Raw genomic sequence first — 130123 nt, forward strand, 5'->3', positions numbered from 1 at the left:
TACCTCCTGATACATTTTTATATGTGAGACTATTGTTCTCAGGTAAGCTCCGCCCCCTCCTGTGCCCGGATGCAACCCAACGCACGTGATCCAGGGCTCTGCATAAGCCACGCCCAGGCTATCCAAGCTGCTTCAGCAGCATTCTCCAGTTGCTACCATCCTGACATCGAAATGTCGTTTTTCACTTACATCCGTGAGAGAAAGGGAGCGGTTAAGGAGAGCTTCTTGCACAAGGTTAAGGTGCAGTCTGGTGGTTGATTGTGAACTTTGAAGTCACACGCTCTTTTGGACGCCTTGCTTGTGCATCTACCAACAAGGAAACCTTGGGTCCTCAAAATTTGATTTTCTCTGGTTAACCCTCTTCCCTTTCTCTGTTGGTACAGTGAGGACGATAGGACGTATGCCGTCGGGTTGTAAGGATTACATGTGATGATATATATGCGGTGTTCCTTGAATAGTACCTGACATAAAACGAAAGCGCTCATGTTTGGGCCAGAAACGCAACTCAAAGCTGGCGTGCTTGTCTCATGTGCACAAGGCCTCCGACTCCACCCCCAGCACTGTTAAGGGGTGGGGGAGGGGAGGAGATGCTCTCCAAACAGTCAGAATTTAAATGGAAGCAGGGCGTGGTCTCAGAAGCCTGGACTGTCTTCCTTCCAGAGACTGAGGCGGGAGAGCTCATGGCTAGCCTGGACTATATATATTGTCGAGAGATTATGTCTCAACAAACAAAACACCACAGAATAAAATGGAGGGATGATATGCTTACAAATAACTAAAAACACAGCTTAAAAAAAAAAAACAACTCTTTCTAAGTGAATAAACGCCAAAGAAACTGGCCATTGTGTTACCATTCATCGACAGAGTCTCACCCAGTGGCTCTCAGGCTGGCCTCAGGCTCAAGCTGACCTGACCCTCCTTGCCTAGACTACTCAGGTATCAGAAATACAAGCAGGAATCACAGCACCCGGCTCACCTGACGTCATTTTATGCTTCTCTCCCTAGCACTCCCGTGCTGAGTGATGGGGAAGCCAACGAAATTTTAATTTAAGTCAAAGACTTACTGGCTGCTATGTTAATTTAATGAGTATTTAATCAAGAGGAGGAAAGAAAAAAACAGGCCCCTTCGAAATCTTCCTGTTTTGATAAAGCCGATGGCGACTGAACAGACCTAAGCCAAGGTGGTGTTTAAGCGTCAGGAGAGACAAGTGGCCTGGGATGTGTAACCTTGAGCTTGTGACGCTCAAAGGACAGGCACATTTCCAGTAACAGCTTCATTTGTCCGCGTTCCCCAGAGAAGGAGGGCGGTGGATTCTGGTGATGGCATCAGCTGACATCACTGGCTGGGATCATGGGGGACGCTGGGCCCACCTCAGCGGTGGCCTGACTGCATCAGCCTTTGGGTTTCCCAGCTCCTGCCACGTGAGCCGCCCTAATATGGCCAGGCTCAGGAGCAACCCAGGAGTGCTTCCTTTTCTCCTGCTAAAGGAGAGAAGACTGGAACAAATGCCTAAAGTCAAACACAATCCGAAGAAAAAGCAAATGGGGGTTTGGGTTCGCGCCTGGTCAGATGCAAATCCCAGGGCTGCAGAAGATCAAGCCTTGGGTTATCAATCATTGAATTAAAAAACAATGCTTTTGCCCCCGCCCCCTTCTTGCTGTCCCTGAACCTTCTGCAGCTCCGGGACAGACCCCCAAAGCTCTTTTCTTCCTTTACGGCTTGAGAACCCTAGGGGTGGTGTGGGCTGCTGGGGACCTAGTAGCGGAGCCTCTGGTCCTAGCAGCTTAAAGGGAGATGCTGCAAGGCGTGTCTGGGCTGTGCTCATGTGATGAAGGGAGGGAAAAACAAGGAGGGGGGAGGAGGCTACGAGGTGGCTTTTTTTTTTTCTTTTAAGGAGTTTGCCACGAGCGCGTCCCCTTCATTCGCAGTCCGGGCGCGTTCTCAGCAGGATCGCAGAGAGCCGGCGCTCCTCTCCCTTGGTCCCTGTAGTCCCGGGCGTACATTTCCTCTCCCTCTCCGCGTCCTCGCGGTCCCAAGAAGGCGGCTAGCCGGCGGGAGCAGGAGAGCCACTGAGCCATGGGAGCAGGCAGTTCCACCGAGCAGGGGAGCCCCGAGCTGCCGGCGGGGAGCGACACGCCGAGCGAGCTGGAGCTCAGTGACCACGGGCCCGCAGCGGAAGCGCCGGGAGGTGCTGAAGACCCAGCCGACGCGGACCCCGCCACCAAGGTAAGCTACGGCCACCTGCCCGGGTGGGGCGGGATGGAGATGGGGCGTCCTGGCGGTTTCCGCCTGCCACAACTTCCCGCCGGTGTACAGCCCGTCTGCAAACTCGAGCGCAGCCTTTCGCAGGCTCCCGGGTCTTTCGCACCGGGGCGGGGCTGGCATCTTTGTCGTGGGTCCCTAAGGGCGGCGACCTAGCCCTTCCGCAGCCTTCAAATCTGCCCCTGCCCGCCGCTCTCCAAGCCTTTCTCCTCTCTTCCGGTGGGCTGGCAGCCTGGGGGTTGGCCGGTGGGGCATCCATAAGAAATTGACCATGGTCTGGCGTCTGAAGCCACTTCCCACACACACCCTTGATTCTACGTCCCAGAGAGGGAAAGCCGGGACCTGCTTTAAAGCTGGGCAAACCTAGGTCCTAGGTCCCCCGCCCGGTATTGGCCTCGACACCAGCTTCCACCCGGGCCACCGGGTTTGGTACCCAGAGTCCTGCGGCAGCGCCTGGGACACCGCCTAGCTGATGCAGAGAGCCTGCCGTGTAGCTAGCTCTCTTCCAGACAGAGAGAAGCGGAGCAGAAGCACTAATGGAGGGATAGGCAAAGCTCCCGGCGTCCTGCCTCCCTTTCTCACAGTTTGCTGCCTGTGGACTCAATTGGATAAACAAACATTGGAGTTAGAAGTTCTGCACGGATGTAGGCAAAGGCTTAAGTGAGCGTTCCTTGCACTCTGTCTGGCGAGTCTACTGAACAGCCCTAGAAATACTGCATTTTATAGGCCTGCTTGGCTCGAGACTGGAATATTTGATCCGGCCTATCACAGTCTCCACTGTTGTGTCCTGTTCTCATTATTGTATTTTTTTTTCTCTAATTTCAGTTCTTTTTCTTTTGTCGTTGTTTGGGGTTGTTAACTAATTAATTTGTTTATTTGTTTAGAGACAGGGTCTCGCTCTGTAGCCTAGCCTGGCTTGGAACTCGCTGGCTAGCCCCACTAGTCGCAATCCTCCTGCCTCAACGTCTCAGATGACTTTGGCAGCCACGCCCGGCTTGGCAACATGTGTTAAGCTGTTTTCCCAGCACGTGTTTGTGATCAAGGCTTCACTCAGATGGACTGGTGATATTCTTACAGAAACCTGTGCGCAACCAAACAACTTAACAAGAATCAAGCAATTGCGTCTATGCGGGGAGAGAGAGGAGTGAGGACTTTTGGGGAATGGGCCAGGGAGCATAAACATCTTTGAGAACAAAACATTGACATCCAGGCAATCTCACAGAAGTGGGACCTGATCGCCTTGACCTCTTTAGTGGCCCCAGTACAGTGGAGGCTGAGCGCTTGCTCTTAACAGTTTCTACCTCCAGTTTTATATCCCATCACTACTTGTAAAATTCAAGGTCTTCCACTCCCTCTCTGATACATGGGTTTTTTCCTCAGAGGCATACCAGTTCCTGCTCAGCAGTTTTCCTCCTTTGGATGCCTCAGTGTAGCGGTTTAAAAAAAAAAAAAGAAGAAGAAGAATTATGAGCAGGTGGTGGCTCACGCCTTTAATCCCAGTACTCAGGAGGCAGAGGCTGGTGGATCTCTGTGAGTTCGAGGCCAGCCTTGTTTACAGAGTGAGTTCCAGGGCATCCAAGAATACATAGAGAAACTCTGTCTTGAAAAACAAACAAACAAACCAAAAAGAAAGAAAAGAAAAGAAAAAGAATTATGAGAGAAAGGGTATGCCTGTGCGTCCTGTGAGTGGTGGTGGGGGGGGGGGAGGGGTAAATGTGCCCTGGAGATCCCGCAATAGCTTTGTTGGATTGGTTCTTTCCTTCCACCTTTATGTAGGCTATGGGGACTTGAACTCATATTGCCAGCTTTGCCCCTGTACCTGCCCAACCATCTCACTGCCCCACACCATGTTTTGATGATAACTACTGTCAACATAGCTCCAGTTTGGAATTTAGTAATTTTAAGGTAATTGCTAAAATTTTGCAGTTAGGAGACATTTATTTTTTTTTTAACTTTGGTTTTTATATGGCTTCAAGTCTTATTATCTGTTTACAGTGATATATAGACTATACCTCCTTCCCAATAAATTGCATATATTTCCTTAGAAACACTCCTTTCTTTTCCACCTTTCCTATCTCCCATGGCCTGTCTCCCCTTCTCCATCCCCACCTACCACCATCTTGAAATATCCAAGCAGTGTTCTTTTAAAAGATGACCTAAGTGGCATCCACAGATTCATTCATTCGTTGGCCCGTTTCCCAGTTATCAATTTGGAGGTGGATCAATAATACACTTGCATGTGCTTGTTGGAATATACATGTTTCTTCGTCTCAACCCACAGATCCTCAGGTTTTGAAGACTGAAGGCTTTTTCAGTAGGATCCTCGGATGATTCAGCGCCTCCGACTTCTACCCTTGCTCTGCCCCATCTTCCCCTGACCTCCTTGGGGGAGCCGTTCCATCTGCCACTCTTGGCTTCCTAGCCCCTTGGCCCCTTCCCAAGAGTGTCTACATTTGTGGGTTTAGGGACTTTTTAAATAGGCCTGGCTGGTCTGCGTGCTCCATAAGGCAAGGGGCTTACCTGGTTCTGCTGACACACTGTCCCCTGGGTGAGGCATGGTGCCTGCCATGAAGTCGAGGGGCTTGGCAAGAGCCCCGTGAAGAAAAGGAAGCGCGATGGCGCTGGCCCCAGCGGGAGTTGGTTGGTGCGTGCCAGCCGTCTGCTTCTCCCGCTTCACTTTTAACCTCATTACGCTTAGTTTTATGGATCAGATAATGCCCGAGACCTGTCTCTCTGGCAGTTAGCAGATTGAGCAAATGATTGGGGGGGGGGGGGGGGAGTCAGACTTGAGGACTATTTTGCTCTTTGTTGAGTGGCTTGGCTGGATGGAAGCTCACGTTTGCAGTCACAATCCCAGCATTCAGAAGTCTGAGGCAGAAGGACTGATGATGTGACTTTGAAGCCAGGCTGGGCTACATGAAACCTTTTTTTTTTTTTTTTGGCTAAGATGAAACATACACAGATATTTATGGGTTACATTATGAATATATAATTTTGAGGAATCTGTAGACATTTGGGGGAGGTTTGCTATATAGTACACAGGTTTTTCTTTAGATGGAATGATTTTTTTTCCTTTTCATAGAATGTGATCATTTAAAATCCTTACCATTGTTTTTTCTGTACGTAATGTCAAATACTTATATATGCTATATATTAAGTAAATCAGTTGGTTTGGGGGGTTTGTTTTGTTTTTTATTTTATTTATTTATTTGGTTTTTGGTTGTTTTTGTTGTTGCTATTGTTTTTGTTTTTTCAAGACAGGGTTTCTCTGTGCAATAGCTCTAGCTGTCCTGGAACTCTCTCTGTAGACCAAGCTGGCCTGGAACTCACAGAGATCCTCCTGCCTCTGCCTCCCAAGTGCTGGGATTAAAGGCACGGGACACCACTGTCCAGTTTGTTTTGTGTTTTTAGATAAGGAATCACTCTGTAGCCCTGGCTAGCCTTGAACTATTGGTGATACTTTCCTGAGACTGAAATTACAGGTAGGAGCCTGTATAATTGTTTTTGTTAACACACACACACACACACATACACACACACATTAATTTTAGTCAACATATAAAGAAATGAGTTTCATTATAGCAAATCTGCATAGTCCAAAACCAATTTATTTTGGGGGGGAGTTGTTTTCAGGACAGGGTTTCTCTGTGTAGCCTTGGCTGTCCTGGACTTACTTTGTAGACCAGGCTGGCCTTGAACTTACCTGGTCTTGAATCCACCTGCCTCTGCCTCCCAGGTGCTGGGATTACAGGCATGCACCACCACAGCGGTGCATAGTCCAAATTTTATTTATTTATTTATTTATTGGTTGCTAGAAAGCAAACCTAGAGGGGCTGGAGAGATGGTTCAGCAGTTAAGAGCACTGGCAGCTCTTCCAAAGAATCTGGGTTCAGTTCTCAGTACTCACATGGCAGCTCACACTGTCTGTAATTCCAGTTCCAGGGGATCTGACAGCCTCATGCCCACAGACACACAAGCAGGTAAAACACCAATGCACATTTAATAATAATAATAATAATAATAATAATAATAATAATAATAATAATAATAATTCTTTTTTAAAAAAGAATGAAAGAAAGAAGAAAGAACCCCAGGCTTTGGGCAGGAGGCTGGGCATGTACACTAACTGAGCTACAGTCCCCAGCCTCTTTTCTGGTGACTTTAGTTAGCAGTTACTCCCTAAGAGTCCCCAAAGGCAACTCCTTAGTTGAACTTTACTATGAAGTCAATTGAGAGTTAAACTTTTTTGTTTTTGTTTTTGTTTTGGCCAGGTGTGATGGTGCACCCCATTAATCCCAGCACTTGGGAGACAGAGGCAGAACTCCGTGAGTTCGAGGCCAGCCTGGTCTACAGAGTGAGTCCAGGACAGCCAAGGCTACACAGAGAAACCCTGTCTTGAAAAACAAAAAAACAAAAATTGAATTCAGGGTCTTGTCCATGCTAGGCAAGCACAGTACAGCCTCAGCCCAAAAGAGTTAAGCTTTGATTACTCAAGTTTAACATTTAAATGACCCGTATCTTGGTTTTATCTGCTGCACTTCAGCAAAATGCAAGAAGCCCTATAGCCAGTCTTCATATGCAAATTCTAAGGGGAAAATGGCTTGGTCAGTCACTTGCCTTGGTTCCTGGCTTAAGACTTTTTGTCTACGCCTGGGGACGGTAGGATTGCCTTCTTGCTTTCTCAGTTGTGTGTCTGTAAGCTCTGGGCTCTGCTAGTTTACTTTCCTCCATCTTCTGACAGACGTCTGCAGACCAATGACTAAAGACTTCTATTGCTTTGGTGAGTCTTGATTTCTAGAGCTGAAAGGCAGGCCAGCTTTGGCAGTCAGAATGCCTCTGAATTAACCTTTGTTTCTAAGTAAATGATTACATAATTGTTTTTGTGTATATGAGAGAGTGTGTGTGTGTGTGTGTGTGTGTGTGTGTGTGTGTGTACACATATACAGAGGGAATTCAGAGGACAGCCAGACGGAGTTGAGCTCATGGTCCCCTCTTATCATGTGAGTCCCAGGAATTGAACACAGGTCATCAGGCGTGGCCACAGGAACCTTGTATGTGTGTCTCCTTGGCAGTCCTGAATCAATTCTTCTATATATTCTACTGGTCAGTGATTCCAAAGCTGAAAATGGAACAGGGCTAGTACAAGCTGGGTAAGGCTAGTGTCCCCAGAAGATGGGGAGGTAGACCCTGTCATGTCTCTCTCTTTTTTTTTTTTTTTTTTTTTTGGTTTTTCAAGACGATACCACCACCACCACCACCACCACCCTACCTCACCCCTGTCACCCAGCTGGTTACCTATGCTCCAACAGATTGTCCCCATTACACGAGTTGCTGTTCTCTTACTATGTGAGAGACCAAACCCTGCAAGGTGGTGCACTTTTGTCATGGCAGCACTTGAGAGGCAGAGGCAGGGGGATAGCAAGTTTAAGACCGGCCTGGGCTACAGAAGATGAAATTATATGGCTACAGACTTTGAGGTCAGCCTGCTTTTTAAGAATGAAGTCGTGTGTGTGTGTGTGTGTGTGTGTGTGTGTGTGTGTGTGTGTGTGACTAACACTCACAGTAAAAGCTGGGAGTTGCAGCCTGTGTCTGTTATCCCAGTTAGTCTAGCTGACAACTGAGCTCCAAGGGGAGAAACAGGCAGACAGACAGACAGAGAGACACAAAGGACAGAAAGCAGGTCACTTGTTGTCCTCTTTTGGCATAGGTATGTGCGCATGTGCACAAATTTTTAAAAATATACAAATGTGTAATATATTTAGTTTAAGAGCTTAGTCAGCCTCTGTGTGTATGTGTGAGACACAGTTCTCACTGTTGCTTTGGCTGGTCTCCTTTCCCAGGGCTGAAGTGGCTCTCTCACCTCAGTTCCCAGTAGCTGGATTTACAGACATGCCCTACTGTGCTGTGCCCTAACAGGCCTCTCTATTTGTGCTTCTAAAATTGGAAAGTTTTTTATTTTTTTGGTTTTCGAGACAGGGTTTCTCTATGTAGCCTTGGCTATCCTGAACTCACTTTGTAGACCAGGCTGGCCTCAAACTAAAAGAGATGCATCTGCCTCTGCCTCTCGAGTCCTGGGATCAAAGGTGTACGCCAATCACGCCTGGCCTGGTGGTGGGAACTTCCTATAAAATGGAATAAATTGTCCAGTGAGACGACTTGAGGTTGACTTTATAGAAGAAAAAGGGCTGAGGAAACCAGAGAGAGAACCAAAAGTTACTTATCCTGTAAAGTTTAATGCAGAGGTGGATTCACTTATACAACCAAAACTTTCTATTAGTTTGTTTGTTTAGGCAGGGTCTATCAATGTAACTCAGGCTCAAAACAGGCAGGCAGTTCTTGCCTCCAGGGTATGGGCTGACTACAGGCATGCACCATCTTACGTTGCTGGGCTTGGCCATTACCCAACTCTTTATTTTTTGATGTGTGAGAGGTCAGGTAAACAATCTGGTTCCAGCTCCATGGGCTGGAGCTTTAGCAAGAGTCACTCCACTTTGCCCTGGTCCTTTGGGCCCAGTGGATGAGCTCCATTGAAACCCTAATCCTCATGGAAGTTTTAGGACAATCAACACAGAGGGGATAGTGTGCTTTCCCTTGGGCCTGGGACTCCCACCTTAGACTGTTCTTAACCACAGGCGGGGAGCCCTGGGTTTCATTACACCACACACGCACAAAGGTGTTTTAGTCTTCAACACTATGGAACTGCCTGTTTTCATTGTCTTCTACAAGTTTTAAAATATATTCAGGGTTTAGGCAGGACACCTGTGCAGGAAAGGGATCATGGGAGAGCGTGCTCATCCTTGGCCTCTGTAGCTCTCTATGTGCGCCCTCCTTTGTGAAGTGAGAGATCGGAGTTTATGGCATTACAGCACTTCGAGAAAATAGCCAATACCTCCACCTGTTCAAATCCCTGAAGCCAATTCTTAGTTCTCTTGACCTAAACACTTAAAAGCCCCACAGTAGAAAGCCAGGAGAAGGATAAATAATATATATTGAGTGTCTGTGTTTGCACATGTGCGTGCAGTGCCATGGCAAGGCTGTGGAGGCCCGAGTCAAGTAGCAGCACATGCCTATAACCAAAATCTCGCCGAAATACTATAACATTAGTTAAAAAAAAAAAAGATTTATTTTTAGTTCATATGTGTGTTTGCCTAAAAGTGTGGTATGTGTACCACAAGCGTGTCTACCACAAGCGTGTCTGGTGCCCGTGGAGGCCAGAAGAGGGCACTGTAAAGCTGGCCTTTCAGATGGTTGAAGAACAGCTCTTAACTGCGCAGCTTTCCACACCCCTTCTCTTTACCCTTTTTTTCTTTTTTTTTCTTTTTTTCTTTTTTTTTTTTTTTTTTTTTTTTTGTTTTCTTTTTCTTTTTCTTTTTTGAGACAGAGTTTCTGTGTGTAGCCCTGGCTGTCCTGGATTCACTTTGTAGGCCAGGCTGGCCTCGAACTCACAGAGTTCTGCCTGCCTCTGCCTCCCAAGTACTGGGACTAAAGGTGTGCGCCACCACTGCCCAACTTCTTTTTTCTTTCTTTCCTTTCCTCTTTCTTTCCTTCTTTCTGGACAGGGTTCCTCTGAGCAGCCCAGGCTGTCCTGGAGTTAGTTCGATAGACCAGGCTGGCCTTGAACTCACAGAAATTCACCTGCCTCTGCCTCCCAAGTGCTGGGATTAATGGCATAAGCCACTACTGTCCTGCCCTCCTTACTTGAAAAATACATGATTGCAATCATTTGACTCGCTGTTTCGATCTTGGACCATGTTCCTGCAGATCAGAAGGCGCTGGAGGACGTGAGGAGGGCGCTTTCGGTTGTGGCTACACTTCTCTTTCAGTCATTGATGCTTTTATCTTTCTTTGTTTAGAAGTCCGGTTTTATCTCAAAGACCAGATTGTCCTTGAAATCTCTATGTATCCCAGTCTGCCCTTGGTCTCCAGACCTTCCTTCCCTACCTCTATAGTGCTGAGATGGTAGGTGTGTGTAACCATAATGTGGTGTGTGTGTGTGTGTGTGTGTGTGTGTGTGTGATGTTTATCTGTGTCTGTGTGTTTGGAGACTGAGTCTCACCATAGCCTAGAATGCCAGCACCAGGGTCTGGATTCTTGAAAGGCCATCTCGTATTCTGATTGCTCAGCACGGGCACTGTGGCCTCATGGAAGAAAAGGAGCTGACACACAAAGCATCTCCTCCTAGTGACAACTCCTCCTGGAGCTTGCACGGGTGGAAGTGGAGGCTGCTCTGCATGAGCCATGTTGTGTGGAGCCATGTCTGTTGTTAGCGAATACAAACTGTCGGGAAGTCAGGGGTAGAAGAAGCCTGCCTGCCACACATGGTCCCAGGGGTTGGTATTTATTAGTTTATTTATTTAGGTTTTCCAAGACAGGGTTTCTCTGTGTAGCCTTGACTCTCCTAGACTCATTTTGTAGACCAGGCTGGCCTTGAACTCAAAGAGATCCACCTGCCTCTGCCTCCCGAGTGCTGGGATTAAAGGCATGCGCCACCACGCCTAGCTGGTTTACTTTATTTTGAGGCAAGGCTTTGCAATGTAGCCCTGATAGCCTTGAGTTTGCCTCAGCCTCCAAGTCCTAGGATTAGAGACGTGTGCTGCAGGTTAAATCCAGAGTGCATCCTGCCTCACCCACCCTGGGAAGCAAGGTTCCGCCTTTAAATTATGCACCAATTCCTTTTTTTTTTTTCTTTTAATTCCTTTTTCTCAAGAAAGGGTTTCTCTATGAAGCCTTCGCTGTCCTAGAACTTGCTCTGTAGACCAGGCTGGTCTCGAACTCATAGAGTTCTGCCTGCCTCTGCCTCCTGAGTGCCTGGATTAAAGGCATGCATTATCCCTCCCTCCCTTCCTGGCCTCTCACCCCTCATTTCATTTAGATCTAATGAACAAGAAAGGGTTATTTTTATGCCTAAGAGGAGAAATCTGATTTTATTGTCCTTATATGTTTTCTATTAGTGTCGTGGGTCACATAGTCTCTTTTGTTCTATCTTTTTCTACATATGCATATGCCTGTTTCAATTTAAAAAAAAATTTAGATGACTTCCCTCTATATTTTCACAATAAATTAAAAGCATCTGTTCAATCACAGCACCAAACATATTCTTTAAAATTATTTTTCTATTTCATATCTCACATATTTTCCTTTCTTCTCAAGGCTGAGGTGACTGGTGAGTATATGCCTATATGAGTATAAAAAAGTAGAAAGTGGGGATTGTTTTTAAACTTCATTTGTTTTCTTGGCACATGATAACATTATACATCAAATAGGCTCAGCACACTCAGATCACTCCTCAGGAGGGTGGGGAGACTGAGGCTTGGGCTACAGAGAGAAACCCTGTTTCTAAGGGAAAAGGACATCATGCCCTGTTTTCAAACAGGTAAATCTTTTTTTTTTTCTTTTTTCTTTTTTCTTTTTTGGGTTTTCGAGACCGAGTTTCTCTGTGTAGCAGCTCTGGCTGTCCTGGAACTCGCCCTGTAGTCCAGGCTGGCCTTGAACTCATGGAGATCCACCTGGCTCTGCCTCCCGAGTGGGGGTGGTGGTGTAGGGGCTTTTCAGATGCAGTATACTCAATGACAGATTTAGGTATGTATGAGCCATCAATCAGTCTGTCCATATCCACACAGAGAATTTCCTAGATAACTACTTTGAAAAGCAAAGAATACTTTTGGGAAAGTATTCTAGACACATCAAAGGCCATTAGTGGGGGAAACCGGGAGAGGCAAGGCATGCTAAGGAGATGGATGTTTTTTAAGGGGGCAATGGAAAAGGGTGATAAAGTCACGTTTCACCCAATTGGCATAAAAGCTGCCCCCACAGTGGAGAGCTTTTAAAATGAAATGGAAGCTTCTGTTACTCAACAAAGCAGAGATGCAGAAGATGGTGGGGTGGGGGAGGAGGACAAGAGGATGATGAAACTGCGAATGTCGTGAGCTGGAGACAGGTGGGAAGTGATGCTGCAAAGGGAGACTCTGGTGAACATTTTCTAAGGATGCTGTTAGCTCAGATAGCTGCCAGGTCAGTGAAATTTGAGCAGGGTACAGGCTTGACACGGGGCAGACAGGAACAGCTGAGGGGATCAGCCACATATAGCTCAGCAGGTAAAGGCAGTTGCCGCATAGGCCAGATGACCTAAATTTGTTCCACAGAACTCACAACGGAAGGAGCGACTTCTAAAAGTTCTTCTGACTTCCACACGCACGCCATGGTATGTGTGTGCCCAGACTTAACACAAACACAATGCGTATTCCTTTCCCCATTAACAATAAAGACCGAAAAGCTAAGACAACAAAAAACAACCAGCCCTACCAAAAAACTATAGGGTGCACACCTGCAATCCCAGCACTGCACAAGGCTGACAAGAAAGAATGATTTGTGAGTCAGGATAGGTTACAAACCAAATTAGGTGAAACCTTCTCTCAGAACAAAAGAGAATGTTCCTTGTGTTGTCCAGGTTGCTCCTTGAACTCCGGGGTTCAAGTGATGTTTCTGGCTTAGCCTCACAGGCATCTGGCACCGTAGCTAGCCTGGCTGGCTTCATGTGAAGTATCCTTAGAAGGGAGACATAACGTTTGTTTGTTTTTTCGAGTCAGGGTTTCTCTGTGTAGCTTTGGCTATCCTGGACTCACTTTGTAGACCAGGCTGTCCTCGAACTCAGAGATCCACCTGCCTCCTCTCCTACCGGGTGCTGGGAGTGATGTTATCAATGGCATGTGTGACTACCACCCGCCTTAAGGGAGACATTTTAAAATGTTAACTTGGAGCCAGGCATGCGTGGCACACGCCCGTAATCGCAGGAGCTCTGTGAGTTCGAGGCCAGCCTGGTCGACAAAAAAAAAAGTTGGTACAACCTAAAAAAAATCACTTGGAAAGGGTGTCAGTGAGGGATTAGCTAGAGCCGGTGGATTATGGGCATCTCTGGGAAAGATGCAGCGTGAAGGGGGGGTGGTACCACTCTCTGCCTTGAAGCCCCGAGTTCTTCTATGAGAACAGAGCTAGCTGAGCTGTAAGCATGCATGCCCTCTTTTCTCTTTACTCTTGACAGTGGATGTCCTTACTTCAAGCTCTCCCTGCCTTGACTTCCGTAAGTGATGGGCCGTGACCTGGAACTGAGCTCAAATAATCCAGTCCCCACCCAGTCCCTTTTTGTCCAGTATTTTATCACAGCATCAGAAATGAAGCGAGTGCATCGATTGATAGCGATAATTTGGGACTCAAGGGTTTACCAGGAGGGTGCACTCTCGAGAGGCTGAGGCGGGAGGATCTGAGTTTGAGGCCAGCTGCGGCTATGTGGCCAGTGCCTGCCTCAAATGCACAAATGTGTAAGTGGAGGAGGCTTCAGCGAACAAGGCAACGGCTGAGATGTCTTATACTTAAGCCACACATCGCTAATAGTGGTTTTCTCTGAAAGCACTGTCTGGGCGTGGTGGGCCTCAAAGGTCATCAATAGGAGGAGATAATGCTTTGGAACCTGGCGGTGGTGGCCAACCAGAGCTACAGAGGGGGTGGAAAAGAGTGCGGAAGTAGAAGATAAGGTTGAAAGCATCGAGTTGGGCAGCTGCCAGGACACCACTTAATCTCAGCTAATCTTCTCCCTCCAGAAATGAAGGTCCCTGAGGGTTGACCACGCCCCTTCTGTTTGCAGGTAGAAGAGACTGTGTCTCGGGGATGATGCTCAAAGGGGATGTTTCTTTCGGGTAACGTCCGTCATGCGTAGTGACGGCTTTTTGACTTGTGCTAAGGACAAGGCAGTTGATGGTTTTTTCCCCTTAGGTTCCCTGTCTGGAGTGTGTGTGGTTGCTTATTGAGTAGATCCTGTGCAGGCTCTGGATTCTGGCTGCCACAGCGGTCAATTCATCATTCTTTTTAAAATGTCATTATGATGATGTCATTATGATGGTGGTGGTGGTGGTGTGTGTGTGTGTGTGTGTGAGAGAGAGAGAGAGAGAGAGAGAGAGAGAGAGGGAGGGAGAGACACAGAGAGAAGGGTGGTATTTGTGCATGCTCAGAAAACACCTTTTTGTTTTGTTTTTCCCGACAGGGTTTCTCCGTGTCACCCTGGCTATCCTGGATTGACTTTGTAGATCAGACTGGCCTTGAACTCACATCGATCCGCCTGTCTCTGCCTCTGCCTCCTGAGTGCTGGGATTAAAGGTGTGTGCCACTGCCGCCCGACCTCAGAGAGCAACTTTAAGGAGTTGGTTTTTCTCCTCCTTCCACCTTGTTTGAGCAAGTCTTTCTTGTCTCTGTAGTGTGGCATTGCAGGCCAGCTGGCCCAGGAGGTTCCAAGCAATTCTCCCCTCCTATGCCCACTTCCCATCCGCAGGGAGTGCGGGGACACAGATATAATTATGACCTTTCATTTGTTTGTCTAGAGACTGACCTCAGGCTTGCTGGGCAAGTGCTTTTTTCTTGAAGCCATCTTGCAGCTCATCCCTTTTGGTGTTTTTTGTTTTTTTGTTTTTATTTTTTTTTATTTTTTGGTTTTTCGAGACAGGGTCTCTCTGTATTAGCCTTGGCTGTATCCTGGACTCACTTTGAAGACCAGGCTGGCCTCGAACTCACAGCGATCCACCTGCCTCTGCCTCCTGAGTGCTGGGATTAAAGGCGTGCGCCACCACGCCCGGCTGTTTTTTGGTTTTTTTAAGACAGGGTTTCCCTGTGTAGCCTTGGTTGTCCTGTACTCACATTGTAGACCAGGCTGGCCTTAAACTCACAATGATACATCTGCCTCTGCCTCCCCAAATGCTGAGATTACAGGTGTGCATTGCCATGCCTAGGTCACTTTTTTATTTTAAACACAGTTGTATTCTGTAGTACAAGCTGTCCTGAAACTTAATATTGTAGCCTAGGTTGGCCTTAATGTATGACAATCTTCCTGACTCAGCCTCTCAAGTACTAGGATTCGTGGTGTATGCCACCATACTGGCTAAATACTCCTTAATACTGGCAATTGTTTTTTTGTTTGTTTGTTTGTTTTGTTTTTTCAAGACAGGGTTTCTCTGTGTAGCCTTGGCTGTCCTGGACTCCCTTTGTAGACCAGGCTGGCCTCGAACTCACAGCGATCCGCTTGCCTCTGCCTCCCGAGTGCTGGGATTAAAGGCATGCGCCACCACCGCCCGGCTGGCAATTCTTTTTTTAAGGTGTACTTGGAGCCACACATGACGGCGCACACCTGTAGCCCTAGCCGAGCAGAAGCTGGAGGAAAGCAAGTTCAGGACTAGCCTTGGCTACATAGTTAAGCCTAGCCCCTAAAGGGAGGGATGAGAAAAAAAGAAATTAAGAACCACAAAACAAACATACTACTGCTTGTTGCATGACAACATACACTTCATGACGAAAGCTACCTAGACACAATGAAGCACCTGTACTTGTATGCATGCATGTAAGCATGTGTTCATGTATGTGTGTGAATGGGTGCGGGGGCAAATGTGTGTATGGAGGCCAGGTCTTTTTCACTTGCTCATCTTTTTGTCCGTCCCCCCCCCCCACACACACACACACACAAGAATTTCTCTGTGTAATAGCCCTGGAACTCTCTTTGTAGACCAAGCTGGCCTCAAACTCAGAGATCCACCTGCCTCTGTCTCCAGAGTGCGGAGATTAGAGGCACCACCATTCCCGGCTTAATTAATTTTTTAGACACACTGTTGATTACCCTGTCTTAGCTTCCTGATTCCACAGTTTATAGGCATGTTTCTTCTTCCTTAGCTTTTGCTTTGAGACAGGGTTTCTCTGTGTGTAGCCCTGACTGTCCTAGAATCACACTGTAGACCAAGCTGGTCTTGAACTCACAGAGATCCACCTGCCTTTGTCTCCCAGGTGCTTGGATTAAAGGCGTGTGCCACCACCAGCTGGGTTATAATGAGTTTTTTAATTGCTTTAGAAATAACATGCACAAGCAAATCAGCAGTGTAAGTTGAGCTCTGGCTTCTGTGTATATTTAAATGGAAATCTGTAATCTCTCTGATCTGTTTTGTATAAAGTGAGTCACTCAAGCAGTAGGGAATGCTATAAATGTTGTCAATTGCTTCCTTATTATCACAATTTCTCCCACTCTTGGCACGAGATGGTGTATAAAAGTGAAGCAAAAAATACTGGACTAGAGCTGGGTATGATGGCACATGCCTTTATCCCAGCATAATACATAATAAATAAATCTTTAAAATGCACCTGTGATCCCAGCACTCTGGAAGGCAAAGGTAGGCAGATGGCTATGAGTTCAAGGCCAGCCTGGTCTATAAATTGAGTCTGGGACAGCCAAGGCTATACAGAGAAACCATAACCACAACAACAAAAACAAAAAACTGGACTATAATGGGAATAAAACCCAGGTTAATTGATTTTTACACACACACACACACACACACACACACCCTTTATTGAAAAACCTCAAGAGCTAAAATTTACTTGAAGGAAGTTCAGTAGTCTTAATTGAATCTTTTTTTCATTTACTTTATTTTTTTTAAGATTTATTTATTTATTATATATACAGTGTTCTCCTGCATGTAACAACTGCAGGCCAGAGGGGCACTAGATCTCATTATAGATGGTTGTGAGACACCATGTGGTTGCTGGTAATTGAACTCATGACCTTTGGAAGAACAGCAAGTGCTCTTAACCTCTGAGCCATCTCTCCAGCCCCTTTTGTTTCACTCATAACACACTAAAGGTGTTTGCTTTGATCAACATGAAAACCCATATTTCTTTTAGTGCTGAGGTCCTTACAATGTATTTCTTTAATTGTTGTTGTATGTGGCGTTAATACTGTGTTGTTCTATGTGGAGATTTTGTGCTGGCAGACCCAGCAGTGGTATCCAGACTGTAACAGTGACAGATTTCAAGTCAAGTCCCTCAGGACTTGGAGGAATGCAAAGAATGCCTCAGTATTCAGGGAAGTAGGTCATGGTTTAAAGTATTACACTGGCCAGAGGAAGCTCAGGCAGTCTCTCTGAGCCCTGGAACCCAGCTGAGCCCTTTCCCAGAATGCTTCAGTCTTAAGCAAATTAGGTGGCAGGATGAGTCTCAGCCTCTGGAGAGCTGGATTCAGAGCTCCAGGTTCACTGCTAAAGCTTGTGTCTCCAGAAGTCATAGATGGGACTGATACTTCTTTTTATTGTCACTGCACGATCCTGAAGTAGATTTTATTTTAAAGACTTGATAGGCAGGAGCTGGAGAGATGGCTCAGTGCTTAAAAGCACTTCCTGCTCTTCCAGAGGATCTGAGTTTGGTTCCCAGTGCCTACATCGGAGGCTCAGAACTGCCCATAACTCCAGCCCCAGGAGAGCTGATGATCCCTTCTTCTGGCGTCTCTGGGAGCCCACGCAGAGATGGCATAATAGTCTCATAGATGCACACACGTATATTAAAATAAAGTCGTAGGCAAGAGGAGGGGAGGGGGAAGAAGAAGAGGTAACTACACTGAGCAAGAAAAGGAGAGTCGGTGCTTTTTAAAAACGGGGGATTTGGGGTGCTGGAGCTATAGTTCAGTTGGTACAATACTTGCCCATCACACGTGGCCTTGTCTTTAATCTGCAGCTCACTCCCGTTATCCTACCATTTGGGAGGTGGAGGCGGAGAATCAAACTCCTCTTCTGTATAAAGAAGCTATCCTGGGCTACAGGAGACCATGTACAAGAAGCATAAAAGTAAATAAAATGAACTGGGTGTCCTTTCTGGCAGTGTTAGGCACTGCTGGGGGCAGGGTTGGGAAACAAAACTTGAGTCCCAGTAGAATTACAGATGCCAATGGTACTCACAGTGTGTGGAGGATTTGAGCTCAGGGAAACTGCAGAAGTACGCATTACTGCTGCACACTAAAGGCTCAAACATGACAGGACATACCAGTGAGAGAGGTCCTACAGGGGACCAGAAGCCATGGCCTGCATGGTACATCTTGGAAGAGTGGTGACCGTTGAGAGAAACAGCTTGGTCAAGAGCTCAAAAAGAGCCAGCGCATGGACACCTTGAGTGAGCCATCGTCCAGGAAAAGCTGGGTTAGGGAGGAAGGGTGCGTTTGAATGGGTAGAACACTTCCCTAATATACATGAGGCCCTGGATCCAATCCTTAAGACCAAGTGTGGTGGCACACACCTGCAATAACTGATGTACAGGCAGAATCCGGAAGTTCAAGGTCATCCTCAGCTATGTCTCCAGTTTCTAGGCCAGCAAGGGCCTTGTCTCCCAAACAAACAAACAAACAAACAAACAACAGCCCCAACAAACCAAAAACCAAACCGGAAAGAAAAAAAAACTCAGTAGGTAAAAGTCCTTGTCACATGCCTGGTGACCTGAGTTCAAGCTGAATTCAGGACCCATATGGTTGAAGAAGAGAACTAACTCCTACAGTTTATCCTCTGGCCTCTGAAGGAATTCTGGGAGACGAGGTCTTGGTGGGTAATTCACACTGGGCTCAGTTGGCACTGAGGCTCTGCCTCAGCCCTGGGGTTGCAGGAATTACAGGCTCTCTCACCACTCTCACTCTCAGCTTTGTGTTCTCAATCTAGGACCCAGAAGTTTTTGAAATGCTAAAGAATTCCTCTTTCAAGTGGAGGAGAGGAGGGTGGGTTTCACTCCAGGTAAAAAGTAAGTTTTCCTCAAGACGTGGGGTGGCAAATACCCATAGTTTGAACACCAAGGAGGCTGAGACAGGAGGACTGAAAGGCCAAGGCCAACATGGGTTCACTGTGATACTTTCCCCCATATATTTAAATTTTTTATTTATTGCCAGGTATTTTAGGGTCGTTAACCCCCTCCATCCGCCCCTGCCCCAGACAGGGTTTCTCTGTGTATCCTTGGCTGTCCTAGTCTCCCTTTGTAAACCAGGCTTGCCTCTGCCTCCCCAGTGCTGGTATTAAAGGCGTGCACCACCACACCTGGCTCTATTGCCAGATATTTTAAGACCAACACTTAGGTGGCAGAAGGAGGAAGATCTTTGGGTGTGAGACCAAGCTGGTCGATAAAGCAGGTTTTTGTCAGCCAGAGCTACATACAGAGTAAGACTCTGTTACAATAAAAACAAAAAATTATGTTGTGCATAGAGGTGACCTGTGTGAGTGGGAGGTGCCCTAGTGCCACATTACATATGGAGGTCAGAAGGCAACTTTATAGCATCTTAAGGAAAAATAAGGACATGACTGCTCCTAAGTATGAGTTGAGGTTTATCGTAGATCCAAGGGAGAGCACAGCCAGAGGTACCTGGAATGTTCCAGACCGAACTGGGCCATGAGAGGAGGCAGGAGGGGGAGGCGGAATATACCCAGAAAATGCTCCACCACACAACAGGGACATATGTTTAACCATGTTCATAGCGGCCTTATTCATAATAGCCAGAACATGGAAAGAGCCTAAGTGTTCCTCAGTAGAAGAATGGATAAAGAAACCGTGGTACATTTACACTATGGAATACTACTAAAATAAATAAAATAAAATAGCTATTAAAAACAAGGAATCCCCAAAATTTGTGGACAAATGGATTGAACTAGAAATGATCATAATGAGTGAGTTAACCCAGAAGCAGAAAGAGTCAAATGGTATACACTCACTTATATCTGCATACTAGCCCAAGGGGCATGTCCCATGAAAGTCTTCACTTACCAGGAAAGCGGGACAAAGGGGAGGACATCCTATTGAGACTTTAGGTGAGAGAAGCATGGAAGAATGAGGAAATAGAAGGATCCAGAGGGTCCTAGAAACCTACAAGAAGAACATTATGACGGGCAGATCTGGGCCTAGGGATCCTGCTCAAACTATGGCACCAGCCAAGGACAATACGTGTGGTAAACTTCGAACCCCTACCCAGATGTAGCTGATGGACAGGACATCCTCCCTGCTGGGTTCTTGATCTTTCTGCTTGAGCTGCCCAGATCCTGAATTTACAGCTGGGAGTCCCCAAGGGAGGGGGCGCAGCTTATCTTATCTTATTTAACTGCATCCAGATGTAGAGATAGTCCAGGGGCCCATAGGAGATAAAGCAGAAAATTGGGGCAACCCTAGGAATGATTCTGGAAACTTCGTGATCCAGTACCCTTTGGGGTTGACCTTACTGTTCAAATAATCCAGATAACTTGCTTCAGATTTCATCCTGACTTTCTGACCGCAAGAGTAACTGTTTATAGACTTAATTTCGAGAGGACTGCGTTAAGCCTTCTTAGCCTTCCGCACTCTCCCTCGGTGTGGTTTCTAGGGCCGGAGACAATTGGACTACTGTGGAGTTGAAAGGCTGTTAAGTTACTATGTGCCTCAAACCCTCCCCAGCCTGCAGCGAATACTAGAGGTTCTGTGCCTGTGCGTGAACTTGAGGGAAGAGCACGGAAGGTCAGACAGCCTGCTTGAATGCAGTTGCAAATTCCTGCGCTGGCAAACTCAAGTGCAGGGAAATGTCACCCGCTTGTTGCTTTTTATGGTCATGAAGAAGGAAAATCTCCAAAGCCTTCCCCCGATGCCTTTGCTGGGAGCTGAGCAGCTGCTTTATTTCAGCTCCACCGGAGAGCTGGAGCTTGTGAGGGGCCCTGTCTTATTTCTGCCTTCAGTCTGATCACCAGAAGCTTCATGGGTTGATTACCAGAGGAGAAAATAACAACTGTACTGTGGGATTATAACCCCAACTTTTTGGTTTTTCGAGACAGGGTTTCTCTGGGTAGCCTTGGCTGTCCTGGAACTCGGTGATCAGCCTGTCTCTGCTTCCTGAGTAGGGCCACTACCTCCCGCCAGAATGTGACAGTTCTAATTCAGTGTAATTTCATGCCTCTTAAGAGTAAAACGTTGGTTGTACACGAGCCTTGCTCTGGTGAATCCCTCCTTCCTATGCCATGGGTTCCGGGGATTGAATTTAGTCTGGCAGACTTGGCAGCAAACCCCTTTACCGGTCATCTCCCCAGCTGTTTGTTCTCACTTTTTGCCTCTTTGACAATGTTGCTTGGGCTATGTAATTTCATGGTGACCTCCAACTTGCAATCCGTCTGCCTCATCTTCCCTACTGCTGCTAAAATCTGCTAAAGATGACTTCTGAAATCAGTGTGAGTCCAGCAAATGCCAGGCTTTCCTAATTTACATTATTTATTTTTGCAGTGTCTCATGAGTCTCGCTCTCTGCTCTCTCACTCTCCTGCTCTCCTGCTCCCCTGTCCCCCGAGACAGTGTTTCTCTGTGTAGCCTTGGCTGACCTGGAGTTCTCTAGGCCAGGCTAGCCTCAAACTCACAGAGAGTGCTGGGATTAAAAGGCATTCGCCACCACGGCCGGGCTGAGCCATTCTCTTCTCCCTTGATTTAGTATTTAGGTGAAAACCATTTCTAGACTGGAATGTTGCTCTATAGGGAATTGTATGCATAGTGTGAGAGGGTCAGTGGCGTAAAGTTGAAGACGCGTGTCCCCCAGTACACAGTTACTTGTCAGTTTTGTTTCCCTGCCCTTGTTGTTGTGGTCATCACAGTTCTGTTTCGTCCTTTCTGGTGCTGGGATTACAGGCATGGCCCGCCCACCCACCATATTGGCTTCATTTTTGCTTTGTCTTCTATTTCTCTTGGTGTGTGTTTGTGTGTGTGCCTGTGTGTCTGTAGAGGGATGGAAATCCACACAGAAGCTAGGGGTCAACGTGGGGTATCTGCCTCATCACATCACTTTTTCTTTTTTTGGGGGGGGGGTACAAGGTTTCTCTGTGTAGCCTTGGCTGTCCTGGAGCACACCAGGCTGGCCTCAAGACTCAGAGATCCTCCTGCCTCTGCCTCCCTGAGTGCTAGGGTAAAAGGTACATGCCACCACCACCTGGCAGATCTCCACCTTTTTCGAAAATAGTTTTTAATGTTTGAGTTATGTGTACTTGTGTAGGTGTGTACACGGAGGCCAGGTAGTTTTAAGTTGGCCTAACGTGGGTGCTAGGAGCTGAACTTGGCTCCTCAGCAAGAGCACTACAAGGACTTAACTTCTGAGTCCTATCTCCAGCTGGTCACTTTAATGGGCTCACTAGCCTGACTGGCTGGTCCCCAAACCCTACGTATCCTCCTGTCAATTTCCCCAGCACTGGACATGTTGCCATGTCCACTGGATCTCCCTAGCTGTGTGTTTATGTGCCATGTGTGTGGGTGCACATGTGTATGCATGCCTCTGGAAGCCAAAAGGTTGATATCTGGTCATTTCCTTGGCCACTGTATTCACTGGGACAGGGTCCCTCACTAAAACCCAGCTCTCCAATTTAGCTCCTCTACCTAACTGATTAGCCCTAGGGAGCCTGTCTCTGCTTTCTGAGTGCATGATGGAAGTACCAGGGACCCCCACACCCTGCTGGCACTTTTCTACCTTTCTTGGTGTGAGGTCCAGCAGAGCGAGTTTACACATCAGGGCACCTCCTGCCTGGACAGTTTAGCATTGTAAAGTTACCTCGCTCCATCCTGCTTAACTACAGTACTGTTCTGACCCAGTAGGAGACAATTTATCATTGATTGAATATCATGTAATACAGAGACCTTCTTTCTGGTTCTTTAAACGTGTTTCATACCACCCATGTTTTGAAAAATTGGATCCAGGATGGAATCAAGGTTGCCTTTGGTTTTTTTGTTTGGTTTGGGGTTTGGGCACTTTTTGTTTTGTTTTAATTCTCTTGAAGAAGCCGGGCACGGTGGCACATGCCTTTAATCCCAGAACTCGGGAGGCAGAGGCAGGCAGATCTCTGTGAGTTGGAGGCCAGCCTGGTCTACAAAGTGAGTCCAGGACAGCCACGGGTACACAGAGAAACCCTGTCTTGAAAAACCAAAAAAAAAAAAAAAAAAAAAAAAAAAGATAGTAAGCAAAACAGCTTGATATTATCTTTGCTTACATGGAAACACCATTTTGGGAGACCATATTCCCTTTCTAAAATTCCTATCTTGTTGGAGGATGCATTGTTAAAAAATCAATGGGGCCTGCGAGAGGCTCCATGCTCCGCCCGTCAAGCCTTACAACCTCCCTTCCTTCCTCTGGAACCACACAGTGGAAGGAGAAAACCAATTCCAACTCTTCAAGTAGTCCTCAGACTGCCACATGCATCCACCCTCCCCAACACAGAAATTAAGAATTTAGGAGTATTCTAAAAATCAGAATCTTTTTACATATTATATTGAGTTGGGAATTTTGAAGAGTAAAACAGAGGAATCTTATCCAGTGGCATGCTGACAGCATGCTCAAGGATTTATAGGTGTATTTTTCCCTCCATCTGCTCTGGGCTAGGACCACCTGCACAAGCAGCATTTCTTTCTGAAGATGAATAGCTTAACCCTCCACGTTATGCATATACCTCTCTGGTGTGGGGTGCAGAAAGACTGGTTTTAATTTTTTTTTAAATGGCTTTGTGTAGATGAAATCAATAGAGTACATTGTCCTGGAAAATTATTTGTTATCTGTTCATTTTTGATTGGTTTTAATTGCTTAGCATTTGTGCTTGATGGGAGAAAGCTGCTAATAAGTAAACATTAGAGTCAACATAATTTTTAAAGAGGGACACCACTAAGTTTTTGTTTGTCTGGGCCTAATGGTGCTTGATTCATAAATTGGGAGAGTGAAATTTTATGTGGGCACATGATTTTGATAGTGTTGCGCATATAGGGTTGAAATATACTTTAAAAAAAAAAGGTTTGTCTATTATTTATACAGTATTCTGCCCGCTTGTGTGCTTGCACTCCAGAGGAGGATACCAGATCTCATTATAGTTGTGAACCACCATGTGGTTGCTGGGAATTGAACTCAAGACCTTTGGCAGAACAGACAGTGCTCTTAACCTCTGAGCCATCTCTTCAACCTTCTTGAATTTTGTTTTTGTTTTTCAATACAAGGTTTCTCTGTGTAGCCTTGGCTGTCCTGGACTCACTTTGTAGACCAGGCTGGCCTCGAATTCATAGAGATTCATCTGCCTCTGCCTCCCGAGTGCTGGGATTAAAGGCATGCGCCACCATGCCCAGCTTTTATTATTATTTTTAAATATTTTATTTATTTATTGTTAATGTATATAGTGTTCTGCCTGAATGTCCGCCCGCAGGGCAGAAGAGGGCATCAGATCTCATTATAGACAGTTGTGAGCAACCATGTGGTTGCTGGGAATTGAACTCATGACCTCTAGAAGAGCAGACAATGCTCTTAACCACTGGGCCATCTCTCCTGCCCTGAAATATAATTTTTAATGCAAAACAATAAATGTTACTTATACACATTTCTCCACGTTCTTGGATATCTTTTAAGAAAAAATTTTTTGAGTGATGTGGCTAGAGAGATGGTCCAGTGGCTAAGAGCACTTGCTGCTCTTTCAGAGGACTTGACTTACTCCATGGCACCCACACCTAGTGGCTCATACACTGCCTGTAATTCCAGCTTCCTGGGATCTGATGCCTCGTTTGCCCTTTGTAGGGACCTGCACATAGTTGTACTGCACACACAGACAGATACACAGACAGACAGACAGACAGACAGACAGACACACACACACACATACACACACACACACACACACACACACACACACACAATCATAAAAAACAAAACCAAAAAACTTTTTGACCCTGCACTGGAGGCAGAGGCAGGCAGACCAGGACATCATTTCTAATATCAACCTCTAGCCTCTACATGTGTATGCATGTGTGAACATGGAAACATACTCACATACACACCATACACATGGAAAAGGAAAACACAGGGGCTACCCTGAAAATAAAACTTTGGAAACCAAAACTGAGGCTACAGGTCTAAACAGAGAAACCCTGTCTGGGGTGGGGTAGGGGGTTGGGGGCAGGGAAACAAAATCAAAGGTTTCAAATGAAAGTCAAATGTAATACTAAAAGTACAGGAATTGATTTTTGTGTGTGACAGGGGGTGGTGTGTGTGTGTGTGTGTGCGTGTGCGTGTGCGTGTGCGTGTGTGTGTGTGTGTGTGTGGTGTGTGTGTGTGTGTGCATGCGTGTATTCTTTTCCAAGAATTTGCTCCATACTTGTAGGTGATTAAAGCTTGTAGGTGTATTCTTTTCCAAGAATTTGCTCCATACTTGTAGGTGATCGTCACTAACATGGGGTGCATGCTTACAGCTTTGCTTAGGATTTTAGTGGACCCCTGGACAGCATGGCTCATTGAACCCCTGCTAAGCCGGCCACTCCCAGTGAAGGGGGGAAGTCTCTCTAGCCCTGGAAGGATGCACTGCCCTTAGCCCTGGGTGCATCATCTCTCAATGACTGCAGCATTGGTTTAAAGGTAGGTGGGGCCTGGGCCTGGGCCTGGGAGATGGCTCAGCTAGAAAAGACCCTTGTCACTAAGCCTGACACTGACCTGAGTTCAGTTCCCAAACCCCACAGGGTGGAAGGAGAGAACCAATTTTTACAAATTATTCTCTGACTTTGCCCATGAGTGCACACATGCGCACATGCGCACACATCCACCCACCCACACCATGATTAAGATTGGCCATTAGTCCTGGCCTCCAGATATAACAGAGGGAGATGTGGAGCAGTTGATGGATGGTGCTGAAAGAATAGTTGTCACTTACAAATGTGGCTCAGGCTGGACTGCTTTAGTAAGCAGTACGTGTGTTTTTCATTCTGTAGAAAGCCCGAGCAAGGCATGGCATTGAGTAGAATCCCAGCACTTGGCAGAGGAAAGGAGGCTCAGGAGGCTGAAGGCCACCTGTACGGTATGAGCCCTTGTCTCAGGAAATTGACTTACACTCACACTAATAATAACCAAATGTCTCTTCTTTAATTACTTTCTTTTGCATGATATATTTTTAATGGGACCTTACATCCTATTTTTGTTGTTGTTGTTATTTGTCTTTGTGTGTATGAACATTTTGCTCGAGTGTATCTGTGTGTACCATGTGCATGCCTAAAGGCCTGGCTTTCATCCCCAGTACCCCACAGACTCAGTGTGGGAGTTCACATCTGTAAGGGATGTAAAGAGGCAGGGTCAGAGGAGTTCAAGGTTATCCTCAGCTACGTTGTGAATTCTGGGCCAGCCTGAGCTATATGAGACCCTGTCTCAAAAATAAACAACAACAAAAATGTATCTTAGCTCTTTCTAAGGTTTCCTGGATAACATTCTCGCTGTGGATTTACACATCCCACTCATGCTGCCTCCGTGGCTTCCCAAGTCCCACCCTGACACACACACAGACACACACAGACCCCCCCACACACACAGATACACACACACACACACACAGACACACACACGGATGCTCCATGCTCAGATGTTCTAGATTGTATTCCCAGTCATCGTCTTAGCTAAGGCATTATCTTTTTAAGGGTTAGGAAAGGAAAGCGTCTCCTGCGTTTTCTGATCTGGACAAGAGACACTGACTCAGGGCCTGGGCCCCTGAGATGATCGACGACCTTTGTGTTGCTTTTGGTGATTGACCTGGAGTGGGTTGATTTGCATACAACTCTGACCTAAGGGGGAAATGCATTCTAGGTAGTGGAGACAGTGCAGAGGTAGACAGTAAACAAGTGAAGGGAAACTGTAAACTGAACATGAGAATTTGCTTTTGTTTGCAGAGCCTTGGGTACATTAGGCAAGTGTTCCAGTCCTTTATTTAAAAAAAAAAAAAATTACGCAATGCATCGTCAGCATGCAGACTCCACTGCAAAGAGGAAACGGGTCTCCAGTCCCATTTTGATAGTTTGTTTTATTTGGCCTTCTTTCCTCCTTCCTCCTTCCTTCTTCCTTCCTGCTTCCTTCTTTCCTTCCTTCCTTCTCCTTCTCTGTCTTCCCTCCATCTCTTTTTCTGTGAGCCAATGTCTCTATGTAGCCTGAACTCTCCATGTAGACCAGGCTGTCCTCAAACTCAGAGATCTGCCTCCCAAGTGCTGGAGTTAAAGAGGTGCCTACCACCACACCCAGCCTAGTTCTCTCTGAGGCAAACAGGATCATATGCAGCCCAGGCTGGCCCTGAACTTGCTATGTAGCTAAGGCTGGCCATGAATGTCTATCTTCTGCTTTCATCTCCCACGTGCTAAAATTACAGGCATGCACCACAATGCCAGGCTGACACTTTCATTATGTATATTTGCTCTTGAATTTTCAACATGTTATATACCAGAGCAGCCTGTGTTTGTTTTTCACTCATTATTGTATCTTAGGCTTCCTCTGACTTGGTATATGGGGTGTGTGTGTGTGTGTGTGTGTGTGTGTGTGTGTGTGTGTGTGTGTGTGTACACTTACACACCAACATCTAGCTCAAAGCTTAATGGCCACCTGCTTAGTGACATAAATATCCTTTATTAATATATGTACTGATTGACATTTAGGGCAATGCCATTTTTTTTTTTTTGCTGTTAAAAATGGTAAAATGAGCACCCCCTCCATGCAATATGGATACAATTTTCATATACAAAGTACAAGTTGCACACAGTAGACCCATTCATTAGCTTGTGCACATATGTGCTTCTGTAAGCCTAATTTCTCGGTGAAAGAAATGCCCTGCCATTCCACAGTTTTTCACACAGTCAATTTCTTCCAAATTTACTCATTAAGCAAGGAATAACTTAGGTCTCAGAATATGCTCAAAGCCTTCGGCTACCAGTGTCTCTCAGCACAGACTATATCTAGAAAAGTGGAACACTTTGCAAATTCGGGTGTCCTCCCTCCAAAGGGGCCATGCTAATCTCAGCATCATTCCCTCTTTAGCAGCACGCTGCCAAAAATATGGTACCACCCATGCTTTCTTTATTAGATAATAACCGGCCCCTCCCACTCTGGCAGTCAATTGATAAGCATATGAAATATCTCTGAGTTGTAATTAGCTTGGAAGAGTCTCAACTTGCTTTTATTTATAGAAAACTCATTCCTTATAGTTCCGTGTAATTTAACAATCACACTGCAGTTAAGCAGCCCGCCCCCCCTCCCTTTTTTTAAAAAAATTTGCTGGTGGGCAGGTCATCCTGCAGGAAGTGGCTTTATTTCCGTTCCTTCCTCCTGGTGTTTCCTTAGCCTGAGCCACTGGGCCTCACTACCCAGTGAAAGGACATATACTGGGGAAGTGAAGATGTGAACTGGGTCCTCAATTTATGCCCCTCCCTAGGGTGTGTGGCCGGACTTGTGCGAGCCTCTCTACAGGCTGGGTGGAAGGTTATTAAGGTACGTGTGTAACAGACTGGTTTTCATTTTGATGCATAACTGAACATTTGTCATTTATTCCAGCATCATGTGTGTTCTGTTTGCATTGACAGGTGAAGGGGGGATGCCTTAGCTTTGGTTTGGTTTCAGCATTTCATATGTAAGTGAGTCATTTCATCCCATTATTAATCTGCTTGGAAACTGATGGTTCAAGCTGAGCATGATAGCCAGGCGGGGTGGCGCACGCCTTTAATCCCAGCACTCAGGAGGCAGAGGCAGGCAATGTGAGTTCGAGGACAGCCATGCCTGCCCACTGCCCCTTCCCCTCTGGGCTCAGGGCTCAACGGTGTAGAACATGGATCTTCTCTACTGCCCCCTGCTAGCCCAGGCTCTCCCTTCATGCCTCTTTACCCAAGAGCCCCCTGCCTGCCCTCTCGGCGCCTTCCAGCAATCCCATCTCACTGCAGCCAGGCTGGTCTAGAGGCTTTTGGAGTTTGCGTTTTGGTGGTTACCTGGCAAAACTGTAACAGTTTCCTGCTGCACCACATCCTCGGGCAAGTTGTAGGCCCACAGGTCTCCCTTCAGGCTGCTTCTATTTGTTTCTCGCAAGAGATTCCCAATGTCCTGACTTCTGCCCGGGCAGCTTAGCGCTGTAGGTCGGCTGTGCAGCGGCAGGGGCCCATCCGAGCGATAAATCATGCGTCTATTAATAGCCAGGGACTTGAAGAATTGGCGGCTTGGGAAAATGATGGTTTGGTTTGCAAAGTTCTGAGACTTTAGTATTCTTATTAGTCAGTCTGTTTGCTGTTCCTGGGGGAATTCTAGGTAGTGCCCACCCCAGTGCCCCTTGCAGTATGCTCAATAAACCTGATCTCTTTCTAAGAAAAACCCCCAGAGGTAGGGACAAAGGTGATTATTGGGTTCATAATCTTGGTGGCTGGAGAACCCAGCAAGGTGGAGCTGACTTCTTCACAGAGACTCCCGGACTACCTTGCAATATGGCAGAGAAACAAAGGCTATGTCCAGGACACGGGATGGTCTTGCTCTAAAACAGCACATGTAACCCCTGAGACCTAACTACCGCATTCTAGGCTCTACTTCTCCAAGGTTCCGTCTACTTAACATGGCTGTACTGGGTACCAAGCTTTTAGAACATACTCAAGTCGTATCTGTACTGTAGCAAGAATGGTGTGAAAAGACCACAGTCCAGAAATCAACAAAGTGGCGGGTGTTAGTAAGGCCGAGTCAGACTAATGGTCCCACATAAAACCTTGCCTTTCCCAGCAAACTGACCTGCTTTCTTTTTTCCTAAGACACAGTTTCTCTGTGTAGCCTTGGCTCTCTTGGACTTGCTTTGTAGACCAGGCTGGCCTCGAACTCATGGAGATCCGCCTGCCTCTGCCTCCCTAGCACTGGGATTAAAGGCTTGCGCCCCTTTCTAACCACAAAATTGCCTTCTCATTATTATGCAATTGGATGCTGCTGGTGGTTAGAGTTAGTTATCAGCTGACACTACCTGGGAAGAGAGTTTTAAAATGAGATGGCCTGCCTTGGCTTGTGCTGTGGGCGTGTCTACTGGGGATTGTCTTAATTGATGTGGGAAGGCCCAGCCCACTGGCAGTGATAACACTCCCTACCCCGGGTTCCTGAGCTATAAAAGAGCAAAACTGAACACAGCAGTTGAGCATGCTTAACTTCACCACCACGACCCCATTTTGACACAAGGTCTTACTGTGTAGCCGTGGCTGTCCCAGAGATCCACCTGCCTCAGCCTCCATTGTGCTGGGGCTAAAGTCCCAGCTCTGGCTCTTAATTGGATGTGGTGCGATTCACTATTTGAAGTTTCTGTCTCTCCCACAATGGTGGACTGTGACCTGGCTCTAATGCTGAAATAAACCTTTCCCTCCGGCAGGCTACTTTTTGCCAGGGTCTTTTATCACAGCAACAAAAATGAAACTGGGACAGACATCAATAATTTCTCTGTCTCAGCAGCGATCTCCATGAATGAGTTTGTCAGTTTGGCCTTGCCTGGGGGATACACATGGAGAACTGTGTTTGATCTCATGGGTCTTTCTCAATAACAAAACAAAACAAAAAACGCTACCTATCTATCAGACTTAGGATTCTCAATGAAAAGAAGATTTTTTTTTTTTTTGAGAATAACAGGCAAGTTTGAGACGAGGAAAATGCATCTTAGATTGGTTTTATTGTAAAACTAACTTCTTTAGTTGTCTCAGAGAAAATTTTCTTACCAGGTGTGACGGCGCACCCCTTTCAACCCAGCACTTAGGAGGCAGACTCAGGCAGATCTAAGTTCAAGACCAGCCTGGATTACATAGTGTGAAAATGTTTCAAAAAAAAAAAATGTAAAGGCTTTCAGACAATTCAAGAGTGGGTTATTATGTAAAGAAAGAAAACAAGAATGTTTGAAAGTATTATAGTCTGTCATTTGGATGAGCTATCTGAAAAAGGGAAGTTGCATGAACTGTGTGGTGAGGAAAACCAAATTATTTTTCTAGTTTCTAAAGATAATTTTATATGCTTTGGATTTACTTATATATCTTTTAAAGTAAAGTGAGAACACTTTTCTTAAAAAAAAAAAAGGATTTACTTATTTATTATTTTGTGTATATTGCTCTGCCTGTATGTACACCTGCAGGCCAGAAGAGGGCATCAGATCATGTTATAGATGGTTGTGAGCACTCATGTGGTTGCTGGGAATTGAACTCAAGACCTCTGGAAGAGCAGTCAGTGGTCTTAACCTCTCAGCCATCTCTCCAACTCCCAAGAGAATACTTTTTTTTGTTTGTTTGTTTTGTTTGCTTGCTTGTTTGTTTTTCGAGACAGGGTTTCTCTGTGTTCTTTTTTTTTTTTTTTTTTTAAGATTTATTTATTTATTATCATGTATACAGGGCTCTGCCTGAATGTACATTGGCAGGCAGAGGAGGACATCAGATCACATTATAGATGGTTGTGAGCCACCATGTGGTTGCTGGGAATTGAACTCATGACCTCTGGAAGAGCAGACAGTGCTCTTAACCACTGAGCCACTTCTCCAGCCCCCAGGGTTTCTCTGTGTAACAGCTCTGGCTGTCCTGGAACTAACTCTGTAGACCAGGCTGGAGAGAACATTTTTTAAAAAACTCTGTATATATGTGTTTGTGTGGTTGCGTGCTGTATGTGTGCTTGTACCTTTTGAAGCCAGAAGAGACCATGGGATGCCCTGGAGCTGGAGTTACCAGGTGACTGTGAGCCCCAACAGTGTGAATGCTGGGAACCAAACTTGGGTCCTCTGGAGGAAGAGCAGCAAACACTCTTAACTGCTGCTGACCCATCTCTTCAGTCCCTGTCTACTTCCTTAATGGTGCTTTCAACCAGGCACGGTACAGCAGGGCCTGTAATCTCAGCACCCTGGCTTGTATAGCAAAACCAAACTGGCATGCTGGCTCAGTTGCTCCCAGTAGAAGGGGAGAACCAACTCCTGATGTTTACTTCCTGTGTTCCGTGGCGTACCCCACCACCATACACACACACACACACCTTAAAAAAAATTAATAAAGCCGGCGTGGTGGTGCATGCCTTTAATCCTAGCACTTGGGAGGCAGGAGGATCACTGTGAGTTTAAGGCCAGCTTGGTCTACAAAGCAAGCCCAAGACAGCCAAGGTTAACACAAAGAAACCCTGTCTCAAAAAAAACCAAACCAAACCAAACAAGAAACAAAAAAATTAATAAAAACCCCAAATCAATTATCACTTTGGCCTCTTGTTCTGTGCAATGCTGGTCCCCAACCTCAGAGATTTGTGTGAGTCTGCTTTGTAGCCTGTCCCCTCACCCGGCAGGCACACCTCCACCCTGCCCCTCTGTCCAGCAGGTAAGCTCCCCTCCACTTCTCCTTTTCTGAGTTGCTCCCTTTAGGCCCCTTCTGTATACTTTGGGGCACCTGCATTCTGATTTGCATGATCAGGAAGAGCTGGGAACAGTGTTGACAGAGGAGATGGGAACAGTGTTCGATACTGTAAATATAGAAGGGGCCACTATCTGCATCTCGAAGAATCAGTGGCCTGGTGTAAAAGTCTTTTCTTCCACTGTCCAGTCCAGTGCATCTTGGCTGTGCCTAAGGCAGCTGCAGGTCTGGGTGCTGGGCACTTTTATTTTGATATGCAGCAGGCTCTTGGTTCCATGGAATACAAACATAAGCACACGAGACAGAGGAGCCCATTTCAAGTTAGCATTTAGCTTTGCTAATAACCACTGAAGAGTATATTCATCAAAATGGCATCCTTCTGGTCCATTATCAGAGCTAAATATTTAATGACTTTATTAAATAATCCATGCCATGGGTATAGGACACTTTGCTTCCTTTCTCACAAAAGGAACCTTTTCTTGAAGTCCCTGGGAGTTTTTAAAAAATAATTTTTAAAAAATGTACATTGATGCTTTTCCTGTATGTATGTGTGAGGGAGTCAGATTCCCCTGAATCAGGAGTTACAGACAATTGTGGGCCGCCATGTGGGTGCTGGGAGTTGAACCCTGGGTCCTCTGGAGGAGCAGCCTATGCTCTTAACCACTGAGCCATCTCTCCAGCCCTCTTGGGAATGTTTTGACATGGCTCTGTAGGTCACTGACTAACCACACCTTCCTCCTTGCATCCTTTGCTGAGTGTCTTCTAACCTGCAGGGAGAGGTCTGGCTGACAAGATACGGTACAATTTGGGGGCCTTCTTATCACCCGTTCTAGCTCCTGATTAATTACACAGAGACCTACTAGTTTTATTCAACAAGCTTTAAAGCTCTAGGACTGGGCAGATTTTCGATCTAGTCTAACTCTCTTTGCTAGTCTGGCTGCTTTCCAGCCACACACCCCAAATTACTTGCCACATTGGTCCTGCAGAGCTGCTTCTGCTCCATCAGGCCAGTCCTCGTGGCTACTTCCTTTCTCTCCCTCCTCTTCCTCCTCCTTCCTCTCACATGGTCCCTACCTGAGACCTGTCACTGGATCAGAAGTCCAGCCTTTCTATCTCCTCTCCTAGTCATTGGCTATTTTTCCTCTTCCCCCTCCTCCTCTTCCTCCTCTTCCTCCTCCTCCTCCTCCTCCTCCTCCTCCTCCTCCTCTTCTTCTTCTTCTTCTGGTTTTTCAAGACAGGGTTTCTTTGTGTAGCCTTGGCTGTCCTTGATTCACTTTGTAGACCAGGCTGGCCTAGAACTCACAGTGATCCACCTGCCTCTGCCTCCTGAGGGCTGGGATTAAAGGCATGTGCCATCACATCCAGCCTTTTTAGCTTCTTTAACAAATCAGAGATAACTGAGGGCCGACATATACACAACATTGATCAAGGAACATGACAGTACCCAGGTCTGCACTGCAACCTGATTTGGGCACAGAAACCAGCATCCGAATACACAGCACATCAGGCCAACCCTCAATATATGGCCATGGATCCTTCCAGTGCCTGCTAACTTACCTGCAGGGAGAGATTTGGCCATGGGGACTCCCACTTAGTGGGCTTGGAAGGACTAAAGGTCAGAAACTGCAGCATGGATGTAGCAGATGCTTTTAGCAATCCTTGCACAGCTCTTTGTGAATTAGCAATTTGCTGTTTTCTTACTCGTTAGTGACTGTCTGGAAATGCTCCGTGCAGCAGATGACAGGATAGTCTTTGCAGGCTCCAGGGCAAATCACATTATTTTGGGCAGGCCATGCTTTTGCATTAGATGCAGTCTGTAGAAAACAAGACAAGCAATTTCGCTTGTTATTTCTTTTTCAATTGAAGCGAGGCACACGGTTGAAAACCGAAGCGCAAAGGGGTGGCCAATACATATTGAGTGGTTAAAAAAAAAAAAAGCCAGCAATCTCTCTATGAAGAGGCCTCAAAGGCACTGAATGTTTTTAGGATGGATGACTTTACTGTTTTTGTTTTTGTTTTTGTTTTTGTTTTTGGAGACAGGGCTTCTCTGTGTAGTCTTGGCTGTTCTGGATTCACTCTGTAGACCAGGCTGACCTCAGATTCACAGAGATCTGCCTTCCAGAGTGCTGGGATTACAGGTGCGTGTGCCGCTGCACCCAGCTCTAATGTTATGTTTCTTACCTGTTGCATGTACTGGGCTAATTTGGGAGTAAACTTCTGTCCCCTTTCTGGGTATCGCAGGCAGCAGCATGATGAAGACCCTCCAAAGAGCTGCTGCGCTTGGTACCTGCTGCCCAGGCTGCTGCCGACTAACGCTCAGCCTTCTGCAGAGTGGAGCAAGTGTTCTGTATGGAAGCCCAGTGTGTTCCTCCTGCTCATCTCTGCCTTCTGTTCTAGATACAGATAACGATCGCACAAAGTTTAAACGCTGTGTTTTCCACATTCTCTGTCTCTTCATAGTGACGTTTTTAATCTTTTAAAAGGTATGAATAGTTTGAGAACTACTTTGAAAATTTTATACAGGTGTATGATTCATTTTTATCATATTCATATGGTGAAGTTTCTGGTGCCTATGTTACGGGGCCTCTGCCTCTTTTATATAGGAGCTTGTGAAGGCCAGGTTGACCATAAAATACAATAGAACAACCAATCAGTAAGCTTTAAAAAAAATACAATAGAACAGTGCTTCTTGTTTTGTTTTGTTTTGTTTGTTTTTCGAGACAGGGTTTCTCTGGGTAGCCTTGGCTGTCCGGGACTTGCTTTGTAGACCAGGCTGGCCTTGAACTCACAGCAATCTGCCTGCCTCTGTCTTCCGAGTGCTGGGATTAAAGGCGTGCGCCACCACACCCGGTTTAGAACAGTGGTTCTTAATCTATGAGTTGCGAGCCTTTTAAGGGGTTGGAAGAACCTTTCACAGGAGTGACCTAAGACAATTAGAAATATCAGATGGTTTACATTATGATTAATAACAGTAGCACAATTACAGTTCTGAGGTAGCAACTAAAATAATTCTGTAGGTGGGAGTCACCAGGGGTCACGAAATTAGGAAGTTCAAGAACCCCACTGTGATCCATCAAGAGCGTCCCCTTGAGCACATCTCTCAGTGTTTTGAGACAGGGTTTCTCTGTAAAGTCCTGCCTGTCCTAGAACTCACTCTGCAGACCAGGCTGGCCTTGAACTCACGAGATCTGCCTGCCTCTGCCTCCCAGTGCTGAGATTAAAAGCTTGTACCACTACTGTTTGGCTGGTACATGCCTTTAATCCCAGCATTTGAAAGGCAGAGAGGCAGGTAGATCTTTGTGAGTTCAAAGACAGCCTGGGTTACACAGACCCTGTCTCAAACAAAACAAAACAAAACAAAACCAACTTTGTTTTTTCAAATTTTAAAACTTAAACCTCAGCCACGTATGGTGGCACACGCCTTTAATCCCAGCACTCAGGAGGCAGTGGCAGGCAGATCACTGTGAGTTATAGGCCTGCCTGGTCTACAAAGTGAGTCCAGGACAGCCAAGGCTACACAGAGAGACCCTGTCTCCAAAACAAACAAACAAAAAACAAAAAGCCTGTGCCGCTACACTCGGCTCTAATAAATAAAATCCTAAAAAACAAACAAGCACCAAAACTGTCAGAAATTCCTGGGTACAGAGCTCAAAAGAAACCCAGAATTTGTGTCACCAGGATTGTGTGAAATGTCACTGACTCCTAAGTAGTGTTTTGGGGCTGGAGAGATGGCTCAGTGGTTAAGAGCACTGTCTGCTCTTCCAGAGGTCCTGAGTTCAATTCCCAGCAACCTCATGGTGGCTCACAACCATCTATCTATACTGTGATCTGATGCCCTCTTCTGGCACGCAAGGGTACATGCAGCTAAAGTACTCATATACATTAAATAAATAAGTACATCTTTTAAAAAAAGATTCTAGGGGCTAGAGAGATGACTCAGTGGTTAAGAGCACTGTCTGCTCTTCCAGAGGTCCTGAGTTCAATTCCCAGCAACCACATGGTGGCTCACAGCCATCTATAATGTGATCTGACGTCCTCCTCTGCCTGTAGATGTACATGCAGGCAGAGCACTGTATACATAATAATAAATAAATAAATCTTTTAAAAAAGATATTCTAATTTGTGCCTTGCAACTATTTTATGATTACATTTTATTTATTTTGTGTGTGTTTTGGGGGTGGAGACACATGCCGCAGCATGCTTGTGGAAAGCAGAGGACAACTTTTGCCAGTTGGCTCTCTCCTTTCACGGTGTTGACCATGGCGATCGAAACTTGTTATCTGGCTTGGCGTCAGCTAAACTACCTTGTCAACCCTATTTTATTTTATTGATAGAATCTCAATATATATATATATATATATATATATATATATATATATATATATATATATACCCACCCATACTGACTTCAAATGCACCATATAGTTTGCTTGGTTTGAACTCTATGATCTCCCCGGCCCCCCAGGGTCCTGGGTGCTAGTATTACAGGTGCACACCCAGACAGTAGCTCAAAGCCATCATTTCCTTTCTTTCTTTCTTTCTTTCTTTTTCTTTTTTTCTTTTTTTCAGGCCATCATTTTCATTGTTTTGTCACTTCACAGCAATACTTTGCAACCTCTGTGTTTAGGATGGAGAGCTTGTATGTCTGTTTAGCTGCTCTGAACTTGCCCATCACATTCATGGTGGCGGTCATGACAGTAGTCCACAAAGCTCTAGGGGTGTCTTATTTGCTGTTCTGTTCCTGTGAAGAGACACCCGTGGCCATGTCAACTTATAACAGAAGGCATTTAATTGGGAGACTCAATAGGGTTTCAGAGGGTGAGCCTATGACTGTCATGGCGGCAGGCTGGCATGTGGCTGAAACAGTGGCTAAGAGCTTACCTACTAGTCCATAGGTAGCAGGCAGAGAGAGGGGGGGGGGCAGGGAGGGAAGGAGGGAGGGAGGGAGGGAGGGAGCTGCACCTGGTATAAGCTTTTGAAACCTTGAAGTTGACCCCCCAGTAAGCCACCTTCTCCTCAAGGCCACACCTCCTAATCCTTCCTAAACAGTTCAACTAGGGACCAAGCATTCAAATATATGAGCTTTTGGGAGCTATTCTTATTCAAACCACCCCAAGAGTATGTCTTCTCTGATTGGATGAGACCCAGAACTCAAAGTCAGTACCAAACCAAGAGGTTTGAGGAGTGTGAGAGTCCCGGACGCTCCTCTCGGCACCTCTCAGCTCCTCGTGGAGCTTCCGCATGTTTTGAAGCTTATGAGATGAAATAATGAGCCTGGTGAGTTGTTCCCTGCCCTTCACACAAGAAGCTTGAGGCGCTCTGCTGCTTAGTTTTCCTCCATGCCAAGCGGATGCTTGTTTCACTCAGATAGCACGATTTAAGCAAGTCAGAAGTGTACCCAGAGATGAGGAGGTAGGTCCCTGACAGGCAGGCAGACAGGAAGAGGTACTGCAACTAAGTAATAAAGATGGCTACCTTTGGGCTTCTTCCTTCCTCTCCTAATGGGAGACCAAAGCCTGGTAGCCTCTCAAGCTCACGCGCATGTAAAGCCTTCGTGAGTTCTGTTCCATCTGAGACTGCCCTTGATGCCTCTTGTTGCGCTAGGATTTTTCCAGTCTTTTACTCTGTAACTGGCAGGGAAATTGAATCTAGCTGGTCATAGGATCAGAGTGGTGGCTATGCTCCACAAACACCTAACAGCTTGTTCATCACACGCCTCGGAGATGGGAGAACCCTTAGGATGGGAGCCCAGGAGAGGAAAGCTAGCTCATTGTGGCTTGAAAGAGTACAGGCTCCTGTATACACACATCCCAACCCCTACCCAGTAAGGCAAACAGGCCTTCTCTGCCATGTATTTTCACCAAGATCTATTGCACCACCGCAGCCCCAGAGCAATGAGGCCAAGCTACAAGGCACTGAAAAATGAGAAATCATAAACCAAAAAAAAAAAAAAGCTTTTTCTCCTTTTAGCTTAATTAGCCTCAGGTATTTTGTTGCAGCAACAAAGAGTTAAAGACTCATGGATCCATGGTTAAGTGCGGATTGTGTTTTCTCAGTCTGTGGTAAATTGAGAGAGAAAAATTACAACTGTTCACTCAGTCCTAGGCCTTCCCTTTGAGTTTCTGTGTCTGTCTGTCTGTCTGTCTGCCTGCCTGCCTGCCTGCCTGCCGCCCGCCCCCCCCCCTTTCTCTGTGTGTGTGTGTGTGTGTGTAAGAGTATCTAACCATGATACCGTGAGAGGTAACTGTGACACACTGCCTTAGGGTAGGACAGGACCAAGGATTGCCCTGCGCGCTCGCTCTGCAGCTCTTGCGTAGTGTGCGCACACAGAAGGATGCTAATAGTATCAGGGATGTGATGCTCTTAGATTCACACACCTTCTTACAGTAGTGCTCACTGAGCATCTGGACAGCACTGACCTGAAGTTGTGGGTGTTCCCAACTTTGCAAGGGAGATGCTCACGGAAGGAATCCAAACAACTGACCTTCTTCTCAGTGGGTTGCTCTTGCTGGTATATGGTATTTTTTATTTCCCTTGTCTCAAGCAGAGATCTTATAAATTCCCTTTGCCTGAAGTCAGTATAGCTGATCTCCCACCTAACCAGATTTAGAACGCTTGTGTTTTCTTTTACATACTTTCCCAGAGAACCCAGAAGTTTTAGTACTTTTGAAAACACTTCTATCATTTAAAATGTGTGTATGTGGGGGGGGAGGTGGTACTTGACTCAACTGTGCGCTAACACATACTTCCGTGTGTCTGTGTGTCTTAGATGGATGGCGTTACTAGCTGTGACTCACTGGGGGTTCTTCTGGCAATTTATTTCAGAAAATGCTACAGTGATTTTTCTCCACAGAGGCCCCCAATGCACATTAAGGGCCCTTTTAAATTTAAGTAAACAAGCCCAGTTCTGTGAAGCTCTGGTTTCAAGCTGAGTAGAGCATGGAACCTTTTCAGTCTCATGTGCCTGCTGTGCTGATGTTTTTAGATCCCACTTTGAAAGGGGCTGTTTTTTTAAGAGGTCTAATTTGTAGACAATGCTCCTAATTAAATGAGTTCACCATGGGGTTTGCTTGCATAAGCAATATTATGTTAATTACTTTCTAGGACACTCAACAGTTTGAATTATTAGAAATGTTTGGTTGTCGCCTTTAATCCCAGCACTAGAGAGGCAGAGGAAGGTGGATCGCTGTGAGTTCGAGGCCAGCCTGGTCTACAAAGCGAGTCCAGAACAGCCAAGGCTACACAGAGAAACCCTGTCTCAAAAAAACAAACAAACAACAACAACAACAACAAAAACAAAACAAAGAAATGTTTGGTTGAATGGAGAATGAACTGTGCGTGTGAAGGGTAAGCTGATCATTGTTTCTGTGGCTGTCTTGTAGCTCTTCTGAAATTATGTTAGGAAGTTTTCATAAATTTTACTGAGAATTATAAGGAAAAGATGGAGGATTTGTAGACAGTTGCCAAAGACTGACAGGACTGCCACTTGTGTTCTGTGCAGATGCCATCCCACCTCTGATAAGAAACATGACACTGCCAAAAGAAAAAGAGAAGTAGTCTCTCTGCTATGAAAGCCAGAACTTTTACTTTTGTGTGTGTGTGTGTGTGTGTGTGTGTGTGTTTGTGTGTGTGTGTGTGTGTGTGTCTGTCTGTCTGTCTGTCTGTCTGTCTACACACGTGTGTGGGTGCCAGAGGAGAGCACATCCCCTGCAGCTGGAGTTTGGGGGGGCTAGGACTAGACTGGGTCCTTTAAAAGTGCACATGCAGTCTTAACTGCTGAGCCATGTCTGTGGCTGCCGGAAAATCGGAATTTTCATTTTGAGCTTAACTTTACATCTGTACCATATTTTGCCTATGTCAATCGAGGATTTAAATGGCTAAGTGATGATCTGCATACACTTGTACTCTGGTGGTAGTTTGGGTGGCTCTGGACAACACTCCTGGCTCCACGTGAGAGCCTGTAAGTGGAGGCTCCACAATGGGAGGTGTGCCTGGGGGGCAGACAGTGGGGCCAGGATGTTTGCTTGCTATCATGGGCTTGTAAGTATGTCTTGTGAGCTCTTCAAATTAAAGCCAGTCAGGAAAGTGGTTTCTGTTGTTGTTTCTGGATTCGTCCAAGGTCTGTGAGTGGAACAAAACAATCTGGTTATTTAGAAAGCTCAGAACTTGGAGGCGTTGGTATTCTCATCAGTGGATGTGGTGTCTCTGCGCTCAGGAGTGTCTGCTTTATCTCAGCTGGCAGAGATAAGGGCTTCCCAGATCTCTCTAGAGTTCACGGGAACCTCCTGCTGGATTCTTCTCAGTTTCATGTGGTAGCAGAGAGCTTTTGGCTTGGCAGCCCCATAATCCCCCGTGAAACCTAATAAGTGGTCCGTTTATTGTCTTTGAAAGGTCTTGCTAGTTAAAAGTGCCCATAGCCTCCTCTTTGTGACTGCTTGAAGATTGTTCTTTAAGTTCGTGGAAGAGAAATACACGTTCTCTATTTCAGGAATTCTACCATAAGCAAGAGCTCAACCATTTCACTAAATTTAAAAAAATTTTATTGTATTTTCACTTGCTTAGTGTCAAGTGCCATTGCTCACTGAACCACAGCACTGCTCTTTTTCTCTGTGCTCGTGTGTGTGTGTGTGTGTGTGTGTGTGTGTGTGTGTGTGTACATGTGTGTATGTGTATGCGTGCGCTCGTGCTCGCGCGTACCACATGCATTTAGGGCCCATAGAAGCCGGAAGTTAGATTTCCTAGAGCTGGAGCTACAGAGAGTGCCTCATGGGTGCTGAGAAACAAACTTGGGTCCTCTGGAGGAGTTCTTAACCTAAGACATCTTTCCTTAAAATTTTACTTATTTGCCAAGTGGTGATGGTGCACACCTTTAATCCCAGCACTTGAGGGAGGAAGAGGCAGGTGGATCTCTGTGAGTTCAAGGCCAGCCTGGTCTGCAAAGCTAGTTCCAGCAGAGCCAGGGCTACACAGAGAAGCCCTGTTTTGGAAAAAAAAATTTTTTTATTTTATTTTTATGAGTGTTTTGCTTGCATGTGTGTATGTCAGTCATGTGCACTCACGGTGCTTGCAGAGTGGAGGGGAGGGTCAATTCTCCTGTAACCAGAGTTATGGATGGTTGTGAGCTGCCATGTGGGAATTGAACCCGGGCCTCTGCAGGAGCAACTTAACCACTGAGCTAACTTTTTAGCCTCAAGTTGTTATTATTTTCAAAACATTTTCTTGCTGTAAAAGCCCAGATTGACCTCAAACTTTAATCCTCCTGCCTCTGTCTTCCCAATGCTAAAATTATAGGCCTGTGCTACCACAGCCAGCTAGTTGTGCAGGTTTCATTGTTTGTAACCAAAGCTTGGGACAAGTGTCACTAAAGAAAACCTTCCTTTAATCCCAGCACTTGGGAGGCAGAGGCAGGCCAACTGCTGTGAGTTCGAGGCCAGCCTGGTCTACAAAAGCAAGTCCAACACAGCCAGGACTATTACCCAGAAAAACTCTGTCTTGAAAAAAAATTTGGGGGGGGTGGTGGATTTCCTTCTAATTCTGAAAAAGCTAAAGACATACTGGTTTTCTCATTGTCCTGGCAGAATAGCCGACAATAATATTGTCTTTATTATTTATTTATTTATTTATTTTATCTGGCTTGGTCAACACAAGAGGAGAACTCCGAAAAGATGACCTCAGTGTGATATAGGAGCCAGACCAGACTAGAGCATATATCTTCATCTGAGCAAACGGACCAGGACTCAAAAAGGGTCTCCAGTGTGCTTTTATGACTTAGAGAATGTCCCAGATACTATTAGTTTGACTCCCAGACAGTCTAAAAACAGAAAGCCATATTAGATTCTGATTTATAATTGGAAAAATGAGCTGAGGTGAGCTTTCAGAGCTTGGGGGAAGTGATCTTGACCTCAGAACTTACTTGTGGCCGCTACGCCCCATACTGTCTGATTGAAAACCCCCTGTGGCGGTTTGAATGAGAAATGTCCCCCATAGACTCTGGCATCTGAGCACTTGGTCCCCAGGTGTTAGCTCTGTTTGGGTAGGTTTAGGGGGTGTGGCCCTGCTCTGTGCCGCCCTAGGAGGGAGCCTTGGAGTAGACAGCCTCAACCTGCTTCCTTCGAATACTGGAATTCTGAGCAAAGTTTAATGCTTGAGATAAAAGATAAAGCTCCTTTAGCTTCCTGCTTCTGCCTGGTTGATGCCTTGCTGGCTTCCGTCCTCCTGGAACCATGTGGCAAAATAAACTCTTCTTCAAGTTGGTATTGGGCATGATCTTTTTGTTGGTGGTGGTGGTGGTATTTTTTGTTTGGTTGGTTTGGTTTGGTTTTTTGAGACAGAGTCTCCCTCTGTTAGCCTTGGCTGTCCTGGACTCGCTTTGTTGATCAAGCTGGCCTGGAAATCACAGCGATCCGCCTGCCTCTGCTTCCCAGAGCGATTTATTAAAATCTTAACATGTGTCGGGTGATTTTTCTGGGGTGGCGGGTGTTTGCTGGGGATCAAACATGGGAGTGGCCTGCGATAGGTGATGCTCTGTCTCATGCAGCTACATTTCCGCCTTTGGTCAGTATTTTGACGAACGGCTTGACTGAGGGCCTCGATATGCTAATGATGCCGGCAGACAATAAAGCTAGAGGCACTTCTGACAAAACTATAATTCAGACTCGGTTGATCTTTTTTTGTCTTTTAAATTCTGATCATTTGTACACACGGTTCTGCTGTCGGAAGTGTGGTGACTTACAGGAGTTGGAGCTGCCTTCTCTACATGTGACAGATGCTGGGCCATCCCCCGCTGTGTGTGCCAGGCAGGAAGAACAGAAGGTAGGAAGATGGCTCCTGTAGTGGGGGCAGCGCCTCCAGCAGCCTCACCTTTGCCCTCAGCATCCTGAGAGCCGTCAGGACCTCATGGGTTTTGTTCATTGTTTAAGAGATTCATTAAAGGGCTTGACACCCTGCACAGAGAACGCCCTGGCAAGCCCTCGCCAGTTGTGTGGTGTAGGGAGGACAGAGCGAGGTGCCTGGTAGTTAATTTCAGACATCCTACAAACTGTCTTGAATGTTCTCCAACCTTCCTAGAGGAAGGCGAGGCTGGTGCTGGGAGCATTTGAGAGTTTCGATTATTTTCGCGTTGCTTTGCTGTAATATGGTAATACTTTACTGGGATAAACTCTGGCTGACCCGCCCGGGGGATATGAGCTCAAAAACACTTAGGGTTTTGGTTTGGTCGGAGGAGGCGTCTTCCCTTTTTGAAGCGCAAATCCGGTGGAAAGATTGGGTTTCTGGTACTCACTGTGCTTATGAGGTGAGGGCTGTGTCTTTCTATTTCAATTTTTGTCTCAAAAGAAATAAAAGTATCCCCAATACTTAAGTCCCAGATGGGTGGGTAAAGCTGAGGGAGGAAGCTCCTGAGAGAAAAACAGGCCCTCTTTCGCGAATGAAAGCCGCCAAGCCTCATCCGGGTCCATCCGCTCCTTCCCGTCCTGCCATGAGCTGAGTATGAATCTGCTCTTCCATGGCTCCCAAGAGGCACAGGGGAAGGGGCTGCTGCCTGAAGATGACTGACAGGAAGGTGGGGTGGAGAAATGCTTCTCCAGTGTGTGGACCCAGTATGTACACGCCGGCTTGCAGAGGTGGCTCCCTGGGTGAGAGAATGCGCTGCTTTTAACAGAGGACCTGAGTTTGCCTCCCAGCACCCACAGAGGGGTTCCGACGTCTCTGGGATCTGAACGTACCCCACTTACTCATATACACATGACATGCCTGCATACACATGATTTTGCAAATGGTTAAGGCATATGCGAATAAATAAATGTGGTAAACCAGGCATGGTGGCCTATTCCTTTAATCCCAGCACTCCGGAGGCAGAGGCAGATGGATGGATCTCTGTGAGTTCGAGGCCAGCCTGGTCTACAAAGAGAGTTCCAGGACAGCCAAGGCTACAGATAGAAACCCCATCTCTAAAAACAAGCAAGCAAACAAAAAACAACAAAACAAAAGTGAGTTTATTAAGCACACGTGGGAGGCAGAGACAGGCGATTTCCTCCTCCAGGACCAGCTGACTAACCGAATAAGGTAAATAGGTGATCTCTGGGCTTAGTGCAAGACCTTGCCTCAGTAAGTGGACAGTGACTGGGGAAGACATTCGCTAGCAACCCCAGCCTCCACACACGAGCACACACATGCATCTACACACATGCTCTGAATACTCACACACCCAACAAATACACCATACACACACACACCACATATATATACACACATGCACACAACACACACACACACACACACACACACACACACACACACACACACAGAGTGAGGTGCCAGTGCATCCTCCCTGAGCTCTCTGTTTAATTTCCGATGTCAGCTCTTTTTGGGTTTTGCAGTGTCTCCTGAAGCCCAGGCTGGTTTTGAACCCCTAATACTCCTGCCTAATCCCCTTGCCCCTCCAAAGTATCCTAGATTTCAGGTTTGTACCACCACCCCTAGCATATCAAGATAGAGCCTAAAATTCATTGAGTTGCCCCACAACCCAGCCAAAATGTGATTCTTTCCCCCTCACCCCCACCTCTGCCATCTAACTCTGCTAATGGATTAGCCTGTGTCCAGGTCTGGTGCCGGCACTTTTGCTGCTGTGCCTTGGGGAGACACCCCCCCTCTTTCATCTTTATCTTTCATTTAAAATTCCCATCTTATATATTTTGGTAAGTGAACCCTTGAAGTGGAGCTGTAATCTGAGGACCCTGTCTAATAACTGGACTCAGCATGGGTATTTTGAAGCCGACTGCTCCATCTGCGGTGTCAGTGCGTGCCAGCATTTCAGGGGAAACGCAGGTGGGCGAAGGGCTTTCCCTGGGAGGTGAGGCTAATAGCACGGTGAGATCTGGTTAGATCCTCAAGGGCTTCTGGACCTAGAGGCCGCAGAACCTTCGAGAGTGATCAATACTTGTTTGCCCAGAGCTATCCGTTGACCTGGGAGCAGCGAGCAACAGCAAGGGAAGAATGAGTTTTGTGAGTGTGTGCATCTGCCCAGCGCGTACACGAAGATCAAGGGCCAGCCTCCTGTTCTGGTCCTAAGTCGTCACCTTTGACCTTTTGTGTGAGTCAGGGGCTTTCACTGTCTTGGAATGTCACCAAGCAGTCCAGGTTAGCTGGCCCATGAGCTCCAAGCGTCACCATTTCCCATCTCTGCCTCCCAAGTGCTGGGATTAAAGGCATGCACCACCACGGCCCAGCTGAGGACCCAGATCTGATTCTCAGCACCCACGTGGCGGTTCACAATCATCTGTACCTCCAGTTCCAGGGGGTCTGTTGTCCTCTTCTGTACTTATGGGTACTGCATGTATATGGTGTCCAGACACACATGTGGGTAAAACACCATATACACATACAGCAACTAAGTAGAATTTTAACATCAGTTCTAACTTAAGAACCCCTTACTATTTATAAAGCTCCATTATTTTTCTTAACTTGTATCTAGTCACAAAGAAACATGTTTTTATTTATTTGGTTATTTTTAAATTTTGGGGGGAGAGGCAGATGAGGGTGGTTTTTCACTACAGGGTTTCTCTGTGTAGCCTTGGCTGTCCTGGACTCACTTCGTAGACTAGGCTGGCCTCAAACTCACAGAGATCCGCCTGCCTCTGCCTCCCGAGTGCTGGGATTACAAGCCTGCACTACCACGCCTAGGCTAGTGTTAAATGTTGGATCTTATAGTTTTAAAAACAGATTTACTTATTTTATGTGTGAATGTTTGGCCTGCAATCATTTGTGTGTACCATGTGTGCCTTATACCCTCAGGGGACAGAAGAGGGCGTCATATCCCCTGGAACAGGGCTTCAGGGTGGTTGTGAGTTCCCATGTAGATGCTGGGAAGCAAACATCAGTCCTCTGTAAGAACAGCCAGTAGTTTCTCTGTGTAGCCTTGGCTATCTTGGACTTGCTTTGTAGACCAGGCCAGCCTCCAACTCACAGAGATCCACCGGCCTCTGTCTTCCCAAGTGCTGGGATTACATGTGTGTGCCACTGTGTCCAACTGCAGCCGGTGTTCTTAATGCTATAGGAATAGACGTTAGTGAAAAGAGAGATGCTCAGGGGAAGAATAGGGTACATCTGAAAATGTGGGTGGGGTGTGGGCTTTTAAAACCAGAGTCACTGAAATACTATTTTATAGTATGTATATATGTGTGTGTGTAATATTTATATAATATACATATAATTTATATATATGTATATGTATATTCTAGGGCTAGAGATGATAGATTTCTTCCCTAGGATATATCAAGGCCCTGGATTCCTCATCACTATGAGGAGGAGTAAAAAGAAAAAAAACAAGGAAAGTCTGGCTTTTGTGCTAGTCTCTAAGCTCAGAGCTGAGACTCACCCACCGTAGTTTCTGAAACAGGGTCTTGAATGACTAAAAGAATGAATGGACTGAGCCGGGCATAGTGGTGCACGCCTGTAATTCCAGCTCTGGGGAGGCAGAGGCAGGCAGATCTCTGTGAGTTCAAGGCCAGCCTGGCCTATAAAGCCCAGGACAGCCAAGGCTATGCAGAGAAACTCTGTCTCAAAAAAAAAAAAAAAAAAAAAGAAAGAAAGAAAGAAAAAAAAGAAAAACGAAAAGAAAAGAAAAAGAAAATAGAACGGACTTGTGCGCACACCTCACATACAAAGGTCAACTTTTGCTCATAGGCCATCATGTGTTCTATAGGGTCACTTACTCCTGTAGATGACTACAGAAAACCTTTCTCTTCATCGTGGGCCCTCCATTTTTCTGTATTTCTCCACTTCATAGTTTATACTCTGGATGTCAGAGCATTGCTTTTATCTTGGAAGAGGTGTGGACTGAGCTCCTGCTTACCTGGCTTTGTCTTCCCCACAGCTCCCACAGAAGAACGGTCAGCTGTCCACTGTCAACGGCGTCGCTGAACAAGGAGATGTCCATGTCCAAGAGGGAAGCCAGGAGGGACAGAAGGAAGAAGTCCTTGCTGAAGATGGTAAGCTGTCCTTGCAGGCCACGCTGGCTTCGGCAGGGCACCGAGCTGGAGGGCAGACTGCACTTGCGGTGAACCATGAACCAGGTTGTCACGTACTGTCAACAGAAAACACTATCTATTACACCACACTGCCTCGAGGCACAAGATGCCAACAGCACAGTTCATTAGCTGGTCTCAAGGGGAGATATTTAACACACTTTGGGTAGCTCCTGTACTTGGGGGTTGATATCAGAGGTCACTGTCCCTCAGGTTTGTGTGATGTCAGGTGTGAGTTCTCATTGGAAATACTAAGTATGCTTGCTTTAGAAAAGTGAGGGCCCGGGGCTGGAGAGATGGCTCAATGGTTAAGAGCACAGATTGCCCTTCCAAAGGTGCTGATTTCAATTCCCAGCAACAACATGGTGGCTCACAACCATCTATAACGTGATCTGATGCTCTCTTCTGGCCTGCAGATGTACATGCAGGCAGAGCACTGTGTACATAATAAATAAATCTTTAAAAAACTAAAAGTTGGCTGGAGAGTTGGCTCAGTGGTTAAGAGCACCGTCTGCTCTTCCAGAGGACCCGGGTTCGATTCCCAGCACCCACATGGCAGCTCATAACTGTCTGTAACTCCAAGATCTGACACCCCCACACCAATGCACATAAATTAAATAAAAATATTTTTTTAAAACCCTAAAAGTTGATGTCACACACACACCATACATGCATGCATACATACATACATGCATACATAGACATACATACTCACCCACATACATACATGTAATTTTTTTTATACACGTAATTTTTAAAAGGTATATTCAATGTAGTTGCTTGGCTCGGCTGCAATATAAATGCAAGGGTTGGGCATTGTCTCTCTGGATAAGATCCTTTCAACACATGGAACCCATTGTTTCTCTTCTCCCATGCTCGCCCCCCCCCCAGCCCCCCTCCCCCCGCGCCCGCCCAGCGCTGCGTCAAGCCAGGAGCTGCTTTGAAGTTGGTGGGAAGGGCTGTTCTTTATATATCACCACAGGCACCATATAAAGTCAGAAATGCACACATACTCTCACAGATGGAGGGTTTCACTGACCTAGTATGAGACTTTTGACTAATAGCCACCAGACGGCTGGAGTGGACGCGAATCGAATCCCCGAGGCCAGCCCTTTGTCCTCCTTGCATTCATTTTGAAGTAAACCAAGCAGTGGCTGGTGTGTCTCCGTGTGTGTGTGCACAGGTGCGTGTGTGTATGTGAGGAGGCCAGAGGACAAGCTCGGGGGTGGGAGCCGTCCACTTTGGTTTTTGAGACAGGATCCCTCAGCGGCCTGGAGTTTTGCAAATAGGCGCGGCTGGTCGACCAGCAGTCGGGGGGGGGGGGAGGGGGGGGAACGACTGCTTCTCTATCACTGAGCATGCGTGCTCAAGCCACCGCGGTCGTCTCTAGCACTGAGCATGCGTGCTCAAGCCACAGCGGTCGTCTCTAGCACTGAGCATGCGTGCTCAAGCCACAGTGGTCGTCTCTATCACTGAACATGCGTGCTCAAGCCACAGCGGTCGTCTCTAGCACTGAGCATGCGTACTCAAGCCACAGCGGTCTTCTCTAGCACTCAGCATGCGTGCTCAAGCCACAGTGGTCTGGCTGCCTTAGTGGGTTCTGGGGCTCAAACTCGAGAACTTATTTACTGCCCAAGCCATCTCCACAGCTCTCCATTTTTTCCCCCCACTCCATTGAATTCAGTCTGGCTAAGGTGCTTTGGGGACCATTTATCTGGGTTTTCTATTTCTGATTCCCAACTGGGGTCCTGGAAAGATTAAGTACAATAAAACATAAAGCCAAGAAGAATTTTGCAAGAGAGAGGAGCTGCTCGGAGTTCAGGTGGAGTGGCTCCCCGAGGCCAAGGGTGGCACTAATACCTGGGAACAGAAGACAAGTTGGATTTAGATGTCACCATCAGGGCTAGGGCTGTAGGCCAGAGCTCGGAGAGCTTGTCCATCGTGCAAGAAACGAGATGTTGCCGGGCGTGGTGGCGCATGCCTTTAATCCCAGCACTCGGGAGGCAGAAGCAGGTGGATCGCTGTGAGTTCAAGGCCAGCCTGGTCTACAAAGCGAGTCCTGGACAGCCAAGACTACACAGAGAAACCCTGTCTCGAAAAACCAAAAAGAAAGAAAGAAAAAAAAAAGAGATGTTGACCAGCCCAGCCACCTCCCTGTGGTGTTGGGGTTAGAGGTCGGGGCCCTGTGCGTTCCAGGAAAGTGCCACTGTCTACCTCCCAAACTGCGTCACCATTGTCAGAGGCTATGGTAATGTCTATTGTGGGCTAGGCAGTGTTCCTAGGACTCCAACCCAGGTAACAATTAACTGCCGCACTGTGTCCATGCAGGGACATAGAGGCTGACTGGAGAAAGTGTGCTTCCAGAAGTTTCCTGTGAGCCTAATGTGCTGGCTACTGGCCCAGACAGAAAAACTGGGCCTAGATAAGAGGGAGCCAAAATCAGTGTGGTTTGCGGAATATTTTGTAGACAGTTTGAGATCTCTGAAATACGGCAGAAAAGGATAGTCTGAGTGAGCTTTTTTTTTTCAAAAAAAAAAAATCTAATATATTTTATTTACTCTGTGTGTGCTCACACACTCACTTATTCATTGAGTGTGTTTGTGGAGGTCAGAGAGCAACTTGCAGGAATTAGTTCTCTTTCTACCGTGCTGCTCCTGGGGATAGAACTCAGGCTTGGTGAGAGGCACCAAGACTGAGCCATCTTGCCATCCTCCCAGACGCTTCTTGTGTGTGTGTGTGTGTGTGTGTGTGTGTGTGTGTGTGTGTGTGTGTGTGTGTGCACGCGCATGCGCCATGATGTACATGTGGAAGTCAGAGTGCCCATACGAGTCCGTTCTCAGCCTCTGTTGTATGAAATCCAGTGATCTTCGTATGTGGCCGAGCTGACACATAGGGTAGATATGTGGGATGGGGGGGGGGGGCGGGCACACGTTCCATGAGACCCTGGAGAGCACGATGTGTGTCCCTTGTAGTCTGTGACGCGTTTCCTGGAGGCTTGCTGTTTGCTGTCTTCCTTTCCCCCAGATGTGGTTTCTCAGATGTTTCAGCACCTGGCTAAACGCCAGCTTTTATAAAAAGCCATTCTGTCCCCAGCAGTGACTACTGTTGACCATGGCTGCCCTGGGAAGTCTGGGCATATACCAAATGCTGAGGGCTGGGAGAACGGAGAGAAGCCCTGAGAAAAACTCAGCTTCTGGGAGAGGCTAGCAGTCTCCCGAAAGGGCTGTGGAGGCCACCGTGAGCATCCTTCAGAGGCCTGCTCTTATCTTTGTCCTATCGGCCCCGCCACCATAATTCACAGCCCGGCAGTGTTGACGCAGGCGGAATCCTCCTGGTAAATTCTTCAACAGCAATCTTCTCATGCTTGTCTTTTGATAGTAAGTATTTAGCCTGTGTTTGGGTGTTTGATTTTTGTGTGTGTGTGTGTGTGTGTAAAAGTCAGATGACAACTGACAGTTTATAGGAGCTGGTTCTAAGGATTAAACATGGGTCATCAGCTTCACAGCAAAGGCCTTTACCCCTGAGCCATCTCACCAACCTGTTAGGCACTTTAAAGAAAAATTATATGTATGTGTTCATGCACATGCATGCATGCATGCGTCCATGTGAAGGCCAGAGGAGTTTCTCCCCACCCCCACCCCTACCCTGCCTCTTGCTTTGTTTTTTTTTTGCTTTTTTTTTTTTTTTTTTTTTTTTTTTTGTTTCCTCACAAGAGCAGAAGTTTGCTGGGCATGGTGGCGCACACCTTTAATCTCAGCACTCGAGAGGCAGAGGCAGGCGGATCGCTGTGAGTTCGAGGCCAGCCTGATCTACAAATCGAGTCCAGGACAGCCAAGGCTACACAGAAAAACCCTGTCTTGGGGGAGGGGGGAGTTGGGGGGAGGAAGAGCAGACTTTTATCTTTTTTTTTTTTTTTTTTTTTTTTGCCAGCCAGCTTCCAGGTTCTGCTGCCCCCAATCCCGATGCTGGGGTTTACAGGCACCTCACAGCCACACCTGGCTTTTACAAGGGTCCTGAGGGTTCAAATTCACAACCTCTTGCTTGCACAACAATTGTTCTTACCAACCCCATGGATCTACCTTTCCAGAGCCCTGGGTTTGGATTTTGTGGTTATTTCTGGAAGTCAGAGCTCTACCTGGGAGATGACTCCTAGGTAAACAAAAACATGGTTTGAGTGTGTAAACCCTTGGCTGTAGGGTTCGGAGGACTGTGCTTTCTATCATGGTCCACTTAATAATAAAAACACGTTTCGAGTTATGTTGGGCCAATGGTGGCATTTGTTGGCATTTGGCTAAATTCCTTAGCTAAACTGACGAGGGTGAATGCGCATGAGGAGCCATGCTGCTGAAGTGTTACCTTAAACTGACTGGTGATCATTATAAGGCTCAGCGATAGAACACTTGTCTCGCATACTTGAGGCTCTGGGTTTGAGTCAAAGCAGCTCCAAAAGGAAACAGAGAAATGCCATCCATGAACGGTGATTTATAGCTGCCTATACAACCAGAATTTGGGAGGCTGAGGCAGAAGAATTGCTTCAAAGTTCAAGGTCAGCCTGGGCTACATAGTGAGTCCCTGGGCCCTTGTGGTACCAGTTTCCGTATTTTATCTCACCGCTGTGATAAAGGATGCCCACAAGAAGCAGTTTAAGACAGGGTTTATGCCCCGGCTCACAGTTTGAGGTACAGCCAGTCAGTCCCCCATGGCAGCCAGGTTATGTCAGGAAGCCTTGAGGCAGCAGCTCACGTTGCATCTGCATTCAGGAAGCAGAGAACAACGAATGCAATACTCAGCTTGCGTCTTCTTTTGTGCAGCCCAGGATCCATCATGACTGGCTTGCCTTTTCTGAAATTCAGAGATACCGATAATTCAAGAATATTAGAATATGTTTTTTTTCTTGTAAACTTTCTGCCCTCCCTCCCTCCCTCCCAGCTTAGAAACTTTCTTTAAGTGATAGAACAATATACTAGATATATTCTAAACTTTAAAAAGTAGTACAGAGCATAACTTCAGAGCAATGTTTTTAAAATATTGTTTATTTACTATAGTGTGTGAGTGAGTGAGTGAGTGAGCGAGCGAGCTGTGGATACATGCAGAGAGAGGTTAGAAAGCATTCTGAGTCAGTCCTTGCCTCCCCAGAGTCTCTTGGTTTTGATACTGCACTCCATCCTCCAGGCTACCTGGTCCACAAACAATTCTGACGATTCTCCTGTCTCTGCCTCTCAGCGCACCTGTAGGAATGCTGGCATTACAGATGCCCACCACCACGTCATGGCTTCCAGAGGTGGAACTTAGGTCTTCAGGCTTGCATGGTGAACACTTGGACCCACTGAGACACACTGCCAGCCCCAGGGGCAACTTTAGATCACACATGTTCGGGGATGAATGCAAACGTTTATTTACAATGGAAAAAAAAATCACAGCAATTTCCTTTACCTTCCGGAGTGAGCATCCCCCCTTGCTTCCTCTTGAGGTGCTTCGTCAACTTATCTTTTTATTAAAACTGCTTAGCCTTCTCTCTCAGTGTCTTTTACTAATTTCGTGAACAGACAAGGAAACCTTAAGGTCCTATTTCCATTGATGCTACTATAACTAGTTGCTAAAGAAAAAGAACCCCAGAAGTCATACAAGTCATCCTGCGCTGTGGGGTCAGAGTATAAACAATGTATCTTTCACAAGGCACAAGGCGGAGTTTCTGTGCTGCTGGGGTGGCACCTGGCAGGCAGTGCCCTGCCTCCGGTTACACTCTGAGCTGTTTCTATTTCCTCGGAGATTTGCCTTTTTGCAGTCTGTGGAGCAAAAAAAACGACACTGCTCCTCTTCATGGCCACATTTCTGTGCGAGACAGAACAGTGGTGCTCCGTCCTGGTTTTCAATTACTTTCCTTCACCCTTTGCACACCCAGAATGGAGGGAATTTACACAAGCAGTGGTGGCATTTGTCCTTCACTGCTTTGTTGTTGGCATTTGCCACACTGGGGCTCATCTGCTTTGAAAGCACTAGCCAGGTGAACCAGTGCACAGCGTGTTCATCAGGGGCCTCGTGCAGGGATTCCCTGATCCACCTGCTGTGTGAGCAGCTCACCCCTTCCCCCATCCCTAGGGGCACTGACTAAAGCAGAGGTCTCTAGAGAGACTAGTCCTCATTTCACGGTAACCCCCTTTTCTACGTCTCGGCGTTATCCCTCAGGTAGAGGCAGAAGTGGAGGACTCATGACTCAAGTATTTAATGGCTGAATTTGCTGCATGGCGGAGAATACACCTGTCTACTGGTGCTTATATTCACACTTGTTTTATTGAATTTGAGCTTTTCCCGGCCTGGGGCCAAATACCTTTGGGCTATGGAAAGACCAAAGGTGATCACTGAATAATTGTCGTTTCCCCCTGTAAGTCTGGTCCTTTTCACTCCTTTTTCTGTCTTAACACGTGGCCTAATCTTGTTTATATTTTTAGGAAGACCTGCCTACCACCCCATCATTAGCCTCCATTCTGCCTAGTTTTTGTTTGGTTTGGTTTTGGTTTTGGTACCAGCTGTTAGCATCTGGCATCCGAGGTCTCTCTCTTCCCTCCTCCCTGATGGAGAGCAAGGCCAGGGATGAGGAGGCGGTGAAGGAGAGTTTATAGCAGCCACTTTCCAGTGGGTTAAGTATGGCAGCCTGTTTGGCTTTGTTTTTGTCAGAGTCTCCTTATATGGCCTGGGATGGCCTCGAACTCACGGTAGTCTTCCTTACCCATTCCTGGCAATGCTGGCTTTAGGCGTGCACGCACTTTGCTTTGTGGGTCTTGGCCATGTTCCTTTCTGTTGCATGGGCGGTAACAAAGCTAGATCCCTCTCAGAACGCCCAGAATGCTTACTGCTGGCTGGCATCTGCTGTTGCCTGGAACGTGCAACACCACCCTGACCTGTCATGAGTGGACAAGGATTCCTATAGAGATGCTCTGTAGACACAGAGAGGACCTCCTCCCTACAGCGCGCGCGCACTTTGTGTTTCATAGACAATAACTTTGCACAGCATCTTCTCCGACTCAGTCTCGTCTTGTTGATGGTTTGAAAACTGTAGAGTGCTAACATGACATAAGCCTTGAGCTCAGGTGAAAGTCCTTTGGTGTGCAGGCCTGGGAACTTACTTAGCTTCATTCCCTGCTCCCTACTAGTGTTGGAATAGCCCAAGCAATCCTCGTGCCTCGGCTTCCCAAGTGCTGGGACTACAAGTGTATGCCACTGTACTCTGCCTCTGAACTACATACTCTCATGCGCATGCGCACAGGCACACACCGTGCACTTGACCTTCATTCGAGTGCCTCCCCTTTTATCTGTGGACTCAATTTCTATCTGTAAAATGAGCACCTCCGAAGCCTGAGTCATCGGTATTACTCCTTGGGGCCTTAGAACCACAGAGGGAGGATTAGCTAATACTGACACCTGAGCATCCTTGGACAGGTGCTTAAAATGTCATTATGCCTATTTATAAAATGAATTCTATGGTTTTTCCTAATCCAATACTAAAACTCATTTTTCTGGATTTGAAGTTTTAATTTTAAATGAATAAAAGGTTTGCAAGGGGGCATCTTATTCAATAATAACATCTTGCTTCAGAGTCATCGGGGTATGAAGAACAAAGTTAATGTCTTTATAAATGAACATGGCCACAAGGTATCACATGGATTTCTAGTGTGCGGAGTTCCCAGAAGGTTGCGACTCAGAAAGAGTGGATGGAAGGATGCTGGCAAACGCTGTTGCTTCCTTGTCAGCTAATTCTAGAAGTGTTACCTATAGCTTGTTGTACTTTTGTGCACTTCTTGCCCCCCCCCCACACACACACTCTGTTTTGAGCTGTGTTCTTCGTGGGGGTAGAGGTGAGAGAATGCAGTGTGTTAGTGACTTTCTGCCCCTGAGAAGAAATATCCCAGGAAGTTGAGTGACAAAATGTTTGTTTTGGCTTCCTCCTTCATAGGCATTGGTCCAAGACTGGGGCATCCATTGATTTGGGTCTGGGGTAGGTAGATGTGCCTAACCATCAGGGTCAGAGCATATGAACAAATGAGATGGTCACCTCATGGCGGGAAGCAAGAGGAACAGGAGGGGGGTTATTCCATAGTCCATTTCAGGGGTATGCCTCCAATAACTTGAGATCTGCCCACTACAGTCTGGCTCCTAAAGGCATGTGGCACCCTCCAGTAACACCACCCTGGGAGGTAGGAGGGTGGATGGGAGGGTTCAGCATCCCAACCATAGCAGTTAGGCAAAGAAAATGTATTCTCTTGGCTTAAAATTCAGCCTCTGGGCCAGCAAGATGGATCAGCAGGTAGAAAGCAATTGCAGCATAATCCTGGGGACCTGAGTTCGACTCCCTGGAGCTCACATAAAGCTTAGAGAGAACTGAGTGTACAAAGTCCTTTGCATCCATACCCACACACAAGCATAGCACACACGCAGGGACATGCAATCAATAAATGACAACTTACTTTTTTTTTTTTTCTTTCTTTCTTTCTTTCTTTCTTTTTCTTTTTTTTTTTTTTTGAGGCCAGCCTGATCTACAAAGTGAGTTCCAAACTAACCAGGTCTCTAAAAAAACAAACAAAAATTCCCCCCCACCCCAGTTTGTGTTTGTACTTTTAATTTTGTTTAGATTGCTATTGTTGCTTGAATGTATAGAATGCATTAGTTATTTTGGCAAGAAGTTAATATGTGATCAGTCTAATAAGTATATCTTTTTGCTGTTGTTTAAGACGGGGGTGGGGGAGTGGGGGGCAGTTGTCTGTCTCTCTATCCCTGGGTGGCCTAGAACTCTGAGATGTGCTCTCCTGGCCACCTGAGTGCTGGATGAAGCATGTGCCCCGCCATACACAGCTACTTTAATGTACTTTTAAAAATTTATAACTACATATCTGTGTGCACGTGTGTTTATGTGCTCATACAGAGGTCACTAGAGTCTCAAGGATCGAACTCAGGTCACCAGGCTTGACAGCAAGTGTTTTGTTTTATTTTTATTTTTTTGGCTGAGCTGTCTTCCTTCCAGCTTTAACGGATCTTAACATAGGTGTGTCATGTTTAGAAAAGTGCCAAGCATGTGGCCATTACTTCATTATATGAGTCTGCTGGGGCTGCCATAAAAATAACAAATAAAAACCCTGGACCAGATGACGTAGAGACAAACATTTATCATTCTCGTATTCTGAGCAGTTTCAACGGCTCCTGAGGCCTCTCCTTGGCTTGCAGATGGCTGCTCTCTTGCTGTCCCCACACTGCCCTTTCCCTTCTACGTGCCTGGGCATCTTTAAGTGTCCAAATTTCTTCTTATGAGGAGGACACCGGACAGTTTGTTTGGGTTACAGCCCAGCCTACGTGGCCTCATTTTTAAACTCTTTGTTTGTTTAGTTTTTTAAATTTTATTTCTCACTAAGTTGCCCGTCCTAACCTTGAAGTTGTTCGATAGCCCAGGCTAGTCTTGGACTCTCTAGTAGAGCCACCGTCTTGGCTTTAGTCGCCTTTTTTAAAAAAATATTTATTTATTTACTATTATGTATACAGTGCTGTGCCTTCATGTACACCTGCACACCAGAAGAGGGCATTAGATCACATTATAGATGGTTGTGAACCACCATGTGGTTGATGGGGATTGAACTCAGGACCTTTGGAAGAGCAGGTGGCACTTTTAACCACTGAGCCATCTCTCCAGCCCCTAGTCGCCTTTTTTAAAGACCCTCTCTCCTCAGGACCTGGGGCTGTGGCTCAGTGTGTAGCTAGCACGCACAAAGTCCTGGCTCGATCCCTAGAACCACATTAAATTGGGGGCGTGGTGGCACATGTCTATAAAAGAAAGTGCTCAGGAGATAATGAAAAGGGAACAGAAGTTCAAGGCCATTCTCAGCCACATTAGCCTATTCAAGACCAACTTAGGCTGCGTGAGACCTTATCTCTAAAAAAAAAAGGGGGGGTGGATGGGGAGAGCTCTATCCAAATGAGGTACCAGGAGGTGGGAGGGGACAGTCAGTCCATCACATCGTCCCTGTGATTATTAGATCGGAAAGTCAAATTTGGGGACCAAGAAGCCTTAGTAGAAGAGAGCTACGAGGCTGGTGTGCTGGGTCTCAGCCTGCTGTAGTTTCCTCTTCTGGAGAGCGTTTCCCATAAAAGGAGGCCTGGACTTCCCCCTCCCTCTCACCACCCTCCCAACTCCGGGACTGACTTCTATGCTGCACAGAGCAAACTCACCTCCCTTCCTACAGGCTGCCCTCTAAGTATTTGCAAACATCAATCATGGCTTCCTCCCATCTTTCCTAATATCGCCAGAGAAATGAAGCTGCCTTGAATTAAAAAATAAAATAAAACAAAATAAAATAAAACCAACAACAACAACAAAACAAAACCAAAAACCTGCCAGCGCTTAACGTATATTTCCAACAGGAATGTGCTGCGTGGAAGCTTGCCAAAACTAGCTTGATTTCGCTATTACTATTTCTTGTGTTTAAGTTTCTTCTCAGTCTCTTTAAAGCATGCGAATAAAGCCAAGCATGGGACTGGATGCCTGGAATCCCAGCATTTGACGGGTAAATTGGGGACAATAGTTCAAGGTCCCCTTCTGATATCTATATCGAGTTCAGGACTCACATGGGATACACAAGGCCATAACCTAAAAACAACCCCAACAAAAGGCCTGGAAAGAGAGAGAGTTCCATTGGTAAACATGCTCGTGGACTTCATCAGTACAGTTCCTCAGGGCCTACATTTAAAAAGCCAAGTGTGTGTGGTATGGAACCTGCTTGTCATCTCACAGCTGGAGAGGCCATGGTAAGAAGGTCCCTGGGACCTGCTGCCCAGCTAGTCTAGTCCACTTGGTGTGTTCTAGGCCAGTGAGAGACTCTGTCTTTTTAACTTTTTTAAAAACTATTTTATTTATTTATTTATTTATTTATTTATTTATTTATTTTGACTGTGCAGCGTTGGCACACATCTTTAATCCCAACACTCAGAGGTAGAGACAGGTGGATCTCCATGAGTTAGAGGCCAACCTGGTCTGCAGAGCAAGTTCCAGGACAGCCAAGACTACACAGAAAAAAAAAATTATTTTTTGTGTGTGGGTATTTTGCTTCCATGTATGTGTGTATACCAAGTAGGTCCTAGGAACCAAACCCAGGTCCTCTGCAAGAGCAAGTGCTCTTAACTGCTAAGCCATTCATCTTCCCAGCCCCAAATATGACAATTAAAAAAAACCTGTTGTTGTTAATTACATTTACAAGTGTGTGTGCACACACACGCACATGCCGCAGTGTTCATGTGGTGGTGTGCAGGCAACTTACAGCATTTGGTTCTCTCTTTCCAGCAGATGGGTTACAAGGATCTAACTTAAGTCATCAGTCTTGGTAGTGGGTGCCTTCTCATCAACTCCTACAAGTGTCTCTTAAGAACACTTGGCTAATACTGGGCGTGGTGGCGCACGCCTTTAGTCCCAGCACGCGGGAGGCAGAGGCAGGCAAATCGCTGTGAGTTCAAGGCCAGCCTGGTCTACAAAGTGAGTCTAGGACAGCCAAAGCTACACAGAGAAACCCTGTCTCGAAAAACAAAACAAAAGAATGAACATTTGGCTAGGGCTGGAGAATTGGTTTAGTGGTTAAGAGCACTGTCTGCTCTTCCATAGGACCTGGGTTCATTTCCCAACACCCACATGGCGGCTCACAACTGTCTGTAACTCCAAGATCTGACACCCTCATACCAATACACATAAATTAAAATTAAATAAAAATCTTTTTTTAAAAAAAAGAACAAGCCGGGCGTGGTGGCGCACGCCTTTAATCCCAGCACTCGGGAGGCAGAGGCAGGCGGATCGCTGTGAGTTTGAGGCCAGCCTGGTCTACAAAGTGAGTCCAGGACAGCCAAGGCTACACAGAGAAACCCTGTCTCGAAAAACCCAAAAAAAAAAAAAAATTAATTAATTAATTAATTAAAAAAAGAACACTTAGCTATAGCAGCACTTGTCCCAAATTCAGTCCCCCAGTATGAACACAAACAAAACACCCAGAACATCAATCAAGACTCTCCAGCCCCGGTGAAGACCCTCACCAGGTCTTTACCGTCATGGCATCCTAATCCTAGACCAGTCGCCTTCAGAGTAGTGACACACAAATGCCACTTGTCCGGGAGCCGTGTACTAGGTTTATGGTCCTTTGTGTTGTTGCCCAAGCCGACCAAGACCGTCGTTAAATGAACTTTTAGAGAAGCGCGTCCTTGTCATCATGCTCGTCAAGTCTTGGCTCCAAGTGTTCTCTCTGGCCAAGTTAATTTCTATCCGGTGTGTTCAGGTGCCTTGGCATTCCATCAGGGTGAGTGTGATGGATGCACTGCTGTCCAACCTGCCCCCATCCAGACCTGATCCCTCCTGTGGTTCCTGTGAGAAGCTCACAGAAAACAATCTCCAGGATCCGTTTCCATTTGATAAGGTGCCAGCTAGAAATCCAGGCAACTCACTTGGAGGAAGTTTATCTCCTACTTGTCTTAGTCACTGTTGTAGTGCTGTGAAGAGACCCCATGACCAAGGCAACTCTTCTGAAAGAAAGCATTTAACTGGGGGTTTGCCCACAGTTTCAGAGGGTTAGTCCGTCCTCATCATGGCGGGGCCACGGAGGGAGGAAGGTGGCACTCCTGGAGCTGGGGCAGTAGCTTAGAGTTACATCCTGATCTTGAGAGAGACAGACAGACAGACAGACTGGGCAGGGTGCGTGCTTTTGAAATTGCCAAGTCTGCTCCTAGTGACACACTTCTTCCAACAAGGCGATACCCATGCCAATAAGGCCACACCTCTTAATCCTTCTCAAATAGTGCCACTCCCTGATGACTAAGCCACACCCAGCTGCATGCATATATATTAACCTCAACGTGGTCCTTTCCAGTGTGGCTGCTAGAAGGTTTGAGGCTGCCTGTGTGGGTGGTTTGGGACTCACATAACTGTTGACCTCTGACCTCCACAGGAATACACAAGCACATACACAGCACACACAACCACACTAAACACACACATGCCACATATACAGCATTGGGGACTACATCAAACATACTATTTATTCCCTGATTTTACTCTGAATAAATAGGTGAATAATCCCAGCATTCGGGATGCAGAGACAAGCAGATCTCTGTGGGGTGCAGGCATTTGTTAGCTGCCTGATGAGGCGGTTGGCAGCCAAATTCAGGTCCTCTGTGGGAGCAGCATGCACACTCAACTGCTGGTCCGTCTCCAGCCCTAATGTGCATTGATGTTCTGTCTGTGTGTTTGTCTGTGTGAGGACATCAGGAATTACAGACAGTTGTGAACTGTCATGTGGGTGCTGGGAATTGAATCCAGGTCCTCTGGAAGAGCAGCCAGTGCTCTTAACTGCTGAGCCATTTCTCTAGCCTGGTTAATTTGAGTTTTGTTTTTGTTTGTTTGTTTGTTTTTAAGATTTTACATATACTGCTACAGGCCAGAAGAGGGTATTAGATTGCATTACAGATGGTTGTGAGCTATCATGTGGTTGCTGCAAATTGAACTCAGGACCTCTGGAAAAGCAGTCAGTGCTCTTAACCTCTGAGCCATCTCTCCAGCGTCTAAATTGAGTTTTTAATGCTCATTTCCTGCCCCCCATACATTTTGAGTGTTTTAAACTTTCATGCTCTCCAGATTACTTATTTGGATTTTTAAAACTTAAATAACCATATCTATGTTAGCATGCCCAATGCATCTGGACCATAAAATTCAATTAACTAGTGCTGTTGCTGCATAGAGCAGAGACCTGAATACACAGGGCCCAGCAGAACTGGCTATCCTGTCACTAACTTGTCAATGTCCTTACAAATATTCAGTATAGCCTTTGATCCCTGCACTCAAGAGGCAAAGGCAGGCAGATCCCTGAGTTCGAGGCCAGCCTGGTCTACAGAGTGAGTTCCAGGACAGTCAAGGCTATATAGAGAGGCCTTATCTAATATTCAGTATATATAGTGTATCCTCTGGGGCTGCAGATTCCACATCTAATCAGCCAACCAGAGTCAGCTAGCCTCGATCTGTGTGAAGTGTGCACGCACGTGCATGGGTGTGCTTTCATGCTGGCACGGTCTCTGAACATGCACAAGCATTTTTTCCCTCCTATTATTGCTAAGCAGTATAGCATGACCTCTGTTGCCCAGGATTTATTTGCATCCTATTGGGTGTTATGAGTAATCTAGAAGTGATTTAAAGTTTTCTATTGAGATCAAGGTATGAGGACACACATCTGTAATCCCAGCATTGGAGAAGCCAAGACTGGCAGTATGAGATTTGAGGCTCACCTGGGCTATCCTGGGCTATACACACAGTTAAGACCCTGTCTCAAAACAAAACAAACAACACCATGCAAACAGCCAGGCAAGGCAGTGTGTGTTTGTTATTCCAGCACTTGGGAGATAGAGAAGGGACGACAAGAAATTCAAGGCTAGCCTGGGCTACATAAGCCCCTAACTCAGAACAGACAAGCAAGAAGGCAACAACAACAACAAAAAAAACCAGAAGAAGTGGACAGGTCAGTATGCATTTATTGTACAGTTGTCTGTGGTCAAGACAGCCCTGCACCAGACACTATTCCTATGCCCCAAAGCATCTTGGGAACCTTTCTTGGCTCCTGAAACAGCAGCCCAAGGAAGGGTGTGCGCTGGACCACAAGGTCCACAGCTGATCCTGGCAGGAACTGACTGCCTCTGGGACAAGATATCTCAGTAAGTCATACGCTTATGAAAGGTATTATCCTTTTCTACCTGTGATTCCTCCCCTACTCCCCAATAGCACTCTAGTTTTCTTTAGCTGTGTTATGTCTGGGTGTCGGTTTCCCCATGCTGAGAAAATATCCTTAAGGTTTTTTGTTGTTGTTGTTGTTGTTTTGTTTGTTTGTTTGTTTGTTTTTGCTTGTTTGTTTTTTGGTTTTTTCGAGACAGGGTCTCTCTGTGTAGCCTTGGCTGTCCTGGACTCACTTTGTAGACCAGGCTGGCCTCGAACTCACAGCGATCCGCCTGCCTCTGCCTCCCGAGTGCTGGGATTAAAGGCGTGCACCACCACGCCCAGCTCATATCCTTAAGTTTTATGATCTCAGCTATTTGTGTGTGGAGGTGTGTGGGGGTTGAGGTATGGACTTGTCAGTTAGTCCTGGTTGGGCTGTATTTCACATGTAGCCTAGGCTAACCTCGAAGGTGGCAATCCTCCTGCCTCAGCCTTCTGGATCCTGGGACTACAGGTGTAAGTCACCAGCTCTGGTTACCTTAAGCACTTTGTAATTTTTTAAAATTTATATTATGTGTGGATGGGTGTTTGGCCTGCATGTGTATCTGTGTGTGTGTGTGTGTGTGTGTGTGTGTGTGTGTGTGTGTGTGTGTTCAGAGGTCAGTAGAGGGCATCAGGTTCTCTGGAACTGAAGTTAAAGACAGTTGTAAGTTGCCTCACGGTGTCTTGAGACCTAGACCTGGGTCATCTGCAAGCGCAGCCAGTCCTCTTAGGCCACAAGCCACGCCTCCAGCCGCCCCAACTCCATTCATTTTAATGACTGCTGTTTCCTTCTGCAGATGTACTAGGCTTGTTTACCCTGTGTCGGTTAACGGATACTAAAGGTGCTGTCACTTCGTGCCTGGTGTCACTGTGAACGGTCATGTCCAGGTTTTCCTGTGGACGTGTGTTCATATGTCTCCTGCGTTGCTGGGTCATCTGGCAACTTTGGGGGAAGTCCCAGGCAGTTTCTAAATCAGATCCGCTTTTTCCCTTGCTGCTAGCAGGAGCTTTTTCATTCCCTGTTATTGTTGTCATCTGGTTATTAGCATCCTGGTGGGTGTGAAGTGGTTTTAATTTGCATATTTGTAATGGATAATGATGTTGAATATCATTTCATGAGTCTATTAGCCCTTCTCTCAAAGATTTTTTTTCTTTTTTCTTTTTAAATCTGAAAGTTGTTTAAAAAAAAAAGTTGTTTTTTTTTCTTTCCTAGATTTTTTTTTTTTTTAATCCAGCACTGGGAAGGCAAAGGCCAGCCTGATCTACAGAGGGAGTTTCAGGACAGCCAAGGCTACACAGATAAACCCTGTCTGGAAAAACAACCAAAACCAAAATCAAACCCTTTCTTTTGAGATTTTCTTTACTTTCCTTTTTATACGTATGAGTGTCTGTGACACCCTGTGTCTGCAGTGCTGGCAGAGGCTGGAAGATAGCATTTAATCCCCTGGGCCTGGAGTTACAGAAGGTCATGAGCCAACATCTAGGTTCTGAAATTGAACCCTGCTCCTCTCAAAGAACAGCCAGTGCTTTTAACCACTGAGCCATCTCAATGACTCTCCCCTTCCAAATTATGTGTTTATGTGTGGGTGTGTGCACACTCGTGAGTGCAGGTGTTCTCTGAGTCCAGAAGAGGACACCAGACCCAATGAAGTTAGTTGTTGTGAGCCACCCAAGATGGGTACAGGAAACCCAACTTCCAACTCAGGTCCTCTGCAAGAGCAGTATACTCTTTTAATGGTCCATCCATCATCTGTTTGTTGTTTCTTTGATTGTTTGAGACATGGTCTTATAGCTTGGCTGGCCTCAGACTCACCTTTGTGGTTAAGCATAGCTTTGAGCTCCTGATCTTTCTGTCTCAACCACGTAGTCCTGGCATTACAGATATGTGCTATTATTCCCCGCTCTGTATATCCTCTTTAGCTAAATATCTACTGAACTCAGATTATTTGTATTTGCCCCATTACTTTACTTTTTATTTTTATTTTTGAGATGTGTAGTCTTATGTAGCTGAAGCTAGCCTTGAACTATTGCTCCTCTGCCCATGTCCACATTGAAGGAATTAAGTACACTTACAGATCGAGTTCCCCTAGTCATCCCTTTTCTTTCTAAGACTGTGTTACAAAGTTCTTGAGACGTCTTTAGACATCCTTCCTAGTGTGCAATCCCTTTCTTGTCTTATCTCATAAGCATCTCTACCTCTCCTTCCCTGTCCCAGGCCTCAAAGAACCATGAACTGAAAGGAACAGTAGTTTTGTGTTTTAAAAAAATATTTTATTTAATTTTAATTTATGTGTGTTGGTGTTGGGGTGTCAGATCTTGGAGTTACAGACGGTTGTGAGCTGCCATGTGGGTGCTGGGAATTGAACCCGTGCCCTTTGGAAGAGCAGGCAGCGCTCTTATCCACTGAGCAGCCATCTCTCCGGCCCGAAGGAACAGTAGTTATAAGGAACACACACACACACACACCCGCCCCCGCCCCAATTAGTTCCTGCTTTCCAGGCATCCGCCCCATGGTGTTGCCTCTTTGTGCCCCACAATAGGGAGTTCCGGTTCTTTCCCTAAACTGGCTCAAATGTTACTACCTGGACAAGCTAAATTCTCTTCCCCTGAGCGTGGCTGCCACTCACAAATGAGGTCCCTAAGACCACAGTATCTGATTGGTCCCCCGGGGGTTTCACACAACAAAAGCGGAACAAGAACCCGGCAGATGTTTGTTGGTTGAACCATGCAGGCTTAAGAAACAGCCCCGCCCCCAACATCCAGCTAGCGATGGGCTTGTATTAGCCTTCCTTTTTGCTTTGGGAGGTGATGCCGGTGATACTCATTTAACACGAGGAGAAAGGAAGAGATGGCAAAGGAAAGAAAGTCCCCTGTGTTTGCAGTGACCTCCTGTCTGGCCTTTCCTTCTGCATTTTCTCCTGATTGACGGCTTTTCTGTTGAAGGCCAGACCCAGAGGAACTTGCTGGCAGCAACAACATACACTCTGGCCTTCATCGCTTGGAGAACTGTGGTAGGAGAGTCAGCCCCTTGCACACCGTCCATTGTTTCTGCCTTCTGGCATTAGCTGACGCTCACAGAATCTCATTTCGGGTGTGTAGATATTTCACCTGTGTCACGAAAGCAAAAAACTTACATTCGCCTTTTTTTTTTTCAGTGTTGTTTTGTGTTTGAATTTGATAGCTAGGGGATTTCCCCCCTTAGCTCGCTCAGTGGCATAGCTGTTACTAGAATTTGGAGTCAGAAGGGCAGGTTTTTGGTGACACAGTTATGTAAACCCGAATCCACAGAGGAGCCACGTGACAGCCACATGCTGTCCACGACCAAGCTCTGACAATTCATTCAGTATTCTTAGTTCCCTGGGGGCTTCTGGGCTCCTGGGACACTCTGGGGAATTGTCTTGTGGACGGCTGGTGCTGCGTCTAGGAGGTCTTAGCCATGATCTACACAGTTACAATACATAAGAAGAGAGAGATGGCTGCGGACCCCGCACCGATTGGGGATGCAGTGGGCAAAAATCTCCTCCCAGGCTTAAGCAATCAGGATAAGAATCATTGCTGGGTTTACCTAGACTCACAGCCAGGTTGGGTGTTGCTCATCTACGTAACAATGTCTCATTTCTTAGCGGGAATTGGCCTTTTCTTCTCTCTCCCTCTCTCTGGGCTTGAACGTGGTGCCTTGCGCCCCCTGGTGGCAAGAAGGAGCAACCATATTCCCTGTCTGACCGCTCGCGGGGCTGAGCGGCAACCTTTTTGTTTTTATTTTTTTTAATCCCCCCTTTTAAATGTTGCTTGTCTTTGCCCACTCTTTTCTGCACCAATCTCTCCGCTCCAGTTTCCTAAGTAGTCATGAACGAGGTCTGAAGAAATGAGCAACAATAAAACCTGTTCTGGGGGTGGGGAGAAGCTGTTGGCTTAGAGGCGCATGTTGAGATAAATAGGAAAAAGACGAAAAGAAAAAAATCTTCGGCTGCCTAATAGACCCATCCTAACAGAAGACCCAACTCATTTATTATTTGTGTCTCTGTAGAGAAACAATCTCAAGGTTAACGGAAAAAGAAGTGTTGGACTTTTTGAATGTTTAATACAACTGTCTTGTTTATGTACTATAAGCTTGTACATCAGAGGCAGGAGACGGTTGCTGTAGTTTGAGCTCATTTCTACCACGAAAGGGGGAAATACCTAAGGCTCAGATTATTTCTGCTTTTTTAAAAGTTGTCTTGGCTAAATGCTAAAGGCATAAACTGGGAAACAGTACCGTGGAGAGTTGTGGGTCTTCACACGGGCCGGTGTGTCGGAAACAGTCGGGAACATATAAAATATCCTGGCTTTTAAAAAGAAATGTCGTTTTGCACCCCATCCACCTTTAAACCAGCTGAAGGACACAGAACACGCATTGAAAATCGGAGAATTTAATATCTGTACAGTTATTGCCTTCGTATAATTTTTTAAAAGTTTGAAATGCAGTAGTCGGTGCCAAGGGATGAAATCACTGCTTGGATCAAATACTGATGCTCCGGGTCTCGTTCACCCCAGAGACTTAAAAATCTCCCTCTGGGTCGCAGCGGACCACGCACAGAGACCAGCCCTGTTAAAAAAAACGGGGCACTGACGTAGCACAGCCAAGTCCGGCCAGAGGGGTGGGCGGGGCCTGGGGCGTGGGCGGGGCCCCCCTATAATTAGCTGGGGAAGCTTCGCTGCACCTCTTAGTGTGCTTGAGGCTCCCTGATGCTCTGAGGGTGGTTGGGACTGTGTTCCTTCTGATCGCATCGACTGCTCACTGGGTTAGCAGGGAGGAGGAGACTTCCCGCCGTAGGAGGCTGAAGACTGTTATTAAATATGTTGGGCACCATAACTATCACAGGTAAGACTTTGTTCTTTCTCCCTGGGTGACAGGCCCGTGGGGAGAAAAGCAATTTTTTTCTGCCTGCTGATGTGACTGACTCTAGAATGGAAGTCTCAAGAGTAGTGCCTGGAACTTAGCTGGCTTTCGGTTTCTGTCCCTACACTGTCACCAGGAGAGCAAGCATTCCATGGTCCCTCAAACCAATGTACCCCACGGTTTATTTTTATTCAAACCAAAATCTCCGTGGGACGATGCATCTGTATCTCTGTGTTAAGGGCTGGATTGTTTCCCATTGGGGAAACGCGGGCTGTTGAGAGGAGCCACAGCCAGCTAGCTGAATTGAATCAGTGTTAGATTCACTGCTGCAGATGGATAACCTGTCCTAGCCTGAGAAATTGCAAGTGTTTGGTGCTTCCTGGTGCTTGTTAAGAAGAGCGTTGAGTGAAGTGTATCAGACTAACGTTTTAATTTAGTTCTGGCTTAAGTGGTTGCTATTAGTAAAACCAGTTACTAAATCTATAGCAAGATATACCATTTAGGTGTAAGTAAAAATAGTCGTTGGGTTTTTTTTTTAATGACTTTTCCTATGTCTGTTTTCGAGGAATCTAGTTGTACGAGTTGTAGTGTAAAGCCTACTTCTAGAAAGTGGGCTGCCTGCGCCAGGCTTTCAGAATGCATTTGCTAATCCGCTGTGGGTAGGCTGTTTAAGAGACCATGCGTTTATGTTTTCTTTCCCTTTTACTCCCTCAGAAAATTAAACTCCACTTGCTAATTTGTGTTTATAAAAACAGCTCTGATTTAAATAGTTCTGAGACCTGCGCCACCAAATCTGTGGTCTTAAAGTGGGGCATGGACTTTCCAGGGCTTCAGCCGCTTCTCCCGGTAGTTGCTCCCCCAGCCCTGTGTCCCCCTGTGGAATATTAAGTGAATTTGAAAGTTTAGCAAAGCTAAAAATATCCCTCACTTCATATGTTTAGCTTGTTTACCCCAAGGGCGCCTTCGTGTTCTGTGTGCTCTCTCACATCGCTGTCTTTCTAGGGCTGGCCATTGTGGAAATTATTAGACAAACAAACTTTAAAAAATGAAGCCGGGGGATGGTGGTGGCGCACGCCTTTAATCCCAGCACTCAGGAGGCAGAGGCAGGTGGATCGCTGTGAGTTCGAGGCCAGCCTGGTCTACAAAGCGAGTCCAGGACAGCCAAGGCTACACAGAGAGACCCTGTCTCGAAAAACAGGGAGGAAAAAAAGAATAGCATTCTTTTCTTTTCCCAAGTTAAGATTTGTATATGCATGGGTATGGGGCCAGGTGTGTGTGTGTGTATGTGTGTGTGTGTGTGTGTGTGTGTGTGTGTGTGTGTGTGCGCGCGCGCGTGCATGCGTGCAAGTGCAAGTGCCCTCCAAGCCAAAGATGTTGGATCCCCTAGAGTTGGTAGTTACAGATACTTTTGAGGTACCTAGCGTGGATACCAGGAACTAAACTTCTAGCCTCTTCAAGCGCAGTCCGTCTTCCTAACCGCCAAGCCCTCTCTCCAGTCCTCAAGTCACAATGCTTAGAAGAGGACCTTCAATATCCCATATTCTTCTGGTATTTATTGTGTATAAGTGTTGTTTTGTATATTTGATATTTTGTGAGTTTGTTGCATGCTCGGTTTCTCATTGGAAGGAAGGGGTTCCAGCAAGCAAGCCCAGTAGAACAGCAGGCAGAGTGCTTAGAAGGACTGTCTAGTTTTTAAGGTACTATCAAATGATTAGATCTGTTGCTTTCTAGACTGTATTTCATACGGTGCATAGAGACAGTGAGTGTTAGCCGGGCGTGGCGCCGTGCCCCTTTAATCCCAGCACTCAGGATCTCTGTGAGTTCAAGGCCAGCCTGGTCTACAAAGTGAGTCCAGGACAGCCAAGGCTACACAGAGAAACCTTGTCTCAAAAACAAACAACAAACAAACAGAGATCTGACTGATTGCTCACATATATGGCATCGCTGTTCCAGACCCCCATTAGCACTAGGTAGGCATAAGGACTAGAAAATAATTGTGACACGATGGTGAGAGTCCCCTTCCCTTCCCTAATGCAAAAGACTGCCAGAGCCTTCCCCCCCTGCCCCCCCCAATTTATTTCTTTATTATGGATACAGTATTCTTGCAGGGTGTGTGCCTACATGCCAGAAGAGGCCACCAGATCTCATCATAGATGAGCCACCATGTGGTTGCTGGGAATTGAACTCAGGACCTTTGGAAGAACAACCAGTGCTCTTAACCTCTGAGCCATCTCTCCAGCCTTCCCCACCCCCCCCCCTTTTTTTTTAAAGACAGGGTCTTCAAACTCCCTATGTAGCCAAGGCTTATCTTCCATATCTTCCCTTTCTGGTTTTCCTGTGCATCCTTCAGTTCTGGGGGGATGGCAATCAAGGCTTCATGCATTCTAGGCAAGGGCACTCCCCCGACTGTGCTAGCCCAGAGCTGCTTTTTTAATTTTCCTATTTGCATCTTACTTATTACTAGGGTGTGTGTGCATTCACGTAAGTGCACATTCGTGTGAGTGTGTGTGCCGCAGTGTGCCTGTACTACTGTGTGTCATAGGAAGACAATTTTCCTTGTCAGTTTCCTGCTGCCTCTGTTGGTGTCCCAGGATGTGGCAGCTTGGGTCCTTGGGCTTGTTTTCCGAGTTCCTTTGCCTGCTGAGCCATCTGGCTCTCCTGGCTGCTGGAGAACTTGATGCATGGACCAGGCAGGCTGGCCTTGAACTCACAGAGATCCCTCCTGCTGCTGGGATTAAAGACTGTGCCGCCACACCCAGTCATAACTTTTGAATCAAGAGAAAGAATCTTTCAGAGATGGAAAGATGGCTCAGCTGTTAAGAGCAAAGTGCCTGAGATGCGACGCCAGCATCCATTTGGGGCGGCTCACAGCTGACTTTAACCTGGGCTCCAGGGTACCTGCCACCCCCTCTGGTCTCTGTGGGCACCTGCATTCATTCATGTACATCCCTACACACTAACACACACATGCACATAATTAAAAATAAGTCTTTTTTAATTTTTTTAAATTTATTTTTATTTTTTATTTTTTTTTGGTTTTTCGAGACAGGGTCTCTTTGTAGCCTTGGCTGTCCTGGACTCACTTTGTAGACCAGGCTGGCCTTGAACTCACAGCGATCCGCCCGCCTCTGCCTCCCGAGTGCTGGGATTAAAGGCGTGCGCCACCACGCCCGGCGTAAGTCTTTTTTTTTTTTTTTAAAGTGTATTTCTATTTTCCTTAATTTACACATATTTTTGGGTTAACTGATAATATCTCAATATCTCTACTTGGTAAATTGAGCAAAAACATTGTTCTCTTTACCTCCCAAGTAAACTGGGGGATCCAGGTAGGGTGGCTCACTCCTTGCATTTGGGAAGCAGAGGTAGAAGGATCCCCTCTGGCTCAAGGCTAGCCTGGGCCACAAAGTCAGCCCTGTCCTTTTGTTGTTGTTTTGGTTTGGTTTTTGGGTTTTTTTTTGGGGGGGGGAGTCTTTTTGGTTTTTCCGAGACAGAGTTTCTCTGTCTATGCCTTGACTATCCTAGACTCACTTTGTAGACCAGGCTGGCCTCGAACACACAGAGATCCGCCTGCCTCTGCTTCCCGAGAACTGAGATTAAAGGCGTGCGCCACCATGCCCAGCTTTTATAGACAGTTTATAATGCACTTTCCTATACAAATCATTTGGGGGGGGGCGTGCAGTACCCTGTATACAGCTGGTTCTGGTCTATGGTGGAGACAGAACAGTAGTCCAAGGAGTCCAGGTGCTATGTTGGCCTCCGCTGGGGTTGATGCTGTATTTTTGCTGTTTTGCACACTGCAATGTCTACTCCTGGTTGGAGAGCCTCTCCTGTCATAGCCTCGCTGCAGCGCACCTCATGACGAATGCCATCCTTCTGGAGGTTTAGGTGATGCTGTCTGGGTGCCCCCACAGCAATGACGTCAGCTGCTGCTGTCACCTACTCCTGAACTGGCTTTCACACCTCTGAGTTAAGCTCAGTTGAACAGCTTCTTCTGCCTGGAGGTTCCATGGCTTTGGGCTTCAGAGAGTTGAGTTGGGCGTGTTTTGTTCTGATATAAGGGGTGGGTTCAGAATGCAGAGAATTCCTGGAAGAATTCCAGGACCTCGTGGGGGGAAGTTAAGCAGTTCCAGATGTCCTGAGCCTGGGGACAAAGAGCACTGGCTATTCGAAACCTGAAAATTGAATATTGTAGTTTTTGTGGTGTTGCACCTTTTTTGGTTGTTATTGCTGCTGCTGCTGTTGTTTTTTTTTTTTTTAAGTGATGCCACCAAAATTAAACACTTAACTTTAGATAAAAAATATTAACATTTAAGCATTCAAATTTTGTTTTGCCTCTGTGTATGTGTATGTAAAATACTTTTATCGCAGTCTCCTAAGTATGATTGTCTCTTGGTATCTGTGGGAAAATGGTTCCAAGATCCCCTTAAAATGTGTTCATTAGAAAAAAAAGTGATTTTTATTCAAACAGCCTGTGCCCCTGCCCTTTACGCACCCCTAGAGAACGTACACCCCCTAATACACTGTAAATAGCTGTCACACTGTCATACTGTCGTTCAGGAGTGGTGATGAAGAAAAGAAGTTGGTACAAGCTCAGTCCTCGGATGAAGCTTTTTCTCTCCACCACCACCACTCCCACCCACCCCTGCCCCCAATTTTTTTTTTTTTGCTCTAAGTCTGGTTGAAGATCCGTGCGGCCTGTGACCACGATGTACATTATACAGATTCAGAGGCCAATTGCGGTGAGCTTCTATGAAAATGCCCATTAGAGGACGAGACACTCTCACTGATGGTAGATGTGAAAAACCTGTGGCCCCCAGCACATAGCTGATGAGCTGGTGTTGCAGATGGCCATCTCTGTCCTTGCCCTTGGAAGGATCCCACCACTGCCTGCCCTACCCCACCCCCTCCCCCGCCCCACACCTTTGCAGTGACAGGAGAAGATGGGCTGCTAGCAGACATTAGGTAGGATGATGCCTGGCTGAGACTGTTGTCATTTCCAGTCAAGCCGCAGTACGAGTGAGCATTGTTTGGCCCCTGAATAGTCAAGGTTTGCTGTGTTCCGGAACAGCAGCTGTCCTCACAGTGGTGGGATTGCTGGGGGCCCTACTGAATAGTTACTGATCCATGCATAGGCTTTGGGGGGTGGGAGGCAGAAAATGTACCCCCCAGTCACTCTTGCTCCCAGTAATTGGCTTTTTAAGCTTTTCCTCTTTCTGTCTAGTTGGACAAATCAAAGGCATACGATTCTGCAGGAGCCGGGTGTTGCTCGGTGTATATAGAACACACAGTTCATATGCAGGAAGCCAGGGGACCCCCTGCACTGATTCCACAAATAGCAAAATGATCCAGTGTATCAGCGGTGATAGGCGAGGGCCCCCACCACCACCACCACAGTTCAGCCGTGATCTCTGGAACCCATGTAAAGGTGGAAGGAAGGAGCCCACCCCAGAGGTGTCCTCTGACCTCTACACAGGCGTGGTGGCACTCATGCGTCCACACATGTGCAGCACACAGACACAAGACAAATAAAAAAAATAAATGTAAAGATTAGATTTAGAAACTGTGAATGAAGAGTAAACACTAACAGAGGGATGTGATGGCGTTCATCTGGAAGATGAGCAGTGCCCTTCTTTCCCGGAAGCCTTCCCCATGAATATTTTTTTCTTATTTGAAGGAAGAATTTTTTTTTTTTTTTTAAATAATCACAGTTAAGAGCTGGGCTGTGGTGGCCTTTAATCCCAGCACTCGGGAGGCAGAGGCAGGAGGATCGATGTGAGTCCAGGACAACCAAAGCTACACAGAGAAACCATGTCTCGAAACTATCCCCCCCTCCCAAAAAAAAGCACAATTAAGGGCATACGGTCCATTATGGTGCAGCACCAGCTTCTTGCCCATAGGGCACGTGAGTTCATTCAGGAGCTACCACTGAGTGTGTGTGTGTGTGTGTGTGTGTGTGTGTGTGTGTGTGTGTGTAGCCCTGGCCAATCCTGAGTATGTAGTTCAGGCTGGCTCGAAACTCTCAAGAGATCCATCTGCTTCTCCCTCCAGAGTGCTGGGATTAAAGGTGTGCGGCACCACACCTGTTTCATTCACCCTTTCCCTTGGTCAAATTTTTTTTTTTAGGTTTTTCTTTCTTAAGATTGATTGGTTGATTGTACAGTATTCTGCCTGCATGTGAGCCAGCAGGCCAGAAGAGGGCACTGGATCTCAGTATAGATGGTTGTGAGCAATGACGTGGTTGCCGGGAGTTGAACTCAGGACCTTTGGAAGAACAGGCAGTGAGTGCTCTTAACCTCTGAGCCATCTCTCCAGCCCCCTCTTTTTTAGGTTTTGTTTGTTTGTTTTGTGTTTGTTTTGTTTGTTTGGTTGGTTCTAGTTTTTACAAAACAGGATTTCTCTGTGTAGCTTTGGCTGTCCTGGACTTACTTTGTTGACCAGGCTAGCTTCATAGAGATCTACCTGCTCTGCCTCCTGAGTGCTCAAATTACAGGTGTGCACCACCAGGCCTGGCTTCATTTTTATAGTTTTCTTTTCTTTCTTTTTTTCAAGACAGGGTTTTTCTGTGTAGCCTTGGCTGGCCTGGACTCACTTTGTAGACTAGGCTGGCCTCAAACTTACTCACAGAGCGCCTCTGCCTCCCTGAGTGCTGGGATTACAGGTGTGTGCCACCACACCTGGCAGTTGTGTACTTTAATATAATTATTACCAGTTGGAGGCTCTGCCTTCAAGCTCTAAGACAGTATGTGGCTATAGGGAAGAACTCAGCCCTGGAACCCACCAACACTGCAGTTGTTTTTAATGAACTTGAGGGGCTTGTATACCCAAGCCAAACCCACACTGAGCTGTGTCCCCTATGGCCATTACTTTGGAGGTTAACTAGGTAGTCATATGTAGGTGGCACCCAGAGCAGGGACTGCCAGGGAACCCATTGCCTAATCCTGTACTAGGGCTAGGAGGTGAGACCCACCACACTACCTCCTTCTGGGGGTGGGGGAGGGGCTTGCCTTGGTTACCTGGCCCCGCCTCTGACAGTGCCCTGCCTCTGTGACGTTTGTAGCCGTTCCCAAGGGTGCCCCTCTCTAACCAGGTGGCCCGCGCCCGCCCCGCGGCCGGTTGGTGCCCCGCGATGGGGCAGCCGGGAGCGGCTGGCCGGGCCTCGCGGGCCGCTGTCCCCGGCCACCGGCCACCATGCCCTGGTGGAGGAGTAACTTATGCTGTGAGTAGCGCGCCCCCTGGCGATCACTGGCATAGCAGCGGCTGGGAAGTGTGAGCCCTCTAGACGGCGGGAGGTGGGGTTTGGGGTAGGGGTGAGGGGGTCCCCAGCCTACTCTCTCTCAGTCTTCCTGAGAGTCACAACAGGGCAGGACAGAGCACATTGCTTTCCAACTCTGAGCTCCCTTTACTCTTAAGTGAACTGGGCCTTGGTGAGTGGGGTCAAGCCTCCATAAAGGTCATGTGCTGCACATGTTAAACCCACCTCAATCTAACGTGGACATGAGCTTAATAGATTTTTTGGTGGGGGGGGGGCGGTTTGAGACAGGGTTTCTCTGTGTAGCCCTGGCTGTCCTGGACTCACTTTGTAGTCCAGGTTGGCCTCGAACTCACAGCGATCCACCTGCCTCTGCCTCCCGAGTGCTGGGATTAAAGGCATGCGCCACCACGCTCGGCTGAGTTTAATAGATTTTAACACAGGAGCTATCCCAAGAGTAGATATCACTTCTTCCCAGACAGAGGGTACAGCCTCCGGTACTCCAGCATGGAAAAGGAACAGAGGTGGCAGGCGGAAGGGAGACAGAAAATGATCCAAACCTGAAAGGGTTGTTGTAGTCTTCCCTTCCCAATCTAGCGAGGACGATGGTGGGAGGTGGACCCGGGCGCTCTGTGTGGAGTGCCTCCCTCATCACAGGATGTCAGGCGCGTGGCCAAGAATTAGAGCTTAGGCATCGCTATGGGTTCAAGCGCATGACGTGGAGGCGGGATGTAGGCTGTGCAAATGCGCGCGTGTGCGCCGGCGCCGCAGGGGTGCGCGAGGACCTTTCTGTATCCTGTTGGAACCTGATTTAACCGGCCTTGGCCGCCAGGGAGCCTGGTTGTTGCGAAGACTAAGCTCAAGGTCCTGAGCTATGCAGTAGAGGCTGAATTTTTGAAAGTGGGACTTGCTTGTGAGTTCTGTGTGGCCTGGGGTCCGTGTTAGGGCAGGAGGCAGATTGGAGGCTGCGACCCACAAAACTGCAAGTGTCCAACCTATAGGCAACGGGGAAAGATGCTGTGCAGATGAGCTGGGGGTTGTTTGCATCCGGAAGACTGTTCTGACTAGTATTTAAGATTTTGTTTCCAAGGATACTGCAGACTAGTAATCTTAACGCCGTTAAGACTTCCTAAACATTTTTAAAAGAGTTTATAAAGCAGTTAGCTGAATATTGCTTAGCCGTTCCTACTTATGAAGAAGCTGTTTTGTCCTCCTAGTTGGCTGGCACCTGTTAGTTTTTGTGTCCTTTAGCTCAACTCTTAAGCATTCCAATGCAGAATTAACAGGAAAAAGGGATAGGATGAGGAGAGACGGCTCAGTGATTAAAAACACTTGTTCTTAAGGAAGACCCGGGTAGCAGCCACCTGGGAGCCACCATCCCTTCTCCGCCTGACCCCTGAGAACGGTACATACATGGACTTAGTGTGCGGCCAGGGGCTGGAGAGATGGCTCGGAGCACTGGCTGTTCTTCCAGAGGACCCGGGTTCAAGTCTCAGCACCCACATGGCAGCTCACAGCTGTCTATGACTCCAGTACCAGGGGACTGGACACTGTCACACAGACATACATTCCGAAAAACACCAACGCACATTAAAAACAAACATAACAACATGCAGGCGAAACATAAAAATAAAATAGTTTTTAAATAATTTTTCTCCCATCAGACAGTGGTGGCACAGGCTCTTAATCCCAGCACTCCAGAGGCAAAGGCATTAAGAACTCTGTGAGTTTGGGACCAGCCTGGTCTTAAACTCTTTTAAAAGGTTTATTTTTATCTTTGAAAAGATATATTTTGAGCAAAGTGTGATGGTGCACGCCTTTAATAGGCAGAGGCAGGCGGATTGATGTGAGTTCGAGGCCAGATTGGTCTACAAATTGAGTACAGTAAAGCCAAGGCTACACAGAGAAACCCTGTCTCGAAAAACAAAACAAAACAGATATATTTTGGGGCTGGAGCGATGGCTAAGAGGTTAAGAGCATTGATTGCTCTTCAAGAGAACCTAGACACAATTCCCAGCACCCACATGGCAGCTCACAACTGTCTGTAACTCCTGTTCCAGAGGATCTGATATTCTCACACAGGTATCCATGCAGATAAAATACCAATGCACATAAAATAAATCTTTAAAAATATATATAGCCTTCCTTCCACCCCATCCCCCACCCCTACTCCCATCCCCAGACAGGGTTTCTCTGTTTCTGTGTGTAGCCTTGGCTGTCCTGGACTCACTTTGTAAACCAGGCCTTTTCTCAAACTTCACAGAGATCCACCTGCTTCTGCCTTCCTGAGTGCTGGGATTACAAGTGTGTGCTGCCAAACCTGGCAAAAAATGTAGTATTTTGGGGTTTTGTTTGTTTGTTTGTTTTTAAGATATATTTATTTATTATGCATGTACACCTGCTGGCCAGAAGAAAGCACCAGATCTCATCATAGATGGATGTGAGCCACCATGTGGTTGCTGGGAATTGAACTCAGGACCTCTGGGGGAGCAGTGAGTGTTCTTAACCTCTGAGCCATCTCTCAGCCCAAAATATAGTTTTTTTTTAAAGCTATATTTTAAAGATTTATTTGCAATAATTTTTTTTAAAGAGGACTAGAGAGGTTTCTCAGCAAGTGAGTGTATGCTTGTTCTTCAAGATGACCTAATAGGGTTCCCAGTTCCAAGGGACAAGATGTTCACCTTTAGCCTTTGTATTGCCTGCACACTCAAGGCCTTCACTCACACGTCACACATTAGATTAAAAAAATTAAGATTAATTTTAAAAAGATTAATATGAAAGTATTTCAAATTGAAACTTGGGTTTTAGAGGCAATGGTACGGAACACTGCTCTTTCTGTCTTGTTAAAAAAAAAAAAAATCTCTGTGTTTCATAATCCCAGAGAGGGTAGGAGGTGTTTTTTAATCTTGGCCTTATACTTTTACTGATTGTAGTAAAATTTACTTGAGCTTGTCTGTGATTGATTTCCCACCCTGTGATATAGTCTACAATAGCTCACCTTCAAAAAAATAATAAAGAAGAGGAGGTCTATCTCTTGTATTAAAATAGTTTTGAACACTGGGCTAGAGGGCTTGCCTGTAGACCCGGCTGACCTAGGACTCAGAGATCTGCCCATCTCTAATTGCCGAGTGCTGAGATTAAAGGTGCACACCACCACCACCAGGCTAACTTTAGATTTTCAATAGAGAAATAATAATTGTGTGCATTTCTGGAGTAAGTGCTGTCTAACTATGGTCCCCGTCGACTGCTGTGGATCACTCGGAGCTCGTTATAGACAGACGAACCTAGGTGACTTCCTCAGCACCCGCCCTTGTTGTTGGTGCTGGGTGTGGAACACAGGGCCTTGTGCGTGCTAGGCAAATATTCTACCACTGAGGTACACCCTCAGCCTTTATTTTATTCTGAGACGGGGGTCTTCCAGTGCACCTACCCCTTGCCGTCCAACTGGCTAAACTCTGTGCCAGTTTTAATTGCCCTTTGATCTGTTACATAAAGAGGTACGTGCCATGTAGAGGAGGTGAGACTCCGGCAACAAAACTAAAACACAGCACACACTAATCCTTCCCTGTGGTGGTGATAATACATGAAAGACGGGACAGAGGACGTCGTCTTGGAAAAAAAAAAAAAACGAAACAAAAAAAATCATGTTGTCTTGCTGTTTATTTGTTTATTGATTGATTGATTGATTGATTGACTGAATTTTTGAGACAGGATTTCTCTGTGTAGCCTTGGGTGTCCTGGACTCACTTTGTAGACCAGGCTGGCCTCGAACTCACAGCGATCCACCTGCCTCTGCCTCCTGAGTGCTGGGATTAAAGGCGTGTGCCACAATGCCCGGCATTTGTTTTTGTTTTTTCAAGGCAAATGGTCTGTTATTTTTAAGATGAGATCTCACTACATTGCCCAGGCTAGCCCTCAAGCTTGCAATTATTTATTATATGCAGTGTTCTCCCTGTGCGTATGCCTGCAGAGCCAGATCTCATTACAGATGGCTGTGAGCCACCATGTGGTTGCTGGGAATTGAACTCAGGACCTCTGGAAGAGTAACCAGTGCTCTTAACTTCTGAGCCATCTCTCCAGCTCCATTAATAGTATTGAGCTTGTTAAACTAAGTGATTTCTCCCTTCTTCTTTTTTCTCCTTGTTAACAGTTGGACAGAGAGAGTCAGAAGATGTGAGAGAAAAAGACCGAGGCAAAGAAATGGCTGCCAACTCTGCAGTTGTTAAAGACATCACAAAGGAGGGGCAGGAGGAAACACCTGAGCAAATCGAACAGATCCCTGCTTCAGAAAACAATGTGGAAGAAATGGCCCCGCCCACTGAGTCCCAGGCTAATGATGTGGGCTTCAAGAAGGTATTCAAGTTTGTTGGTTTTAAATTCACGGTGAAAAAGGATAAAAATGAGAAGTCCGACACGGTCCAGCTACTCACGGTCAAAAAGGAGGAAGGCGAAGGCGAAGCCGAAGCCGAAGCCTCAGTTGGGGCCGGTGACCACCAGGAGCCTGGCACCGAGACCGGAGAGCCAGCATCCAAAGAGAGTGAGCTGAAGCAATCCACCGAGAAACCGGAAGACACCCTGAAGCAAGCACAGAGCAGCACAGAAATCACCCTTCAGGCCGAATCTGGTCAAGTGGCTGAGGAAGAAGCCAAAGATGAAGGAGGAGAAAAACGAGAGAAAGAACCCACCAAGTCCCCAGAGTCTCCCACTAGCCCAGCCAGCGGCGAGACGACATCTTCCTTCAAGAAATTCTTCACTCACGGTTGGGCTGGCTGGCGCAAAAAGACCAGCTTCAAGAAGCCGAAGGAGGAGGTTCTAGAAACTTCTGAGAAGAAAAAAGAGCAAGAGGCAGAAAAAGCAGATGAGGAAGGAAAGGAAAAGACAGAAGGGGTTCCTTCTGAGGCAACCCCGGCCTCGGAGCAGCAGGAACCCGCAGAAGACACAAGTCAGGCCAGGTTGTCTGCAGACTATGAGAAGGTGGAGTTGCCCCTGGAAGATCAGGTCGGTGACCCGGAGGGACCGTCAGAGGAGAAGTGTGCTCCGCTGGCAACGGAAGTGTTTGATGACAAAATGGAAGGCCACCAAGAAGTTGTTGCAGAGGTCCACGTGACCGCCGTGGAGAAGGCGACGGAGGAGCAAGGAGGTGGGGAGGAGGCCGAAGGGGGTGTGGAAGAAGCAGGAGAATCCTTGCCCCCCGAAAAACTGGCTGAGAGCCAGGAGGCCCCCCAGGAAGCTGAGCCGCCCGAGGAGCCAGCGAAGAGGGGAGAAGCACGAGTGTCTGCAGGTGACCACACACAGTTGACCGATCTAAGTCCCGATGAGAAGGTGTTACCCAAATACCCAGAAGGCATTGCCAGTGAGGCGGACATGCTTTCCTCTCAGGAGAGAATCAAGGTTCAGGGAAGCCCCTTAAAGAAGCTCTTTAGTAGCTCGGGCTTAAAGAAGCTCTCGGGGAAGAAGCAGAAGGGAAAACGAGGAGGAGGAGGAGGAGGAGGAGGAGGCAGCGGGGATGAAGAGCCAGGAGAGCACCAGCAGGTTCAAACCGAGTCCCCAGAGAGTGCGGATGAGCAGAAGGGAGAGAGCTCTGCATCCTCCCCTGAGGAGCCTGAGGAGATCACGTGTCTGGAGAAAGGCCCGTCGGAAGCACACCAGGACGGGGAAGCTGAGGAGGGAACGACTTCCGATGGAGAGAAGAAAAGGGAAGGGATCACCCCCTGGGCATCCTTCAAGAAGATGGTGACCCCCAAGAAACGGGTCCGAAGACCTTCTGAGAGTGACAAGGAGGAAGAGCTGGAGAAGGTCAAGAGCGCCACCTTGTCGTCCACAGAGAGCACGGTGTCGGAAATGCAAGAAGAAGTCAAAGCCGTTGGAGACGAGCAAAAGCCGGAAGAGCCAAAGCGCAAGGTGGATACCTCGGTGTCTTGGGAGGCATTAATTTGTGTCGGATCATCCAAGAAGAGGGCACGGAAGGCATCCTCTTCAGACGATGAAGGAGGGCCGAGAACAGTGGGTGGGGATGGCCACAGAGCAGAGGATGCTGGGAAAGACAAAGAAGCTGGAACAGAAGCGGTTCCTGCCAGCGCCCAGGAGCAGGATCAAGCTCAAGGAAGTTCCTCGCCAGAGCTAGCGGGGAGCCCTTCTGAAGGGGAGGGCGTCTCCACCTGGGAGTCATTTAAAAGATTAGTCACTCCAAGAAAAAAGTCCAAGTCAAAACTGGAAGAGAAAACTGAAGACTCCGCTCTAGAGCACTTGCCTTCCGATGTCGAACCAAGTAAAGAAGAATCATGGGTTTCCATTAAGAAATTCATTCCTGGCCGGCGGAAGAAAAGGCCAGATGGAAAGCAAGAACAAGCCACTGTTGAAGACTCGGGACCAGTGGAAATCAATGAAGATGACCCAGATGTCCCAGCCGTCGTGCCTCTGTCTGAGTATGATGCGATAGAAAGGGAGAAGATGGAAGCCCAACAAGCTCAGGGGGCTGCAGAGGTGCCCCAGCTGCAGGGGGCCGCATATGTGTCCGAGGAGCTTAGCCAGACCCTGGTTCACACTGTGAGCGTGGCTGTCATTGACGGGACCAGGGCCGTCACCAGTGCCGAAGAGCGGTCTCCTTCTTGGATATCCGCATCCGTGACAGACACTCTTGAAGGCGCAGAAGGTGAAGCCACGCCTTCCGCTGAGGAGGTCGCTGAGAGAGGCGGCATTACAGAAGAAACCCCTGCGGCCACCCAGACTTTAGCAGAGGGCAAAGATGCCCAGGACGACACAGCGGCCAGCGAGGTGGACTTCACCTCCGAAGCCGTGACAGCTGCAGAAACCACAGAGGCTCTCCGTGCTGAAGAGCTCACTGAAGCGTCAGGGGCAGAAGAGACCACAGACATGGTGTCAGCCGTTTCCCAGCTCACCGATTCCCCAGACACCACAGAGGAAGCCACCCCAGTTCAGGAGGTAGAGGGAAGCGTCCCAGATGGAGAAGATCAGGAGCGGCAGACGCAGGCCATCCTCCAGGCAGTTGCAGAAAGGGTGAAGGGAGAGTCACGGGTGTCTGCAGCCCAGGCTGCACAGAGAGCCGGGCCAATAGCTCTGGAGAAGGTGGATGAGGTAGAAGAGGATTCTGAAGTGCCAGCCATGGAGAAAGAGAAGGATGTCGTGTTGGAAGAACCGGAAACGAAAGCCGAGCATTTTGCACGGGGCGCTGAGGTGGTGCAGGCTACCCCAGAGAGCCTCCAGGAAGTTCCTGAAATCACAGCAGACGCAGAACTGAAGGAGTGCCAGGCCACAAAGCTGCAGCAGCTGGGGGACCAGGCTGTGGCCCCCGAGTCATCCGAGACCTTGACAGACAGTGAGACAAATGGAAGCACCCCGCTGGCAGACCCAGACACTCCGGATGGGACCCAGCAATACGAGACCGTTGAAAGCCAAGACAGTAAAGCCACTGAAACTGCCGGGCAGTCACAGGTCACAGAGGCAGGGGCAGCTCCTGCTCAGGAGGAGGGGCCCTCAACACCACCTATTTTTCCACCCCAGGAAGAACGTGAGGAGAAACCAGGAAGAGATGATGTTCTAGAACCTACGCAGCGAGAGCTTTCTGTGGAAGCAGCGCCCATTCTGGCAAAGACTGAGGTTGGTCCAGAAGCTGGCCAGTTTGATGGAGAAAGAGTCGAAGGTGGCGTGCGTGTCAAAGAACTGGGGGTATGCACGGCTGGCCCTGACGGTCAAGAAAAGACTGTTGAAGTGATGGGCGTGGCCGAATGTCGGGAAAATGAGAGTGCTGAAGTGCAGATTCTTAGCCCAGAGGGGAGAGAGATGGGAACTGATGTTGCAAAGGAGAAAATGGAAACAAAGCCAGAGCAAGTGAGTGAAGAACACGAACAGAAAAAAGCTGGCCCTGTGCAGGAAGACGGCCACCCACAGACCATCCAGACAGCTGACGCGTCTGACTCAGAGAGGGGAAAGGCAGTGAGCAGCCTTGAGGGGAGCTCTTCAGACCAAGACAAAGCAGCTTGCGTAGAGGTTCCAGTTCAAAGCTTGGACGTACCAGTCACTCAGACAGCCGAAGCCATGAAAACCGTTGTAGAGACTGTCAAGGTTCCAGAAACAGATGAAAGGCTGGAGTGTGTAGGTGCACACTTAATCCCAGCAGAGCAGACCTCCGGAAAGGGTGACCGTTGCACTCCTCAGCAAGGAGAGGACACTGTGCCTTTGGGGCCTGAGTCTCAGGCGGAGTCAATCCCAGCAGTAGTACCACCCACTCCGAAAAGCGCCCTGCATTCTGACCTGCAAGAAGAAATAAGCGCATCCCCGAAACAGAGATCAAATGAAGACGACAAGCAGGCTGGTGGCACTGAAGGCAAGGAGAGTGCAGCAACGGAGGGAGTCCTCAAGGCCGAGCCTGAGGTCTTGGAACTTGAGAGTGAGAGCAGCAAGCTTGTCAAGAACATCATTCAGACGGCGGTCGACCAGTTCGCACGCACAGAAACAGCCCCCAAAGCCTGCGCTTCGGATTTACAGACGCAGGTTCCCGTGACACAGGCAGTCAGTCAGGGAGCTCAACAGATGCCCAACAAAGAAGAAAGCAGCCATCAAGTCTCCGCCCAAGGTGAGACGGCTGCAGCCCAGGACGGACTTGCGATTTCTGATATCTCCGAAGGCCTGGGCCAGACCTCAGAAAAGATTAATGCGCTTGCGGCTGAAAGTGCCAGTGTCAAAGACCAGCAGTGCAAAGACGTAATTGTCTCGCTCAAGGCAAAGGGAGACGGATACGGAGCAAGACCTGTGCCAGGGGATGGTTGTGCCAAATTAGGAGAAAGTGTTGAGAAGCTGCCACCTAAATCCAAAGATCAAAAGGGGCTTGCCACTGATGGCCCCCAGCACCGAAGCCCAGCCCAGGCAGAGGTGGATGCCTCTGGAAATCTAACCAAAGAGTCCCCAGACACCCATGGACCAAAGCTAACGGAGGATGGAGATGCTCAGGAGATAGGGATCCAGGAAGAAAAAATGCCCACCGAGCCAGTCAAAGAGATGAAGCCCCAGGCAGAAGAGGACCAACAGGAGCCCCAGGGAGACCTGGCAGAATCCTAAGACGTTGGGTAGGTAAACTTCCTTCTGGAGGGTTAATTTCCCCTCCCCCTCCCTCTACCTCCTGCCCCATCTATACAATCACAAGGCAGATAATTGACTTCATACTGCTACTTCATTTGGAAATACTTATCAGCTAGAGTGAAAATAATGGCTTTATTTTGCCTTTTTTTTTTGTTTTTGTTTTTGTTTTGTTTTTGTTTTTTCGAGACAGGGTTTCTCTGTCTTAGCCTTAGCTATCCTGGACTCCTTTTGTAGACCAGACTGGCATCAAACTCACAGTGATCCACCTGCCTCTGCCTCCCGAGTGCTGGGATTAAAGGCGTGCGCCACCATGCCTGGCTTCGTTTTGCCTTTCTTTCTCTCCTTTTTACTTTCTTTTGAGACACGGTCTTACTATGTATCTGGAACTCATCAAGTAAGCCAGGCCTCTGCCCCTCTCCCCACTGTGCTGGGATGAAATGCATGCACCACCACACCCAGCTCAGCCAAAACGGTTTTTTGTTCTTGCTTTTTTGTTTTTGTTTTTTTAAAGATGTATTTATGTATATGAGTCTTCATGCACACCTGCAGGCCAGAAGAGGGCATCCGATCTCAGTAGAGATGGTTGTAAGCCGCATGTGGCTGTTGGGAATTGAACTCAGGACCTCTGGAAGAGCAGACAGTGCCCCCAGCCAAAACTTTTTAACCTTTCAGGTTAGGGCCTGGAGAGGTGCCTCAGTGGTTGAGTGTGTGCTGCCCTTTGCCTTGCTAGCTGTCGGGGCAGCGCACAACCACCTGTAGCTCCAGCTCTCGGGCCTTCAGCTGTTTAGAGCTATTTGGGGAAAACACGGACCTCTCTGCCTTTGGCAGCATTAACAAGCATTTTTTTTTTTTTTTTTTTTTTTGGTTTTTTGAGACAGGGTTTCTCTGTGTAGCCTTGGCTGTCCTGAACTCTCTTTGTAGACCAGGCTGGCCTCGAACTCTCAGCGATCCGCCTGCCTCTGCCTCCCGAGTGCTGGGACTAAAGGCGTGCGCCACCACGCCCAGCTAACAAGCATTTTTTAAACTTTGTGGTGCACCTGAGCCTGGGAGGGGGCGTCACTGCTGGCAGGGCTTGCACTAGTGCAGCGCAATATGGACCATGCCGTCTCTTTGTTTTAGCCCAGGCTGGCCTTGAGTTTTTTATGTAGCAAAGGATAATGGGGATGACCTTGAATTTTCCTGATCTTCCACTTCTCAGTGCTGGGATGGCAGGTGTATCCTGCCACACCCGGCTTTCCTATTTGTTTCTCAGAGACAGGGTTTCACTGTATAGCCCAGGCTGGACTTGAACTCCAGATAATCCTCGTAGCTTTAGCGTCCCCAGTCAGGAGATTACAGATGGGCCACGACATCTGGCTCTGATAGAATGCATTTCTCTGTGTGTGTGTGTGTGCGCGCGCGTGCGCGCACGTCTTAACAGTTCAGAGTATCCACTGTGCCATCTTTCCAGCCTTTAAAAACAAATGTTCTTGTTGTATGATGTGGGTAGGGTGGTTATGCTGTGGTGTATGTTGGGAGGCCAAAGGACAACTTTTTGGAGGGAAATCAAACTCACGTCTCCAGTAAACCTGAGCAGTCTGGCCAACCCCTCCCCCCACCAGACCAGGTTTCTATTTTTAGCCTTGGCTGGCCTGGACTCACTTTGTAGCCCAGGATGGCCTTGCTCACAGAGATTACAGGCCACCGTGTGCCCTGTTCCTTTTCCTCCTTTTAATGGAGTGAAGTCCAGAGCTCCCTGTTCTTGGGCAGTTGTTGTCAGTATACTGAAGGAGGAAAAAAAGGGGGGGATTTTCACTTTTTCTTTTCTTCTTTCCATAGTTACTCATAGTATATTTGCAAGACCAGAATGTGAAGACAAGTCACAGAACAAAATGCTGCTGTTGGGACCTTGAGACCAAGATTGCGGAGCCCTTTGCGATCCAGAGAGTAGGGCTGTCCACTGATTTCAGCCCTGTAGCGCACCCCCGACAATCCTGAGGCCTCATCGGGAGCTAGAGCCGGCTAACATTTCCTTGTTTCAAGACTGCCTTTGATTTCTTTTTCTTTTCTTTTTTTTTTTTTTTTTTTTGCCCCCTGATGCCGTCTACTTCTGATTTAAGGTCCTATATTCTCAGCCTGGAACCAACGTTGGCAATACCTAGTCCCTACTTCTCAAACTGGAGCGCCCCACCTCTGTGTGTTTATACATATGGTTTATGTAGCCGTCCTCCTGTACCTATTGTATATTTTTTTCTAATGTTTAAGCACATCCCTTTTGTATTATGCAATATATATAATGGGTGTGCAGCCATAGCAAAGCTTTGAGAAGCTCCATGCCTCAACTATAACCTGTGGCAAACCGAGAAATAACATCCCTGCCAGGAAGGTACAAGACTTTTTTTTTTTAAAGTTTACTGATGCTTAGGTTCGCGGGTTGGTAGTCCTCCAAAAGTGGTCACTTTCCTATGCGTAGCGAACTCAGAAATAGAAGGCCATTTTAAAACATCCAGAATGTCCCACTATTACTGTGACACCGTCTTTTTTCCTAATCCAGTCCAGGATGGAAAGAAGTCTCCTTAGTGGCAGATTAAGCCCCCGTCTCTTAATGATATGGACAGATGACTGTGCCTAAGGCCGTGAGATGTTTTTCGTGCAGAAGGGATCTGTTGTACTTTTTTGACTGTACTCTTATATGCTGGACTGAATTCATACGCAGAACGACATGAGTCCTGTTCTTTACAAATGGTATTTTGATAGATACTGGAGTTTGTCTGTGTTATACCTGTGCCCCTTCTTTTAAGAACAATGTTGCATTATGTTCATTTGGATAAATTGTGATTTGACAACTGATTTAAATAAAATATTTGCTTCACTTAGATCCATTGGGTTTTTTAGGAGTTTGTTTGTTTGTTTGTTTGTTTGTTTTGTTTGTTGTTTTTTGAGACAGAGTTTGTCTGTGTAGCTTTGACTGCCCTGGACTCGATTTGTAGATCAGGCTGGCCTTGAACTCACAGCGACCCACCTGTCTCTGCCTCTCAAGTGCTGGGATTAGAGGCCTGCCCCACCACTGCCCGGCAGATCCATTGGTTTTTATTAAGTACTAAGGGACCTGGGTCCCATATGTACTGTCCCATATAGGCTCATATATTTGAATGCTTGGTCCCTAGTTGGTGGACCTGTTGGGGAAGGACAAGGAGGTGTGGTCTTGTTGGAGGAGGTGGGTCACTAAGGTGTAGCCTTGGCTATCTTGGACTCACTTTGTAGACCAGGCTGGCCTTGAACTCACAGCTATCCACCTGCCTCTGTCTCCCAAGTACTGTAATGAAAGGCAGGCATGCGCGCCACCACACCCGGCTAGGGGGATGGAATTTGAGGTTTCCAAAACCCACGCCATTCCCAGGTAGCTCTCTGCCTTGTTGTGCCTCAGGATGTAAGCTCTCAGGTACTGCTCCAGCACTGTGTTTGCCTGTCTGCCTGCTTTAATGCTCCCTGCCATAATGCTCATAGACTCACCCTCCGAAACGTAAGCACCAATAGATCCTTTCTGATACAAGTTGCCTTGCTCATGGTGTGTCTTCACAGCAGTAGAAAAGTAATTGGCACCTCTTTAATTCTCCAAGAAAGGCCTCATGGGGGATGCCTCTGATCCTAGCATTTTGGAAGCAGGGGCAGGAAGATTCCTTGTTGTAGGACAGGCTGGGATAGTGAGAGCATTTCTCTTCCCCAACCTCATCTAGGATCCTGGAAATGAGTGCCCCCAGTGCTGCACATTTGTGGAAATCTCTCACCTCCTGTTTATGTCACTGGAATTAGTATAATCTATACCTTTTGTGCCTGAAAAAGTTGAGACAAGTGACAACAAAGGTTTAGACTAAGGTGACCAAAGGATAAGAGACTTGGGAACCCCTGTCTGGAAACCACCCCTCAAAAAAAAGAAGAAAGAAAGAGAAGAGCCAGGCGGTGGTTGTGCACGTGAGTTCGAAGCCAGCCTGATCTACAAAGCAAGTCCAGGACAGCCAAGGCTGTTACACAGGGAAACCCTGTCTCCTGTCGCAGGAAAAAAAAACAGAAGCCAGGCGGTGGTGCATGCCTTTAATCCCAGCACTCGGGAGGCAGAGGCAAGTGAATCACTGTGAGTTCGAGGCCAGCCTGGTCTACAAAGCGAGTCCAGGACAGCCAAGGCTACACAGAGAAACCCTGTCTCGAATAACCAAAAAAAAAAAAGAAAAGAAAAGAAAAGAAAAGAAGGGGGGGCGCTTGGGAACTGTGGATAGGAGAAGATTAATGGTGACTTTTGGGGCTTTAAATATTTTTTTTCTTCTTTGAAAGTATCATGTGTGTATTTTAATTACACCCACCATCACCCTGCATACAACCAACACATCTCGTCTCCAACTTTGTTATCCTCCCATCCCCCCTCCTTCCCTCTCCTCTCTTTTCAATACTCACTGAGTCCAATTAGCACTGCCAGTGTGTGCACGGGTGTCGGGCCGTCCACGCGAGCTTGAGCACTATTTCGTGGCCATGCTTCTAAAGGAGGACGATTCTTTAAAACGTCTCTTCTGAGATTGGGAGACTGCTCAGCAGTTAAGAGCACTTACTGTGCTCTCAGAGGACATCGGTTCCTGCACCCACGTTGGGCACTGCACAGTCACCTGAAACTCCAGTTCCAAAGGATCAGATGCTCTTTTCTAGACTCTGGCTATGACCTGCCAATGGTGCACAGGTATGCATAACAAGCTTTAAACATCAAGAGAATCAGGAGCTGAAGAGATGGCTCAGCAGTGACAAATGTCTGTAACTCCAACTCCTGGGCATCTGATGCCACCTTCTGGCTTCTACAGGCAGCAACACACATGTGCTCATGTACACAGACACAACACATGCAAATAACTTTTTTTTTTTCATCATTTGGCTTTTCAAAACAGGTTTTCTCTGTGTAGCCTTGGCTGTGCTGGACTCGCTTTGCAGACCAGGCTGGCCTCGAACTCACGCCTGCCTCTGCCTCCCGAGTGCTGGGACTAAAGGTGTGCGCCACCATGCCCGGCTCCAGATAAATAATTTTTAAAGAGAACAACAAAGAACCTATCTGATGTGGGAATTGAGCAGGGCAAAGAGTTAAATTCTACGCTAGTAACTTGGACACGGAGTTGTCGTAGATGGGAGGGTGGGGAGAGGGGATTTTTGGGAAGGCTCAAGTTGAGATGTCCATGTGGTTGTCTGACTTAGTCATCTCATGACTGTGAGCAAGTACATGACAAAGAAACTTGAGGAAGATTTCTTTTACTTTACAGTTTTAGAGTGTGGTCTGTTGGCTGGGCGCGGTGGCGCATGCCTTTAATCCCAGCACTTGGGAGGCAGAGGCATGAGTTCAAGGACAGCCAGGGCTACACTGACAAACTTTCTCTTGAATAACAAAAAATAAATAAATAAATAAAAAGTTGGTCTTACACTGTGGCCATAGGAAGTTAGCTGGTGGGTAGCTAGCGTCTCTTTTCCTCTTTCTTCAGGCTACTGTCCCAACCCAGGAGACGGTGCTGCTCACACTCAGGGTTGATCTTCCATCTTCCAGCGAGCCTGGAAACTCCCTCAAAGACAAACTCAGGGGTGGGTCTACTTGGTGACTCCAAATCCGGCCAAACTGCCAGTGTTCATCAGCACAGAAGGAAGGAGCAAATTCAACACCTAGAGCAGAACAAACATAGAAGCCGGCAGCAGGACACTTAGGTCTCATAAGCGGAAGAGGCTGTGGAATGGAGGAACATCAAGCTCTGTTGGTTAAAATGATCTCCATAGGGGTCTCTGCAGCTGTGGAAGGCAGAGTTAAGGCCTCCTGGGGGTTAGCTGAACCCAAGGCCTTCCAAAATGCTGTGCGAACACCCTACCACTGAGACAGTAGCTAGAATCCCAGCTCATCTTACTGTTATCTTTATATGGAACAGCTGAGATTGAGAAGCGTGTGCTACCACACCCTGCAAAATTTCAAGCTTAACATAGAAACTTGGGCTCAGTGTCTCAGAAAGAAAAGATGTTCTCCTTCTCTCCTCCCCTCCTCCTCCTTCTCCTCCCCTCCTCCCTTCCCCTCCCTTTCTTTTTTTCTCCTCCCTTCTTCCCTCTGTCTCTTTAGCTCTGTCTCTCTCTCTCCTTCTCTCTACCCTCTTTCTGCTTACTGTCAAACGGCAGCTGGATTTGTATAGCAATTTCCTCAGAAGAAACATTCCACTCTGGAAGTTCAGGAAGTAAACAGCTCAGGAGTTTCAGGACCTTCCTGAAACTGACCACACTCAGTAGGCCCCTCCCTCCCCAAACTTATTTAAGCACTAACAGCTGCTGAGAGACTCTCAGAGCAGCCAAGCTTCCTGGAAGAGCCTTAAGATATCTGAGGTGAGTGGAAGAGACACTCTGGGACCTGTTGAACTGCCTGCAAGTCTTATACATTGAGCTCCAAGATTGACCCATGCTGGGGAGGGCTTTGGGTGATGCAGCTGTCACCCTGTAAGTAACATCACTGTGATTTGCTGTTGCTTCCCTATCTGGGGTGAGTCACATTTTCTCATGAATAGTGTTGAGATCTCCGTGACTAAGTACTGAGGGTCTGGAATCGTACAGGAATGTGCCACCATGCCCAGTGGGGGCAAGGCTTCTTTAGAACTGGTACTCTTTTGCCTTACTTTTGAATGTACACAGGGACTGGCGAGATGGCTCTGCATTAAGAGCTTGTTTTTCTCTTCCTGACGACTTGAGTCCAGTTCCCAGCACCCACGTGGGAGGACAAAGAGAGAGTTTATAATCACCTGTCACTCGAGCCCCAAGGAATTAAATGGCTTTTTCTGGCCTCCACAGGTACTACACTCATGTGCACATAAACACATACACAGATGGAATGTACTAGCCCGGATGTGGTGGTGTATGCCTGTAATTCCAGCGTTGGGGGAGGCAAAGGCAGGTTTGAGTTCAAGGTCTACAAAAGTGAGTCCAGGACAGCCAAGGCTACACAGAGAAATCCTGTCTCGAAACACACACACACAGACAGACACACACACACACGCACAGGATTTATTTATTTATTTTATTTTATTTTATTTTTTAGTTTTTCGAGACCGGGTCTCTCTGTAGCCTTGGCTGTCCTGGACTCACTTTGTAGACCAGGTTGGCCTCGAACTCACAGCGATCCTCCTGCCTCTGCCTCCCGAGTGCTGGGATCAAAGGCGTGCGCCACCACGCCCGGCAGGATTTATTTATTATATAAACAGTGCTCTGTCTGCACATACACTTGTAGTCCAGAAAAGGACATCAGATCACATTACAGATGGTTGTGAGCCACTACATGTTGCTGGGAATTGAACTCAGGACCTCTGAACCATCTCTCCAGCCCCTTGACCATAGTCTTATTAAGTCTTAAAGATCACAAGCACATCCAAAGACAAAGTTTCAAACCTCAGAGCCTTCAAATGCTTAACAATTCTGAGAAGTTGATACAAGGAAAGAAAGAATAGTTACTCCACAGCAGAGATGACCAGAAACCCGTGCTGGTCATAGTGCGCTCCCTGGCTCAGCACCAGCTGGGTACTTCTGAGAAATGATTGGTCTCCGGGCTGACGAGCATTGGGCTAGTTAGATACTGGGTTCTGTCTCTAGCAGAACTGTAAACCAGGTGTGGTGGCATGCATCTGAATTACCAGCACTAAGCAGGGGTAGGCTGAAGGAGTCAGGAGTTCAAAGTCATCCTCAGCTACATGTGAAGCTGGAAGCCAGTCTAGATTACAGGAGACAACACACACACACACACACACACACACACACACACACACACACACACCCCAAAACAAAAGAAACTCCTGGGTTCCACTCTGCATAGACTGACCCTTCTTTCAGGAGCAGAGCCCACAATCTTTCTACTTAGGCCTTCCAGAGAGTTCTGTGGCACAGGAAGTTGAGGGCCTCTGTGGCTTTAAAATATCTTGAAGGGCAGGGTATAGTGGAGCAGGATGCATGCTTTAATCTCAACACTTGGGAGCCAGAAGCAAGCCGATCTCTGAATTTGAGGTCACCCTGGTCTACATAGTGAGTCCCAGGATAGCCAGAGCTATGTAAAGAAACCCTGTCTTTAAAAAAAAAAAAAGCCTTGATGAGAATTGCCTCAATTGCATCGTAAAAGATTAACAATTTAAATGGCCTTTTAGGAGAGAAGATTACCACCTTGGAGTTTGTTTGGAATGGGCTGAGAAGTGGGAAGGCATTGAAAAGGGCCAGCCCATTATATCTGAATCAACATGAATGGGCCCTTAAAGGGAAGGAAAGGACTGTCCTATGTGAAACCCAGAGAGAAGCTTCATTAAGAGAGATAGCTTAGTGGATCTCTGTGAGTTCGAGACCAGCCTGGTCTACAAAGTGAGTCCAGGACAGCCAGGACTACAAGAGGAGCCCTGCCTTGAAAAGCAAACAAAACAAAAATAAGGGGGTGGAGGTGGAGGGGGGGGGTGTTAAAGAATAAGAGCGTGCTGTTCCAGGCGGGGTGATGGTGAGAAGCCTGGGAGAGGAGCTGTTAGAGTTCTGCTTCAGTCGGCCTGCCTGTGACGTCATTGTTTACCTGCCACAGGGACGTGGCCCCGCCCAGGGCTATATAAAAGGACAAACCCTCCTGGTGGTCTCTCTCTCTACCCCCTTACTCCTTTCTATTTTTCCTCTCTCTGACCCTCTCTCTTCTCACTCTTCTCTGTCTCTGGGGTACCCCCTCACCTTTTTCTTCTCCTCTCCATGCTCATTTATTAAACTCCTTTACAACATAATGTACACCTGCCAGCCAGAAGAGGGCACAGACCTCATTATAGATGGTTGTGAGCCACTATGTGGTTGCTGGGAATTGAACTCAGGACTTCTGGAAGAGCAGACAGTGCCCTTAACTATTGAGCCTTGAAGTTGGTGTCCCTAAACAAGCCATCTCTCCAGCCCGTTTCTTGTCATTCTTAACAACCTACATCCAAACCCTTCATCTTAGACCTTCTCCCTTGGGTGAGATCTTCTACCAGTAGGGTTCTTCCTCCACCCACCCACCACCCCCATTCAAAACCCTAGCACTAGGTAACCATGTCTGCTCTCGGGCCACACCCTTGGTCTCTGTCCAGTGCTGCCGAGCTGCTGGACCGGTTGTACCAATCTCATTGAGTTAGACCTTGCTCAGGGGACACCCTGACTTCCACTCTCCCCATAAGGAACAATCCATTTGCTGCTTCTCCAGGCTCCTCTGGGATGCCTTCTGAGAATTTCAAATCCCTACGCCCACATTAAGAACTTCTAAGCTTACGTGCCCCTGCAACCAAACTTGGACAGATCCAAAAACTAAACTCTGAATTATTGCCAGCAATCGGGTAAAATGGAAGGAAGTTCCTATGTTCAAACCTTTTCTTTGCTCTCCCAAAATTTTCAAGCATTGTTTCCCCTTATTTTCAAGCCTTTTTTCTTTGCTCTCCCAAGAGTTTCACATGTACACCTAAAGAAAAATTTCTCTCTAACCTACTAACTTTGTCTTCTGCCCACATATATGTTCCAATATCCTGCCAGACCTCTTACATCTGGGACATTGTCAAAGCACCTACCCACAAGTGCTCCTGTCCAACCTCATAGATGGTGCCAGCTGGACCTGCATTGCCCTTCCCAGCTGCAGATGTACTCAGACCCTGGACAGCAAATGCAACAGCCCTGTTCTTCCAGGACCTGGCCAACATTTCAGCCTCTTAAACCCCCATCGCAGTCCAACTGTTAGCAGGGAGTAGTTAAGACAATTACTTTGCCTGTTATCCATTTGCAAAAGGCTGAAATGGTGTGCTCCAGGTTTGGTCGGGGGGGGGGGGGGCAGGGGGGACGACACAAACAGCTCCAGGTTCTCCCAGCAGTCCTTGGTCCCTTAGCAGGACATGGCTGACATACCCTACCCTCTCTACCTTGAACTTTCAGGGCAGAGCTTTTCCTTCCTCTTCTCTATATAATCTGGACAATTTGTTGCTATTGCTTCTCTTTCTTTTCTACCTACATTTATATACTTTAATTTACCTTATATAAAAACAATCCAATGCTCCTCTTTTTTTTTTTTTCTCCAAGATAGGGTTTCTGTGTAGCCTTGACTGTCCTGGACTAGCATTGTAGACCAGGCTGGCCTCAAACTCACAGCGATCTGCTTGCCTCTGCCTCCCAAGTGCTGGGATTAAAGGCATGGCGTGCGCTATCAAGTCCCAGCCCTCATTTTTTTAATTATAGGAAAAGGTAGGAATGTTAAGAGTTCTTCAGTCTGCCTACCTGTGACTTCACTGCTTATCTGTCACCAGGGGGGTGGGGTGGGGGGTGGGGGGTGGGTGGGTGGGTATGGCCCTGCCCAGGGCTATATAAAAGGACAAACCTCCTGGTGGCCTCTTTCTCTACCCCCTCACTCCTTCCTACTTTTCCTCTCTCTGTCCCTCTCTCCTCTTCTTCTCACTGTCTCTGTCTCTGGGGTACCCCTCACCTTTTCCTTCTCCCCCCCATGCTCATTTAATAAACTTCTTTACAACATAACATCTGGCATCTGGTACCTTATTATTCCTTACATCTTATCTCATTGCCTTATTTATTAATCATAATAGGGGCCTCATTTAGAGCACCAGCGGTGGGGTGGGGCTTGACCCCTTTGACAAACCTCTATCTCCAAAAACATGTGTATCATGATTTGATTCGTAACAGTGGCAAAATTACAGCCGTGAAGTAGTAATGAAAATTATTTTGCACAACATGAGAATCTGTATTAAAGGGTTGCAGCGTTAGCAAGGTTGAGAACTGCTCCTTTAGAGAAAATGCCCCAACAGAGGAAAAGTGTCTGGCTGTTATATCCTCTAGGGGTGGGTAGTGGGAAGTTGGACCCAAGTAATTTAGGTCAATATAATGTATGTGACAAGGAATATGGAAGAGCCAGGAACTGGGTAGTACCATAATTCAAAAGGTGTAAAAAAAAATCCACAGTGAGCCAGGTGTAGTGGCGCACGTCTTAAATCCCAGCACTCGGGAGGCAGAGGCAGGTGGATGTCTGTGAGTTCGAGGCCAGCCTGGTTTACAAAGCAAGTCCAGGACAGCCAAGGCTATACAGAGAAACCCTGTCTCAAAAAACCAAAAAACAAACCAAAACAAAAAACCCACAGTGTAGCACACCTTTTTGACTTGCAACAGCTCCCAAAGTGTATATTTACATAGAGATCCGAATCTAATTAAAAAGGATGAAGCGGACTCCTCCTGGTGTTTACTACGCTAGTATCTTATGCTTTGCATTATCGGTCGGCAGTACCCCTGACCTCTTCTCTGTATAGATGGTTGGTTGCCTGGATGACAGTTACCCATTCCTCTCAGTCTGTTCTAGCACCTTCTGGAGCCTGTAGGAGTCTCACAATTCCATGACTCATTGCAATAGCCCTCTGCACTTCAGCAGTGTGGACACCACCACCACACAGGGAAACTACTGAGGACTATCTGACAGGTGTACTTCTAGCTAGGATGACTTTTTATTTTTTTTAAAGATATATCTTTATTTAATTTGTATGCATTGGTGTGAGGGTATCCGATCTTGAAGTTGTGAGCTGCCATGTGGGTGCTAGGAATTGAACATGGGACCTTTGGAAGAGCAGACAGTGCTCTTAACCACTGAGCCAACTCTCCAGCCCCTGACTTTTTTTTTTTTTTTAAAGATTTATTTATAGGAGTATGCTGTCTTCATGCACACCAGAAGAGGGCATCATGTAGTTATTGGAATTGAACTCGGGACCTCTGGAAGAGCAGCCAGTGCTCTTAACCTCTGAGCCATCTCTCCAGCCCCTAGAATGACTCTTGATGCAAGACTTCCACAATCCTTTCTGTGTTCTTTGGGTAGAGAAATACACAAGAGAAGACTCACATGCCCATTTAATTAAATGTTTATTCAATGAAAGGATGTACAAAAACTTACAAATAGGAGAACTCAACTATACATAGGAGGATGACGGGTATGCAGTTTCTAACATACACGTACGGTATAGCTACACTATCCCCACCCCTTGCCCCTTAGTCCTCACTTCTGGCTCCCGTTGCATCCTATGAAACAATTTTCGTATTGGCCCAAGGGAAGATTAATGGACAAGCTTTCATGCTGTTAGGCCAGTGGGGAAATTTCAGGTGTTAACAAAAACTGGAGGATACACAAAATCAACTGTTAGGTTTTTTTTTTTCCCCTCCAAATTTTTTTTTTGTTTGGTCCTGATTTCTCTCTTGTTATTTCTCGTGCTTTAGTAGATGTCACCAGAACTATGGACACTGCTTTAAATTTATTTTTGACAACAATTTAATTTTTTATAAGTTCACTGTGTGTAGCCTAGGCTGGCCTCAAACTCCCACTTCCTTCCCACCGTCGCTGGGGTACAGGGGCACCACCATACCAGGCAGCATCAAGTTTTACACTCATTAGAAGTTACACTTTCAACTCCCAACTTTCCTTGTAATACGTGTAGTTCTGTGGCTCTTTCCTCGCAGCACACACACTGATCTTACAGGCAGCTGCCTGGCGCTGACACAAGCTCACCATTAGCACCTGCTGGGGAATGGCAAGCCATCTGCTGTTCAGAAAGACATTCTATAGAATCGTGTTTTTAAATCTGATTTTCAAACAAGCGTGTCAGAAACCAAAACACAGCATCTTCTTGCGCATCTTGGACTGAAGCCAGCAGTCGGGTAAGGCGTGTGCATCGAACCCCCCCCCCCTGCTTGCAGCAAGCATCCGTGTCTGTTCGTCCCCTCACACACTCTCACAGCCCGTCAGGTTTTAGCCGATCATGAAGATTGCCATCACATTATTACTCTTTTGCATTTGTCAAAGTCGATTTCTTAACTAGTGATTTTCCTTAACTGGACATAATCTCGAAGGATACATTCTGAAAACATCCGCTCGCGTTTCAAGTTCCCCCACCCCGTCTAGATTTGCATAGCAGAGCCTGGCTTTACCGCTAAGAAGCATGCTGGATTTCCCTCTTTCTTTGAGAAGGAAGACTCATCACCCAGGGACAGTCATAATTTTAGCTTACCAAATTATAGTCTAGTTGTTTTATTATATACTCTTAATTAATTCCAAGTAGGTTTTTAAAAAATAATCTAAAACTTCTCAAAACCTATTTCTTTATAAACACTACTGACCATTATCCTTCCGCTATCCCCTGAATTTAAGTAAATACAGTCCAGGTTTATAATGCACAAAGCCTTCAGCGATGGGGCTGGGAGAAGGGGACAGGCACGGAGTGGGGCCCGCTTGTATCATGCCATGGAGAAACTGTGCCGAGTGGGGGAGAAGATTCTTTGTAAAAATGACAGTTTTTAAAAAGACAAGGACTATTCAGTCTAGTAACACAGTTTCCTGTTCCTTTTTGATGGATGCTAACACGGGGTGGTCTTGTTCTGTTACCTCTGAGTCTCCACCTCCCAGGAGGACTGAGCGCCCCTCGTCCAGGGCAAACACGTCTGAGTTCTGGCTCTGGCAGGAGTGTTTGACCACCTCATTGGGCGTGGAGAATGTCTTATCACACAGGTTGCACTTGTAGGGCTTGTTGGCCTGCACCAGCAAGTTGTCCATCTGGCTGCCTTCCTCAAAGGTGCAGAGCTCCAGCGTCTGCTTGTCCACCATGGTGTAGGTGTCGATGCTCTGGTTGAGGCACACATGGCGCGCTGCCTGGTTGGCCCTGCAGAAGCTCTTGTCACAGGTGCTGCACTTGAAGGGTTTGCCCGTGTGGATGTACATGTGCTCACGCCAGTGGCTTTTCTGGATGAACTTGCGGCCGCAGATGGTGCACTCGTACTTGCGCCTCTTCACCTCCCTCTCCTGGTCCGCTTGCTCCAGGTTGTCGATGTCGGCAATGTCCGAGGGCGGTGGTGTCTCCGACTGTTGCTGCCCATCGATGATGGGGGAGTCGGAGATGTGCTGCAGCTCGCTGTCGCTGATCATCCCCGCCTCGGGCACTTCCAGGGCATCCTTACCCAGGTCGGCCGCATTGCTGCAGAGCGACAGAGGCCCACGGCCTTCCCCAGGGGGGCCGGCGGTGAAGGGCACGCCGGTGTGGATCTGCAGGTGCTCTCGCAGGCTGCTCCGCAGCGTGAAGCGCCGGCCGCACAGGTGGCAGGCATAGTACTTGGGGAAGCTCCCGTTCCTCTTCATGATGCTTGGCTTCACGTGGGCGATTGTGAGGGATGAGGGCTGCTCATCGGAGGAAGAGGCCTCCAGGTTGGTCTCCTCCCCGGGGGGAGGGGGAGGAACAGGCGTGGAGACAAGTTCGGGTGACAGCGAAGTCTGCAGGGGGTCGGCGGGAGTCATATTTGTCCGATTCACCTGGGCCAGGTTTGTAGTCAGCTGGGACAGCTGCGAGGTCTCTGGTACGGGCTCCTGGTTCACCCTGGATGCCTGGGGCCTAGGCTCCCGCCCAAGTTTCTCAGGCCCTAAATTCATCTTGGTGGCTTGTCTCAGCTCACCAGCTGCGATCTGAATGCCGTACAAAGATGAGGCCAGCGGGAAGACTTGCTCAGGATGGGAAAAGGTGCCTTGGCTGGCAAGGCTGGCCTCCTGGATGAGGGGGTAGGCGTGCAGGAATTTGATCCCTTGCTCTAAGCGCACAGGGTCGATCAGCTGTGGGGCCATCTTCCCGGTGTACATCAGGTGGAGCAGGTAGCTGAATATGTCAGGCTGTATGTCGGTGGGTTTCAGACGGACACATTCGCTGAAAGAAAGGAGAAAGCCATGAGGAAACACCAAATGAAAGAACACTTCCGTGGCACCACTCACCACACTGACTGACCTTCGTTACAGACCCTATTCAGAGCTCAGCAGATCTAGTAAAGTAAATACAAAAAATTTAATCTGATTAGAAAACCTTTAAAGCAAGCTGGAGAGTTGGCTCAGCGGTTAAGAGCACTGTCTGCTCTTCCAGAGGTCCTGAGTTCAATTCCTAGCAAACACAAGGGTGCTCACAGCCATCTATAATGTGATCTGATGCCTTCTTCTGGTGTGTAGAAGTACATGCAGGTAGAGCATTGTCTACACAATAAATAAATACCTTTAAAGCTGTAAACTGACATAAAAGGGGTTGCTAGCATAACAGCGTGTAAGTGCAGGGCCCTAAAACTGTTCAGGGGTTTGCAGCTCCCTAAGTTATGGGACTTCTCCAGAAAGGAGAGAGAGAGCTTAGGGCACAGGTCAACTCCCCAGTATTGCTAGGTTGCACTGGAAAGCAGTGTGGGTCAACACAGTTTTCATCAATGTTATCAGCCTCAGGCTCACCAAGGGTCCCACTGTGGGCTTTACAACAGTCTATCTTAACTGCCTTACTCCTTACTTTAAAGGTGACAACACCATGCTGCAGTTCAGAGCTGGCGAGCGGTAGGTAAGTAGGTAGGTAGGTAGGTAGGTAGGTAGGTAGGTAGCGCAGGGACCCGAATCTAGGCCTACTTAACTCCACAGACCGTGAGGAGCCTCCAGAGCAGTGAAACACTGTGGGCCACATGCTGGGTTTGGTTAGTCCCACCTGAGAGGTGGTAAGGCACCTCCAGATGTGGCTCAGCTGCCTGTCTACCCCTGAAACGGTGGTAGCGAAGAAGTGGGGCTCTCCTCAGACTGTCACTACTGGAAGAACTTCTAACATATCCCGAGCTCAATGAGGTACCTAGCGCTATAGTACAGGAGGCAGATGCTACCATCCGCAGAGTGAATATATGCTATGCGTTTTCAGAATGGCCTTAGAATTTACAATAATTTTTATTATATAACTTCTTAGCACTAAATATCTTTTTGGCAGGTTTAGCAATTATATTCATTGTTTAAATCAATTATATCTCACAATGCTAAAATATTAATAGTGTACCCAATCTTCTAAATTTAACATTTTATTTTATTAAGATAAAAATAGATGAACTAGGCCGGGCATGGTGGCGCACGCCTTTAATCCCAGCACTCGGGAGGCAGAGGCGGGCGGATCGCTGTGAGTTCGAGGCCAGCCTGGTCTACAAAGTGAGTCCAGGACAGCCAAGGCTACACTGAGAAACCCTGTCTCGAAAAACAAAACAAAACAAACAAAAAACCACAACAACAACGGAAAAGAGAAAAAGCTAGTATGATTTTAAGGCTGGCTTCTGACAGGACATATATGCATAATTACTGGGTGGGCATCAAGGTGTACATTTCATGAAGACTTACGACTCCATACAATACCACTCAACTACAAAACACTTTAGTCATACAGTAAAAACCAGGCAAAAGATGGGCGCGGTGACACATGCTTTGGATCCCAGCTCTCCGGAGGCAGAGGCAGGCAGATCCCTGTGAACTGGTGGCCAGCCTGGTCTACAAAGAGAGTTCCATGACAGCCAGGGCTATTATACTGAGAAACTCTGCCTAAAAAAACAAAAACAAAAACAAAAAAAACCAGGCACAAACCCAGCACCCACAATACCAAGGGAAATGTGAGCCAAATGTTGATTTCTTCATCTCTCTCTGAGACAAGATCTGTGTAGATCAGGCTGTCCTGTAACTTACAGAGACCTACCTCCTGACTCCCAGTGTTGGAACTAAAAATGTGTGTCACCACTTGCATGATCAGGCAGAGGCCCAGGGAACTCAGAAACTTGGGCCTTCAGGAGGTGAGGAGCGCTCCAGGAGAGGGATGTGGCCCTCAAGGGAGGAGGGAAATAGAGGCAGGGCTTTCTTTCAGGATTCAGGGTCCTACCCACTTGAGCCCTCTTCCAGAATGGCTTTGCAGTTGATCGCTGTTTGGATGGACCATTCTGTTGATTGCTTGTAGCAGTTGCTGACAGTAAGAATTTCCCATTTTAAACAAGTACGTGTACAGTTCTTGATGGCAAAGGCAGAACTGGGAAGCCAACATTCTGCACTTTGGCCAGGCCTGGAGAGAGTGCTGGGCTCCTGGGGCTGGCACCAGGGAGATGAAGCTTCTGGGTGTCCCTGGGGTTGCCTAGCAAGCACATGTACTCACAAATGTACACAGTTCTTCTGTGACATCCGGCTACTGTAATCCTTTGACACAGGGCTGGTTGGACTGCTCTTCCTTCCTATTTACTCAACACAGGGGCCAGACTGTCCCTTCTCTTCTACAGTGCATACAATCAGTCCCACCTAGGCCCTGATGTGCAGACACGTGCCTGGTGGGAGAAGGGCAAAGGGAGTGTGCGCACAGCCACAGCTGCCATTCCACGGTCACTTTCTCCTTCACTAGAATTTTAGGAGAAGCAGTCTTTTGTTTGTTTGTTTTTCATTTTCATTTTATTTTCTTAAGTGTTTCTTTTTCGGTTTTTCAAGACAGGGTCTCTCTGTATAGCCTTGGCTGTCCTGGACTCGCTTTGTAGACCAGGCTGTCCTCAAACTCACAGGGGGCTGCCTCTGCCCCCTGAGTGCTGGGATAAGGGCATGTGCCACAAGCAGGCTATTCTTAGCCTGAAGCTTTATTTTCCTGGAGACACCTAGTGGTAACTATAGGACATGAGCTGTTCTAAGGCTGCCAGGAAGCAGTCATGTGCTTTAGCTGAAGGTGGACTGGGTGCTCTGGTGGGAGGCAGGAAGTGCTGATTAAAAGCATGCTGGTCTCTGCTCTGTTTGTGACACAAACATCTTTGTACACAAAGATATGTACAAAGATGGCCACCTGTGTGGGTACAGATACAAAGACACATCCTTTCGTTAGAAAGACATGTATTCACTGCCCTGTGCTTAAAATAAGGGGCATCTAGTTAAAACCCATTGCGTTGTTTTTTGCATTTCAAGATCATTTAATTCACTGTGTTGAGATTAATGGCTTCAAATAACATCTATTTTTTTTCTTTTAAAGGTATTTATGTATGAGTGCTCTATCTACACGTACACCTGCATGCCAGAAGGGGGCATCAGATGCCAGTATGGATGGTTGTGAGCCACCACGTGGGTGGCTGGGAATTGAACTTGGGACAGGGCTCTTAACCAGTGAGCCATCTCTCCAGCCCGAAGATAACATCTTTAAAATAATGATGTTAAAGGGTGGCAAGTACATAGAGAAATTTGTTTTGAGACAGGGTCTTGGCTGGTCTGGGCCTGACTACTTTGCCGCCTCAGTCTCCAGATGCTAAGACCACAGGAATATGCTCACACCCCTTGCTTAGAGGAAACATCTGCAGTCCTGTAAGCCAACAGCTCACGGCTGAGTCGCCTGCTCCTGGCCTTTCTGTTCCTCCCACAGCCATCTTCCTTGCAACCGTGGGGTTGCAGTGGATCTGGACAACTCAGGCTCTGCCACTACAAGTGAGGGAGGGGTGATGTACTGAGGGTGATTTAGAGGAAAGGCAGAGGTCATGTGAATAGCACACCATCGCCATCCTGGATGATTTTTGTCTACTTGACTAGGGTGAGGGCAAGGATGAGGGGAGGCAGAGAGTGGGCAACGGGCAGTGCTCACTTTGAGAAGTTCTGGTTAAAGGCTCACCCCGCCCCCCACCATGTGGTCTTTAGGATAGTAATCTGACAGTGGTGTGGGCCATGAGTGGTTGACATGGGAGTGGGAAAGGAGGGGCATGTATTGAAGAGATATGGCTGGGGATTGGTAAGATCTGAGCTGAAGGGCTGGAGACATGGCTCAGAGGTTAAGAAGCGCACTGGCTGCTCTTCCAGAGGTCCTGAGTTCAATTCCCAGCCCTCTATCCTGGGATCTGATGCCCTCTTCTGGCCTGCAGGGATACATTCAGGGAGAACACTGTATGCATGATAAATAAATAAATCTTTAAAAAAAGTTATGCCGAGTGTGGTGGCGCATGCCTTTAATCCCAGCACTCGGGAGGCAGAAACAGGCCGATTACTGTGAGTTGAGGCCATCCTGGTCTACAAAGTGAGTCCAGGACAGCCAAGACTACACAGAGAAATCCTGTCTGGAAAAAAAAAAAAGTTATGATCTGAAATTGATCTGAAGCTTGGGTTACTTGAAGATGAAAAGGGCAAGCCAGGAGTCTTTGTGGAGAGACTTAGTTCAGTTTTATCCATGTCCAATGAGAAAAACAGAGTTGGGGCAGTCAGGCCTATGTTACCAGCAGACAGCCAGGGCAGGATACTTAGAACAGGGCTCTGCAGACGGAAGGATGGAAGCTACAGCTGAAACCAGCATGTCTCCAGCAGCCAAGGAAAGGTCCAAGAAGATGAGCCACCCACCACAGACAAAGCGCAAGGACCCTGGAGGGCCAAGGCTGGTGCCCCAGTGCCCCGTGAAGAACAAAAGACACAGGTGAGGGCTGAGTGGCAGGAGGATGGCCTGCAGGAGGGCAGTGTTCTAGTGGAGAGGTGCCCTTTGGGACATGACTACAGTAGAGACAGGAAACCGCAGTGCAGATGGAGAGGAAGACTGTGGCTTGGGGAAAGTCAACAAAGGCACAGGTGTCCTTTTAAGAAGGTTCAAGGAGAACAGAGAGCAGGGCTGCATTCCAGGCTGGCAAGGTCAAGGATGGCTCCGGTCCACACCAGGGGTGGGGGAGGGGAAGGAGTGAAGAACAAAATAAGAGTGGAGAGGTGGGGGAGGGGGAGGGGAGATCCGCTTCCTCACTAACCCAGGGATTCTTTTCTCTAAGATATTTAGGAGAAATCAAAAGGAAAAAAACAAAACAAAACAAAAAACAGAGCAAAGACAGAAACTTTACACTAGAAAGGAGGGGGGAACCAGGGAATTCCTGCCCCGCATCTTCTTATTTGAAACCAAGGAATTATTCATAGTGGGGGTGAGGGGTGGCAGGGGACCGTCCTGGAGGGGCAGGAGGGCTACTGACAGGGGCCATTGTGGTCTCCTGCCTGTCACTGCCAATCTTGAGATTCAGGCAGGAAGGCAGCTGGAGGGCGAGGGGCTGCACAGAGCCAGGTAGGTAGGTGATCCTTAAGGGCTAAGGAAAGTATGAGTGTCCCAGAAAGGCAGGGACAGGTGGGAGAGCGAGGGAGTGGGGCGGGGCAGAGAGACCTGTGGTCTGGATGAAGCAAAGACAGCACTCGGTGGGAAGCGGGACCCAGGGTCAGGAGGGCTACAGCCGTTAGAACAGTAAGTATCAACCACTTTAGTTACCTGGTCTGATGGACAAACAACATCTTAAAGTAATTGGAGAATGAAGCGAGAACTGATTTGTGTGCCTTGAAGTACACATCGCCGATTGCAACCGTGCAGTCACACAGGAAGCCAAACTCTCGCTGCGCGTTTAACTGCTGCAGTAGAATAAGTCCATGGTTGGTCAAATCCATTTTTTAAAAAAATCTGCAAAGTAAACAATTTTATTTTTAAGAAGGGTGTTCCACAAATAAGAATGTGTCCTAATGTTACAGTAATCTTCACAGCTAACATGTCACCAAGGCTAATGTGTCAGGCACCGTTAAACATGGTACATACAATAACTCATTTAACCTTAACAGTCCTTGTAGTAGGACCTGCCAGGACTCAGGTTTGCAAACGATGTCATCTAGGCTAACTTGCTGAGGCAGGGGAATGAACCCCAGGCAGTGTACCTCCAAGTGTCAGTCCTAAACAGATGCGCGTGTGCACCAGCTAGTCCTTTAAAGCTCCCCAGTGCAAACACTTAAAAGAATTTGACCAAGACTTCTCAGCCACCTCCACCGCCTTGGCCACAAAGGCTTGCATAGCCATTAGCAATGGGGCTGGGCCTCCCTTTTGTGGAGGAGGAAATGGATTCTGAGACTTGTAAGTAAGCTGCCCCAGGCCTTCCACTAGAAAAGGGAAAAGAGTCAGAATTTAAATTTGAATGCACCTTCAAATTCTGTGCTTTACATTATTCAATCACCCTACTGAAGTCCCCAGGACCGGGCTGTTTACTGGGGAAGGCCACCGGAACCTGCCAGGCTCTTCTTCAGTAAGCACACCAGGAAAGCCCACCTCTGCAATCAGCATTGCGTTCTCCACTCGGAGCAAGGCAAAGAAGAGCGCGGTTTCCCTGCAGCACCCTGAGTGCCCGGTACAGAAACAAGATGGAAGGAAGTCTACAGCCAAGAAGGGCGGAAGTCAACCTTAGTGAACAGAATCCACCACATTGCTACAAAAGCTCCCATAACTGATACATGAATTTGGTAAGGCGTAAATCGTGTCAAAAACCAAAACCCCCAGACCCTAACATTTTAACTTCATACACTAGCAATGAACATGGAAATGAAAAATAGTACAATCAAATCCAAACGTGGAATACTCAGGTGAACCGAACAAAATGGTATACGTGAAAAAGTACAAAGCACTAAGTTTCAAATCCTTGGGAAGATTTCTTTCTGTAGATGGACAAGATTATTTGAAAATGTGTGGAAAGGCAAAGGAAGCACAGTGTAAGTCCAGAAAAGCCAACAGCTAGTCGGGTCCTCCACTCAACCTCCGATGCGGGAGTGGCACAGAGCCTGGAACTAGAGCTGGCCCACTGAAAGAAGATGCAGGATGGACGTGTGACAAGTGTGGCATAGCAGATGTGCTAGACAAGGTGGCCCTCTAAAGCAAGGAAGAAAAACATCATCAACTAAGTCACACTTTTTCTTTTTTTGGTTTTTCAAGACAGGGTCTCTCTGTGTTAGCTTTGGCTGTCCTGGACCGCTTTGTAGGCCAGGCTGGCCTCCAGAGATTCACTTGCCTCTGCCTCCTGAATACTGAGATTAAAGGTGTGCGCCACCACACCTGACTTAAGTCACACTTTCTTACACAAACACACACTAAAGGGTATCATGGTCTTCAGTATAAAGCACATAGCACTAAGGATTTTTACAAAGAAAAAAAAATCTTAGTGCTCTACAAAAGGAGCAAGTCAAACTTGGTGAGATCACAGAGTTGGCTCTGGGCCAGTCCTGCTAGGAGGATGGGCAAGGCAGCTAAGGACCAAGAGGAAAGAAAGGGAAGTTTACACCTCCTCAGAGGGGCCAAGAGAACTCTGAAAGTCAGTAGTACAAAACAAAGTGGAAAGTGGGACACATCTGAGAGGTCGCCAAAGGGGAAAGGCGTGTGGTCAGCGGACACTGCTCAGTTGGGATTGCCAGCCCCCAGGGAAAGTCAGAAACAGAGCCAGCACATTCTCATGGAGGCACGGGGTGGGGCGGGGGCTGGACCAATCGCATCTCCCATCAGGGCTGGTGCGGATGCAGAGGACCTGGCTCTTGGTGCTGGTGGGAACACGAGCTGGTACAGATGCCCTGGAGACTAGACTACACACAGCTAGTCCAATGGCCACTCTGATACAATTATTCCAAGAAATGAAATGTATTTTTATACAAAATTGAGCATTAATATCTGTAGTGATTTTACCAGAAACAGCCCAGCTGTCCTTCAGTTGCTGAAGAGCTAGGCTGTGGTAGGAGCTGCTGCAGGAGCCAACCGCTGCTGGCTTGCTGGCAATCATAATAATCTATACTGAGACTGTCTATCCTGGGCTATACTGAGACTGTCTATCCTGGGCTATACTGAGACTGTCTATCCTGGGCTATACTGAGACTGTCTTGAGGACAAAACCAAACCATGACAAAATGAACTATTGAAGACAGAACATGGAAGAGTGAATTGTGGCTAGTGGAGGTGGCAAACCACACAGGTTTTATGCCGCATGAGTCCTTTGATAGAAGAATTGTGACATTTTAGGGAACTGGAGAACAGACTTGCAGTAGAAAGGTGAGGGGAAGCAAGTGAGTATTGCTACAAAAATGGAACCTGGGATACCTGTGTGTCAGAAATGTTGCAAGGATGCCATGTGTCAATGTCAGTATTTTAGTCGGCATAAGGTACAGCCCAGGCCACACAGTGTGCCCTAACTGAAGGTAAAGGGCAGGAAACAGCAAAGTGTTAGCAGCCAAAAGTTTGTTCTGTCAGACGTGGTAGACTGAGGTGTTGCATGGCAGGGCCTCACCGCAGGCAGCTGTGTCCTGCAATGCCTAAAGTGCACCTGTGTGGCCGGCCAGCCTGCTGTTATGAACCGCAGGGAAACCACAGTGGTTTCATCAAGGAGAACGGATGGCCTAGTGCTCCTGTCCTCAGACCTCAGCATCTCAGTACCAGGTTACTGTAGCTCTGGATTATTAGTGCACCTTAGTATGCAGGATTATGAAAATACAACACAAAACCAAACCCTGCTGCTTGAGTGGCTAAGTTTTGTTTTAAAAACACAAATCAAGCCAGACAGTGGTGGTGCACACCTTTAATCCCAGCACTTGGGAGGCAGAGGCAGGCAGATCTCTGTGAGTTCGAGGCCAGCCTGGTTTACAAAGTGAGTCTAGGACAGCCAAGACTACACAGAGAAACCCTGTCTAAAAAAAACCAAACTAATAAAAACCACCACCACCAACAACAACAAAAAACTGATTTGCCAAGTGGTGGTGTCTCTGAGTTCCAGGTCAGCCTGGTCTACAGAGTGAGTTCCAGGACAGTCAGAGTTACACAGAGAAATCCTGTCCTAAAAAACCCCAAAACCAAGCTGGGCATGGTGGCACACGCCTTTAATCCCAGCACTCGGGAGGCAGAGGCAGGCGGATTGCTGTGAGTTCGAGGCCAGCCAGGTCTACAAAGTGAGTTCAGGACAGCCAAGGCTACACAGAGAAACCCTGTCTCGAAAAACCAACCAACCAACCAACCAACCAACCAACCAACAAAAACCCCAAAACCAAAAAACCTGATTTATAAAAGGAATTGTACGTGTGGAAAATGAGCTGTGTGACATGGACACTAATACTGTCCAGATTTTCCTTTAGTCTTGTTTATAGATGTTTATTTTGTGCTGTTGGTAACTGAACCCAGGGTATTGCATGTGAGCTACCTGAGCTATGCCTAGCTTTATCTTTCTGCTATTTATTTTTCAACTGTCAGGCATCCTATTTAAATGTTTAATGGAGGATTTGGTTTTGCACTAATGGAGATACATAGTGTATCCTTCTGCATAGCACATGCTGTAGCTCCTCCATTGCATAAGCAGACTAGCATTGAGTGTTCTATTCAGATGGTGAGAATGAAGCCATGATGAACTGCTAAATATTTCCTTTTAAAGGGAGTCTTCAAGTTATTTTAAGCCGGGTGTGGTGGCGCACACCTTCAGTACCAGCACTCTGGAGGCAGAGGCAGAAGCAGGTGGATTTCTGTGAGTTTGAGGCCAACCTGGTCTACAAAGCAAGTCCAGGAGAGCCAGGGCTATACAGAGAAGCCCCATGTCGAAAAACCAAAAACCAAACCAAAACCAAAACAAAAAAAAAACCCAACAAGTTATTTTAAGAGCAATTAAGGGCCCTGCACTGTAGCGCACACCTTTGATCCTAGCATTGAAGGTGGCATTGGCAGGCAGATCACTGTGATTTTGAGGCTAGCTTGGTCTGGTCTACAAAATGAGTCCACGACAGCCAAGGCTACAAAGAGAAACCGTGTCTCAAAAACAAACAAACAAAAAATCAAATTAGGAACGCATCTTAGATCAGGAGTTACACTGAACATGAGTATGCAAATAGAGAGAAGACATGTGTCTTCTCAGAGAAATGTGGGAAAAATCAAGGAGAAGCACAGAACAACAGGCCACAAGGCCAAAACTACATGGGTGTGGATATATTGACCAGTCAAAACTTTTTTATTTTGGAGATTAAAACATTTTTTCAGACAAGGTGCCAGGATCTCAAAAGGGCAGTTTGAGGGACAGAGGGAAATCTTCTCTGCTGCGCTCCCCTTACCCCTTTTCCTAGGGTACTCCTATTAGTTCCAGGAAGCTTAGCTGACACAGATTACACTGAGGCCTGTGGCTGATGAGACTCTCCCTCCTCCAGAGAAAGGTGGGTCTCTTCTTCCCGGTCCATCAGAAGCTCTCCCACCATAAGCCGGCGCTCTGTATCCAAAATGGTTGACAAGGCAAATCAGGGCCTGAGAGACTGCTCCTAGCAGTGTGGACTCAGCTCATGTGGTGCCCTCTCAGAGGTACTGCCCGCCCTTCTTCCCCTTGGAGAAGCCTCTGGAGCGTACCCTCTGGCACTGTTCTGAAGCTCGGCCCACCACCAGCATGTGCTCTGTGGCAGGTGTCCCTTTGCGGAGAGAACTCTGCCCTAAGGTTCTTAGGAACTTTACACTCAAATCTATGAACACCAAGCCCAGCGAGAGCCTGGAGCAGCCACCTGTTTGGAACAGCTCCCCAGCTAGGTGCACATGCCACGCGCCTCCCGCCCTTCCTCCAGCCGCGGCTTCTCTCTCTCCTCAGCCTCCACGTCTCTTTGTTTTGTTTTTCTGTTTTTGTTTTTTGAGACAGGGTCTCTCTGTGTAGCCTCAGCTGTCCTAGACTTGCTTTGTAGACCAGGCTGGCCTCGAACTCACAGCAATCCGCCTGCCTCTGCCTCCCAAGTGCTGGGATTAAAGGCGTGCGCCACCACACCCGGCGCCTCCACGTCTCTTTGCTCACACCAGCTGCAACCCTCACTAATTTGACCTTCCCAGTCACTTCCATTTCAGTTCTGGTCTCCTTGTCCACTCACCATATAGCAGAGTGGTCCCTCCCGAGGGGAACTGGGATGGTCCACGGGCCACTCGAGCTGCACATGTACTCTGGAGCTGATCCAGAGCTTTCTGACTGTGTACTTACTAAAAAATAAACCCGGACATGTGAGGATCCAAAGGCATAAGCGATTCACGACCCCACAAGGGCGGGGGCTTTCCCCATGTAAGTACACAGAAAGGACACATTCCCAGTGCGCCTGCTAGAGAAGGTCAGGTGGCACCACACACTCACTACCAGATCTGCGGTTCTCAACCTGCGGGGCATGGCCCCTTTAGACCCTTTCACAGCGGTCACCTAAGACTTATCAGAAAACACAGGTGTTTACTTATGACTCATAACAGTAGCAAAACTACAGTTATGAAGTAGCAACTGAAATAATTTTATGGTTGGGGGGGTCACCACAACATAAGGAATTGCATTAAAGTGTCACAGCATTAGGAAGATTGAGAACCATAGCACTAGGTAGAAAACAATCTTTCCTTCTTTCTTTTCATTTTCTTTTCTTTTCTTTCTTTCTTTTTTTTTTTTTGAGCTAGGGTTTCATGTGGCCCAGACTGGCTTTGAGCTCTGGATCCCCTCATCTCTTAAGAGCTTGGATTACATAAAAATAAAAAATAAATTAAAAAAAGCCAGGTGGTGGTGGTGCACACTTTTAATCATTCCCACCACTCGGAAGGCAGAGGCAGGCGGATTGCTGTGAGTTCGAGGCTGGCCTGGTTTACAAAGTGAGTCCAGGATTGCCAAAGGCTAAACAGAGAGACCCTGTCTTAAAAACCAAAAAAAAAAAAGCTTGGATTACAGGTGTACACCACCATGCCTGGCTGTGAAAAGTCATTTTTCCGATACAAACAAGGCATAAATAATATGCTTTAATAGCTGGGCATGGTGACACAGACTTTTAACCCCAGTACTCTGGAAGCAGAGGCAAGCTGACCTCTGTGAGTTCAAGGCCAGCCTGGTCTACAAGTCCAGGGCAGCCAGGGCTACACAGAGAAACCCTGTCTCAAAAACAAAAACAACCCCAAAAGAAAAGAAAAGAAACCAAACAACAGACTTCCATGACATTACTGTCTACCTAACTTCTCAGGCGGGCTCGTATGTAGCCCATACGCCCCTGAAGCTGTGACCTTACCTGAGGGTGGGAATACTGGCATGTGCCAATCACACAAGATATAAATTTGGTGATCTTTGCAGAGAGTCTGGCTTATTCTGCAATCCAAGCATTATCAGACTCCTGTTTCGCACACCTGTTACTCTCACACTTGGGATGCTGAGTCAGGACGTTTCTGTAATCACAGAGAACCTCAGGTTTCAGTGAGACAAGATGCCCACTGGGAAGCTCTGGGCGAGTGTTGAGGAAAGGCAGTCTCCCCCAGGTCCTTGGTGCTGGGGCCACACTAGCTCCAGAGAGAAGGCAGGGCCCACGCTGGCCCATATTTTATGCCCCACACTGGGCTGCCTCTTCTCTAGCCACCAAGGCTGGAAGGGCTGGTGGACCTAGAGTTTAAGCCCTTTGCTCAGGCTCCTTTCAGTGAAACTGTGACTGTAGGCGGTCATACTGGTCACACGCAAAACCGGCCCCAACTGAAGCATGGGCAGCTCTGCCTGTTGTTCGGAGCCTGCCTCACGCTTCCTGCGAGGCACGTCTATAACTGTAACTCGCTAGCTATCCCCGCCAGGTGCCTAGGAGGTTGTCTAGCATTCTGTTGCTAAACCACTAACTAGGTGTTCGGAAAAGGGAAGAGTGCTCAGCTCCAGTCATGGTTTGTCCCTGACTAGCCTGGTGATTTGGGAGAAAAGTGTAGTTCCTTTTTATCTAAAAACAAACAAACAAACAAACAAACAAACAAACAACCCACGGAATTTAACATGTGCTATAGTTTGGAGGATTGTCAGGTGATGCTTCCCCACACATCATGTGGCCAATGCTTTAGAGTTTACTGTGAGCCTAGAAGAGCGGCAGGCGAAGAGGCATGGTGCAAGTGGGTAAGGCTGCAGGCTGAGCTGCGGAAGAGGACTTCACTTCTTAGGAACAACGGGGAGGCTCCTGGGGGGCACAGTGGGAAAGACCAGGGGAATCCTTACAGGCTCTGGACTGGAGAGGTGCTGATAGTGGGGGGCTGGGGGGCTTAGAAAGACATCTAGAAGATCAAGGACTCTGTAGCACTAGCTGGGGAGGAGGGGGAGAGGTGCTGGGATTGCTGGGCTGGTCTCAGCTGGGAGAAGAGGCCAAATTTTTAGTTTGGTGGGAAAGAACACATTGCATTTGTGAGACCACCAAGTCCTCTAGGATGAGGCGGAGGGGATGCAGAACTCTGGCCATGCTGGTCTGTGCCTAGAAGGCTGGTGATTGATGCCTGAGGATCTTCAGAGAACCCAGACTACCTGACTCAAGAGCTGGAGCCTGTGAAATCTTGTCAGCCTCAAAGGGCTGAGAAAGAGACAGGACTGAAGCCCATGGCCTTCTGGGTGTATGCTTTATGTTCTGTGTGTGTCCCTGCCTTGCTCTATAGGACATTTCTAAAAGTTGTTACCGATGCTAGTCACAAAGCCAGCAGAGAGATTGCACACTTAAGACCTCTATAGAGAATCTCTAGCCAGCCTTAAGATAGCATTCAGCTGGCAAGTTCTTGCCTAGAATGCACATAGCTTTGGGTTTGATCCCAGCATCATAGAAGCCCTGTGTAGGTTTATATGTAATGCCTGTAGTACCAGCACTAGGGAGGTAAAGGATACAGGGTCATTCTCCAACATACAGCACAAGGGGGCTTGAGATAATGGAGACTTTCTCAACAGCAAAAGACAAAATGCCCAGCCATTTAACACAGTGGAATAGAACTTAAAAAAAGAAGAGAGAAAAAGCTATTTAAGAAACGTCACTTGGAGGCCGGGCGTGGTGGTGCACGCCTTTAATCCCAGCACTCGGGAGGCAGAGGCAGGCGGATCGCTGTGAGTTCGAGGCCAGCCTGGTCTACAAAGCGAGTCTAGGACAGCCAAGGCTACACAGAGAAACCTTGTCTCAAAAAACCAAAAAAAAAAAAAAAAAAAAAAAAAAAGAAACGTCACTTGGGGACTGTTGAGATGTCCCAGTGTTTAGCAGTGCTTGCTGTTCTTGTAGGTGAGCTGGGTTTTGCTCCCAGCACCCACAGGACAGCTCAAGGCCACTTGTAACTGAGGTCTTGGGGATCTAATGCTTTGTTCTGGGCTTCAGGTACTGGCATACATTTGGTGCACATGAATTAATACAGGTGCACATACATGGTTAAAAGTCATGTGTCTTTCCTAAAGTAGAATAGTGAATGGTAAAGACGTTAAGATAAAGAACATTTCTTTCTTCTTCCCTCCATCTTTCTTTCTTTCTTTTGAGACAGTGGCTCACTATGAAGCCCTTTCTGGTCTGGAATTCACTGTGTGGACCAGGCTAATCTCAAACTCACAGAGATCCACCCGCCTCTCCCTCCTCAGTGCTGGGATTAAAAGTGTGTACGTCCCCTCTGGTGAGAGCGCTTCTTCCAAGGCGTTTACAGGAAGTCTTCTTTACACACTGCACATGAACACAATGCTTTCTTCCTAAGTGAATCCAGAGACTGTAAAACAGAGTCACACAAAAGCAAAACCAAACCCAACATTTCTCAGAGCCAGGTATACCAATCACTTAGAACATTTAATGGTTGAGTTTTTTATTTTCACCCTCTTTACCACTTTGACACACTGGCTGTCAGTGGCAGCCTGGCTCCCTAGGCTTCTGCAGTCTCTGGAGGGACACAGGGCAGACTGCATAATCAAGGTCTGTTTGCCAACCTAAGTTTCCCCTTCGCTTTCAGTATAGAAACTGAGGAGCAGCAGCTTTGGGGAATAGAGAGTTCCTTTAGGAAGATAACAGCTTTTAGAACACACTAAACTCCACTTCGACTTAGTTTCCAGGGCACTAAAAGGGTGCTCTGAAACCCTTGGCTTTATTTACACTAAGAATAATGACCACTGTAATGCACAGGGCACAGCAGTAACTGAAGAAGTGCTGTTCCGAGTAAGATGGTCTGCCAAGTAGTTTAGGCCATTTCCCAGGATAAAAACTGCCTTTTCAATTAGTCCTATTAAAAAGTAATGTGTGTGGGTAGGTGGGCATGGCCTAACCCTGAGTGATGCTGCTCTTCTGAATCTCAGTATGTTTTAGAACTTCACTTCAGAAGGAAGAAATGCAGAAGAAAAGGATAAATTATGTGGTAGTACTTATTTTCCTACTGAAAATGCTGCATTTCAGAGAAGTCAAGAAGATAGTAAAAGCCAGGCGGTGGTGGCGCGTGCCTTTAATCCCAGCACTCGGGAGGCAGAGGCAGGTGGATCATGTGAGTTCGAGGCCAGCCTCGAACTAAAAAAAAAAAAAAAAAAAGATAGTAAAACCAACAAAGAATCACACCACTAAAAGTGAAAAACATAATCTCCTATGAAACAAAGCCTGTCTGAATTATTTATTTTTCTTCTTTCTTTCTTTTTCTTTTCTTTTTTTTTTTTTTGAGACAGGGTTTCTGTGTAGCCTTGGTTGTCTTAGACTCCTTTGTAGACCAGGTTGGCCTTGAACTCACACTGACCTACCTGCCTCTGCCTCCCGAGTGCTGGAATTAGAAAGCGTGTGACACCACACCCAGCTCCTGCCTGCATTCTTACAGCACTTACAGGCCTGGTTTGGGTCAGATCATGGCTTGTGGTGTCAAACTCTGACTTCTGTACTTTAACTGTAAAGCAATTCTAAAGACAATGGGTTCCAAGACATTTTCACACATATGTCACCATGATGCTTTGCTTTGTGTATTCCTTTACCACCTTCAGCCCCTCCCTCTCTCCTAATGGTTCTTTCTCTCCTTAAATAGTCCCCTTTCTGCTTTTAAGTTGTGTGTGTGTGTGTGCACGTGTGTGCACATGTGTGCACCTGCCTTTATGTTTGGAGATCAGATGACAACTCAGGTCTCTTCACGTACGTTTTAGGGATGTTACTTTGCTGATCAGACTTGGCAGCAAGTGCCCTTACTGCTGAGCAGTTTTACTTATGCACTTTGTACAAAATTAATTTAACTTTATTTCATGTGTATTGGTGTTTTGCTTGATATATGTCTGTGTGATATATGCTGTAGATATATGTCTGTGTGATATATGCTGTAGATATATGTCTGTGTGAGGGTGTTGAATCCCCTGGAACAGGAGTTACAGATGGTTGTGAGCTGTCATGTGGGTGCTGAGAATCGAGCCTGGGTCCTCTGGAAGTGCTCTTAACCGCTGAGCCATCTTTTCAGCCCCCATTTTAAAAAAAATCATTTGTCTAGTGGACATTTGGAAAATACTGATTCCTTGGATTGTGAGATTTCCCCAATGTTAAAACACTGAAAACACAGAAAGGTCAGTATTGTTAATGAAAATTGTTTCAACCATATGGAAGTCTGACTGGCCCATGGGGTTCACAAGAATTTGTAGATACTTATATATTCATTTTGAGGATTAAGAAATCAAAATAACCAGGCAATCTGGGTGAGCACAGTCACACATTTAAAATTATTATTATTATTATTATTATCATCATTATTATTATTTTTTTCGAGACAGGGTCTCTTCTGTGTAGCCTTGACTGTCCTGGACTTGCTCTGTAGAGCAGGCTGGCCTTCAACTCACATCAATCCACCTGCCTCTGCCTCCCGAGTGCTGGGATTAAAGGCATGTGCCACCACGCCTGGCTGGATTCCACATCTTAATGACCATTTTAGCCTTGTAAAAATATGAAATCTCATTTCGTATTAATCTGTAATTCCCTGTTTGGAGACGCAAGGCGCATATATAAGGAAGGAGGAAAAGTGATAGGTGCCCTTTGGCCTCAGAGCAGCACTTCTTGGGTTGTCCTTTGCACATCCTGCACCATACCTCTTGTTCAACTACAGGGAAAGGGCACTGGGTCTAAGGATGAAGGACCCAGGAACACTGAGAGATGGAAAGAGAGTGGCCCACTCTAAAGTGGATCCTAAGTGGTTTCCTTCACTGCCTCCATGGTCACAATCCTCAGTCAGGAAAGCACGCCCCCCTGACAAATGGGGCGTAAGGCAGTAGGTTCTTGAAATCATGGGTGACAAGGCACAGCTCCTGAGGAGTGTTTCATAAGTCATCTTAGTCGCTGTTCTACTGCAACCACGGCAGCTCTTACGAAGGAAAGCAGTTGACTTTGGGCTTGCTTACAGCTTCAGAGGTGAGTCCAGTACCACTTAGGGCAGGCTGAGAGCTACATCCTCATCTGCAGGCAGAGAGCCTGGGCCTGGCACAGGCTTTTGAAATCTCAAAGCCCAGGGACAGTGACACACTTACTCCAGGAAGCCCCCCCCCTTCCTCCTTCTAATTCTCGCGTCACTCCCGGTGCTTAGGCAATCAAACACACAAGCCGATCAGGACCATTCCTACTCAAACCACCACCAAGGCCTTGAGAAAGGGAAACTCTGCAAGTCACTGTCAAGTTTATTCTTTACCGTAACAAACTACTTCCCAGTATTTTGGTGGCAGTGCTGCACCCATCTATACACGCAATCTGTGAAGAAGCTTAGAACTGGGCAAAGACGCATGGATAACAGAATAAAGTTTTTTGTTTTTGTTTTTCCAGATAGGGTTTCTCTGTTTCGCAGGCTGTCCTGGACTCCCTTTGTAGACCAGGCTGGCTTTGAACTCACATTGATCTTCCTGTCTCTGCCTCCCAAGTGCTGGGATTACAGGCGAGTGCCACTGTGCCTAGCCAGGACTAGTTTTTCTATGACCCACTATACTGTCTTTCTGTCACTCCCTTCTACCTGTAAAAATTTTTTAAGCCGGGCGGTGGTGGTATACACTTTTACTCCTAGCACTTGAGAGGCAGAGGCAGGTGGATTGTTGTGAGTTTGAGGTCAGCGTGGTCTACAAAGTGAGTCCAGGACAACCAAGGTCTCACACAGAGAAACCCTGTCTCGAAAAACAAAAACAAAACAAACAAAATTTATTTTAAAAATAAAATAAAACAAAAACCAACAAACACAGAATCTCAGTTTTATTAAATGAGAAACAATATCATGTTATAAAAGAATTAGGGAACCCTGGTGTGATGGTCCCAGCACTCAGGGAGGCAGAGGCAGGGGGATGGCTGAGTTAAGAGGCTAGATTGTTCTATAAAGTGATTCCAGGACAGCCAATGCCAGAGAAACCCTGTCTTGAAAAAGCAAAAAAACAAAAGAAAAGAAAAAAAATTAGGAATAAAATTACATTCTTCTTAAATACAAACCAAGTTTTCAAATATTCCAAGCAAACTAAAGCTCTTACTCTGAATATCCCCACTCCCAATCTAAATTTTCCCCTCGTTTATGAGAAATGATAATAGTGAGGGTTAAAATGTCTTAGGTTTTTTTCTTTTCTGTGTAACCCTGGCTGCCCTGGATTCTGTAGACCAGGCTGGCCTCAGAGATCTGTCTGGCTCTGCCTCCGGAGAGTGCTGGCACCATCGCCCAGCAAAATGTTAGCTCTAATTTAGTGTAATTTCATGTCTCTGAAGAGTAAACTTGAGAGGCAGGTGGATCAATGTGAGTTCAGGGCCAGCCTGGTCTACAAAGTGAGTCCAGGACAGCCAAGGCAACACAGAGAACCTATCTCGAAAAAAAAAAAAAAAAAAAAAAGAGTAAACTTGGCTGTACATGAGCCTTGGTCCAGTGGTCAAGGTCTGTACAGATAGTGTCAACCACATAGGACACAACGGCCCATTTAGACATGTGCAGATCACCCCGGAGATCGGAGATTTGCGAGCCCCCCCATTCCTCTCTATGCCATATTTTACTACAATACACCATGAAAAGGAATAGAGGCTTTCACACTAAGTGGGCCAATGTATTGTATGGTGACGGTGGGAAGAAACAATGCAGACTGGTGGCGAAAGGAAGCCAAAAACTCGAACTGACTCCCCGAGGTATTAGTTGTCGGAGAAGTTGGGTGAAGTTCTCCCAGCAAATGGCCTGTGTCAGGAACAGGATTTTCGCTCCTCCTGCTCCGCTTCCCGAACTAACTTGAAGGAGAGCCTTTATAATCCACTACCAGTTAAAAGCAACAAGAAGCCTGCACCCTACGCGGCTTCTAATCGGGCTTGCATTCTGGCCTGAGAGCTTGTGTGCCGAGCTCAGAAGCTCCCGGAGCCGTAACGCAGGCAGAGGAGGGCGCGGCCTTCTGAGCAGTAACACTAGCTGGCGTGGCTCCGCCCAGGAGGCTTTGGCCACGCCCCGTGTGGGAGGGGCAGGAGGACCGGTACCCCGGTCCCGCCCCAGGTGCCGAGGGGAGGGGGGAGCAACGCACTTAGGTCGCGCCGCTCGCCCGCCCCTCCCGTAGGCCCCCGCGTGCGCGCGCGTCCCCCCCTCCCAATTCCCGCGGCGCCCAACACAATGCCGACGCCTACGCCGCGTGCGCGCGCCGCCCCGGCCGGCGCCACGGCCCCGGCGCCAGGGGCGGAGGGGTGGAGCGGGCGGGGAGGGGGGTAAGCAGCGCGCGCGAGAGCCGCAGACAGCGCGAGACCCGAGGCCGGAAGCGCGCGTGCGCGCCCCCGCCCGCGAGCGGGAGGCGGAGCCGTAGCAGTAGCGGCAGCAGCTGTAGGAGCCGCTGCAGCTGGGAGACGCGCCAGAGAGGCCGGGCCTGCTCCGGTCCGACCGGATCCCTCCCCTCCCCCTCCCTGCTCCCTCCCCTCCCCCAAACCCACTTCCGCAGCTCGCGGCCTGGCCGCCGAGGCGGCGACGACGACCACAGCAGGAGGCGACGGCGGAGTACGCACCTGATGGGCCCACCTGGCGGGGCTCCGGCGCGGGACCGCTCACCGGCCGCCGCCCGCTCCGGACGCCCTTGGCCGCGGCGGGCAGCAGGGACCGGCGACTAGGACCGGAACGCGGAGCGCCCCCTCCCCTTGCGCCCGCCCTCTCGGCTTCCGTCCCCTCCCCCTCCCGCGAAGCCCCGGATGGAGCGGCCGCGACTCGCCGCCGCCAGGCTGCCGGGATGGTTTTGTCAGGCGGCCAGAGCCCCGGCGCCAGGCGCAGTCGCCGCCCCCCGCCCCGCGGGCCACCCCCGCCCCGGCCTCCCCGCCCAAGGCGCCCCGCGCGCTCGGGCCCGCCGCCTGCCTTCGCCCGGAGCTCCGGGACGGGAGTCATTCGTCGCCTTTGTTGCCACAGCCGCTGCCGGAACCGTTTGCGAGCTCCGGCGGCTCCCGCCCCTCCCTGCGCCTTCACGGAGCCCGGGCCGGGGGCGGCACGTGGGCCCCGGTACGCGGTGGCGGTGCGCGCTTACCTGTCGCCGGTGCGGCCGCGGCGGGGCGTGAGGGGGAGGCAGAGCCCGGCGGCCTGGCCTAACTGTCCCCGCCGCCGCCGCCTCTGCCCCGCGTTGCTTGTGCTGCTGCTGCTGCCGCCGCGGTCGGTGTCTCCGGCGCGGCGGCGGGCGGCGGCGGCGGGGCTTTTCCTGTCCGGTTACGTTAAGGTCACATGACCGAGAGAGCGGAGCGACTAGTGCAAAGAGGCTGAGAGCGGCTCCCGCCGGGGGGGGGGGGCGGGAGGCGGCGAGAGAGCAGTGGCGGCAAGAGCCCCTCCGCCCCCCCAGCCGCTCCCCCTCCCCCCGCCCGCCTCCGCCTCCTGCTGCTCTGCCGCCGCCGCCGCCGCCGTCGCCTGCAGCTCGGCGCTGCGGCTCCCACCCTGCCTGGGCTCGCGGCGGCCCCAGCCAAAGTTCTGCAAGCCATGTGCAGCCGAGGCGAGGAAACTTCTCCGCAGCGGTCAGGCCCGGAGGCTGGCGGCCCGACCCTCTTGTTTACAGTGTTTAGGTAGGACCAGTCCTGCAGATGCAGATGGTCTTTTCGGGGTGCAAAGGGAGATGCATGCCCGTTCTCTTGTCAAAGAGATGCCTGGCATCTCTTGGCTCTGCCTTTGTCCCCGGACTGCTCCGTGTTAGCTTTTCGTCCTAAGATACGGACTGGGCTGTTGTCAATCATTGTTGGATGTTGCAGCCGGTGGTGGCTCAAAGACAGAAGTAGCAGTAGCTGTGGGTCCTATGTAGCGAGGTCGAGGTGCTTGCTGCCTAACATAGGCGACTCTAGGCAAAGATGTTTCTGTTAGGATTGCTTCTGATGAGTCTTTCTTTGTGTTGAGCTTTAGTTTGTGGCACTTTGCGGTGTGTTTGCATTTGGACAGGACACTACTCTCTGGTTGACTTTTGGTCCCTGAGGATCTGGTGGGTTGGATTCCGAGTTGAGATGCTGGGAGATGTAGCATTCTTAAGGTTTAAAGTTTACTTTTTTATGTTGCCATTTTGCTAGGAGTTGTGTCTTAGAAGTACAGTTTTATCCAGTTTGAGGACTCAAGTTAATGGTTTACTTTAACATAGCTTGGATTTTAAGCTTGGTTCATAAGTAAGTGGAGGTATCTGTTTCCAGATTCCACTTGGCTTTCTAACACAGTAGTTAGTCTGATGGCAAACCCACTTGGTTTTGAAAGTCAGACCCCTAGCACAGTGCTGGCCACACTGAGTGTTGTTCCTAGAAATCTTGAGTGTGCTTTAGCGATCCTGTGGTAAGTACAGCTATGATGACTACTTTCTTCTTTGAAGACAAGCACCATGTGAAACTGTAGTGTTGCCCACGTGGGTAACAGATCAGTGGATACCTGCCTTGAACTTCTATAGACTTTGCTCAGCCAGGTGAAGACTTGAGGGGCGCTGAAATGCTTGCCTCCACAAACAATCCTGACCTAGGGTTCAGTGCATTGTCAGGAGAACTGCAGTGTTGGCTTCCACATTGGCATGCCTGGTTCCTTGGGGTGACCAGTCTGCTTCCTCTTAGTAAGTGACCCAAGTGAACTTGATTTGTTGTGTAGTGAGCCCTGATTAAAGTCTTGGGTTCCTCATTCTTTTAAGTTGTGCCTGTGGAGTTGTCTGTGAAGGTGGATTGATGGGAGAGAATGAATGTTTTCTGAGACAGAATCTCAAAAGCTGTGCAGCCTTGGCTTAGAGCTTGCCTCCATCCTCCCTCTTCCTCTGGGTTGCAGGGATTATAGGGGAGTACCACATATCACCTGCCTGAGTCCCAAGAATACTTTGCTGGTCCTTTGTAGCTTCACAGAAGCAAGCTGACGACTGGTGCCTTCAGGAGCTGCCCTGCAGTGCTGTCTAGAGCATCCCATGCTCGTTGGAGCTGTTGCACAATTAGAACTGGGCTGCTCTGCAGCAGTGTCAGGGCACAGGCAAGCCAGCTTGACTTGCCCCAGTGTGCAGCTTACTTTGTTTTCCAGCCCCCATTGTGGCTTAGCAGCTCAAGGGCCTGTGTGGGCTCTGCCTGCTTTCCCCTGCTTGTCTAAATGGACTGGGGAAAACAGCAGCTCCTGCAGAGAAGTGCTGGTTAGCACAGCTCTGGACAGTGCCAAGGGCACCTGTCACCTCTCTAATAAGTCTGGCAGCAGAGCTACAACCTGCTTCACGTTGAATAATAAGTTGTTAGTTTTATTACTGACTTGGTATTTTGAAAAGATAAATCTAGCAAATTTGGATTCAAGCAAGTTTTACTTCAAACAAAACTAGCAGTCTGAGTAGATTCATCCAAAAAAAAGTTAGGAGTGAAGTCTTGTTTGTGTTCTGCGGAGATGCTGCTGTAAAAGCAGGCATTTATTTGCATGTTTTCAAGAGAATCGGTTCAGTGTAAAGTGGACAGTGGACTAAAAAAGGAGAAATAGATTAGAACTTATCCTTTAGCCTCAGAGTTTCTGTGAAAACTTGGTGAGCTGTGTGTGCTCAGGTGGAGGTGGGTGGAATTTCCTTTAAACATTGGTAAGTAATGTAAACAGGAAGATCTTGCTTATAAATGCTATCAATCGCTTGCTGCCTTTCACTAGAGTTTATGAAGGATGTCCTGTTGAGTAACCTCTTACATTAGGACAATGGCATGCTCTTACATGCTGGATTTAAGAGTGTCTGTGAGATACCATGCCCTTGGGTGTTCTGAGACAGGGTCTTACTGTGCAGTCCCATGAACTCACAGGTCCTCTGCCATTGCCTCCTGGGTGTTGGAATTAAAAGGTATATGCCGGCATGTTTGCCTCATGTCCTCTGTTACATAATAAGCTTAACATATAAGGCAGGAAAGATGTATTTTAGCCAAGTGTGGCGCATGCCTGTAATCTCAGCCTTCAGGAGATTGAGGCAGCAAGGATTGCTCTGAGTTTAAAGCCAGTCAGGGTCACAGAATGAGTGAGACCCAGTCTTAAAACCCAACAAACCCCACAAATGAATCAGAGGAAAAGCCAATTTATTTTGAAGATGGTCACATTTATTTCATTGGCTGTATCTCAGAAGTTTTAGGAAATAGTTCATGGTTGGTTGTTACTTAGATCACCATCCCTTGAGATGAATTCCCTGTGCTTCAGTGAACTGCTGTGGTTAAGGGCATGTAGCTCTGGGAGAATTACTAACTGAAATGTTACGGGGTCCCTTTTAAAAATACTGTGTGTGTACATGGGGGTGTGTGCTACAGTCCATGTGGGGAGGTTAGAGGACTGGCTACTTTGGGTCCATCCACCTTTTTAGGGGTTTTGGGGATCAGGCTCCTGTCATTAAGGCTTGCACTGCAGACTTTGACCTGCTGAACCATTTTTAAATTCTGTTTTTGTGAAGTCTGAGGTGTCAAATCCTAGAACGGCAGTTAGGTGGTAGTTAGCTGCTTGCTGTGGGTGTTGGGAACTGAATTGTTCTTCATAAGAAGTCTGTTCTTAACCTCTGAACCATCTTTCCAGCCCCTCTTATTGTTTTTTGTTTTTGTTTTTGAGAAGGGTCTCCAGGATGGCCTGGATTAGCCATGTTCTGTAGAATATTGGAATCCTCTGCCTTTACTTTCCTGGTGCCAGAATTAAAGATTTGTGTGTACCTGTAAAATGGCCCAGGTGGTGGTGGCGCACACCTTTAATTCCAGCACTTAGGAAACAGGCGGATCTCTGAGTTCAAGGATAGCCTGATCTACAGAGTGAGATCCAGGGCATCCAGGGCTACACAGAGAAACCCTGTCTCAGAAAAATTGATGGAACTGTTTTACGTTTATTTCATAACCCCAACAAAATAGGTCTCACACAGCCTAGTTTTTGCTGCTATAAACCAGCCCAATATTAAGACAACAGTATATAGATCTCACATAGTTTTTGTGAGAGGTCTGTGAGGGTCTTTCAGGAATTTCAGTCAAGTTGCTATAGCTGCTGGATCTGCTTCCAAGGTGGTTGGTTCACTGTGTCTAGCCAGAAGTGTTTTTTGGCAGGCCCAGTTCTTCAGTGGACTGCTAAGTGTGCTTGTGCCTTAAGTGTGGTTTGTGTTCTGAGCAAGACATTTAAGTCCCAATGAAGAAGCAGCTACACACTCATGTGCTGCCAGTTAGTGGCAGTGCAAAGCACAACCTAGCCTGACAGGACTGGGTGGGCAAGGGGGCAAGCTTCTCCTCCTCAGTGGTGGAGTGTTTTAATAGCTGGTGCAGTTCTGTTTTTCCAGTTCCCAGAGGAATTATGATGGGATCAGAAACCTAGCTAAAGTCAATCTGTGAGTAATTAGTTGATTGAGTCAGTTTTTCTTTTCCTCTAGGGGCATCTAGTTTCTCTACTCAACTGTGTGAAAGAGGCTCAAAGAAGTTTAGTGATTACCTGGCCTAAGTAAGGCCTCATTCAGTCTTTATTAAAGAAATTACAATGAAGATTGGTTATCTAGTCTTCCAGTTTTCAGGCTTCTGATGTTATTTAGCTTTGTGTGATTGTGTATAATATAAATATATACAACTTGACATTTAAAGGACTTCTGCAGAGTTTTTTCTTTGTTAAGGTTGTGTGTGTGTGTGTGTGTGTGTGTGTGTGTGTGTTTTTGCAAGAGTTGATGTGCATGGGTGTCTAGTACCTCTGTAGGCCAGAAGAGGGCATTGGATTCCTTGGAATTGGAGGTCTAGTCAGTTGTGACCCACCATGTAGGTACCAGAAGTTTGCACCATGGAGCCATCTCCAGTCCCTGTAGATTTTAAAGGATTTGTTTTTAATTGTGTATATGTGTGTATGTGTTAGTTATTTTCTTGTTGCTGTGATAAGGTACCATGACCAGAACCAACTAAAAAAAGTTCATTTTGGCTTAGGATTCCAGAGGTAGAGTTCATGATGGGGGGTGGGGGTGGGGAGGCTTGGCAGCAGGAGGTCAGAACAGGAAGCTGAGAGATGCATCCCAGCCACATACAGAAAGCAGAGAAAGCAAACTGGGTGGGTGGGTGGGTGGGGGGAGTCTGAAAACTCAATGCTTGCCCCTGGCCACATACTTCATCTAGCAAGGCTCTTATCCTAAAGGATTCAAAACTTTCCCAAATAGCACCACAGTGTGACCAACTGTTGAAGTACACCGAGCCTCTTGGGACACACCACAGTTATGTGTTAGCGTGTGCACATGTGTCAGTGCAGGTGCCCCCCAAGTTCAGAAGAGGGGGAAGTATGAAGAAAGCTATCATTTTATGCTGTGAAGTCATTTATTGGTATTGAGGATTGAACCTAGGACCTTTTGTGTATACTAGGCAAGTGTATGCTGCTGAGATAAGTCCCTGATCTTTTTATTTTGAGATGGGATCTTGCTAAATTTCTCTTAGTCTCAGGTAGCTGGGATCACATGGTTTAGATCACCAGCCCAGCATTATGTGTGTGCTATGATGGAAACTTGTTCGTTGGTTCGTTCTCTGAGACGAAGTCTCTTCATGTAACTGGCTGTCTCTCTTGTGTAAGGGTGAGAGACGGGGTGGACCACATGCCCAGTTTTTATGTAGAAGACTTTTTTTTCTAAGACTGATTTGGCTAGCATGTATGAGTGTCTCAGCAGCCTGCCTTCCCCAGTTCTCTTTGAGGTTTCTTTTTCTTTTTTCTTTTTGGTTGTCCCCCTTCCCCCAGGGTTTCTGTGTAGCCTTGGCTGTCCTGGACTCACTTTGTAGACCAGGCTGGCCTTGAACTCACATAGATCTGCCTGCTTCTGCCTCCTGAGTGCTGGGATTAAAGGCATGTGCCACTGTGCCTTGCTCTCTTAGACTTTTCTAATAGCTAGGACACTATAGGTTATTTTGTACTTGTACTGTTATATGACAAACTCTTTTAGAACATTCGGCTCTTTGCTACTGTGAACCATTTTTTTAAACATCAGATGGTTTCACTCAGTAACCTAGGCTGGCCTGGGACAGCTGTAAGGTCCTGTCCTTGCTCTGCAGTGTTGGGATTACTGTTCGGGACTGCCACCCTTTGCAATCTTTGTGGTTCCTGTTCCCCCTTAATAAATAGTCGTCCCTACCCCCTTCTAACATGATATGGTTCAGGTGACCTGAACAAGCTTTGAAACTTGTCACAGATGACCTTGAACTTTGAAACTTCTGATCAAGCTTCCACCTCCTGAGTGCTTGGATTACAGGTGTGGCTACCGCCACTCCCATTTTATAGGGTGCTGGAAATTTAACACCTTCTACCTACCGATGGCAAGAAGTCTCCACCCCTAAATGTTGTTGCTTTGTTTTGTATTCTATTGTGTAGTCCTTAACCCCCACTGTTAAGTTTGAGTGAGCTTTTGTCAACCACTGGTACTTAATTGCTTACAGTAAATTTGTAGTTGAAGGGTTAAGGCTGGGAGGCCTAAGACGATTTTTTTCCTCACTAGAACTGAATAGAAAAGTGATTATTGTAGAAAACATCTAGGTATAGGTAGGAGGGGGGAGGAGAAGGGTGGGAGGCTTTGCTCTTAGAGGTGCACTGGGGAGAGGCACAATGAGACGGTAGTGTGTAAGTTCCACTCTACAGAGCTGCTGTGCTAGACCAGATGACGTTGGTATGGAAACCGACTCCTGAACCTTGGAGATGTGCAAAATGTAGTTTTAGTTGAGTGATATCTACCTTGAATTGTTTTCGTTTGTTGGTGCTAAGTTGCCATGCTAAGTTACCTGGTCCTCTGGAATGTGTATTTCTGTGATTTCTCTAGCTGTGTGTGGTCCAGTCAAGTAGCTAAGTCACACAGTCTGGTGCTGGTGTGATAGCACAGACACTGCAGAGCATTTCTGTTGTAGCAGAATCCCTCCTTGGGATGGTGCTACTGTGAAGTTGTGCTTGGTTTACTTGTTTCTGTGCTCTCTTGTTGAGCGTGGAACAGAACAAAGGCACTTCTGTGGGAGGGGCAGTGGTTGGTACTTCTGAACAGGGGAGCAGTATTTTAAATTGTAGTTTAGGTTCTAAGGGCTGAGATGACTCAGGGATAAAATGTTTGCTGGGCAAGCGTGAGGACTTGCGGATCCCCAGCACCCACCTAAAAGTTGTAAGCTGCACTGCTGCTGGGTCATAAGCAGATCCTGGTGTTTCAAGGGCCAGCCAGTCTAACTTAAGTAAAGCGACCATGACAGAAAAAATGTGAAGTGTTGGTCAGATGGCTCAGCATGTAAAGGTGCTTGCTGGGTAAGCCTGGTGAACTGAGTTCAATTCCTGGAGCCCATATAAAGGCAGAAGGAGATAACTGACCCTACAGAGTTGTCCTGTGACCTTGATACGTACGCACACACAGATAAAAGGCAAACAGAATGGAGCATGGTGAAGATGACTCCCAACCTCTGGCTTCAAGGGCACAGGGAACAGGAAGGAAAAGGCTTTGCCGTTGCATCTGGTCTGGAATTGTTTTACATCTTATACGTGGTTTAATCTCTTAACCTTCAGTCTTACTTCCAACGGGGGGATAAACTTATCAGGATTGTGTGGAGTTAGTACAATGTAGGGAGCGCTTATCTAGCACAGAACCTCAGGAAATGATGGTGTTCAAACAACTTCAAGTCATACATTAAAATAAAGTTTTTTCTTTCTTTCCATGTGCTGTCCTGTTAATTCCGAGGGGGCGAGAAATAACTGCCAGGGTTACAGGACATGCCATGCCTTCAGATGCCTGCATTGTTTTGTTACAGATTTACCCTCTTTCCACCCTAACTCTGGAACTCCCATCTCTTGGCTCTACTGAAGTTTAAAAATTTCCAGCATTTATGTAAATAAATTGTAGCCATTTCAGAGTGGCTATTTTAATTTAGCTAAGAAGGCTGAGATACATATCCACATTGGGGGAGGTGGCCTCAAGTACCTTAGGCTACTCTCAGACTTACTGTATATCTTTAAGTTTAAAACAGAAGATCTTTGTTCTGTGTATATGAGTGTTTTCTTATATACATGCATGTATGCACGCACTCGTTCCCAGTGTGTACTCGGCTGCTCAGCGGCCAGAGGCTGCTGCTGTGGTGCTGGGAACTGAACCTGGGTCCTCTCACAGAGCAGCCAATGTTCTTAGCCCTGATTCATCTCTCCTGCCTTGAGCTTCTGATGACCCTGTTGCACTTTGCAAGTGTTGGGATTACAGGTTTGTAAAGGCTTTGCCTGGCACACACTCAAGTTTAAAATTGGTTTTATTTTCCTGGGCCAGAGATTGAACCTTGGGCCTTGTGGGAAAGTACTATTATCATTAAGCTACATGCTAGGCCACAAACTTTGATAAAGAATTTAGGCTTATTAATTTTAGGTGTATGAATGCTTTGCCTGCGTGTATGTATGTGCACCACTTGTGTGCCTAGTGCCTTCTGGGGTCAGAACAGCATTGGGGTGTTTGGATCTAACTTGGGTCCTCTGCAAAAGCAACAACTGCTTTTAGCTGCTGGGCTATCACACCAGCCCTATGTATTTGTTTTAAAGATTTATTTATTTATTTTGGTTTCTGCAAAAGCAGCAGACTTTTTTTTTTTTGGAGATAGGGTTTCTCTGTGTATCCTTGGCTGTCCTGGACTCACTTTGTAAACCAGGCTGGCCTCGAACTCACAGAGAACCGCCTGCCTCTGCCTCCTGAATGCTGGGATTAAAGGCATGCACCACCACGGCCTGCTCAACCCAGGATTTTTAAATGATGAAATTTACAATGAAAACTGCTCCACGCTTTCATCAACCTAGCTGTTGGTCTTGTTTTCTGAGACAGCCTCCTATAGCGTGGGCTGGTCTTAAACGCACAAAGGAAGGAAGGACTGGAGCTTCTGCTCCCGCCTTCAGCTCAGTGCCAAGATGGTAGGCGTTGCCGCCACTGCTGTTTGCTGTGAAGGCAAGAGTTTGTGTGTGCTAGGCAAGCACTCTACACTGTTGTATCCATGGCCCCACAATCAAGACTGCTTTGAGAGGCAGGCGGACTGGGAGTTCGAGACCAGCCTGGTCTACAAAGAGTCCAGGAGAGCCAAGGCTAGCACAGAGACCCTTGTCTTTAAAAACAAAAACAAACCAAAATTAACATCTTTCCTTTTCCAAGCTGTTTAAAGACTGAAATGGTGGTATATGAGCTTGTCCCGTCAACTCCTAGTATCTCTTGCTTTCATTGCCAGAAAGCTTTACAGAGCAGGGGCTTCCACCTCACAGCTTTCCCGTAGTATCTTTGGAGTTAGGAGTAATAGATGAGAATGAGAATGTTTCACTCTGATGCTCATTTAAGAGTAGGTGACCATATGCTTAAACATTAATCTCAGGAGGAGTCTCCTGGTCATCAGATCCCCTAATGCACTCTAAAGTGCGTGGGGTGGCGGGGCATAGGCCTGGGTGGGGAGAGAAGTGTTACACCTTGGAACCTAGCAGGAAGAGCATCTGAGCTGTAGTCTGAGGTTCTGCTTCAGGATGTGCGGGACAAAGCGAGCAGTCAGCAGTGTGGGGTGTGTGCTGGTGCACCTGGTCAAAGGACGGTACTGCAGAAAAGCAGTGCTTCAAATGGCAGGACAAATAGTTAAAATAATGTGATTAAACGGTTTTCTTAAAATGATAAGGCCTGTCGGGCGGTGGTGGCGCACGTCTTTAATCCCAGCACTCGGGAGGCAGAGGCAGGCGGATCGATGTGAGTTCAAGGCCAGCCTGGTCTACAAAGCAAGTCCAGGACAGCCAAGGCTACAGAGAGACCCTGTCTCGGAAAAAAAAAATGATAAGGCCTGACATGAGATTTTGTGTGTAAGTAGTAATCTCTGCTGATTGCTGTGGCTGCCCAGAAAAACATACATAAGTGAGATTGATAGGACCTCGTGGTCAATGCAGAAAAGCTCTTTATTTTTGAGCTTGCCCTAAAGAGCTCATCCATTTTAAATTACATAGTGTTTTTGATAATCCTGCAAGAACCATCTGTTATCATCAACCATGTTAAGACTCAGCATCAATTAATTAAAAAGATTCAAAGGGGCTCTTGGGTCGCTAGCACTGATCCCCAACATGGGCAAAAATATCAAAAAGTGTCCTGTGGGTTTAGATATGTGGCCCAGTTGGCAGGCCTCAGCGTGCACGAAGTACAGTGGCACATGTGGCTATGTAGTTTGAAAACAGCTTATGACACACAATGCTTTATTGAAGAAAGGCAGAAGGGGATCCTGAAATTGGTTTCTATTTAATCTCAGAATCGGAAAGTTTTTTAAAAAGTGATTTTATGGGCTGCATGGCTCAGAGGTTAAGAGCACTGACTGCTCTTCCAGAGGTCCTGAGTTTAATTCTCATCATGCCTTCTTCTGGCCTGCAGGTGTACATGCAGACAGCACACTATATACATAATAATACACTTTTTAAAAAATGATTTATGCATATTAAGTATTTTGCCTGCCTGGTTCCTGCAGAGGCCAGAAGATGGCATAGGGTCTCTTGGAACTGGAATTCACACCCTCAGATGCTCTTAACTGTTGGACCATTTTTCTGGGCCTAGAATGAGATTTCTATCCATGAATTATACTCAGTCATAACTTCATGCATATTACACTAACCTCATAGCAGCTTTTAGAAACACTTTTCCTTTCTTTTTTTGAGACAAGGTGGCCTATACTGTTAAAATATGCTGGTCTTACACCTGGCTAAAATTACTTATACATTGTTTTTCTCAGTGCCAGCTGTTAAACCCAGGGTTTTACAGATGCTAGGAAGTACACAACTACTGAGACCTTAAGAAACCCACTTTAGGGAGGTGGAGAGATAGATGGCTCAGCAGTTAAGAGCACTGGCTGCTCTTCCAGAGGTCCTGAGTTCAGTTCCCAGCAACCACATGGTGGATCTCAACCATCTATAATGAGATCTGATGCCCTCTTCCGGCCTGCAGGCAGAACACTACACACACACACACACATATATACACGTGATAAATCTTAAAATGAAACAAACCCCCAAAACCAAACCTACTTGAGGGATGAGAAGGCAAGAGTCCAGAGAGGTCTACTGACTTGCCCTAGTGGGTGGACACATCTGTTTGTGTTAAGCATTGAACTCTCATGGGTGATAACAAATTTGATTTTGTCCTAGAGATGGCTTTATTTTTTGTTCCTGAGAGGTGCTGATACCAACGCAGTATTTGTTTTTGTTTCTTGCTCTGTACACCAGACCAGCCTCTGCCTCCCGAGTGCTGGGATTAAAGACATGCGTCACCATGCCTGGCTAGATTTTCTTTATGAGAATATATTAGACATAATAATGTGTTGTACTGTGACAGTTTGAATAGCTAAAGAATTTGTTTTGCTTGTTTTATAACTGAAAAATTTAAATGCTTAGTTGAAAAGATAATTTTTAATCATACATGCTGATAATCTGTCAATATTGCTCTTACACTGCCACCTTTAAGCTGTATATAATTGAGTATAATACCTTGATAAATTTGTGTTCACCATGATCCATTGAAATACAGAAAAACTAACTATTGAAATTTTGCATTATGCTTTTCTTTTGCTACTGCTTTTGTATTACATTCTCTGCTTAAAACATTATACTAATAAATGTTTTTGAAATTTTCAATTTCTGAGTGTTTTATTTTTTAAACATGTATATGTGTTAAATTTTGTCAGCTTTCAGGCACCATAGCTTTTCTAGCTTATTAAAATTGTTACAATCTTTCTGTTTAGGTAATAGTACCTGTCATCCACTAGAATTTGAAGTTAACTTTAGGAGATGCATCTCTTAACAGGTAATTTAATGGCCTTGGTTCAAAAGGGGTATTCTCACCAGTTTAATTATCCTTTCCTGTGGCTTGCCTGAAGGTTTGAAGACCTTTTAAATGCTGACGACCAAATGGAGGGTGGGTGAGAAATGCTATGGTTTGTAACTTCATGGCAGGCTTGTGATAGGCTAATGATAATCTCCGTGCTCCCTGTTCCTTGGGAAACTTGGGTTCGGGCTGTCAGCTGGGGCACATCTGCTGGAAAGACAGGCCAGATACTCAGCAGTATTAGCAAACAGTGCATCAGCAAGGTTACACACACTTAACCAAGGTCCAAAAAAACAAGTTTTAGTGCAGTGTGTTGGGTGAGTACACACACATAGGAAAAGTGTACTCTTGGCAGACTATTACAGAGT

General features: G+C 47.2%; 2 protein-coding genes across 7 annotated transcripts; one reads left to right on the forward strand and one right to left on the reverse strand.

Moving 5' to 3' along the window:
• The first annotated feature begins 1890 nt into the window (after positions 1–1890).
• On the forward strand, positions 1891–86079 carry AKAP12 (A-kinase anchoring protein 12). 5 transcript variants are annotated; one of them, XM_084776813.1, is made up of 4 exons: positions 1891–2227; positions 47093–47207; positions 78277–83209; positions 85041–86079. In XM_084776813.1, exons 1-3 carry the CDS (start codon positions 2078–2080, stop codon positions 83199–83201), a joined length of 5190 nt encoding a protein of 1729 aa, XP_084632939.1. In that variant the 5' UTR covers positions 1891–2077; the 3' UTR covers positions 83202–83209; positions 85041–86079. The 5 variants fall into 5 exon arrangements, with proteins under 5 accessions (XP_084632939.1, XP_084632940.1, XP_084632942.1 ...); XM_084776814.1 differs by having other exon boundaries at positions 78277–83204; XM_084776816.1 differs by lacking the exons at positions 1891–2227; positions 47093–47207 and adding an exon at positions 66701–66859.
• Positions 86080–95115: 9036 nt separating this feature from the next.
• Positions 95116–118219, reverse strand: ZBTB2 (zinc finger and BTB domain containing 2). 2 transcript variants are annotated; one of them, XM_084775849.1, is made up of 3 exons: positions 118035–118219; positions 103304–103489; positions 95116–97948 (listed from the first exon to the last, which is right to left on the reverse strand). In XM_084775849.1, exons 2-3 carry the CDS (start codon positions 103474–103476, stop codon positions 96577–96579), a joined length of 1545 nt encoding a protein of 514 aa, XP_084631975.1. In that variant the 5' UTR covers positions 103477–103489; positions 118035–118219; the 3' UTR covers positions 95116–96576. The 2 variants fall into 2 exon arrangements, with proteins under 2 accessions (XP_084631975.1, XP_084631976.1); XM_084775850.1 differs by lacking the exon at positions 118035–118219 and adding an exon at positions 117529–118021.
• Positions 118220–130123: the final 11904 nt, after the last annotated feature.

Source organism: Acomys minous, assembly GCF_964271855.1.
Source record: "Acomys minous genome assembly, chromosome: 3".
Lineage (NCBI taxonomy): Eukaryota > Metazoa > Chordata > Mammalia > Rodentia > Muridae > Acomys > Acomys minous.

Excerpts from the sequence above, each read along its gene's own strand:
- AKAP12 (XM_084776813.1), top strand. The coding sequence starts at position 2,078 with ATGGGAGCAGGCAGTTCCACCGAGCAGGGGAGCCCCGAGCTGCCGGCG. Across the intron at positions 2,228-47,092 it reads ACGCGGACCCCGCCACCAAG|CTCCCACAGAAGAACGGTCA; the intron begins GTAAGCTACGGC and ends TCTTCCCCACAG. Across the intron at positions 47,208-78,276 it reads AGAAGTCCTTGCTGAAGATG|TTGGACAGAGAGAGTCAGAA; the intron begins GTAAGCTGTCCT and ends CCTTGTTAACAG.
- ZBTB2 (XM_084775849.1), bottom strand. The coding sequence starts at position 103,476 with ATGGATTTGACCAACCATGGACTTATTCTACTGCAGCAGTTAAACGCG. Across the intron at positions 97,949-103,303 it reads TTGTTTGTCCATCAGACCAG|CGAATGTGTCCGTCTGAAAC; the intron begins GTAACTAAAGTG and ends CCTTTCTTTCAG.